Raw genomic sequence first — 127,926 nt, forward strand, 5'->3', positions numbered from 1 at the left:
CCTAAAATTGGAAAAAGCAATTTTTTGTGCTGTTTTTCTAAAGTTGGAGAGCCTATAACTACAGAAGTATTAAAGATGTGCATAATATCCTTTTTGATTCTGGTTCAGAACAAACTTTCCTTCTCTTATCATCATATATGTTTTGATTCATTTAACCAATTTGGTTGATTTGACATGGAATTATGCATTTGCTAAACCTTTAAACAGAAAGAAATTAATAGAATTTTTAAAAGATATGTTTAAAATGTACATTGAAATGAGATGAAGACTCTTGTCATATCAGCCTTAAAGAAAAAATTGCTTTATTTTACACAGAGTGCTGGGCGCACATTTGCGAACGCTGCCATGTTGAGATCATCTGACCAGCAGAATATTACAAGCATTATCTGGATAGTCCCCCATAATTGGATGCTTTTACTTGTGTAATAAATTATTATGAATGTCTGACTGTGAATATCACAATGACATCAGTAACTGAGAATGTATGGTTTTGTATGATGCTGCATCTATGCTGCTAGGCATCAGCTAATGTAACACATTTTAAACTTTAAAATGAACACATAAAATATTAAGCCGACACAAACTAGGAGTTGTACATGAAAAGCTGTCCCAGCCCAAACCCAACAGGCTAGGTTAGGTAGCATATCTCTGACTCAACAACGAAAAGCTTCCATGTACGTTTAGAATTTATCGTAGTGTCTTCGGTGTTGCTTTTAAAATGTATACCTTTCTCATTTTTGTCTTGTGTAAATCTTGGTTACCACAGCAAAGATAATCTTATCGGCACACCTTTGTGCCTTGTGCATTTCTAACATGGAGTTGGATTTTCAAAGGAAGTTGCCATGGCACAGTTTGAAATGTCCAATCATTGGAGTCCTACAATCCCTCAGTACAGAAATAATACAACTGTGGAAACAGGCCACAAGCGCCACAAAGATGAATAGGAGAGACATAGCAGACCAGTTGAACATGGAAACCAAGAGTATCTTGTTGTAAATATACCTTGGAAAATCATTTGTATGTGGCCTGAACAAAATCTACAGACAGTCATTAAAATTCCAGATCAAATGATACATTCATGCAAACTCTGTCATTCTTTCAAATTTGTATGTGCTAATCAAGATGCATCAGCACAACAATGCTTTGAAACATCTACATTTAGTTCTCCTTACAAGGACCAAAGAGATTGAGAAAGAGAGACTGAATGTGAATGATAGAAGAGTAACAAAGAATATACCACAAGGGACTCCAAACATCTGGAATGCAATCTGATGTATACATCTATTTTTAAAATATATACATACTATTGCTCTCTCCTATGCTGCACTATATTATTCCTGACCAAACAGCAAGTATGGTAGTGGACTCTCTGGAGGTGTTCAGCTTCTATATCTTCTGACAAGGCAGCTCTGTCCATTCAATTCTTCCCCGTTTCTCTCTACGTGTTGGTAAACCTTTTTTGGGTTATCTATAGCATGTAATTCAAAAACCATCCATTCATATCATGCCTTTGGAAATTACATATGTGTTAGATATGATGTCCATGGTCAACTGCATGAAGCTTTCCAGGAAATTGATGCCAATTAAAGTCAGCATAAAATCACATTTGCAAATCATTGTAGTTCCATAAGAACATAGTATAATCAATGAGACTGTGAATTCGATGATGGTATGCGGAAAGCTGCAGCTTCTGAAATCGGGCTGTGCTTACCGATATTCTGGACATGTTGTTGAACGTATAGGTACGTGTGAGCCAGTGAAATGTCCACTGGGTGTCACCAAAAGCAAGTTGTTTTTAATTGTAAATAATGTGCTAGTCAACAGGAATGCATATTTTATTAACCATACCCCCCAACCCAAATGTCAGAGGAGTAAAAATGTAATCTTAGAGGGGAAAATAGAACCTCCAAATCACGACTGACTGTGGGAACACGATTACATCCAGGTTTTAATGGGACTAGAACCATAGTCTCCAAAACTGTTTGTGCAACACTATCAGTAGCATCACAGGAAAAGTTAAACACATCTGAATTGATGCAAAAATGTATGATGGGGGATGGCGCTTGTCAGTAACTCGGAAGATTGGACGATTTTAGGGTACCGGAACATTCGGTCCCTGCAAATTCCCGTGTGATCATGTTGTTTTATCCATCAGGAGTTTATTGGGTCGTCAAATGTTTGCAGTCAATTGTGGATGAATATTACCATCCTGAAATACCCTAATGTTGTCTTCCTGGCATCAGTCGAAATGGTCATTCACTTCAGAGGCAGAGTAAGATATTTTTATTTATTTTACATTTTTTGGTTAAATTACAAAACAAATTTCTTTGGAATAAAGTGTACTGATTAATCATTGCACAATAAAGAAAATAGGGTACATTCAGATTTTATATGCCATAAGAATTATTATTTTTTTCTAAACAAGCTAAATCAATCAGTTTGAGGGTTCACAATTAAGAAATGTTAACTGGCAGGTAAACGACATACTACTTAAGACTAATAACACAGCTGTAGAGCATTTTAAATTAAATTGTACAAAAAGACAGAGTTGCAAAACTAAGGTTTGTTAGCATGCTAAATCAATACTGTAGGACAAAGCATTACCGCTAACAAAATAAGTGTCTACATTATTAAATCATGCAAGGCAGTGAGTGGATCTTCCTGCAGCTATTTAGTAATAGAAAGCTCCTGACTGGATGACATACAAAAAAGGTACACCCCTCTAATAAAAAGCTATAGACAATAGCTGCTAAAGGCCATTGAGAACTGATGTGTTGTTGTTAGCCAAAGCTAACACACATTAGCTTAAAGGTACTGCTAACTAAATTCACAGCTTATGTTTCTTGGACAGCCTGTTTTATATTCAGAATGTATACTAGATGACATTTTGTTTGACTTCAAAAAAGAACTAGAACAATCACCATGTCATAATCTTAATCCAGTTTTTATTGTCAAGCCTTGGGTACTTTCCTGCAGTTAGATACACCCGGAGATAAGTTCACTGAATATTAAACCAGGTATTTAAAGACATCATTACAATAAGGACAATAACAAGGAACAAGAACTAGACCACAAACTTGGGAGGGTGAAGTACATATTCCCTTGAGAAGTCTCTTTTTTGGAAAGATACATTGGTTACACACCAGAGACTTGGCCCTCAAAGCTAGCCACACACAGTATGCAGCCTTTGTTCCACTGAAAGCATTTGTCTTCTGCGCAGCGAAAAGAAGAAGGTTTAAAATCCAATTCAATCAATATCACTGGAGACACACAGATACAAACAGAGGCTAAGGACCCCTCCCTTCTCCTGCTAAAAGTTAAAAAAGAAAAAAAAAATGTTGAAACACCTTTGAAGTTTCATTACCAAACCCCTGAGCAAGTTAATATTCAGTATATTGTTACAGATATCCAGACATTTTGACAGATATCCACAGAAAAAAACCATGCTACTTACACCTAGATATTCACACTGAGAGGTGTGCATTGTCTGCTTGTATATGATCATCTAATTCTAAACATTAACTTTAAAATACATGCCATTTATTATATTATTTAAATAGTGAGAGTAAGCTTTCTGAGACCCGAGTGTGACTGCTGTGTGCATTTTCCATTTCCCCTTTTAATGTGTAACTAGTAGCACCTAATAAACATGCAAAAAACAAATAAACAAATAAAATAAAATAAAAAATGTTAAAATAGAACAATAGAGCAAATAGTTTTCCTAAAAATTTATGTCAACATATGTGGACAGCGGGACTATGTTGTGAAATTTTAAATAATACCAAGCTATAGAAAGTCTTTTTTTTTAAATCAAATTGTTTGTTTCCAGGAGTATTGGCTATTCTTGTTTTTGAGACATTACATCAGAAATGAACAATTAATTCCCAGCATCATCCAATCACCGCCAACCATGTTAAAATAAAATTTTACATTATAAAATCTGACTCTATGTACTGATTACTATTGTTGAGAGGTCCAAACATCATCTGCAGCCAGAAACTGATTTCGGTCAGATTTCAGGAGTAAATTCACTTAGCTGCATAGAGAGCTATAGAATGCTCCTTTGCTCCCTATTTAGTGAATGACTGTCAAGGACGGGCGAGGAGGCGGGAACTGGCTGAACAGCCAACATAAAGTTTAATGTAAAACTCAATGTAAAACAACATAAAACATAAGATGAACACAAAAACATGCAGCGCGGCAGCGTGCTCTCTCTCTCTCTCTCTCTCTCTCTCTCTCGAGCTGGCGTCTCCGGCTCCCCTTTATCTCGCTCTCCCGCTGATCATCTGATTCATCGCCAGCTGTGCACCTGTGCACGCCCTCCTCCTCATCACAATGACTTAACCTCCAGTTTGCTGTCTGTCTGCACTGGTCTGAGAACAGTTCCAAATGCACCTTATTTCCATCCTAACTCCATATAAAGCCTCTGAAAGCAATATTTTTTGGATGAACCCATTGAAATATGGATATGGATTTCTAAGAAAATATTTTGCTTAAGTACACATAAGTGAACATTGTGTTAAGCAGCATGGCGTTTCACGATAAATCGCTCAAATGTTAAAAATGGCATATCGGATGAAACTAGAGACTCTAATATTTTGACTCAAACAGGTTTCAATGTAAACACTTAATTAGTTTTCTTACCAGTTGTAGTTTTTTTGCTGTTTCTCCGAAAGACAAACTCCGCTGTGGTCGTCGGCATTTTGTCTTGTCACTCGACTCGAAAGTTTAACCCTTTAATGACAGCACAGAGTATCCTGACTGAGATCAGTCAGTTTAAATACATTTATTTAAATTACATGCATGTCCACGCATGTGTACGTGTGGTCACACGAGGTTAAAGTCAATCTACAGCATTTGTGGCATAAGGTTGATTACCACTGAAATCATCCCTTTGCAAAAATTGTGGTTACAGTAAAGCAATTACAATTGAGGAGAATGGGGCCAGTAGACAAACATTAAAATACACACAAAAGTTTCATAAGTATAGCCACAAGATGTAAACTTTATGTTTATATGTTAGTTTAGTAACATAAAATCAGGGATTTACTGGCGTTATGTCATTTACAATAGTAAAGGGTTTAACGCCGTTACGTTGTCATGACAAAGAAGTTGTAAAATTGGATATACCTTTACACAGATATGGTAAGTAAGTGATTTTATTTGGCTAAAATCAAGTCAAAATGTATAATGTCTAGGTCTTGTTACTATACTTTTGAAACAGTGTGTATTTTAAGGTTTATGGACTGGCCCCATTCACTTCCATTGAAAATGCCTTACCGTAACTGTGATTTCAGCTATTTTTTTACTCAACATTATGCCACAAATGTTGTCAATTTAGTTTAACTTGTACTGAACCCAGAGCACTACTTGCATTCTAATCCCAAACCACACAGGTGTATAATAGGACATCCCATAATAACAAATTGTCCCATTGATGCCAAAACACCAGTTCACCATCCATTTTCAACAACCTCCATTCCCTTACCTTCCCACCCCTCCCCTTTCAAAGTTAACCCTAATGAGAAGTTTCCGTGGTCTGCAGAGCGTCCGGGTTGGGCTGGAGCATACCCCTGGCATGGGACCAGGGGAGCGGGACGGTAGAGCACTGGTGTCAGCTGCCACTTCGCTGCACATACATCATGCTGGTCATTAGCGGAGGATCAGGCTGGACCTTTGGCCAGTGCGCCACTGGCGGCAGGGAAAGAATAGCCATAAAAAACCCCAGGCTCTGTCACTCATTGGTACTTAAAGCGAGAATTTATCAGGGCCTCTGCCTGTGCACCGATGAATAATGAATGAGGTTCTGGAGCTTTGCCTTGATGCTCGGGTGCTAATAGGGCCAGAAAGCTGCGACAGGACCATCCTTTGTGCCGGGAGGTTGCACTGTCGGAGTGCGGACTGGCCTCTATTGGTGGTCGAGCCAGGCCGGGATATCACACATTCACAGTGAGGTCTGCCCTCTCTTCCACTCTTGATGTGTTTGCCTGAAGCTCCATCCATTCTAGACCCCGAGTAGACAATTCCATAACACGAACAGTGTAAGGCGATTTAACACTAGTGCCATTTTACAGCCTATTTAAGCAGCTTAAGAGCCCTCACTTTGTTTTTTCTTTCCGAAGTGTCAGAATATACAAGTACTACATGTTGACATTCCCTTGTGTTACTGGGCACGAGACTGGATGAATGTTTTTATTTTGATGTAAAGCTGCTTAGTGTGGCCTTGGGGGAGGTAAAACTCGCCCTTGACTATAAATATGGAAGCACTTTTGCCTTTAAGATTTGGATTTGGTGAAGAGGATTTTATCCCTCACTGGTGCTTTAGCATGGATTCATAAAGACCAGCGTATTGCATCAGTTGTGAGTATCCTCTCCTGAAAGCAAGCTACAAGAGTAGTTATAGGGCAAAGATTTTGTTCATAGCCAAAGAGCAATGATAGAAAAGCAGGTTTTATTTTACAAGTTAATCCTCACAATTCAAAATAGACTCAAAGGGAGATGAACATTTATGACAGCTCGGAAACTTCAGATAACCAAAATGGCAGATAAAGAAATGTAGACACTTAATCTATGAATCATATCTCAATGCTTTATTTTTGACCTTGCTAAATCAGAAGTGGTAGGGAACTATTGCAACATTTTACCTCACGATAGTGTATCGATATTCTAAGAATGAACATTTTTAGTTACATTTATCATAATTTTTTAGGGAAATTAAAACCATGATTTCGAGTGTTTTAGATGACAAATTGCACATTAGGTCAACGAACACTTGTTATTTCCATTTAACCAAAATTCAAACACAGAACGAGCTAAGAATATAAAGATTTTTCCACCATTGAGCCAAACGGTTCTGAACACTGTAACAGTTCCTGTAGCATTTCTACTGCTGTAAGTCTCTGTACTTCATTTGTAAGGATTGTAAGGCTGTCTTGACAAACACCTTGGTACGCTACTCCTTCACGGCATATTTTTTAACTGACATTGATGTGCCTACAGTATGTTGTACTCTACTTTTAAATTGGCACGATGGAGTACAGCAGGAAGTTCAGCGCTTGATGCGCAAAGAACCAATGTCCAGAGACGATGAATGAGAAACAAGGGAGTAAAAGAGCACAATAAATCACAATTTTGAATTACATTATATTAAACATAAAGAATCTCAATATTATCATTTTGAGACCAAGATATTGATATAAAATTTTATCACCAGCAGTGTTGTGGAATTTACTTTGAAACTGTAGTGTAGCTTCCCATAAACGATTTACTTTATTAGGAACACTATGGTGTTGTATGACGTGGTCTTCTGCTGTTATAGCCCATCTGCCTCAAGGTTTATCTGCCATAAAGCCCATATTGGTGGAGTGTTGCAGTGATGGTTGTCCTTCTGCAAGTTTCACCCATCTCCACACATGATCTCTGGAGCTCAACCAGAGTGACCATCGGTTTCTTGTTCACCTTTCTTACCAAGGCCTTTCTCCCCCGATTGCTCAGTTTGGCCGGGTGGCCAGCTCTAGGAAGAGTCCTGGTTCTTCCAAACTTCTTCCATCTAAGAATTATGGAGGCCACTGTGCTCTTGGGAACCTTCAATGCAACCAAATGTTTTTGTAGCCTTCCCCAGATCTGTGCCACAACACAATCCTTTCTCTGAGCTCTGCAGGCAGTTCCTTTGATTTCATGGCTTGGTTTTTGCTCTGATATGCATTTACAGGTGTGTGCCTTTCCATATCATGTCCAATCTATTGAATTTGCCACAGGTGGACTCCAATCAAAGTGTAGAAACATCTCAAAGATGATCCAGAGTAATGGGATGCACCTGAGCTAAATTTTAAGTGTCATAGCTAAGGGTCTGAATACTTATGTCAATGTGATATTTCAGATTATTCTTTTTAATAAATAGGCAAAGTTATAAAAAATCTGGTTTTTGCTTTGGCATTATGGGGTATGGAGTGTAGATTGATGTGAAAAAAATAATAATTTAAAGCATTTTAGCATAAGGCTGCAACATAAAATGATTTAAAAAAAGAAGCGGTCTGAATGCACTGTATGCATTTATAGTAAAGATAAACTAATAAAACTACAACACTAAATCGAAATATAGTAATAAACAGCAGCAATTACCTAAATATTTTATAAGTGATTTTCGACAAAATTCTGTTAAGGCTGAGCAGGGGCTCGAGTGAATTAGTGAATCATTTATGTGAACTAGTTCATTCACACCATCTTAACGAACTGACTTACTAAAAGGAATTGGAGATCCCAATTCTCAATATAAGTGAATCATTTATTTTAACCAATTCATCTACATGCTGATTATCCCACCACAACATAAAAGAGAGAGGAGGGTTTAGTTTAGTTTAGTTTAGTGCTTGTTGGAAAATGTAGCTCACTACTGGAAAAGCTGCACTATTGTGAAAATAGCTAGGCTACTGTCATGCGACTGAAAAATGTAGTTAAGTTAGTTGCGTCACTACTCTAAATTAATTACTCCCAACACTGATCGTTAGGTCACTGCTGATATCTACCCCAAGAGCAAATTGACTGTGTGAAATATGATTCAGCATAGTGTATTGCATGGAATATTGTAACAAGCAAAACTGTGGAGACAAAAATACTATAAAAACTTAGTGTTTGTTGGAAAGTTTGTTACTACATTTTCTGGACCGACGAAGGACTGTTCAACACACCTTTGAAACTGTACCAAACCATAAAGCTGTACACCCCTGATGAGTCTCTGAGCAAGAGTTTTTGATTTGTTCAGAGAAAGATTTGTTGGTGGGGTGGGGGGTGGGGGGGGTATGAAATAATAAACAAGCAAGACATTCTGAGCTTCATACAGCACTTTGTTCCTGCCAAGACTTTGAGAACTTTCAGCTAATTACAAGCAAAGCCCTGCACCGAGGATGACAAAAGGCTTAGAGGGGGCACGAAACAAACAAGCCCCAGAATAAGAAAAAGACTTTCCAGCTAGCTACATGGGTGACAGCAACGTCTAATCAGCTGTGGTGTTTTTTTTCTTTAGAAATGAATTCAGCTCCGCACCCAAGGCACAGTTCCTCTGATCAGCGAGCTAAGGGGCTCTCCCACTGTGCCGATCTCCCGTTCTCTGAACTACGGGTCAGTCCTTGGTGAGTAGCATAGCTCCTCCATCATGTTTGTGCATCTCGCCTTCATTACCATGCGGAGACGTATGCCGGGGGTAACGACACCCCAGGACAGCCTGGAGGTGCCGCGCTCTATGTGGCCTCCATCGGGAACTGTTGCTTGGCGAAATGGGAGCACAGGATGGAAACTCGAGCACATTGAGTGACTCTGTGCCTCGGGTCAAAGAGGAGGCGACGTGGCATCTCTGCAGAGTGATAGTAAACAAACAGAGGATGTTAGATCTCTTCATCCAATTCAAATGCTTTATTATGCTGATTTTTGCGCAAACTGTAAACTAATCAGGGCAACTTTTTTCCCCTTTTCACGTACACACATGGGGAAACTGTGGGAAAGGTTAGGTGCTGAGAGTTGATTTTGGTGCCTTGCCTCCAAACTTTGCACTCTGGATCATTTTAAACAAACACACAGGAAAAGTCCGAAGCTCTGTTGCAGCAATTCCATACAGCATATTTAACTGGAATGGGGGGTTGATGGACCATTGTGAGAAATATTCACATTCAGTGTGCTCACTGGGACTAAAGTTGTAAATAGTTAATTATGACTCTGCATGCAAATGTTGGCCTTTAAATGAATTCAAGGAATAATTTCCATGTTCCATGTATTTGCATAAATGCATATTACATTCATTTCACACTCAAAACCTCAAAATGTCATAAAGAGTCATACAAATTATAGTTGAATTCTAGTGTGTTGACTGGTTGTACTGCACCTCATCCAGTTCACAAAATGGACCTTGAGCTTTCACAAAATAGATCTGATGTTTGTGTTTATATACACCACAGATGCAAGTTTGTTTTTTTTTTCATAAAAAACTCAGATGATAATAAAAACATAATGGGTCTGTTTCAAAACTCAGTGAGCTGCCTTGCTGTCTCCTGCCTACAAAGGCAGCTGTATTCTATGGCAATAACCTAACTGAAATAGAGCCTCATAAGAGTGCGATTTGGAACACACTACAAATGCAACAGTTCCACGCGTCATTCAAATAGCACTCCTCATGCGTAGTGCATGGGACACTCGATTTGCAGCTCATTTTAATACAGGTGACACAAGAACAATGACGTGATACTCTAATGAGCATAAATATACATATCACACAAATTATGGGTAAAATAGTCTCATCATATAAAACCATTTTTATCGATACATTTCAGTATTGAATACAAGCACATTTCTAATCAAAATGTATCTCTCTTTGTTCGCCATCTTTTATTTTTTATTTTATTTTTTTTCACTGAGCCCATCACGGTGCATTCTGGGATCCCTTACCCAAGGAAGGATAAATACGATGCTACCTTAAAATTTGGTCAAAACAATATATCTTAAGAGGCAGCATAATTAAGATACCTTCGGAACAGCCTTTGCATCATGAGTGCGCTATGATGCCTTAAAATGCAGCCTCTGGAACAGACCCATAGCGTATTTTATATGCTTTTATCCTGACCATAAAATAATCAGGGGGCGGATGATATAATACTTACTGAATATTTCCTACTCATATCAAATATGACTTTAGGTAGCCTTTAATTACAAATCATTACACCGGTCAGCCACAACATTAAAACCACCTGCCTAATATTGTGTAGTTCCCCCTCATGCTGCCAAAACAGCGCCAACCCGCATCTCAGAATAGCATTCTGAGGTTATAATCTTCTCACCACACTTGTACAGAGTGGTTATCTGAGTTACCGTAGACTTTGTCAATTCGAACCAGTCTGGCCATTCTCTGTTGACCTCTCTCAACAACAAGGCATTTCCGTCCACAGAACTGCCGCTCACTGGATGTTTTTTGTTTTTGGCATCATTCGGAGTAAATTCTAGAGACTGTTGTATGTGAAAATCCTAGGAGATCAACAGTTACAGAAATACTGAAACCAGCCCGTCTGGCACCAACAATCATCCATGTGATTATCTAATCAGACAATCGTGTGGCAGCAGTGCAGTGCATAAAATTATGCAGATATGGGTCAGGAGCTTCAGTTTATGTTCACATCAACCATCAGAATGGGGGAAAAATGTGATCTCAGCGATTTGGACCGTGGCAAGATTGTTGGTGCCAGATGGGCTGGTTTGAGAATTTCTGTAACTGCTGATCTCCTAGGATTTTCATGCACAACAGTCTCTAGAATTTACTCAGAATGGTGCCAAAAACAAAACACATCTTGTGAGTGGCAGTTCTGTGGATGGAAACGCCTTGTTGATGAGAGAGGTCAACAGAGAATGGCCAGACTGGTTCAAATTGACAAAGTAAACGGTAATTCAGATAACCGCTGTGTACAATTATGGTGAGAAGAATAGAATCTCAGAATGCTATTCTGAGATGCAGGTTGGTACTGTTTTAACAGCATGAGGGGGACCTACACAATATTAGGCAGGTGGTTTCAATGTTGTGGCTGATCTGTCTATATAACAACTTTATTTTGTGGTATTTAAAGAAATAGTTCACCCCAAAATGATAATTCTGTCATTACTTTTTCCACAGTTGATGATAGCTGAATTATTTGTGAAGGATATCTTCTGGATTTCGTATAAAATGCCATGGTCATTCAACACACATTTCCACTATACATTTCTTTGTATCAAACAATTTTTTGATTACTGGTTGTTTATATGGTGCACTTTATTTGAAACTTACAGGAATAGTTCACCCAAAAATGTAAATGTTGTCATTACTCACCTTAATGTCATTCTAAATCCATCTGACTTCCTTTCTTTTTAAAAGTTTTTAAAAAGTATTTGCAGGGTTTATTCGTCATTGAATAGTGATTCAGGTCAGTTAATCTCGAAACAGGACTAAAAAAAACACCACAAAACTACAGTAAAAGTAATCAATACGACTCATGCACTAAAATTCCAAGTCTTCTGAAGCCATATGATCACTTTGTGCAAAGAAAAGAACAAAATTTAAATAGTTATTCTCAATAAATCGTTGAGCGCGATCATACTTTCTTGCATGTGCAGAGCGCATCAAGCGCAAGGAAGTGTAATCTGCTTTAAATCATGATCATGATCTAAGTAATTTAAAGGAAAAGTTTACCCAAAAATTTAATTATCTCATAATTTACTCGCCCTCATGCCATCCCAGATGTGTATGTATGGTTTTCTCTGAACATTAATAATGATTTTTAATGACTGTAGTTCCATATAATGCAAGCGAATGCTGGCCAGAACTTTGAAGCTCCAAAAATAAAAGGCAGTATGAATGTAATCTATAAGACTCCAGTGGTTAAATCTATATCTTCAGAAGCAATATAATAGGTGTGGGTGAGAAACAGATCAACATTTAAGTCCTTACTATAAATTATCCTCCCTGCCCAGTAAGTAGCGATATGCACAAAGAATGTAAATCGGCAAAAACAAAAGAATCAGAATGAGCTTAGTGTGCTCATGTACAGAAGGAAATCTTTTTGGTGATAGGAGAAACAAGCAAGTGCACATAGAACATTACAGTGAGACACAGAATATAAAAAAAGGTAAGAGTATAAATAGACACACAAACAAAAAACAAACAGGACATATAACATAGAATGGCGTATGTACATGTGCAAGTGGTAATATATGTGCAAGGAAGGGGTATGTACAGTTATTTAATTAAATATGAGTGAAGTGAAGAAGAATGTGAAAGGAAAAATATAGATTTACAGTAAAAAAAGGACTTAAATATTGTTTCTCACCCACACCTATCATATGGATTTAACCACTGAAGTCGTATTGATTACTTTTATGCTGCCTTTATGTACTTTTTGGACTTTCAAAGTTCTGGCCACAATTCACTTGCATTGTATGTACCTACAGAGCAGAGATATAAAAAAAAATTATAATAAATAAATCAACAATCGATCAATACAAATAGAATGCCAAAATGTGTGTTGCATGATCATGGCATTTTATCCGACATCCAGAAGAGATCCTTCACACACTGTTCAGTAATCACCAACTGCACTGAAGAACCGACATATTGTTATCCTTATTCCTGGTGGGCTGGTCTTAACACAAAGCCTGAGCTCTGGCTGACAAGAACAGGTAAATGGAACGCCGTGGAGAGGAGGCGAGAAGGAAGGGAGGGCGGTTAGATGACTGTGTTAATTGGACTTTACAGTAACAGAGTGACAGGTGTTGTTTAGGGGGGAAAAAACTCGGTAAACACGCCGAGCCGCTTGTCAGGAAAAAGGCAGCTCCATCCTTCTGCACACCCGTTTCCCTTGGCGCTTTCCCTCACACACCCTTCGAAATTAATGCTGTCTGCTTGTTTTTTGCCTGATAGAGGAAATGTGAGAGAACGGCACAACTTCAGGCCAGCGAATACACAATTTTTTGGCCCAGCAACATGGAGGTGGGGTTTGGTCTCATCTTTACGCACTTCCTCCGATAAAAGCGCGTTATTTGCAGTAAGAATAGTCCGACATAATGCCCCCCACTCTCATGCCAAGGTGCTGCTAGGCGTGCCATAGTTGTCATTTAGAACAGAAAACAAGAGGTTTTCACAGATGTGGCAGGTCATGCCACTTTGTTGTTTTCATTCCTGTCAAGGCAAACTACTTTTAAAACAGAGGATGTCAACAACAGCTCGTTCCCAGCATTCTCTGTGGGCAAAGGGATTTGTCCAAAACAGATGTTTCACCTCTAGATATATATTTATATCGTCTGTTGCAGTTGCTTGTGACGGAGTAAATACAAAGTAATTTTGTTTTCAGAAATGTTGTCGGTACAATCTTCGGTTCCAACTCCAGCTGCGTCGCTGTCAACTCCAAACAGCTTTGAACATGATGCGGCTGGTATTCAAAATGCAATTTCAAAGCTGTACTCTTCTCAAAAGCCCTCAACCAAGGACACACAAGGTCATCAGCCAATGAAAATTCAGTTCAGCACTGACATTTTCAGCCTTCCCTGCATCGCAGTCTGTCTTTCTTCTCTTAATGACCGGAAACCAGCAGTACAGCCTCCGCTGGCAGCCAGTACAGAGGAAAGCGTGGGAATGAGCAGGCAGACGCAGACTTCAGCTTCAGCGTGCAGTGAGGCCGCAGGTTTATGCTGGAATGTCTGTGGTCGCACGCTCGCCGTGTAAATCAAGGCCTCAAAACAGAGAGCATTTCATTCGGTGAGGTTGGGGAGCGAAGCTCAGAGGACGCCTGCATCTGGTAGCGTTTTTGATTTACTAGGGACCTGCACAACATTACAGCACTGGAAAACAGAGGGAGCCCGAGTCCAAAGGGCTCTAATGCGTAGGCGAACATGCGTCTAAAGGATTTGGTCGTAGCGGTTGGCATCCAGGAGTGTTGTGCCATTCCAGAGGATATGAGACTAAGAGCAAACGTTCAAGCTTAAATGATTTTTTTTCTGTAGAAAGAGGCATAAAATAAAAAGCTTTTAAAACAGTCCTTTTAAAGGGAGCAAAACTCCATATAATGGCATGGCAATAAGGGTAATAACAGTTCAAATGAGAACATCACATAATCATATATGACAGGTTTATGACATGGAAACAAAAACAATAAGATTGTTTAAAAAAAATATACGCTGTAAAACCAATTTTTTTTAAACTTCAGCAAACACATCTGACAAAATGTTTGAACACACACACACACACACACACACACACACACACACACAAAGGATTTTCAGGTTGTTCAGTTTAAATTAAAATGTTAAATGTTAAAAACTAAAGCAACACAATTCTAGAACATTTTGTCACAACTTGATTTCATTGCATTCTATTCAATTAAATTAGAAAATTTAAGTTTACTTAATCCATTTGAGTTGGGACTACATGAATACTTTTTGTAGCATTGATGAAACTGGGCAGGGGATTTCTATTTCCCAGTATGCTTTGCATGGTACTAGATGGGGTGAACACATTTTGAAACAAAAGGTGATGCAAGCAATTTTTGCATGGAAAGGTATGCAAGAAAATTTACTACTCCCTGAAAGATATGAATTGTCCTGAGATATCTCAATGGACTCTGTGACAGTTTTAGATTTTGTAAACAGAAAAAAAAAAAAAAAAATTGTCTGCGAGCTGCTGACAATTATGCTTTCTGCCTGTTAATCATGTTGAGCGTTCTCATAGTATTGTAGTTGCAGCAAATTTTTGAGGAATAATGCCATTTTTATGCCATGCTGCTCATAACAGTTGTCATTTGAGGACGCTATTTTGCTGCTGTTGTTTTTGACAACTGCTTCTGCTTGATGTCGGTCTCAAAGCTCATTTGGAGTGCAGCGTTTTGGAAAAAGAGGGCGTGGCTAATCCAACGGCTCAGTATCGTGGAAATTCTAGAATGGCTAAAATCGCTTTCAGCACCTTTTGTTATTATGTTACGTGTTATTTTATGCATTTTTGAGCAAAATGAGAATAGGATGAGATTTGTTAATGTTTAATGTTCTGTTATATTGGTATTAAAGAGCCCATATTATGCTAATTTTCTGGTTCATGATTTTATTTCGGGGGTCTACTAGAATAGGTTTACATGCTTTAAAGTAAAAAAAAACTTTATTTTTCTCATACTGTACATTTCTGCTAAACCTATTTTCATCCTCTGCTCAAATGCTCTGATTTAGGTCCTGTCTCTTTAAAGCCCCCCTTTCTGAAAAGCCCAGTCTGCTCTGATTGGTCAGCTGGCCCAGTCTGATGTGATTGGTCAACCGCATGTCGGAAATGTAACGGCCCTTACCATAACTGAGTTTCAGGATTCCTTAACAGCTGTAAACACTATTGTAACTATGGTAACAGTGGCCCGGTTTTTGCCATACCAGCTCTAGCCCGAGTCCGATAATGAAAATTTGGAAGAACAAGCTGATCGACCCGAACCACCTCCGCAAGCACGACTTGAGCAGGACGTTTCACAATGGTAAGTTTTACTTTTGTAGCTTTCTTACAAGTACACTGTTGATTATTGTGAACCTAACAAAGCTTCATGTATTAGTGCATCCAAGTTAGTCATCTTTTGCTGGAATGGGTGTAGCCAAACTTTTTTCGCCCGAGCTATGAAAGGAGAACAGAGGCTTACACCTGGTTAGTGAGCAAGTTAGCCATGCACTACCGTGGATAGCGGCTGTAACATTACAGCTTGTAATTATAAAATTATATAAGACTCTTGAGATTGACCATTTTGTTACACAGTTTTAGGTAAAAGCCAGCCTACAGCGAAATAGTAAACCCTTACTAAAACTATAACATTACATAGTAAGCTAGCCAAGCACTAACGTGGATTGCAGATGTAAAATGACCGTTTGTAAAAATAAATCCATCTCCACACTTGATCACTATTCATGTTAGTAAGAACGACAAACAATCTGCATAATTCCACAAAATTGTAGGTAAAAGTGGGCCCACAGCTGATTAGCAAAACTATTTCCACACAATAACATAAGCTAGCAGGTTAGCAGAGGCCTACAGCTGTGCACTGGGTGTTCACCGTAGCTACAACACAAAACTCCACATTTGAACTCTCGGTAGCAGATAAATCCACAAATAATCAAACATACTTACAGGTTGTGATTCTGAAGCACCAGATTGTCCCAACAAGGTGGGAACTGAACCATCTTTCAGGAGTAACCGTCTTGCATTAGTTGTGGTTGTACTGCTGAGGAACAGTGGTAAAAATATATTTTAACCACTGATTCTTCAATTCGTCTGCCTTTGGAAGTCCAAACAAAGACGTTTTGCTTACACAGTGAAGAAAACAGTATTTTCTCGACATGGCGACAACACTAACCCAACTTGTCCTGGCCTCTGCTATAACTACGTTTGTTTGAGGGTGGGGCAAAGTAGCCCTTAGATGAGCATTATGCAAATGTCTTACATAGTGACGTAGATACTTTACGGAAGAAATGGCTGGACTACAATCCAGCCATTTCGTGTAGTTCTTGACCAGTGTTGTCTGTGGGAGAGAATAACTCCCTTTTGCGTGGACTTTGTGCTTTGTAAATTTGCAGACCTTTTACAAGCACAAACAACTATATTACACACTAAAGGAAAGGTAAAATCCCAGAGAGCATAATAGCGCCTCTTTAAAAAGAGTGTTTGGCTGGTGTTTTGGGGGTTGCCATTGTGGTTAAGATTGGCGCTTGTGCTTAGGTGATGTTAAGAGATGTTTGATTTGAGTGCTACTTGACTCTATAGGCAGTTGCTATCAAATTGACAGTGCAACAGTTTAATAAAAATAAATTAGGTTGGACCAACATAAGAAAATGTATTAAATTAAACATTATTAAATTGAGTTTGACTAACCTAATGAAGTAGAGTTAAAACTACTATAGTACATTGATTTGATCTAATCCAACTAAATGTTGTTGACTCAATGCTTTTTACTGCTTGTAAAAACTTTCTCAAATTAAATTAAGTGTAATGACTTTTTTTTGAGTATATAATATTCACATATTCTATGTTATTTAATTTAAAATCAGCATAAAGGACAGAATTGTCATTTTTGGGTGACCTATCCCTTTAACAATGTTTTCAGCTCCTAAATAAAGCAGGCAAATGTGATTGTTTGACTACAGCTTATGTTGACGTTTATGACTAGGTTGCATTTCCCCACTAAACAGAGTCTTGGAAATGTCACAGAAGGAAATTCTTTTGGAAGCCAAACATTTATCTAAAATTTAGGAGGACTTTAAAACCATTCTGAGCTTTTTTTTAGAAACTTGTGCTATTGCGGTTTGAGGGAACTTCTCTTTGAAACTGCAAAGCTGAATATATTACAGATTAAAAATCCAAATACAATTTTCTACAAGATAAAATGTGATAAAATCGCCTCTTGCATTGTGGTCTTATTTGCATAAACAAAAATTCCACCGTTTTCAATTAACTGTCAAAACGCACAGCTTACAAGGTGAACCCTGTAGATTCTCTTTTAATAATTTTTTTCCTGATGCAAGATGATTTTAATTACTTGCTTTATACTCCAGATTGGAGTCCAAAAGAAAATAATGGCAAACGTTCACTCTTTTCATGCTTACTCGAGCAGGTCTATTTCAATTTTGTTTTCCATTCGCAGCTTGATGGAGGGAGGCAACAGGATGGGATGTGACATTTTAGTTGGAAAGATTTCGGAATTCAAAGCAGCTGTGGGTAAAACCACCTGTAAAGACACACTCTGGATCAGATTTCTTTTGAAACCTCAACCTAGAATTTGTTTCCAATAGTTAATTTGCAAAAACCCACAAAAGTTTCTAGAGATGCTTTCTTGAGTGGCCAGTGTGGGCTAAATATACCAGGAGATGCTATTCAAATCTTTATGGGAGGAAGGTTTATTTTTATTTTTTTTACATTGTCAAGGTTCACCAGAGAGGACCATTTATTTCCCCATGCTTCCTCTAAAAAACACAATACATGGATTGCCATGTGCACGCACACATATGTGCGCATTGTATGCCTGAAAATGTCAGTTCATAGATTAATGCCATGTAAATAAATGGAAGTAATGAAAACAATAAAGAGTGTAAAACAGAAAGTAAAAACAGCGGCATTAACAATACATAAGTCAGAGTTTACTCGTTGTTGCTCTTGTTTCTTAGAAACAACAGTTCAGTGATATTGCCAGATATAGCATTTTGGAAAAACTTTTCAAATATTTTTTTTTTTTTTGAATGGTGGATGTTTGGAGATCATCCCTTGATAATTCTTTTCCCCTCACAAACTAATTGGTTTAAAGCTGCCTCGCATGCGCCACAAGCTATTTCAAACCTGCATGCTATTGATATTTTGTTTCAAAGCACAAATCCTTTCAATAATGAAAAAAAAAAATAAAATAAAAAATAAAAAATCCTTAAGGTGCACTATTTTCCACCATGCATGTCCACTGGGGGAAACGAAAATGAAAATAATGGATTTTGCCTATGTTTTGTTTTTTGTTTTTTTTGCCTCTTCAAATTTTTTGTTGTGCCACCTGTACCCATAGCTTGAAACTTGAGCGAAGTTTGGCTCAATTAATGCCCCTGTCCGCTGACCACACAATCAGCAGAAAAAAATAAAAATAAAAATAAAAAAATGGCGAAAATGCCTCTAGAGCCAGACCTAAAGAGAAATGGCACGTTTTTCTTGCCGAAATACACAAGAAGAAAAATCTATGAAAATGCTGCCAGCAGCTGAATGTGCTGCCAGCACAGGAGGGACACGTTACAAGTGCTGGTCCCTCTGGCAACAGACAGATATAGAGAGCTGAACCAAGCACCTGGATCTCCAAGAAAGGGAATATATTTGGCCTTGGTGCAAAAGGTAAAAAATAAATAAATAAATAAAAAACTGACTCAGTTCATCTTCTGCACTGACATATCTCAGTGTCTGTGCAGTCTGCTAACAAAGTGTAAAATGGATCATTGATAACATATATTGTTCGATGCCAGTTTTACATTACTTAAAAGCATTTTTTTTTTTGCCAATGGCTAACAAAAATCTAAATTTCTTGATACTGAATGATGCAATTGTTGAATGTTACAACTTGATAAACTGATATATTGGTCAATATTTGGCCATTTTGATATTATCAGAGTATAATTGTGTGTGTGTGTGATATATATATATATATATATATATATATATATATATATATATATATATATATCTATCTATCTATCAACTACGTGAAAAAGTCCAAAAGAGATCCATTCAGGTCTATTACATTCAGTGCAGTGCAGTTAGATTGCATTGCCACTAGATGGATACCTGCATCTGTTTTCAAAAAACAAAATGTCCAATTACATATCTAAATGCATAGACAACTAAAAAAAAGCCTATTGAAACTCTAACTCTATTATAACTAATATCGACAGGGTCAGCAGTCTGGGTAAAGTCAGAAGGGCAGTGGTAGCTCAGCGGTTAAGGCTCTGGGTTACTGATCAGAAGGTCGGGGGTTCAAGCCCCAGCACTGCCAAGATGCCACTGTTGGGCCCTTGAGCAAGGCCCTTAACCCTATCTGCTCCAGGGGCGCCGTATCATGGCTGACCCTGCACTCTGACCCCAGCCTAGCTGGGATATGTGAAAAAGAAGAATTTCACCATATATGTGCAAATGTATAATGTGTGATAAATAAAGAAAATTAATTAAAATTAATTAATTAATTAATTAATTAAATTAATTAATTAATTAAATTAGAAGGTACTGCAGAACAAGCCCAATATCAATTATGATGTATACTCAAGTTTGTTTTCCTTTTTCTGGCAGTTTCAAGGGAGCAATTTCCAGTGATGAAATTGAACTGCTCTCCTTAAGGAATTCATTAGAATGCAAGAAAATGGTACCCTTGTCGATCTCTGTCCTAGAGGGAATAAGTCGGACAAAGACCCTGGGGCTCAAGCATGACACACTGCAACATGCCAGCTAATAAAGCTCGAGGTGAAGATGAGACAGTCTTTAAAAGAATACAAATAAACACAAAATAAGAGTAAGTGGCGGTTAAGAGAATTTTTGAGCTGATATGTTGTGTATGTGTGTGTATATATATATATATATATATATATATATATATATATATATATATATATATATATATATATATAAATATGTTGTATTTTTTAAAATGCGTTCTTACTAACTTATATTCTTACGAAAGACATAATGCGTATAGTTTTGAGTGAAAAATGTTATTTATTTTCTAAAAGTATAATATATTTTATTATATATATATATATGTAATAAATATTAATATAGCATGGTATTAATTTTATGCAAATTTTGAAACATGGCTTATAAAATGAACTAAATTAAAAATAAACACCAAAGTTCTCATCGCCAGAATAAAATAGGTTTAAATCTTGTTTCATTAAATTTTTTTATTTCATCATTTCAATTAGCATATAAAGAATTAGTATGCATCTTGAATGTTAAACATGTACATTTTCAAATAAACCATCAAAAAAAAAAAAAAAAAAAAAAAAAAGGACAAATAAATAAAAGTTGCCTTTCCTTCCTCTCCCAAATGATTTGGGTAAAAGTCAGCATCTGATTCATGTGCTTCAACCTCCCCATCAGTTTTTTTCTGGATCCAGATCTAGCTGGAGAGGCACGTGCAGGGCAATCTTCAGCGCAATTCTTAAGCCTCACTTGCCTTTTCAAGATAAATACATCCTATTCTATAAGGCAACAGGCTTAATTTTTTACTGTGTTAACAAAAGACGAAAAGAAAAAAAGTTATGCACTGACTATTGCAAAAGTACAGTAAAAGAAAAAGTAAACACTTAAAATGCTCTCGACTAAAGTAAAAAACAAAAAAACAAATACCTTTTTATAATTGGTACTATCACAGCAAATCAGGTATCATACTGTATGCAAAGGGTGCTGCACAAAAGCTGCTGTCTGTTCAGTTAAACTTCATATGCTTGTGTAACTTATATTAGTCCGCCAAAGATCACAAGCCACATTCTGGATAGCAGTTTAAGAGCACACAGATTAAAGTCTGGAAGAGGTCAAAAGGTTTTTGAAAGTGAACATAGCAGAACTGTACAAGGCCAAACGGACTTGATGACTCAATCATTAAATTCAATTGAAATTCAAAAACACTAACTCATTTGTAAACGTACCTCGTTTAGAATAGACCTACTAAACATACTGATATAGTTACTGCGACATTACATGTAAACCAGCTCGAATGATTATTATAATTGTTGCCAATCGCTCCTATTTTTAATAAAACAAATAGGCAACATGAAACACTTTTCAAACTTGTTTTGTGTAATTGGGTAGGGCTAGATATAGATGCAGATTTCCTGATTTGATTCAATTCTGCTTTACAAACTCTTGATTCATTTCCGATTTGCATGCGATTTGATTCGCTTCTGATTCATTTGGCTATATTTTCCTTATAATGTCCATTCTGCATACACATGAAAGAAATTCTTAGCTAACTTTGTAAATTATATAGGGAACCTTCTTATTTGGTACATTACAAAAATATACATTTTAAAAATCGACAACAGGGCCAAAACTATGCAGTTCAATTTCCATTATTTAACAGATATAATAATCAACAAAATTGAAATAAACTTTGAATCAGAAGTAAAAGACTGATCTTGGGATTTTAAAAATCATATAAGGATGATTTAAATCATTTAAAAAAGATTGTGATTAATTGGAAAATCTATATTTTTACCCAGCACTATTATTGGGTTTTAAGCATTGTTCATTGATGTAAATGAGACAGCTTTCATGAAATCAAACTATTTGGTTCGGAAAGGCACGTTTTAAAAAAACAAATACATAACAAAGCACTCTCAAGAATCTGAAGGCACAGAGGATATGTGAATATTTATAAGTTACTGAATTCATCATTTACTACAGTTCAAGTAGCAGCCACCGAGGTGCGGATACTATGTGCTGACACGGGAAGAATTTGACTTTTAAACCGGACTTCATCCTGAATGCTTTGTATGATACCCACTGAATGTGAACTATTATTTTATTAGTCATGATCAACGACAGTAACATAATGTGTTCAAGGTATGGGAGGGCCGGTCAGAAAAAAAAAAAAGAATAATAATGCTCTGAGCATTTGGATGCACAATCTAGGTTCTGAATGCTTTGAGTGAAAGTATATTTTCTAAGGTATCACAGTGGGATGCACTGAAATCTAAAGTCTGCTAAGTTTTAGAGATGGACTAGTTATTTAGCCCATGGAAACTGCAACAAATACCGCTATGATCTCACACTCTATTAATAGAATGACAAACCTCTAAAATTTCAAAAGTAGAAACTTGCTTTTTAAGGGGAAATTAGTTCTCTTTTTATAGAGATGTTTTTCAGTCTTCTTGTAAAGTTTTGCTGTAAAAGAGTTCTTGGAAGGGGTGTTATGGGATTGTGAAAAGCCATATCTGATTTGCATTTTGTGCTAATGTGGTGACAGGCAAAAAAACATACCACAATCACTGCATTGTACCAACATTGAAAAGAGCAAAATCAAGTCAAGCCAGTTTACACTGATTTCCCCTTCTTAGGAGTGCTATATTTAAAAGGTAAAAGGATTTTTTTTTTTTTTTTGCCTTGTCACCTCATGCATTTGATTTATTCCTATTGTTGACAGGTTTGTTAATAATCCAAAGGCGTTGCATGGTGCTTTGCACTCTTTACAGTATGTCGTAATTCTTTTTATACTGAAAGATGCCTCTCTCATGTTGATAGCCAAATTGCATTATGTTGGAGGAAAACAAGCATATTAAATGACATTTGTGGAAAAGGCTGGCAAAAATACAGGCCAGACAAAGGCCTTCAAAAGTCAAAGCAAGAGGAAGTGGACAGCAGACTCAGTTTGCGATCGTCAGGGCGTGCATGTGTTTGGCGATGTTGTACACGTAGGTGATGTCAGGCCTTTTCTCTGGGTCTGGGTTGATGCACATATCTACCAGTTTTCGCAGCTTTGGAAAAAAAAAAAAGAAAAGATAAATTCTCAAGATTTTTAAGGTTTAATCAAAATAGTTCATCCAAAAATGAAAATTTTGTCATAATTTACAGATGTTTTAATTAATATTGTCTTTTCACTACAATGGCAGTGGATAGTGTCTCACTTTAAAGCTTAAAAAAAGAACCCAAAAGTATCATTAAAGTAGTCCATAAAAATTCGACGATTTTAGTGCTAAACAAAGCAAGATCTCGCCAATGTTCCCTCTAAGCTGCGAACTTCTGATGCTGCTCACGTGAAGACTGAAAAATATCCGTTCAGGTGGCAGACTTAAAAGTGTGTGGGAAAACCTAGAGATTAGAGGTCGACCAATAGTGGATTTTGCCGATACATAGAATGTTAAAACATATGAATGTTTTCTTTGTCTTTACTTACTATAACGGGCATAGACATAGAGGTAATACGAGTCCAAAATGAATAAAATCCCAGATGCAGTTTATTGTGCAACCAAAATCCCAATACTAACCAAATAAAAATGTACATTTGGTGCATAACGCAGGACTGTGCATAACATAACGTGGACCCTTATTTTGAAATGAATGAGACGTGGCTGTTACAATACTCTATATGTAACTATTTACCACATTAAGCTTTTTATAGCTGATATGTTCACCAGATGAAGGGTACTGTAAATATATATTTCATCAGATAAGGTTCAATGAGGAATAAGGTTAATTATTATTCTCAAGATATGAAGTTGAAGACACAATGTATGTTCCGACGAGGCATGTTTCCGTATACACACATTTTTCTTTGCATACATTTGCTTCAATTTAGAACAACAGATTATCTAACCAAAATAACAAAATATGCATTGAAGTGAGGACAAATTATGGCTAAATATTTTCAATGATGAAAGATTGAGATACAGCAAATCCCCACTTGATTGTTTTTATTTCACCTCTAGATTCCGCTGTTATACTGTAGAACCAAGTTGTTCTAACTGTAGAATCTTCCAGCGCCGGCCACAGATGAACACTGAGGAATAATATCGGCAACTATCACCATCGTTTTTCCAATAACTGATAGTTTCAAGAAGTAACTATCGGCACCGATTAATCGGTAAAACCGATATATCGCTCTACCTCTACTAGAGATTTCTTAAATCAGAGCTACATTAATTTAGTATTTCAATTGTGTCCATCCGAACGCCCACTGATTTTTTAATTTTTTTAATTTTTATTCAGTATGGAGTCAAAGCTGTGATAAACACTGTTCACAAGGTGGAAATACAACTTGTTCGCCTTAATTAGTGAAAGGACGCATAATGGTTACAATGCCCATCCTGCGAGGGATTAATGTTAACACAGTCATTTATGTTTTGTGGGTATTTAAACAAGTGCAACCAAAAAAATATAAAATGTGTATGTGTCCAAATATTGGTCCTTGTGCATTATGCTTTGCCATTTAACAAAATCAAGCCACTGTGAATAAGTGCTTATGAATGTGCAAAGGATGTAAAGATTTTCACTTAAAAAAATCCTCAAATTTCGTGTTGTTGTTTTTTTTTACCAAAACCTATTGTACGCATTCAGTACACTTGACATCTGACACGCAAGCCGCATGGACTACTTTTATGATATTTCTGGGTCCTTTCAGCTTTAAAGTGAGGCACTATCGACTGCCATTTTATTGAAAAGACAGAACGCAATATTTATTAAAACATCTCTTTTTGTGTTTTGCATAAGAAAGCAAGTCATACAGGTTTGGAATGACATAAGGCTGAGAAAATGACAGAATTTTCATTTTTGGTTGAACTATCTCTTAACAATTGACAGATCCATAATATTTTATTAGCTGTTGCGCTAAAAAAGACAAACAAGATGATTGACAAAGTAAAACAGCAAGTGTTACAGAAAATTTCTCGAACAGCCAAAGGAAAGCCTCGTAGCAATGCAACTTTCAGCAAGAAAACCCCCAGCCCTGTTAATGTTTAACTCTCCGCAACAAACGTGTGACACATTTTTTTTTTTATACACAAACATACAGTGGCCGTAAGTCACACTTGAATATAGCAGAGCAGAGCAGGGACGGGATTGAGAGAAGTGATGCTTCACTGAGAAATAAACTCAGCCTAGACAACCAGCAGCATCATTAAAAGTGGGGGAAAAGGGAAAAAAGAGGAAGGAAGGAAGATACCCCTGTGTCGGATCGCCATGGCAACCGCTTCTCTCAACAGCCTGGCTGCTGTTGCATGGCGTGGCATCTCCTAATCAGCCCGGCATGTGAAATGCAAATGCAGACAGTCTGAGAATTAGTGGAGAAGAAATGGTGGTAGTGGTGATGGGAGGGGTGAGTAAGGATGCAGATATGTAAAATATTCATGCTTTTAGCACGAGAGAAATGTGCGGGGTTAGATGGTCACAATTTTTTTTTTAAGGGGGGGCTGCCAGTCAGATGAGATGCAAGGAGATGGTAAATGACACACCAAAGATGAACGGCTGACACTTTTTTGCCATTCACCTTCAGGAGCATTGTTTACATGTAGACAAGGAGGGAGGCAGGCCTTCCTGTGGCAGTGGAAAGCTGAAGAAACTGGTGAATGGAAGATGAGTCGTGCTGAGGTTGTAAATAATAATAATGGCAGCTTTGGCTGGACGTATCAGTCATGCTGGATTATTTTAAGTGTCCTCCAATAGCTAACATCAGAGAGTGATGGCACGTTACGAGGAAAGACAAGTCTATCTTTCTAAAAAGACCAGTTCTCACCAGCATCACATCTAGGTTAAAGCTAGATTGGCTCTGGTCTGGCTGTTGGATCAGTATAGCCATGCTATTAAAGGGATAGTCCATCCAAAAATGAAAATTCTGTCATCATTAACCCTCATGTAATTTGAAAACACAGGCATCACATGACTCTTTGTGGTGCCCCAGGTTTAAATGTGCACAAGCAAGAATGTGATTTGAGCTAATATTTTGGTTGTTCCCCACACAAAACTAACATATGGCTTTAGAAAACTTGGAATATAGTGTGCAAGTCACATTGCTATGGTGTTGTAATGGTGCATTCTATGATAGCTTTTTTTTTTTTTTTTTTTGGAGCTTGACAGCCATTTGTCACTGTGAACTCTAATTGTATGGAAAGAAGTAGCTTGGACATTTTTCAAAACTTCTAATTTTGTGTTTCACAGAAGCAAAATAAATCATATGGATTTAGAACAAATTAAGAGTGACAATGATATTTCATTAACAGAATAAAATTTTTGGATGAACTATTCCTTGAAGGACAAACATAGCATTGATGCTCTTTCCTGATATAGACACTTGTGTTTGTGTGTTGGTATAAGAAGAAGAATGAAATACCCAAGACGATCAAGAGCAAGAAAGCTTTTGGAAATCTTCTGAGCTTAAAACGTACCTCTTCAGAGTAATGGTCAGATGGTAGTGGGGGGTAGTCACACTGCTCAATCTTTTTACACAGCGAGTAGAGGTTCATTTTGTCCCCGTAGAATGGACTCTGCAAGGCGGCCATCTGTGCGTAAAGAAGAGAAATGTGAGAGTCTCTTTTAGAGAGCAGAATCTTATTAGCTTAAAAAATGGGATTCGAGTTCATGTGGGATGGTTTGGCAAGGTTCATATTATAAATGTTTGGAAATTCAATTCATTGTCTTTCAGAAATGAAAACTATTTTTTAAGTGATCTCTCCAAACACAAACTCTACGGCATCAAGCTTATCAGGAAATCTTCATACCAGCATCTTTAAATCTGAAAGAAATCCAAGTTTTCAATTGTAACAAAGGGTTTGAAGTGAACAAAATAAGGGTGCATTAAGTAGTAGATATAGATTACCATTGCCAAGTGGATGGTAACATTTTTCACAACTTCTCACGCTCTCCAACCCATTTTAGTTTAGTTATTTAGCTGTTTTTAATTGTGACTGCAATTTAATTGCTTTTCCATAACAACCTAATAAAAATAAGATTCTTTCTGTAAAGTCCATAATTGGCAGCAAATAAAAATATGTCTTCAACAGGATGTCATGGAGTATCTACGAGATTTCTAGAAACCAAGTTTAAAATGGGGTTAGAAACAAGAATAATCAAGAAACAAGAGTTTCTGACACAAGCTTTTTAAAGAATCATTGGTTAATTGATTGACTGGTTGATTAACTCATTCATTTGTTGACTTTTGAAGCCATTCTCCAAACCCAGTACAGATGCATTGACTGCAGGGTTGATTATCTATCAGGCTATTATGAGTTTGCTGGAGAAATGTAAAATTTGAGCCCTTAACAGAAACTTAGCTGGTTTAAGCTTGCACTTCTCTAAGTACATTTAAAGGTAGAGCAGTTCATTCATTTTAATTTAATTACCCACCTTTCCCTCTCTTTCATACGCATGTTCCTTAAGAGCACACTAAATCTTCATCGGGCAGGAGCTGACTGTCTGTGGCTCAGACTACGGTGTCCCGCATCACAGACAGCAGCAGACAACTGCCATCTGTTTGTGTAAGACATCAGGAAGGTAAGAGTCAAGCCTATAGTGCATGCATCTTTGTCACTCCTATGGTATCATTCACAAAGTTCTACGCATGTCCTGCCTCTTCGCATGTTCGTTTAGTAAATATTTTGCCAGTTTGATTATGCTTTTAGTACTTTCAATTCCACTGAACACAAGGCAAAAAACAAATGTCTTACTCATTATGTTTGTCTTATTTTACAGTAAAAATTTGTGACTACAGCGTGTTGTATTCCACACACTGGCAAAAGCAGCCTGCGTTCCCGTTTTGCATGCCTGCAGTGAAGATTCTCACTTCAGAATCACATTAAAACCTTGTGTTGCATCTTCTGGAGAGAAGGACACCAGGCTAATGTGAATCTCAAGTTGTAGAGAAACACTGGACACATTTGACTTCACTTTGGCAGCAAAACACTTTTGTGCTTTGAAAAATCGGAGGACAACAGTCATAAAAATAAAGAGCCACGGTGAGAAATTGACATTACCTAACAATTTGTTATTTTAATATTTATTTATAAATGAAAAGATATCATTTTGTTTTGCACCCATTGATGAATTGTTTTTTTTTTAGACGCTAATTCCATGATGGCTGATTTTTTTTGTTTATGAAAAAGCAGCTATAATGAACAAACATTTATCATTCCTTTCATTTGACTGTGTCATTATTAGCCTATATCGCATTATTATGCATAGTCCATCGTATTTACACTGCAAAATAAAGAAACGAAATGAGATAACTGGATTTTTTCCAATTTGTCTGGCAAACTTGATAATTCCTGGACACGTTGGCACCAAAATGTCTTAGCAGAAACTCTGATCTAAACATCATTCACTTCACTTGATAAGAAAATTGAAAATATATTATGACTTGTTTTCAGAGATATTTAAAAAATTTTGTGAGGTTTATGCTTAAAACAAGAAAAAACAATTTGTCAATGGAGTAAAAAAATAAACTCCCTTTCCACTTAAAAAAAAAAATATATATATATATATATATATATATATATATATATATATATATATAATATATAATATATATATATACAACTGTTCATGTTCATTCATAAAGCATTAACTACTGTTATTACTCCATGGGTCTCTGGAATACTCGATTCTGATTGGTCAATGGCGCCATCTAGCAGTCTGATATTTATGAGTAACAACCGCACATCCGGGGATTAGACATATCAGACCGGTCATCCGGGCAGCTGCGTGTCAAGACGTTTTTGACTGGGGTGGCCCATGTGTGGCACAGACTCATTCACAGATGGCATGAAGCACAATTCAATGTCCCTCGTAATAATTATAATTATAAGATATGTACATTTTGGGGAATTTTAATAGTCGAATATTATTTAGATAAATAATTGATTAATTGTTATTACAGTAAAATGTTAATACTGCATAACAGAAGACTCCAAGTAACATGTTTTTGTGTGTGTGTATTTTTTCAACATAATTTTTATGTATGTAGTGTCTCTTAAAACTACATAAATGTTATGGACACTGCTAATATGGTTACTGTCTCTTTAATGAGAAGTAGTAGTATGCGTACATCCAAACACTTAGGGAGGTGCACAATCAAAAATTGACAAAATTAATGAAATAAGAAAAGAACGGAACACTGCTATAAATGCTTCCATGAAATGTAATATAATAGAAAAGACAACATTTCGACCACTTGGGTCTTCGTCAGGCTGTACTGTCTCTTTAATAACAGCACATCATGTAACATTTAACACATGGTAGTTCTTTGCAGTTTTGAGGGGTTTCGGACAGAATAAGCTACCGTGACATGACGTAATATTATCAAATAGGCCTTTGTTTTATTTTGATAAAGAAGATATTGAAAATATTTCTTAATCTTATCACAGACCTACACATAAAAATGTGCATGGATTTCAGTTTTGAGTACTCAATATAGCCATTTACTGGGACAGCGAAAGGTAATTTGATTATTTAATTAAACATTGCTTTAAAAAAAACTCAATTTACTTAATTTGATATTAAAACTGTTTTCCTAATCCCCAAAATAATGTAATTTAACTTCTTTTCTTAAGACATACTAGGCTAAGGGGGGCCTGGGTAGCTCAGGGAGTAAAGACACTGACAACCACTTATGGAGTTCGCGAGTTAGAATCCAGGGCGTTCTGAGTGACTCCAGCCAGGTCTCCTCAGCAACCAAATTGGCCTGGTTGCTAGGGAGGGTAGAGTCACGTGGGGTAACCTCCTCATGGTTGCTATAATGTGGTTCGCTCTAGGTGGGGCACGTGGTGAGTTATGCATGGATGCCGCTGTAGATGGTGTGAAGCTTCCACACGCGCTCAACAAGCCACATGATAAGATGCGCGGGTTGATGGTCTCAGATGCGGAGGCAACTGGGATTAGTCCTACGCCACCATGAGGACTTAAAGTGCATTGGGAATTGGGCATTCCAAATTGGGGAGAAAAAGAAAAAAAAAAGACATACTAGGCTGGATGAATGTGAAGAGGCCAAAATCTGTTATGTTGCTGTGCAGCACATTAGATATTATAAATCTAGAAATTACTTTTCTTTCAGAACATGAAAATGTTTTTTTCCCCTTTATGTTCTCCAAGCAGCTCCAGATAGTTTTAAATTAGCAAACTGTGTCATAAGCCTTTATAAAAGACAATGGCAAACTGTAATGTGGTCAAACATTCACAGTTTTGTTTGAATTTTAACCACAGGTGGACGATGAACATCTTTAACAGAATAAGCATTAAAAATGTGCAGGATGTGCTAAGTGTCAACGTGCTGGGGCTAAATAAAACCTAGAAGCATCCATTTACTCGACACTTCTGAGCTACATTTGCCAGCTCATGGCCAACTAGCTTCCCGCATGCAGCCTGATGCACTTAGCATGCAAGTGTAAAGCAACGCAAACAAAAAAGATCAGATGAAACAGCAAGAGGAAGGGAAATTATCAGCACAACGACAAAAATAAATAACAACAACGAAGCTTTAAAAAGGACAATACCATTTCAGGATTTCAGAAGATGCTTTTGAACATCTTTGGGACATTAATCATGGCAGTATGGAAGAGATGGATTCCTGAAAACAAATGGACACAGCATTTCCTGGTAGCCTGAAGCTGCAGCTCTGCATGTGTATTCTCATTCAGTCGGAAGGTGATGCTTTGATGATGTTATAAGATTATGATACTGCAAAAATAGATTGGCAAAATGGCTCTAAGCAAATTCACTAACTGTGGATGAGGGCACAAAAAAAAAACTATTTTCAGATACCAACCATGCGAAGCCACACAATGTTCTCACACTCACACAAAACCACTACACCACAGACACACACTGGACGAGAACTTAATTAAATTGACATAGAAGGACAGAGAGAAGCAGCGAGTGAGCGAGCGAGTAGATTGAGCGAGGCAAAACGGCAGTCTGGGCTGTCAGAGGAAGAGCGGAGGAGAACAGAGCGGAGTGGCAGAACTCGTAGAGGAGAGCGGCGGTGCTTTTGGTTTTACTGCCGATCTGCGTGGAATGGGAATGGGAGGGGTTGGGGCTGTGGATGGGGGGAGTCAGTCGGAAGAAGAAGCAGGCCCTCACTGGGGTGTTTTTCATAACTTGCACAACTCTTACTGCAACCAAGATATCATGTATTAACTAGATTTAAGGCAGAAACATAATCTACACAAGTACGTGAACTAGGCCTTTTGCAATAACTAAATAATCATCTGATCACGGTGATTTGATCTCACTGCAGTTATTTGAGATAACTGTGATTATTGTGCACATCAAATTCCAATCACATTCTACTGTCCAAATAAGGGAGTTTTAAGCGAATATATAAATGCCACTGATGGCGCGTTTGTGTATCTTATTCAATTGAACTTTGATCATCTCACTGAGCTGCACCGAGGACCACACTCAGAAGAGATTAACCGCTTCTGAAGCACTCTAATGCACGCGCCATCTGTGGAGTGGCAAACTCCCATGAAAATCTAAACAAGGATTTTGATAGTGAATGCAAAGCACTCTGGTTTCACTTTCTTTTAACGTTTGTGTAATGTCAAATGATCTTGGTCATTGGGGTTCATTCACACAAGGTTAATGACACAGTGACACACAGAGGAGAAGACGCCCGCTTACTCTATTTCTGTGGAAATTATATAATGAAGAAACACAAAATCTTAAAGGTATTCCTTCATGTGAAATAAGGACTTGAGGTTTTAATTGGAGCGCCTTAAAATAACGTGTGAAAGTGAAGAATTCAGTTCCAGCATATCTATGTTTCATATCGAGGCATATCTGCGTAGGCATATTTGTGTTAAGTATGTTTCCTGCCTTAGAGTGGTGCTTGGTCGTGCAAAACTACTGCCACGATGCCAGGATGTTTGCTACTGTAAGGAGTAGCTAAGGTGAACAGGGTGTTTGCTAGGTGGTTGCTAGAGTGTTCAATTTGGTTGCTAGGTGGTTACTTACTGGCCCATATCAAAAAGGCATTGGTCCCTCCAATGTAATAGGAATTTTGCCCATTTAATCATCCACCTGGTGAAAACCCTAACTCTGATTATTTAGAAAAGTAAAAAGTACAGCTCTACTCAACAAGCTTCATGATTTGAGGTATTCATGTCTGTATACACAAACAGTAAGGGAAGAATTATGGACCAAAGCTTAATACTTAGGGTTAAGGGTTTGCTTAAATACTGTGGCAGAATGATCCGCCCCTCTGGCTCGTCATCGTCACCCCACCTCTTAGGGCCGCCCTTCAGTCAGGCTCTCAACGGGAGTTGGGCGGGAGAGCGAGAAGAGGTGCATAAATAATAAGTCTCGTTTGGTCAGCGGTGAATGAAGCACACCTGATGGGGATAATGCTTCATCACTGCTGTCTTTAAAACGCAGTTTGCGCCTCTTCTCGAGGAGCCGGCTTCAAATCTCCATGTGTGCACACACTGGCATCCTCGCACGCCCACGACCAGAGCTGGGAGGGATCGGATGAGCGGATGCACTGCCGGACCCGTTCTTTGGACCCCCGGATGCCGTAATGAGTCGCCGGGGGTGATCTGCTCACATTGCCGCCAACAGGCTAGATGCCAGGCCGCCTTACCCTCACGCTTGCCGCGGGCCTGGGAAGACAGGCCGCCAGTGACGCCGCCGCCCCACACGCCGTGGACTTTGGAGGGGAGCGTGAGCGGCCGACTGACCCAGCCCGTGCCTGGGCTATCCTATGAACACTACCCCGCCCCATCACGGAGCCCCGTTCACCGCGAGGATGCCAGATTCCCCCTTTTATTATGAACACTGTTCCCCCTTGGACACTTTATTACCCCTTTTGGACATTTTTATGTTTATTATTGTTTCCAATAAATGCCTCTCTGAGGTTTGACGCCACACCCACTGTGTCTGTCGCTTGCTCACCCTGCCACAATACCTAACCCCAATTATGAGCAATAGCATCAGTGATGCTAATGGAAAAACAGTTGATAAATTCTTCAAAAAACAGAGCTCCATGATGAGGGGTAGTTGTTTATGTTTTTCCATGCACACACTAAAGATGCCTATACCTATATATTAGTTTCATGGGGACATCTGTCTGTTCCACTGCTCTTCCAAAGACTTCCTCAGGATAATTGCGATAAGCAGTACCATAGAACGGCATTTAGTGAAATGTAAATGCAGCCGAGGCTTTTATTGTTTATGTGCGGTATATGTACCTGTGGAAGAAAGGGGTAGGTGGGGGGTCTGTTGGGTTTATATATACTGTATGTGTGTATGTGTCGTCACAGAGGGGGGTCAGGAGCGGGTAGCAGCTGTAGCCAGCAAAGGGTTAAACAAGGACCACCATATTTTCATGCATCTTCTGCTTCTGACAGATGAAAAATGTCAACTGTCCTGTTTTTATTTTGGAGTTTTTGCACTATTCATCTGGTTCATTAGTGCCTGGGCGCTCCTGGCCCTGACAGCTGCTCGCCCCGTGCTCCCGGCCCCTGAATTTTTCAGGCTAATTTGATTCGGGGCGCCCGGGCGATGGGCAAGATGATTGACTTGCTCCCTGACCCCCGGAGCCCAGCAGCTCTCCTCATTGGTATTCAAGAGGAGCCCAGCCCCGCACCACGCTGGCCTGCTGTCTGTCTGCGGGGCTGAGGCTACCGGTGCAATGGTGGTAAAATACACACATGTTTATACACTCGCATGCTCACACAAAAGAAAAAAAAAAACACAGACACCAAAGCTCAGAGGAACATACTTAAACAGAATCTCAACCAGCAACACATAGTGTGCCAACACACATACATACCCAATAGACAAATAGGAGCCACACCTGCTCAGAAATACACTCACGCAAATACATAGACACCCATAACAAATCACACTCATGCATACACAACAACAGGCAAAAAACAAAACAAAAGAAAACCACTAAGAATAAGACGTAAACATGTATGGTCACCCATACAGTAAGACAAAAACATACTCATTCTTTCTAATACCTACCTGAACACAAGACCCTTACAAACCACAGTGAAGGGCTGCTCTGGCATGCTACAGTACTTCCTGGAAGTACTGAGCGTCCCTTTAGGCCAGAAACATACAGCAAGACACAAATGCTTGGAAAGTGCCTGTTCCCGCTGAATGTTCTTAAAGGAATAGTTCACCCAAAAATGAATTTACTCACCCTTAGGCCATCCAAGATGTATCTGAGATTCTTTCTTCATCAAAACAGAATTTAAGACTTAGGATTTCATTTCAGGCCTCCAAAATGCATATTTAGGATGCATCAAAATAATCCACACGACTCCAGTCAAAAAATGAAGTTCTTCTGAACACAAACGATTGATTATTTTTAGAAACAACACAATACTTATATACTTTTTAACTACAAATGTTCGCTTCTGTACATCTCTGTGACATGCGCTTATGAGAGGGATGCTCGTTGGTAAGGTCACGCGTCACGTGGAGGAGGAGTCAGGAAGTGCGTCATTGTTTACAAGAGAACTTGTGCCGTTCACAAACCAAAACAGTCCAAAACAATTGAAAAACAACATAAAATAAAAAAATAATAATTTCCAAATAATAATAATTTAAAAAAAACAATGTAAACAATGACGTGCTTCCTGACTCCTCCACGTGACATGTGACCTTACCAACGAGCTTACGTCATCCCTCTCATGAGTGCACATCACAGAGATGTACAGAAGTGAACATTTGTAGTTAAAAAGTATGTAAGTATTGTTTTGTTTCTCAAAATAATCAATCGTTTGCATTCAGAAAAACTTTATTTGTCGACTGGAGTCGTGTGGATTATTTTGATGCATCCTAAATATGCATTTTGGACCGTCAAAAAATGGAGGACATTCACTTGCATTGTTTAGAGGAGGAGGCCTGAAATGAAATCCTAAAAGTCTTAAATTCTGTTTTGATGAAGAAAAAAACTCAGATATATCTTGGATGGTCTGAGGGTGAGTAAATTATCAGCAAATTTTCATTTTTGGGTGAACTATTCCTTTAACTCTTGTTCTTGCGTTACTCTAGTGGTAACAAACCTCAGTACTTAAAGGGGGCCCACTAGGGGCATCAGCAAACTTCCAAGGGGCTTCAAGATTACCTTTTTTTTTTTTTTAAGTCACATTTAATAAACTTAATAAAATTGCTAAAAACTGCTAAAATCAGGATCATATATCTTAGTGTATTTCTATAACTTTCAACTGTTGTTTTTATTGAAGAACACAACTTTCTTGAAATTCGGGAACCACAAAATTAACCTTGATTTATTTTAATCAAATGACACTTCTTAGGCTTTGAAAATTGTCTTGCACAATGGGAGGCCTTGGAGTCAAAAAGGCTGTAAACCACTGGCCTAAACTACATATAGAGAAACTGCGTAATCAATGTCGACCTTTTTAATCTTTCAGTTTGCGTAGTTATACCAATTTTTTCCTACACCAACCTGCAAACTCATCAACGTCACATTGTTCATTCTTGAAGAAGTGCAAAAACCTTTGTATGTAACATGTCGGTGCGAATGATTACATTCACTGTTCTGGACTACCAATGCATCCTATTTGTGATACCTGTGCTTTGTCTCACCTGTGATTTAAAAACCGTGGTGCTTATCTAATGTGCAATCCGCTTTAAGGTCTCAACCAAGAGTGCAGGGCTTGCAATTAACTTAATTAATATAGATTTTTTTCATGTCTCTTTGTCAAACTCTTTGCATGCTAATTAAATTCATAACAAAGGTCTTGCGTAGTTTCATTCTCAGGAGCCAGGATAGAGGGTGTAGTGTATGAAAAACAGACAGTCACATTTAAGTGTCAGAAACCCATCATTATTTCATCTTGCTCATCCTTCTTGCACCCTTCTTTAATGATATATTAATCAAATGGAAGCGCTGGCAAGAGGAGGGAACACAATTAAATATGAATCCATATTCTGCAACATGAAAAGTCCCTGTCTGATGCCACAAAACAGGCACCGACTTATACGAACATCTAACATACACACACACACATTTATGTTTAAATTCCCTGGGGTTTCCTCTTTAAAAAAATGTAAAGAAAAAAATGTCCTCTCCTTTTCTTAGTAGCGCTAACACCCCAAATTCTGAGAAAAAGTTTCAGACACGTGTTATGTTTGTAAAACTGCTGAATGAGTGTGTAATGGTTCACAGTTTTATGCATCATTAGCAAAATATGGGTGAGGTAGCTCATCAGAATGTTAAGAGTTCTTTGGAGATGGCGGTGATCCCGTACGCCGTTCTCCCAAAGCATCTTTAGAGAACATGAGTATTCTGCAGCTGTACTTGGCTGGGCCAAATTAATTCACTAAGCTATCAAATTAAAATCTGAGATCTGTGGTGAGAAGACACTAAGGTATACTGGGTAATCTATATTTGAACAGGATGCAAGGAGGGTTTAATTATCTCAAATGTCTTGACGGATGTTTACTATTCAGGTGTGGGGTAACAGTAAAAAACAAAAAACAAAAAAAAAAAACAGCAAAAATTTGTTATGAATATATAAACAACTTCCCAGTCTCTAAAAATGTAGTGCTACACCGCATCTTGCAGACCATGAACAAAGCATTCTTTTTTTAAATGACAGAATATCATTAGCTGCACGTATCAGAAATGCAACACTCTTGTACTTGCATGTGATGCATGCTAATCTGTTTATTTTACTGCGCTCTTGTTAATCCGTCATCTCCGGCATGGCTTGTGTTGTTGGTTATACTTGAAACACATGGTCGTAAACAGAGATTGTGACTTCACAGTTGAGCCTTACTTTTAATTGTAAAACCTTGAGCAGGAAGCCTGGCCTCGTGTTTTTGTGATGAAGGCAGATGCAACAGTCTTGGCCCCTTATTTATGCCAACATAAATCCAAAACACCTTCAAGAATGGCTATTAAGAAGAGGTTTAAAAGAACTTCAAAAGGCCAGGCCAGACCACGAGCACAGAGATCCACCAATTTGAACTCGGTCTGTCTTTAATATAGAGTAGAGACAGTGCAAGGCGGAAACAGCAAGGACACAGAGAGGGCCAACTGGCTAGCCTGAGAGAACCCTTTCATTTTCAGCGTCATAAAATCCAACACCAAAACCAATTGCATGAATGCTCTGAGGAAGGGGTAGGAGATTATGGGCTAATACAGCCACAGGAAATAGTGTCTAAGTGTCTGCCGGTTGGGGGTTGATGCCGGTACGATAACTATGGATTTGTTATCGCTTCGATGGCCAATATAATGCTGATATATATGTGATAGAGGTTAGTACAATATACATTATTACATAATATTAATTCACTGCATGTACATTATACATTGACTAGGCAGTTGGTAGATTTTGGTGGAAGAGCTTACACTTCAGGGGCCGGATTCACAAAACATTCTATTTACTACTTATTTTCTCATTTTAAAATAAGTTCAGAATATTTTGTATTCCCGAAAAGACTTCTTAATAATGTTCAATGTCCTCATTGAGTATAAATAGTCTTTCAAACCTTTTCTGATTTATCCTTCTCATAATCTATTAATTTTATGATTTCTGTGAAATCAGTCCCTGCTTATTGACCAAGCGGTCACGGTTATCGGCTGATCATTTCAAATTGCCAAATATCGGATGATTAATCAGTCCATCACTAGAATAAATAATATATCTGAGGTTCCAGTAAAATTTGTGGCTTCAAATAGGGTTCGATTAGAACATTTAGCAATCAATGAGAGTTGATGGAATTTTTATAATCCCATTTGAAGATGGTGCCAAAGTGAACTGCTCATTTATTCAGGTAGTCATTGCAGGATAGAAGCTTGAAGGATACATTTTAGTGAACGCATGCAAAAACGAAAAATGTTTCACAGTAGTTATCCAAGTCTATTGTTTGCTGAATTTTCAAACTCTTACCAACTAAACACCCAAACAGAACCTTTAACCCTCTAATCTTCCATCCATCACAAAACCACACATTTCCTCTGTGTTGCAGAGAGCTGTCAATAACATAGATGGAGCGTGGAGTACAGTCAAGTACTATTGACAGATGCACCATGGAGAGCACGTGTCCCGTCTGCCGTGAAGGCCATTGGGGAGCCAACCCTAAAACTGGCCTTGTCCTGCACCCATCCTCTTCATCTTAGGGCAGGCAGCCCCATCAGCTGACCAAGTGTGCTCCAACAGATAGTGTCGGCATAAAATAGAATAGCAGATGAAGATGGAGGAATACAATGCACAGGTATTGATGATTTTCAATCGAGGCCTTGCGACCTCAACGGCTCCAATCACCCCCACCCTCCTCACCTTAACCCCCATAACAGATCGACTAAAAAAATTCATGCTCTCAGAATAAAGGAACTACATGCACACATAGGCCTTTCACACAAAATAGATCAATGAAGATCAATGGAAGATAGCACAAGTCTGCAAATTACCAATTCAGAAGTTCAGCAATGCAATGGAGCATTGCAGCTAACTCTCGATCTACAGTATGTGCAATAAAAATACATTGTTTACACACACACACACACACACACACACACAAATAAATTACGAAACAATCCGTGTATACAATCTTTACATAGACACTCACTTAGCACTTTATAAGGAACACTATGTTCTCTATCTGTCACTCACTCGACGTTGTGTCGATGTAGTGACACTAGGGGTCACTCTTGGGAGCCCCAAACACCTCTGCTTTTTTTTAAAAAAGGCCAATGAGAATTGGCGAGTGGAATTTGCATGCCACTCCCCCGGACATACGGGTATAAAAGGAGCTGGTATGCAACCACTCATTCAGATTTTCTCTTCGGAGCTGAGCAGTTGTATTCAGTGCACTGAATTCAATTCCCTCCAAAGACGCACCTCAAAACTGCTGGGTTTACGGCGCATTTCAGCGGCTTCTCCCCCTCTGCAACTGTGGAGTGCAGAGAACGCCCCTGGGTGCTTCGGCAGAGCGAAAAAAAGAGAGTATATTCTAAAAGAGTATATTTTCATTCACAAAAAGAGCGGTCCTTCTACCTATGGGTTTGAGGCCATGTCGGTTAGCACTGGGGGCGATTTGGGGACATCAATGGGACCACCTCCGCAGGTATCCCCCCACAGACCTCCCATTCCCCAGCACGCTCGATTGCCCCGATCAGGCTCTCGCACGAGACCGCTGGCTTGTCTCAGCACGAGTTTGACTTCTCGTTCGGAGTTCCGGAAGACGATGAGTTATCGAGCGCAGCATCGGAGAGTGGGCTCGTCCAGTCTGATGCAGAGGCTTCGGCTGGGCTTCCTCCTTCGGGAACGGTCGCCCAGTCTCACGCCGACACGGAGATGACGGACATGCTTTCCTGGGTGGCCGCGAGTGTCGGGCTAGAGTTGAACCCTCCACTCTCCCCTGAACCCTCGCGGCTCGACCATTGGTTCCTGGGCTTGGGGCGCTGCCCACGGCCACGCCCTGCCCCCGTTACTTTCTTCCCGGAAGTGCATGAGGAGCTGACAAGATCGTGGGAGGCACCTTTTACTGCCCGGTCCCGGTCTTTCAGCTCCCCGCTCTCACTACCCTCGATGGTGGAGCGGCCAGGGGGTATTCAGTGATCCCCCAGGTGGATAAGGCGCTCGCGGTGCACTTGTGTCCGCAGAGTGCCGCCACCTGGAGCGCGCGCCCGAAGCTCCTGTCCAGGGCCTGTAGGTTTACGTTGTCCGTGACGACTGTGGCCTGCGGTGCCACTGGACAAGTCGCCTCCGCCCTGTACGCCATGGCTCTCCTGCAAGTACACATAGCCAAGGCGCTAAAAGAACTGCACGAGAGTAGTTCTGACCAGGGATTGATGCAGGAACTGCGCTCGGCGACCGACCTCGCTCTCCGGGCGATGAAGGTCACGGCGTGGTCTCTCGGGCAGGCGATGCCTACCCTGGTGGTCCAGGAGCGCCACCTTTAGCTCAACTTGGTCGAGATGGAAGAGGCGGACAAGGCACGGTTCCTTGACGCCCCCATTTCCCAGGTTGGCCTGTTTGGCGACGCCGTTGACGACTTTGCCCAGCAGTTCTCGGCGGTGAAGAATCAGACAGAGGCCTTACAACATAACCTGCCCCAGCGCGGCTTAAGACCCCGCACCCTGTCTGCTCGTCGCCAAGGGCGCCCTCCTGCAGCAACAACACCGGCTGTGCTGCAGCCCGCCCCCGTGGCCCGGCTCTGGCGTGGAGCCCTTCGCAGGAAAGACGCCACCCGTCTCGCAGCCGGCCGCTAAGAACCCGAGGAAGGCTTCAAAGCGCCCCCGAGATGGGCGACCCAGGGGCAAGGAGACCCACTTCTCTGGGGCTGGTCGACAAGACCACTCCATCCCCCGGTGGAGGGCCGGGAGGAGAATCTTTTGTCGCTGCATGCCTAGGAGGCTGCGGAACCCAAAAGCCTGACAAAAGAATGGTTCCCTCATCTCCTGGGTCACATATCCAGTGCACACGGCCGTCGTCACGACCACCGTCCACCATCCCATTTTGGCAGGCATGGCGCTCCAGCGGCAGACCCCCCGCCCCTGTGCGCCCAGCTGTGGCACAAACACGCCCACACGGGATTGGTTCCAGTGGACTACAGGGATGAGATTCCTCCTCCCCCCTCCTTTGAGTTGAGCCGGTCTCGTCCCGTGTATTGGCAGGCAGGAGCAGGTAAGTTCCGGGACAGCTGGCCGGGTGTACCGCTTGCGCATAGTGCCTTTCCCCTCCCTTGAGGTGAAGACGTGCGCTTTTGACTCCCAGTTGTGTTCACAGACTGTGATCCTTGGATGACTTTCCTCCTTAGCCCTCTGGCAGTTGAGTTTGCAGAGAAACTCGCTGACCGGCCCAGTAAGTGTACCACTCAAATTACCGGGGTGTGGTCTCCACGGTGTCTTCTCCTTGGGAGGGACACCCCCCAATGCAGACACTTATGGCTCCCAGTCAGTTAACAAATTCCACTCTTTTTGGGGAGAAAAGAGAGGGAAAAGAGGCCTCAGCTGGGCTAGCCTGTCCCTATAGTTGGGCAGTCCACTTGTTCCTGAAGGACCGTTCGACGCTCATAAGAGTGTTGGGGGAGGTTACGTGACAGCCTGGTGCGCTGGCTACGAGGCACACAGCAGTCTGCCCATCACACACCATCAGTTCACTTAACACAGTTCAGCTATTTGTGCCATTTTGTATAGGGACCCCTAGTGTCACTACATCGACACAACATCGAGTGAGTGACAGATAGGAAACGTCCTGGTTATTTTCATAACCTCCGTTCCCTGATGGAGGGAATGAGACATTGTGTCCCTCTTGCCACAACGCTGAACTACCTGCTGAAATGGCCAGGACCTGGTCTCGGCTCCTCAGCACAAAACCTGAATGAGTGGTTGCATACCAGCTCCTTTTATACCCGTATGTCCGCGGGAGTGGCATGCAAATTCCACTCGCCAATTCTCATTGGCCTTTTTTCAAAAAAGCAGAGGTGTTTGGGGCTCCCAAGAGTGACCCCTAGTGTCACTACATCGACACAACGTCTCTTTCCCTTCATCAGGGAACGGAGGTTACGAAAGTAACCAGGACGTTCCTAATAAAATGCCCAACGTGGTCTTCTGCAGTTCTGAGCTCATCCGCTGCAAGGTTCGACGCGTTTTGCATTCTGAGATGCTATTCTGCTCACTATAATTGTGCAGAGTGGTTTTCTGAGTTACTGTGGCCTTTCTTTTAGCTCGAACCAGTCTGACCATTCTCCGTTGATCTCTCTCATCAGCAAGGCATTTCCGGCCGCAGAACTGGCGCTCACTGGATGTTTTTTGTTTTTGGCACCATTTTGAGTAAACTCTAGAGACTGTTGTGCGTGAAAATACCAGGAAATCAGCAGTTACAGAGATACTCAAACCAGACCATCTGGCACATTATATTTTATATAATTAATCCACCTGAATTAACACATTAATGGTGCATTCAGTAATTTTTTGAGGTATGTCAAAGTGGCTTACACTGACACCTTAGGGCCTGGATGTTGCATCATTCAAAAACAGTAGTATTCAATTACCAGTGTCATTGTAGAAATTCACTATGCAAAGTAAGCCAGGATAAATTTAATCCTTCAATTAAAGTGTCCAATAACAGGGCAGTTACTGAGTTTAAGCTATTACTATTCAGCTGCTCATGTGATGCTAGCATGGCTGCCCCCATGAGGCACCCCTGCCCCATGTAGAATAAAAGAGCATTTAAGCTTACTGATGACTGAACTCTTCACCTCACATAAGTAGCCATGATTTTATACATATGTTTCAAAATCACTATTCATTTCTTTAGAAGTAAAACTTTTTAAATGAGGAAAACAATTACTGAGTGAACCTTTAAATTGACAGCCCTAAAAATAACTGAATTATTTAACAATAAAAAATTAATAGATTAATATTGATAATAGATTTTAAACAGTCAGAGCAGTGGCCTTGTGATCAGTGCAAATGCTCCAACCTATTGAGCTTAGGGGAGACATGGGTTCAAGTCCTGCCTCGTTCATGTTCCCATCCTGATTCCCTCTTTCTCACCCTTTAATTTCCTGTCTCTCTACTATGAGGAAAACATGTAAAAAATGGCATAAAAAAACCAATTGACAGTCCTAATATAATAATAACTAAAGAACAACATAGTGAAGGGGGAAAAAACAGCTTGTCTTGCTAGCTTTATTGTAACATCACACCAACTGCCGGCGGCTTCGCCTATCATCAATTCTGTCACTCAAACAGATGTCATCGCATTGCAGCCACCCCCGGTCACGTGACCCGCTGAAAGCGAGACAACATGAAAGTCTTCATGTACTACAGGGCAACAGCAGCGTTCTGTTCAGGGCTGATCCTGGACATGGCTTCAACAGAAGCTTTAGGGGTCACTACTGTTCCACGTTTGCCTTCTCGCCACACTTGGCTGACCCATAGTCACTGCTAAGCAGGGCAGACTGATCACACTGATGGGCCTGGTGCATTATGGGAGACTAATTAGTGTCAAGAAACACTGTCTTCAAGCAGCGGTGAGCTCACATGGTTGTTTTTCAGCCCCAGGCACTTTGGGAGGTGTAGCTTCTGGTAAGCTTCCCCCTAAAATGAGGCAAAGTCGAGGTGAAAAAAAAAAACACTCATGAGATAGAATGGGTGCCAAACTAACAATGTGACTATTTCCGCACTGTTAGTGTGAATCTGTGCCTGCCTGTGTGTGTGTGTGTTTATACTGCTTTTTGGTAGCAAGCACGTCCCGCGGGATCAAGCATTGTGTCATTTACGGATTGCTGCTACCCATTTCAGGTGGCCCCAGTCACCTAGTTAAGACGAAACAGAGGCCAAAATGCAAGCAGATAAACACAAAATGCCCACTTTTTGAACTGGGCACCACAGATTCGCAAGCTCTCTGTTATGTAACAACTCACACTACCTGAAGGTTAAGGTATTTATGTCTAACCCAACACAAAACTAAAGCTAGTGCATACTGTAATCTTACACCATGTCTTACCCAGATGCAATAACATTCAAGCGACAAGCAATTTGTCTGTCCACTCTAAACGTGATAATGTTGCAAAAAAAAAAAAAAGATTAACATTGAAGAATTAACTTTTATAGCATTGTGTCTGGATAGGGCACGATGTTAGTGCTTTTGGTTCAAATTTGTTTTAAAGCACACACAAAAAAACCCCACTTCTCTTTGCAACTTCATCTTCAATTTGAACTGCATGCTAAAGCGAAAACTTCTGCCCTGGATCTTAGTCCACTGTGTCGTCAAGAAGTGTATGCTATAAAGGCTAATCAAAGCAGTCGGTATCATTTCAGAGCAAGAACAGCACATGTTATCTAAAACACGTGTAAATGTCATTCAAATTTCCCCATCAGCTTTAGAACGTAATCCAGGTTTCCTATGCGGGTACTGTTTACCTTGGAGTACAAAACCATACTGTAATTTTCACGATAGACCGCATGGTCAGAGTCGCAGTGTAGGATTGCGTCTCACAAAATGAGACCAACAGTGCTGGCAGAAGCTTGGGAAGAGAAGGATGCTGGGGGATGTATAAACGGAGGGAGGGGAGGGGATAGGGAGTGCAGGGATGGGTATCTATACCTTACCTCATAGAGCAGGCAGCCTAGCGACCAGATGTCAGATTTGAAGTTATATCCATTTTCGTGTATTCGCTCGGGAGACATGTAATATGGGGTGCCCACTGGAACAGAAAAAAAGAGAGACAGAGACAGACAGAGTGAGGGAGAGAGAGAGAGAGAGAGTGAGAGAGAGAGTTAGGCTGTGTCTGGTTTGCAATGCGAGAAGTTCATCCATGGATGCTTCATTGACAGAGGTTTCAGACTGTAGAGTTTTAGATGAGTAAAGTGAGGTTAGTTACAACAATGAGAGAAACAAATTCAACGATGCATGTGTACAGTGTGGGGTGAGGGTTAAAATACATTTTAACAGTTAAAATATTGATGGTAAAGAGTGCAATCGAATACCAAACCATTGACAGTAGCTAAATATCTACCACTGACAATTTTAAGCGCTCACTTACAGAATAAAATATTAATAAAAGAGATTATTATTAGAAATAGGAATCTTAAGGAATTCTGGTTCTGATTCTGATTCCACTTAACAATTCCGACTCATAAAACAGATTGCTAATTAGGTATGGAAATTGTGAAGAATTTAACAATTCGGATTCCTTAAAGATTCTGTTACTAATTTTAGTATTTCTGATTCAAACAAAAACTTGAGACTGATTTATGAGTCTTTTTAGCTGATTCATTAAAAAGAATCAGCTCATAAGGTTCTTTGTTCCCACCCTATTGCTGATAATGTCACAATTTATTTTCAAACAGTTAATATTAATAGATTTCAGGACGTTTCCTCAAAAGGTTTGTTTGATTGCAGCTTTAGAATATGGAGTAACCACTTTTGAGCATTTTACTGCAACAAAAAACAGTTTTATACTAAACGCAATTTTTACACAATATAAAGTTAAATATAAACAAATCTGTTTCCTTGAACAATGGCACAACATTCATCTGAAATGCGTGATATTACACTAACACGGTTGGTTCTTACATTTGGGAATTTTAGTTAAAAACAAGTAATTTAGGAACAGTGATAGTTTTGTCATTCCAAATTGAGAGTTGAACAACAGTTTTTACAGATGGAGACGAGTGATGTGAATGTTCATGAATGCATGTAGTTGGGTGGTTTAGAGAGTTGAGGGGTTTTTCAGCAATGATTGTGAATGTGTGTATTGGGGAATCAAAATCTCGACTTACATGAGAGTAGATTTAAAATCTCTCACTCACTTCTCATTACAGAAGAACATAAATGATGAACATGAGTCATTCAATACAGCCATATGAAACTTAAATCAATTCACTCATGTATATTCGTACATAGGATTGGGCATTTAAATAAATCAAACCAAAAAGTGACACAAAAAGTCTTCCATGTTTCTGCTGCGGTGTACAATTCTCTCTCGCTGTCACAGGAAGGTGAAAGTCAGCTAGCACGCCAACGCTAAGGGTTTTCAACAGAGCTGCAGTAGCACTTTTCAATCAGATGATTTCACGCTGTAGTGCTTGGCTAATGAACACATGTATGCTGGTTTGATTTGGACTTGTCTTACTCTTTAATGGTTTCGAAAAACTTGCTTGCTGATAATAAGAGATATTAAAAATTTGACAGGAATTTATCCTAAAGTCAACATGAAATGGCATTCACAACTTTACTCCCATTATGTGACATTACCGAATTAAAAAAAATGTAGGATGAGACATGATTTTATCTATTTCAATATCAGAATGGAGCCAGACCTGAATGTAGGTTTGCAGTCGACTGAAACACTGCCAGCACCCACTTCTGAGGAAGCTTTTTGGCCGTAACAAGAAGGCCAAAAATCAAATTCATTTTGACTCTTTCGCACCATCACAATGTATCCTAATGGTAATGCTTCATCGTTATTTGCCATGACCTCAGTTAAATTAACATTAACCGGCATTATATTACTGCATTATCTATTGGTTAGATTTTAGAAAGGCTGCATTACAAAGGGTCAATTTTGATAGCATACTGACTTTAAATGAAGCAACTTGCATGCATAAGGGCGCTTACACATTTGGGAAAGCTTCAACAGAGTGTTTGATGCATAGGAGTGCAAAAGGTCCATTTGGAAGGCGTGTACCACAGAGGGAAGAAGCGGTCACGGATAGAGATGGCTACTTAAAATATATCTTTTTGACAATGTACCAGTAAATGTAACAGTAAACATATACCAGGAAACTCTTATCCAGGCTCTGTCTCCATAATTACCATCTTTTTAGTCTGACAGAGAAAGATAATAGAATACACCGTTTTTTTTAGTTTGTCCGCCATGTTTTTCGCAATTAGTCCTGCCTCTCCGAGATTCTCATTGGTCAACGGATACCTACACCAGACTGCACTGCAGCAAAAGTTGAAATTGTAACTTCTGGTCACATGACGGTGCTTCACTATCGAAAACCCTTGCGTTTTCCCTCTCAGTCCTTACGACGCATCATCCCCTTTAAAATCAATGCATTCGCAGCGTTCTCTGACGCAGCGTTAACTCTAGTGTGTAGGCACCCTAAGGCTATTCTTCAGCCGAAGGTAAAAAACATGCTTACGTACCATGACGTCGCACATGTAGGAAGGTATTGAGACACGCACTATGACAGAAGTGAGACTGAGCTGAGTGTCAGGTCACATAGTCTGTGGCCCTGCACAGAAGTCTGGGTAATTGGCAGTGACTAATAGCCATCAGGCAGAAGAGCGAGACCCAAGAGGCCAGTCAAATGCCCTAAAGCTATGACGAGCTCCTTACTGCTCAGAGACTGTGGCCAACCAGCCAGCCACCGTGAAAGATTGATGATAGAAAGAGGGAGGAGTACAAAAAAATAAAAAAGAATAGTCAAATCTAGAGAAAAAACATTCTGACAAATGCTTGCAGTTTACAAAAGTTTAGCCTTGGCAGCTCAGATCTGACAAAGTGTTAAAAAGTCTCAGGTGGTGAGAACAAGAGCCAAAGCAAATTTCTCAACACCAAACAGTGTCAGGATGGCTAGGCAGGTATCGGGGCTGAGGTTGAAACACTTACCGAGAAAAACACAAGCACAAACATGGACCTTCCCCTCCTACCGTCCCGCCCTATGATGCTATGTGTATGTCAAACCGATCAAGAGCCTTCCTTTTTATATGCGTAAAGGAAATTCAAACAGAAGATGCAAGAGTGTTTGAGAAATTCCAACTGGCCTCAGAGGTATGTGATTAGTCAATATTATTGATTTCAAAAGCTCTAATATATGATTACATCCTTGATGCTCCAAGAAAAAATAAAATGCAACCTTGAAAATGAGAAAATAGTAATTAACCCCTTTATCGTCTTTTTAATGAGCAAAATCTATTTTAATTGGTCATCACACTTGCGGCACTTTCATGCACTAAGGTTACAATGGAGTGCCTCGAAATCCATCATTAGTACCTTGAAAAGAATAGTCTCCTCTTATGCTAACAGTTTCATACAACCCCAGCTCTACAGAGCATCAATTCCAGCAGCACGTCAAATTAAGAGTGCATTACTTATTCATGCAAATAAAATTGTACTTCGTGTTGGGATTCATTTCCATTATTATGAATTGTTATGACATGATGATGCACTCTTTGAGAAATAGGCTGAGGTCCTTTTTTGCATGCCAAACACACAAAAAAGAGATTACTGTAGACTCTCAAGAGTACATTAATTACGCTGAAATTCACAAACATGTTTAATTACAAAAGAAGACTCCACAAGTGTAAACTGAGCATCTCTGTAGGTGAGAGGGATTAAACGAAAAATCCTTTCAGTCCCGTTAACTCCTCAGACCTCTGAATCAGAACAGCTCTCTCAGTCACCCTGAACCCTCGGATGATATGTAAGCATGTAATTAGCACCGTTCTTAGTGTTAAATGTGAAATACAGGGGCTCGATATTAGCGTGCTTTTCCTTTTTATTTTAATTATCTCTTTCATTGTTGCGTTTCTCACAGACTTTCTTTTGTTCCGATTCCATCTTAAAAAAAACTCCTTTTTCAGCTTCCCCCCTCTTGCCACCCTGCTTAATTTAAAGGCTAGAAAGCCTCTGGCGGCAAATATAAAGAGCAGCTAGATTTCCTTTCTTTCAGTCTTTCGCTTTGTTTGTATATGTGGGCTGCGGAGCCACTCGGAGACAGAGTTAAAAGGCTGGGGCTCAGCTTCAGAGGAGAGGAATTGACAGCCGTAGAACGGCGCTTCCTGGACCTCCATCCAACGTTCATCCCAGAGTTCTACCATGGTGGTTTGTCTCATTACAGGCTGAACTGTCAACCCCCAAACCGTACTGAAGCAAACCTACACCCTCCACCTTAAACCGCCCCCATGCAGGAAGAGAGAAAGAGAGAGAGAGAGAGAGGATGCAACAGGGAGGGGAGAGACGGTGCGAATGCGAGGAGCGAGAGAAAGCGAGCAGGAGTGGGAGAGAAAGCTTTGGTCTACCCGCCCAGAGGAAGAAACAGATCGAAGGTCTCTTTGCCCATGGGTGAATTTAACCTGCAATGTAGAGACTCATGAATTTCATACTCTGCTACGGCTCAACTTTGAATCTTTGTACGGAGAGCCCAAGCCTGTGGGACAAGTGACAGAGAGCCTGCAGAAGACTTTCTCTCTGTACTTACCCAGCATCTCTTTATGCTCATTTGTACATTCCAACTGTCAATACTAAAACATCCCAAGAGATGAATTCTAGGTGCATGGATAAATAAATAAATAGGTGTGAAGGTAGGTAGATAGATAACTCTACACAAGACCACTGCAACTGTGGTGGTATGATGCACTGGGCAAACCTGGTGCATTAACTGTTATAAATCATGTTTGGGTTTTAAAAAAGCCTTGGTAGAGATCCCTAACACGGCAGTCTGTAAATTATATTGTAAGGCACCGTCCCCAGAAACAGGTGTGAATGGATGATTTGGTCGAATGGATCCAGTGGCTCCAATGAAGATGGTTCCCAGGTGACTCAGACACCATTAAGACATGATTAAGCAGAGCCCTGATTAAGTCCTGAACAGACTGACTTTGAATGTGGAAGTCTGGAGTGATATGCCCTGTAGAGGGCGCTGTGCACTCAGGTTTTTAGGATGCAGTCACACTTATTTCCTGACTCAGAATGTTATTTTCAGTTGAGGTGAATGCTACAAGCTTATAATGTAATATGAACACACACTGTGTGGTTATTTCCAGATACTTTCAAAAATGTTCTTTACAGATGATCGTACTTATCAACACGCAGACATTAAAAGATAATTCCACACTCCTACCCACTGTACAATCCACAGTTGCATATTTCATTCATATGCAATTTATTCTGTTTCATTTAATGTGCACTTTGCAAATACGAGACAAACAACACTGCACAATATTCAATGCCCTTTTTCTTTCTTGCTATTTCTTGGGTGCTTATTGTGCATTGTGTTTTCTGTAATTGTCAGCAGCTCACTGAGCAAAATTTTTTATAATAAAAAAATTGAAATAAACATAACATTTCAAAGTACAATTATCAGCATTTTAATTTTATAACTAGATGTTTCATTTTCTGAAGAAAATGTGAGTGGTACTTGCCTATAGAAAACTAAAGCCACAATGCAAGAGTTCCGAGGGCATTGCTATGCGGTTGCTGAAATAATGCTGAAAAAGATTATAATAAAGAATGAGTGAGTGTTTCAAAACTTTTGACCGGTAGTGTACTTAAGTCAAAAAGAGCCCACCCCCAAATCTCTATGATATTCTGGTCCCTAGACTCTGCTCAATTTAAATCTACGGGATTTTTCACTATTTTTTTTATTCGCCAGCGAAAAATCATCCAAATGCATAACATTTTAAGTATCATTTACAGTTGTGGCCAAAAATATTGGCACCCTTGGTAAACATGAGAAAAGAAGGCTGTGAAAAATGTATCCTTATTGTTTATCCTTTTGGTCTTTCATTCAAAATATTCACAAAAATCTATCTTCGAATAGATATCAAACAATTCCAAACACAACACAAGTTTTATCAAAAAACAAATATTTTTGTCAAATATATGTGTGACACAATTATTGGCACCCTTGTATTCAATACTTTGTGCAACCTCTCTTTGCCAAGATAACAGCTCTGAGTCTTCTCCTATAATGCCTAATGAGGTTGGAGAACACATGGCAAGTGATCTGAGACCATTCCTTCATACAGAATCTCTACAGACCCTTCAAATTCAGAGGTCCACGCTGGACTATTCTCTTCAGTTCACCCCACAGGTTTTCTATGGGGTTCAGGCCAGGGGACTGGGAAGGCCATAGCAGAACCTTGATTTTGTGGTCAGTGAACTATTTTTGTGTTGATTTTTATGTGTGTTTTGGATCATTGTACTGCTGGAAGATCCAACCACAGCCCATTTTAAGCTTTCTGGCAGAGGCAGAAATTTAGATTTTTTTATCAGTTGGTATTTGATAGAGTCCATGATGCCATGTATCCAAACAAGATGTCCAGGACCTCTGGCATAAAAACAGCCCCACAACATTAAAGATCCACCACCATATTTAGCTGTGGGCATGAAGTCCTTTTGCATATGGCTACCTCTCTGTGTGCGCCATACTCATCTCTGGTGTTTACTACCAAAAAGCTCTGTTTTTGTTTCATCTGACCATAGAACCCGGTCCCATTTGAAGTTCCAGTAGTGTCTGGCAAACTGAAGACGCTTAAGTTTGTTGTTTGATGAGAGCAGAGGCTTTTTTCTTGAAACCCTCCCAAACAACTTGTGGTGATGTAGGTGACATCTGATTGTAGTTTTGGAGACTTTCTAACCCTAATACCCAACTAATTCCTTCAATTCTCCAGCTGTGATCCTTGGAGAATTTTTGGCCACTTGAACCATCCTCCTCACTGTGCGTGGAGACAATATAGACACACGTTCTTTTCCAGGCTGATTCTTAAGATCTCCAGTTGATTGGCACATCTTAATTATTGCCATGATGATGGAAATTGATATTTTCAATGCTTTAGCTATTTTCTTATAGCCACTTCCCATTTTGTGAAGCTCAACAATCTTTTTCTGCACATCATAACTTTATTTTTTGGTCTTACCCATTGTGATGGATGACTAAGAGGCCTGTGTGTCACCCAGGTGTACTAAAAAATTTAAATATGAATGGGAATATACTTCAGATATCTTTTACTCATAAGAATTTCTAGGGGTGCCAATAATTGTGGCAAACGTGTTTTGGAGAAAAACATGTATTTATTTATTTATGACACCCCCCCAATTTACTCCAATTAAAGGTTAGATTTTTGTGAATATTTTGAATGAAAGATCAAAAGGATAAACAATAAAGACATATTTTTCACAGCCTTCTTTGCTCATATTTACCAAGGGTGCCAATATTTTTGGCCAATACTGTATGTCCATAGCACAAATGGTGCAGAACAAGTTATGTGCTGAAGTGTAATATTAAGGGTTAAGGGGGTTTGTTTAAATTACAAACCTTGAGTATGAGCAGTAATAATATACTAATAACTGTCTTAATACTAGTAATTTCTAATGCCCTATGGAGTCTAGGTTTTTAAGATACTTCATACTGGAGTCGCACAGCTTTGCCAAATGTGCAAGTCTGACCTTGATAATTGGAAATGATCTCTTTAATAACAATACTAATGGCTATAAAGCAGAACCAGGGACAGATTAGCAGAGACGTGCCATTCTATTAAAATTAATGCGAGAAATTGGAACACCCAACGGATGTAGACAGGAAGTCCCACCTTCCAGGTAAAAGAGCCAATCACCTTTTTGATACAGACATTGCCTATCATTTCAACTTGAGAAGGGGCATGCGCAATAACTAGACAAGCCAGGAAAATTGTGTTTTTTAGGGCAATCTGAGGTAAAGAAGCACAATTTATGATTCCATTGTTGAAAGATTTTACTGCTGATTTAAAATATGTTCTTTGAACATAATCTTAACTAACCATTTTTGAGATTTCAGTGTTCCCCCACTGAAGTAGATTGGAGCTGTACTTTAATGAATGGAAATAGATTCCAGAGAGTGTTCCAAAGATGGTCGCCAGTGGACTGACATGCTAGAAAGACTTTGGCAGAACACAGTCCATTAACAATTTGTAACTTTTGAAATGAGATTTAAAAAAACAGGTCATCCTGAATATAAGGTGTGTTAAAACAGTGCATGGGCCATGTTTCTAGGTTAGTGTTCAGCATGTGTCGTAACTTAGCTGGCAAAGCATAGGTGATGACAACACCTTTTTGACGACTTTACCGAGAAGGGATGCTCTGTCATGAGGAGTACAGGGTGTCTGGACACCGTAGGGTTTGTTAGGGATTCAAGATCCTTTCCTTACCCAGACATCATATGTGTGGAGAGGGGTCATGGGGTCAAGGCAACAGGAAAGCCCAAACTGCTCAATGAAATGGATACAAAGACTACCATGCTTTGCTCTCAACTGGCCCCAGGGGCCAGTGGGAAGGCGTTTTTTATAACAGACACATGGTTCCGCTCCCAGCCAGCCCTAATGAAACACATCCGGGCCCTACTGAGTAATTAAAGTGCCTTTCCGCTGTATTCAATTCTCATTTTCCCATTTTCCAGGAGAGACAAACAGAAAGAGAGAGGGAGGGTGTGCTTACCTAGAGAATGAGCTGCAGTGGTTTTGGAACTGAAGAAGCGTCCCAAGCCCAGGTCACCCAGTTTCACCACTCCAGTGGCTGTGATGAAGACATTAGCGGGTTTAATGTCTATAGTGGGAATAAACGCAAGTTTTAGAAAGCATTTGAAGATTAAGTTCCAAGACATAAGATCCAAGTTGCATTAATAAGCAAAAACAAAAAATGCAAACAAATCATAATAGACCATTTCTCAGATTTTTTCAGCCTTTTTTGCAATTAGTGTTAACCAACTGATCCCAAGGTGATTTTTAGTGGATGTAGGAAGTCATTTTCCCTAAAATTTACACCGGTGTCCAAGCAGAGTAATAATGGTTGTGGTCACATTAAGTTAACAAACATATTCCATTAAGCTTGACATTTAGGTGTCCAAATACCTTTTTTTTCTGTCTTGATTTTGAACAGTATCAATCTATTATTATGTTTTTAATAAATTAAAAACGTAAACATATTTTTGTGGATTGTTTTTTTTTTTTTTTTTGCTTGAAAAGTGTTCTTGTTCTATCATTCTTTAAAATAAATGCAGCTTGTTTTGATATTTTGTTATACATGCAATGATATTCAAACGTTTTTAACCCTGCAGTTATGTTTGGGTCATTTATACCCATTTAACTGTTGAAAATAAAACAATTATGATATGCTTACATTTATGCAATGTTTGGGTGTTTTGGGTGTTTTCATCCACCAGGCAGACATGTTTATGTAATTGTTTCAAACAGATACAATTTGTAAATACTGTAATTATCTTTTTTTACTCAAAATGAATGGTTTACTGTATACTGTATTTACTGTAAAAGAATAGTACCACTCTTGACATATAGGTGGCACTCTATCCTGATGAAATGCTATTTCAAAAAGTGTGAAAAACAAGCCTATGGCAATGTTCATGTTTATCTACTGAACTCTAATTTTTGACCCGAAGGGTTGTTTGGAATTTTCTCTAAGTTGCAAAATAATTTTGTGTCCACTTTAGATACATATAAGACAGCTGGGAGGACACCAGAAGAGCGATGTCACTGTCAGACACCTCTGGACATGAACTTTTCCAATAATGATCAGAACTGATCTTTTTTCTGTATTTTTCTATAACAGTATTGCTCATACACATACTGGCCTTACACAGGTCTCATATGTTACAATAATTTGCCAAGCCTTGCATGAATACATGCGAACTGGGGAAGACAGTCTAAGGTTGCCATGGCCAGTTGCGTCATCTTGCTTGTTTTGAAATGGCAAGAGGATGATGCAATGCACACTGCAGTGTGTCTGGTCAAGCTTGTGCATAACAAAGACCATAGACTGTCATCTGAGAGCTGATCAGAAGCAGCTGTATCCAAGTACAAGGAGTTATGCATCTTTTTAAACAGCAGTTCACGCACTGTAACATGCAATATTATATGAGGATTTTGACAGGGATCCCACACCATTTGACCAATGAATTTCTATAACTTTTCCAGTCGTTTATGTTTGCTGGTTAAGGACTTTTAAAAATCATTCAAATTCCGACTGAATCGCTACTGAATCATTGAGAAAGATTTGTGAATCAGGTAATTGAAAATAACCTATTCAAAAGAATGATTTTTTACAAATCAGACATCGCTACTGTTTGCAAGCAAGTTTTACTCTATTTTAGCAGTTTCCATGACTTGTAAGATTTTGCTCATTTTCTTTTACTTTTACAGGATTGGAAAAAATAACTTAATTCTGATATTTCCAGGTTTCCGTGACCGTGGGAACCATGTTATGATGATTTCTGTAGTGAAGTTTCAGCTTTAAATAGCTTGGGTGCATCAGTTGCAGATGTTTAAGTTGGCCATATCATGGAAAACATTATTTTCCTTGCTCTTTCGGAGAAAGAAAAAAAAAAAGAGTTTGTACTATGCAGACAAACCAGTGTTTTAGAATTTCATTTTTGCAGCAGGGGAGTCTGTTAAATTAATTAACCTCTTCAACTCTGGGGCATTTTTGGACTGCCGTATGCAATTTTTCACACTCAAATTTAAAAGCTCACCATTTACACATACTGTGGAATAATTGCCAAAAATGTAACATGTTTTCATTTATTGACTTTGTATTAATTTTCAATATCCACTCTTTCTATTTCATCAGATTTAATTCATACTGCATAACTTACAAGTAGGTTAAATATATATATATATATATATATATATATATATATATATATATATATATATATATATATACACACATATATATATATATATATATATATATATATATATATATATATATATATATATATATATATATTTTTTTTTTTTTTTTTTTTTTTTTTTTTTTGCAGAGGCTCTGTAAATTGAATAAAAGCGCAGTTCCATCACTGAAAATAGGTGCAGAGATCACTGAAACATATTAACATTCAAAATGCAAAACTTCCTTCCTTGTCCACCCAGACCATTTGTTAAAACTAAGCTGATAAAACTGGTCATTCTGAAATCATCATGGTATTGACATCACAAAAGCAACTTGGCAGGGTTGCTGTGTCTCATTTCACATATGAAAAGGTTAGCCAATCATAATGGAGGTCATTTACATCTAGAAGTCTTAAAGGTAAAGATCACAAACAGCCTGTGGAAATTATTCTGGACTAACATTAATGAACTAACATAAATAGATTAACATTACAACTGGAGTACAGAAAACAAAAATAAATTGCTACAAAAGTGTAGAATACTTCCCTATTAAAGTCTACATGTAAAGGTGTGTGTGTGTGTGTGTGTGTGTGTGTGTGTGTGTGTGTGTGTGTGTGTGTGTGTGTGTGTGTGTGTGTGTACCTCTGTGCATGACACGACGGGAGTGCATGTGCTCCAGTGCACTACACAGCTGAACAAAGTACTTCCATACTGTCTTCTCGGGAATCAGCCGTCTTTGTTTCTTGAAATGCTGCAGGCAATAAACAAATAAATAAATATACTGTGATAGGGGTGAAACAAACTTTTCCTAGAACATGCAATCTGTTAATCCCAAACATCAATGTTTTAATTTATAACTTCACCAGTCATCTGCATTAACTATTCAGTGATTCTTATGGGTATGCAGTTTTTAACTGCTTTTTTAATACTCATCCAACATATGATGTCAATGATGATAGAATTTTTATTTTTGGGTGAACTATCCCTTTAAGACCAGATTAAAAACATTCTAGCACATGACTTAATATGTGAAGTGTCCCAATTGCTCAGAATGTACTTTATCTGGTACTATGAGTACAGTACAATGTGCTTAAAGTAGTCACCACGGATGTGAAGGACTTTGGGCCTGACTATAATCTAACACAGGCTTTAGATTGAAAACCCTCTTCAATAAACTTTCATTCCCTTTTCATTTGAAGGCACTGAAATGGAAAACATCTGAACTTTGTGGATACAGCAGGAGCCTCATAGGGAAACAAACATTTAGGGAGATTTTCAAATGCACACATGCTTGGGACAATTAAGGTATACAAGCACTGAGTAACATCTTGATGAATGTAACAAAATGTAACTAGATAAGACCGACAAAACCTTAGCAGGTTCCTAGGAAAAGATGGTCTTGGTATTCAAATAAAAGCTATTGAAAATGAGCACTGATACAGTGATTTCATTTTCAGTCTAGATCAATAGGGTCCTTCTTCAAACTGATTCACAAATTTATCATTAAGAATTTTTTTTGAACCAGTTCATTAAAAGGAATTGAATCAAAAGAACGATTCAAAAAAAAAAAAAAAAAAAAAAAACCTTGATATTTCTAGGTTCCTCTTCTGTCACTCACTCAACGTTGTGTCGATGTAGTGACACTAGGGGTCGCTCTTGAAAGCCCCGATCACCTATAAAAGGGATAAAACCGTGTCAAAAAAAAAGGGTATAAAAGGGAGCTGGAATGAAGGATTCATTCAGATTTTTTATTCGGAGCCGAGCGGTTGTACTATCAGCGAGCTGAATACTACTGCTGTTCCATTCACCTCTTAAGAAGCGTATGCTGTTGGATATATGGTGCATTTCCAGCAGCCTTCTCTCCTTCTGCACGACGAGTGCAGATTTCGCCCCTGGGCGTTTCGACAGCGCTAAAAGAGTGTATATTCCTGCTAAAGAGTATATTTTCTCTATTAGAGCCTCATTGACGTTGAACGTCTTTTTAAAGACGCGTCTTTTTAAAGATGCCTTTTCGTCTTTGTGTGATTCCTGGATGCGGTCGTCATCTCTCCACCTCCGACGGCCACGGGCTCTGCCTCATGTGTCTGGGCAGCGATCACACTGAGGCAGCGTTTGTGGATGGGTCATGTTCTCATTGCGAGGATATGACCATGGCAACGTTGCGGTCGCGGCTTTCCTTCTTCCGAGGGAAAGCCACTCTAGCTGCCCCCCGCGCTGTGCCTTCTACCCACGGGTATGAGGCCGGCCCGGCTGGCACTGGAGGTGATTTGGGGAGTTCAATGGGCGCGGTCTCGCCGGGTAATTCCCCACGGACCTCCCATTACCCAGCACACTCGTTTGCTCCCGTCCAGTTCCGAAATGAGACCAGTCTGCCTTATGGCCAGCTTGACGTCTCTTTCGGGGCCCGCAAGCAGAATTAGTCTTTGATTGCTGCATCGGAGAGCGCACTGGCGATGTCTGATGCCGAGAACTCGACTGGGCTGCCACCTTCGGGTCTGCCCGCCCAGTCTGAGGCTGACGCAGAGCTGACCGCCATGCTTGCCCGGGCCGTCGCAAGAATCGGGTTGGACTGGAACCCTCCAGCCTCCCCTGAGCGCTCGCAGCTTGATGATTGGTTCCTGGGTTCGGGGCGCCGCTCATGGCCACTCCCCCCCCCCGGTTCCTTTCTTCCCGGAGGTGCATGACAAACTCACGTGGTTGTGGAGGGCACCTTTCGCTGCCCAAAACAGACTTCCGGGTTCGTCCGCTCTCACTACACTCGATGGCGTGGCGGTTCACGGGTACACGGATGTCCCTCAGGTGGATTAGGCGGTTGCGATGCACCTGTACCCGCAAAACGCCGCCACCTGGCGGGATTGTCCGGCGCTCCCCTCAAGAGCCTGTAGAACTACATCGTCTCTGGCGGCCAAAGCCTACAGTGCCGCTGGACAGGCCGCCTCCACCCTGCATTACATGGCCCTCCTGCAGGTACACCAGGCCAAGGCACTAAAAGAACTGCACATGGGTAGTCCTGATCCCGATGTGCTGCAGGAGCTGCGTTCGGCGACTGACCTTCACAAAAGTTGCAGAGGCAGCTTTTGCCCCGTTAAGGAAGGCTACCCTCTGGCATCCGCACCCAGACCTCTGGAATCTCCATGTCTGGCCCCTAGATGGGACACGGAAGGTCTAAGCGGTCTACCACCAGCAGTCGTAGACACGATCTCTCAAGCCAGAGCTCCCTCTACCAGGCAGCTTTATGCCTTAAAGTGGCGCTTATTCGCAAATTGGTGTTCTTCCCGAGCCGAAGACCCCCAGAGATGCGCAGTCAGGTCAGTGCTTTCATTTCTGCAGGAGAGGCTGGAGGGGCAGCTGAGGCCATGCCTCTTCCCCTCATGGGATCTCACCGTGGTCCTCCTGGGCCTTCGAAGAGCCCCATTTGAGCCGCTAGAGTCAGTCGAGCTGAAAGCCCTCTCCTTAAAGATGGCCTTCCTGATTGCGCTCACCTCCATCAAGAGGGTGGGGGACCTGCAAGCGTTCTCTGTCAGCGACACTTGCCTGTAGTTCAGTTCGGCAGATTCTTGCGTGATCCTGAGACCCCGACTGTGCTATGTGCCCAAGGTTCCCACGACCCCCTTCAGGGATCAGGTGGTGAACCTGCAAGCGCTGCCCCGGGAGGAGGCAGACCCAGCCCTGTCGTTGCTATGTCCGGTGCGTGCTTTGCACACCTACTTGGATCGCCCCCTTGCGGGTTCGAGCACACTCTACAAGGGGTGTGGCATCCTCGTGGGCACTGACCAATGGCACCTCTCTAGCAGACATCTGCAGAGCAGTGGGCTGGGCAACACCCAATACTTTTGCGAGATTTTACAATCTCCGGGTTGAGCCGGTTTCGTCCCGTGTTCTTTCAGGTACGAACAGGTAGAGTTCGGTAATACGGAACAGCTGGCTGGGTGTATCACTTGCGTACAGCGCCTTTCCCCTCCCCTGAGGTGAAAATGTGCGCTTTTACCCCCAGTCGAGTTCACAAAGTCGTGGACCCTGGATGTCCTTCCTCCCTAGCCCTATGGTTCAAGAACTCGGCGGAGGAGTTCGCAGCCAGCCCCACTATGGGGTCTAATATGCCCTGTACTGGGATAGGTGCTCCACAGGTGCCGATTACTCCGGTAACCCCTGTGATGTATATTCTGCGGTATGGTCTCCCTGTCGGCGGACCCACATCTCCCTTGGGCAGAGCTCTCTCTGCCCCCGGTCGCTGTGTTTGTAGAGTTACCCCCCCCTTTTCGTGGCGGGACCTACCACCGTGCCTCTTCCATGTGCGGCTGCTGAGCCCATGTGTCGTATTGCCACATGTTGACCTCCCCTTTTGGACAGGATGTGGTCTCCACGGGGTCTTTTCCCCCTGAAAGAATAGGAAAGGAAAAGAACACCTTCCCCGATGCGTATGATAGCGTTAGATGGCCCCAGCTGAATCTAATACTCTGTGGAGAGAAAACATAGAGAGAAAAGGCCGCGGCTGCCTGCTCCCATGCTAGTTACGTCGCTTCCCCCCCTCAGGGATGTGGGGAACTACATGACGTCTTTTGGGGTGTTGGGGGAGGTTACGTGCAATCTGATGCACCTGCTATTACGCACGCAGCAGCTTGCTTGCACCTGCATCGGCAGATCACGTAACACGGTTCAGCTGTTGTGGCGTTTTTCCATAGGGACCACTAGTGTCACTACATCGACACAACGTCGAGTGAGTGACAGAAGGGGAATGTCTCGGTTACTGTCGTAACCTCCGTTCCCTGATGGAGGGAACGAGACGTTGTGTCCCTCTTGCCACAACGCTGTACTAGCCGCTGAAATGGCCGGGACCGTGTCTCAGCTCCTCAGCACAAAACCTGAATGAATCCTGCATTCCAGCTCCCTTTTATACCCGTATGTCCGGGGGAGTGGCATGCAAATTCCACTCGCCAATTCTCATTGGCCTTTTCTCAAAGATCTGAGGTGTTCGGGGCTCTCAAGAGTGACCCCTAGTGTCACTACATCGACACAACATCTCGTTCCCTCCATCAGGGAACGGAGGTTACGACAGTAACCGAGACATTTTCCATGTCTGTAAGAACCATGAAAGAGAGAACATAACTCTTTTGGAATGTTAACAGATGTTAACATCTTACACCACATACACAGTAATATGTTTTCGGTTGAAAATTGCATCAATTTCAAAAGTATGTGGTACAAGAGAGCATTTTTGGAACTGTCCCTTTACAGTGGAGAAAACTGCCGTTGCAGTGTGGATGAGAGGTGTACACAAAGTAAAATCAATGCGTTTTCAACCAAAAACATGAGTGGGGACGTAGCCGAAAGCCAAGTATACACTACACGACTCAAACTCATCTCCTTTGATGTTTTGAGTCGCCGACTGGTCTGCAACGAAAAGTCTCAGATCCCACGACAAATGGTCTTATATTGTGCGCATTCCTGCGACATGTTGAGACTAGTCACCGACGCTATGACGGATATCAAACCAGCTTGAAATCTAGACGACAGGTGTGCACACTGTCCCGACGAGCAAGAGACCAACAATGAGCAACAGCCATTGAAATATAAAGGGAGCGCAAGAGAAGAGCAATGTATTGGGAAGCAGGAGAAAAAAAAATAAAACATCACCTACATCTCCCTCCCTTTCAGCTGAATGTTTTTTTTCCTTTGCAAATGAGCCCAAATAAACTAAAAAAAAACAAGCGTAAGCCATTCTTTCATGCTTGCTGGCATGTTATCAAGAATAAACTGCGCAAGTTTGTGAATTAATTTCATTATCTTAATTTTAAGATGCATTTTGGGCAATCCGTTTAAAACAGGATAACGCTAAAGACAGCTGTAACAGTGGGTCTTTGGCGGATTTAGAAGAAAATAAGTGTACTATCTGAACGTCACAGGGCGCAAACTCTTAAGTAGTGTAGTGTAGACTAGGCTTAAAACAGAGGGATTAAAATATGTATATACATGCCAGTCATCTCTAGACAAGGTTTGTGAGCATTTGCTTTGGCTATATCTATTGGTTGAACTACATGTCTAAAACTGAATACTTGTATTCAAATCTATTTAACACCGTAAACACTTTTTTTGAAGTGTGTGGTGTGCTATATTTTACCTACTTCACATCAAAGTGCAACATTTGTTTTCTTAGAATGGATACAGTACTAGTATTTAAACATTGGTGGCAATTCTAGAATGTATTTCACAAAATAAACAGTTATTCATTCTTTAAATTTTACAGAATTATGCAAAGTTTCAGAGCTTTTAGCACCATGTCATCCAGTGCAATCGGTTGAGTTCTTTGAGTGCAAGACCTCGCTTCAAAGCAGAAATTAATATGACGTTACATTATTAAGACAGAATGAAGCTTGCTTAGCCAAAACGACTCATAATTATATGACCTTTTCACATGCTGTCTCAATAATTGATCCACTAGCAATGAGTTAAACCTCCTTGTCAAGGTAGTTAAATGGGGTAGGGAATGTATTAACAAAACAAAAAAGGAGATCCGCAGGTTATTTTAAGGGCGACTTATTAGTTCATTGTGCAAATGCTCACTTTGCCCATTTTGAGCCTTGTCCCCACCCGTACCTCTTCATAGAAATGATCAGAATGGCGGTGAGCGTGCAAGTCTTGAGCCCCAAAAACCTTGGCCCACATCCAAACAAAGCCGGTGGATCTATTCTTCCCCTGCCTTTCTATTTGCATATCAGAGGGCTGTTTGATGTCAATGAGGGAGAGTGGCAGCCCCCTCTGTGCCTTTAAAAAGCAAACATGGCACATGCAATATTCTGTAAGTGCATGCAAATGAAGGGGCCATTTGATTTCATTTGAATTCCGCGATGGACAGAGAGAATTGGGGAGGGGGCTCTGTTTTACATATGGCCCAATGTTCAGTCCTATTCGTTTCACAATGCTGCAGGGATTAGCCCTGATATACACCTTTGGAGTGACATTGTTTAATAAAAAAATAATACTAATTAAAGGGCTGCATGAGGAAAAGAGGGAGGGTGAGAGAGCGAGAGAGAAATATGGCGGTGCAGCGGAGCAGACAGGAGCAGCTGACGGTCAGAATATTTGCTGGATGAAGACAGGGCGCATGTTATGAGGCCTATTAAAGTCTGCCGTGTTGAAGGCGTCATCATACTAATTCTTCCTGTTCCTCATTTACCGACGCAATCCTCCACAAATGCCAGAAAATCTTTGTTTGTGCCTAGAACTATTTATGCGGGTGAAAGTTTAGCAGAGGGGGTTTTTACATGCAGGCCATTAAATTTGAAGCACCAGGTGTTGTAAATGCGAGCTGTAGGGGCTTGTCAGGAGTCAGGAAAACGGAAAGGGAAGATAAGCGAATCAAAAGTGCTGAACAGAGCTACATGATTCTAATAAATAATGTGAAAAGTATGTGATTGTATCGAAACACTCATTCAGTGGATGTTATAAGCTAGAGCATATAATAACCATGTCTTTTGAATAATGACCAAAATGGACTGCCTACTTCGGATAACTCCAAAGACAGCGTGGCAAGAAAGCAGCATAAAAAAAATCAAATTATGTTAATATTTGTAACAGGATACCTTCAGCCAATTTATGCAGCCATTGGCTCCAAAAAGAAAAGAACATGACTGTTTTGTGAATGTAACAAGAAAGAGTAATTGAGTATTTACATGCACGTTCGTACTCCAATTATGCTAAATAAGCCTACAACATGTCAGGCCATGTAAACACCTTCGAGGGTGTAAGAAAACATGATCGCGCACCTAAATGTTTGCCCATTACCCCAAATTTGTGTTGCATGTAAACACCTATACCAGCGTTCTTGCTGGCTTATTAATGTGCGCAAGTATTGTGTGCATGCCTGTTTATCTTTTGACGTCAACAGCAGAGAAAAATTTGATGATTTCCAATCACATGCAAAGGTTTTTTTTTTCTTTGTCACTTTTTTTCTGAACTGGTGTGCACGTCAACACACTCAATGATGGTTGTTTGTGTTAAAGTTGTTTTAGTCAAAATGAAATCAGAATTGACAATGTAACTTTTCAATAATGATTCATTCAAGAAGAAACTAGTTTATGAAGACCTCTATTTTTCAACCTTATTTTCAATGATACTACACATTCCTGATGGTTAAAATCAAGTCCCACCATACATTTATTTTTTTTAATGCTGAATATCTTCATTTACTCTGAAATTCACATTACAGAAGTGAAATTGCTTGCAAATGGCATTTCGTGACTTTAAACATCCAGGTTATGTGAAGAAAAGCATAATGGCATTCCAAGTGATAATTCTATATTCATTCTGTTATTCAGCACCCAAGATGGAGTAAATATCCTGTGAGAGAAAAAGAAAAAAATGCTGACAAATCAGCATGTGTCCCTACCTTTATCATTTGTGAGAGGTCTCCAGCATCTGCAAGTTCCAGTACTATATTTAGCTCATTCTCTTCAATGAATGACGCATGGTATTTAATTACATTGGGGTGATTCAATTGCTGTGGAAATGAGGGACAGTGGGAGAGGAAAAAGGCAGAGTATCAGTGATTGTTTAAATATTAATAAGACTCTTTGGGTCAGGAAAGCTTTCAAACATGAAGGCAGCAGAAACCAAAGGAGATGCTTGTATAAAGGTAAACAAGGCATTAATGTCTGCCGTCCGAGTTACACTGGTGCCAAAACCACATGGCTCGAATAGCATACTTCAGAAATTAAAATTAAAATAGGTAACAATGTAAACAATTGTTCATGTAATATGTAGGATTGCTACACTACTACTAACTATTCTAGACAAGAAAGGAAGAAAGAAAAAATGGAGGAGCTTGAGAAAGCTTGTAATGATATAGTCTTGATGTGGTTTATTCGATCAGAGCAGCAAGGTGTTTGGTGTTTCCAACTAGATTTTTATATTTTATGAAGAGAATGTGAGTGGAGCTTGCCCCTGCAAAGCTTGCCACCAAGATGCTAGGATGTTGGTGGTGGTTTTCAACACATTGCAATGTGGATGCTAAGGTGTTCTGGATGGTTGCTAGTAGGGATGGGAAACATAAAGTATTTAGCCTACTGCCCTCAACAGTCTGTTACCAGATGATGATAATTTCATATTTTAAGGTGTTTACATAGGACTTTTTAATTAAGATATTTTGTTCATTAATTCAATTTTACACAATACCACAAATTATTTAGATTTAATTTTCACAAGTTGGACATGACGAATTGAATTACTTGCGGTCCAATTTTTGGTTGACTAAAAAGAACCGGCTTAAGAGTAATTCATTCGCGCAGTAGCGCTGCATGCTTTGCATACAGCTATTCATTCAGGAATTGGGCTACACTGTTTGTTTTGCACTGTAGATGATATTGTGGCACCACTGAATTGCAATACAAGAAACACTGACAGAGGGTTTTAGTAAGGTGTTCAATCCACACAGGCAGACGGATGTACATTTCAGAACTATTAATGGTTTTAAAAAAATGTTTTCCAACGATATATAAAAAAAATGGAATAAAAACTGACCAGCTTTTTTTATTCCAAAAGAACCAGTTCTTGGTTCCCAACCCTAGTTGCTAGAGCATTGCCAGGTGATTGCTAGGGTGTTCTGGTTACTGGGTCAAGTAAAAAAAACTAAAAAAATATATATTTAAAAAGTATATAACAGTTTCTATTATGTACTGGTCCATAGTTATGGCTTAGTCTTAGAATATTTGTATCGTTTACCAGAAAATTGTCTGATCATTACTTAATAAAAATGTAGGCGGAGAGATGAACCCTTTTCTTAGGGTTAGGGGTTTGTTCAAATCCATAACCCTAGGTATGGGCGATAATAATTGTGATGTTTGCCATAGCAATATGCACTAATAAACAGAACAAAGCAAACAAATATAATCCTCTGGCTGACGTTAACATACACGGCCAGGCAGCAGCAGTGCATGGCATGATCCTCCCTCCAGCCTAAGCCTTCAGCTTTTCGTTGTTTCCTGTTGGTTGGTCAATGTAAAAGAGTTTGAAGCAGTTCATAACCTCCAAGACTTGGGAGAGGGGATGGAAAATAAAAGGAAACAAGTGTATCAATGAGAAGCAGGACAGGCAAGGGCCCTCGCAAGCAGGAGGGTTTCGGGCCCAATCCGCTTTGACATGGCAGAGGGGGTTATTAAAGAAATGTTCATGCCCTACGCTGATATAGGGGAGGACGTGTGTGTCGCTGTCGCCATCCCGTGACTTTTGTTAGATGTATTTTTGGATCACACAGCTGTAGCGAATGCAGCCAGCGGTGTCAGCCTCACTCTTGCTTCTCCTTTCCCAAGCCCCGAGCTGCCACATCCAACGTGGCGGACGTGAAATGTGGCACAACATGCGTAAACACGAGCGCTATGTTTACTTTAATCATGTTAAATGCTGTAATTTTACCCTCATTTTCCATTGGGAACAATATTATGTGATCCGAGGCAGATTAGAGTGACAATTATATTATGCTAACTCCGATCACCCGAGATACCTTGTGGGTTCTGCGAGCAATTTCGTAATCCTGTTTGTTTCTTTTTTGCCTTGAGTTGTTAATATATATTTGAGGGTTATGTTACAGACAGAACCATATTGATTTAGAGAGAGAAAAGATCTATTACATGAACTAAGGAGGTTATGAAATGTGTTTATGGAAAAATAATGGTACAACTGTGTCAGCATCTTCAGCGATATCTGTTGTTAAAAAAATTCAAAGACAGAGCAAAACATTTCCGCATAACAGCATAATTTTGTTTACGGTGGGGGGGGAGGCATAGAAACTGACAGAAAAACAAATAGGCAGATACATCAGGGGGAGGTGGACTACTGCCAGTCTCCCTCATTATTTTGATTTGCGACTCTTTCGTATTTTTCCCTAGCTTTATCCACTGAGGTAGAAGGTATGATTCTCTTTTCCACACAAATGGCTTATTAGCAGCTTGAGTTGAGCTGGTTATAATGACTGAATTCATAAACAGTGGACTAGAAATTACTGTGAACTAAAAAGGAAGGTAAATGAGAGACAGGAAGAGAAGAAACACCGTAGAAAGATCAAAACCGATGTCAGTGTTTCGATACCAACTGATCACAGTGCAGATGAGCATTCGCCTGGCCAAATGACCTCTCCACCAGCAACCTCTGCTTCCTACTCCTTCCTCCCATGGGAATGAAGATATCTCAAGAGGCTTGAAACTTCTACTGCACTCCACCTTGCTCCTTTCTGCTCCATTTACAAATAGAACAGTGATATTGCTGGTGGTCACCAGGTCGCCTAGTTGCTGACTGTACTATTGTTTTTTTGCTAGTAGTTATTCCTACTGCTGGATGCCCTAACATAATTTGCGATCTCCGCAAATGGCAATAGTTTTTGAAAGTCCGATCACAAATTAGATGTATTAAAAGGAAAAAACAAGATATTTTTGGAATCAGTGTTTTTTATGCAGATCAAACAGGCCATGTGAGTTCCAATGTCTTCACTGCATTTGATTGACATTGCATATCATTGCAGCTCATTTGCAAAAGTTTAACTTTTCTCAAGTTCATTTTATTGCTGGAAAAGCCCACATGACATTGCCAATGCTTGCTGTCGCTCATGTTGCTGGAAACTCTAATTGAAAATGAATGAATTACAGTCGCTTTGTCGCTGTAGATTGCTGTATGTGGGAACGCCCCTTTTATATTAATATTAGGACTATTGATTTAACAAGTTAATTCAATATTATTAATTATGAATAACCTGGAAAATTGTACGCATTAATTTCTGTGATTAATAGTTAGCTGTTTAACTTCACATCCATTGTAAGTGCCTCACTGTAAACCAGATTTTTGGAGAGACGAGTCAAAATTAATTTTTATGCCACAAATGCTGTCGATTGAGCTCAGCTTGTACTTTCCTAAAACATGTCTTCAATGCATGATCTTTTTTTAAATAAATAAGTTTATTATTTATGTGAAGCCAGTCAAGTTATTTTTATATGTATAGTGCTTTTCATAATACACATTGTTTTAAAGCTGTCACGATAACACAATAGGTTTTTCATCAGGCATTGCAAACGGTTATCCCCTGGGGACTCTGGGTGATCATGACATCGGCCAACGTGTCCGAGAATTATAAAGTTTAAATTGGAAAAAATCTGGTCATCTCATTTCGGTGTTTCGATGAACTATGCATAATATGCGATATAATAATGACACAATCAAGTAAAATGAACAAAAACATTTAGCTCATTATAGCTGCTTTTCCATTAAAAAAATGTAATTAAAAGATTTTCATCTAATTAAAAATTAATAAAAATAAAAAAAACATTCAAAACAAAAACAGAGGGCAAAGCAAAAAGCAAAACTGCAATTTGCCACATATCTTTTCGTTCGCAAAGAAATATTAAAAATATATATTTTTTTATTATATTATATTATATTATATTGTTATTTTGTCATAAATTCTCGCCTTGGCTAATTTCTAAGCCAAGAAAGCATTTTGCTGCTGACATGAATTCAAATGTATGCAGTGTTTCTCAACAGCTTGAGATGCACATAAGCCTGGTGTCCTTCTCCTCCAGAAGACAGCAACGCAAGGCTGTTTAATGCAATTCTGAAGTGACAAACTGCTCACTGCGGGCATCCAAGATGGGGATAACGCTGGCTGCTTTTGCCAGTGTGTGGGATACAACCCACTGTAGTCGCGTTTGAGAAAGTCAGGAACATTTAACTTTTCCTGCTGGGAAAGTTTAAACCCCCATGGTAGCGAAGCGCTGTCAAAATTGGTAATGCGTCATGCTGTACACTTGTGGCATCAGCTAAAAGAGCTGCTGTCGCTTCGTGTTAATATTTTCAATGGACATTGAACAATGAACATATTTTCAATTTGTCTGGGACGTTGGGACGTTTTAACAGTCAAAAACCAGTAATTACCGGCTAACGGAAACCCTGGTTTGAACACAGCTGGACGGAGAGCAACTCTGAATGCAGGTTCTCGAGACATGTTTTGCTGTCTCAAGACATGTTTTGCTAAATTTCAAATTATGTTTACCTAAAAAAAAACTGTTCATAAAAAACCAAAGTGAGACAATCCAAAAGCATCCATTTGAGGCATGTGTACATAGACACATCTATAGAAAAGTCCTTATAATAACCCTTAAATAGCCCTTAATTTTTTTATTTGGGAGCCTTTCATGACAAATATTGATGTATGCAATCAATTTGAGCTAATTAATCGGCATGTCATGTAATTAATTTGATTAAATTTTTTTTATTGATTGACAGCCCTAATATTATGTACAAGAGAGGAACTATATAGAAAGACGTTTGCCTGTCTCAAAGCAGACGCATACAAATGGAGATGGAAAGCAAACTGGTTCGGTTCTGGACAACGATCTGGGCTGAAGCAATTAACATGACAACAGAGAGAGAACTGTGTGTGTGTGTGTGTGTGTGTGTGTGTGTGTGTGTGTGTGTGTGTGTGTGTGTGTGTGAGTGTGTGTGTGTGTGTGTGTGTGTGTGTGTGTGTGTGTGTGTGTTAAGCAAATTCTTATCCCACAGGCAATATGAAGACAAAACAGAGCGGAGAGAACCCAGACATCTCTGATCAGCTTCACGTCAACTCTTAATGGAGTTGTCATTAACTTGTTCGTTAGTGCTTGTGCTACCACAAGCCGCAGCCTGTTGAAGGTGGTTTGATGAACAAAAATGATTTTTTTTTTAAAAAGACCAAGTAAAAAAAGGAGAAAATGGAGATGAGAGAGATGTTAGGGAATATCAAAAGATTCATAGTGGAATGTGCTAAATTTCCTTGATGTTGCTGTGTTGTGCCCCCCTCTACCTCCCCGCCTTCCTATACCAAATATTACTGAGCAAAATAAAAACTATATTTTATGGCATTGGAAAAAAAAAAGAGTCAATCTTGGCCTGGAGGAACGACACAAAATGGACCGTGTTCTGCACTTGCCTAACAGAAAAAGAGAGGAGGAAGAGGAATAGAGAGAGAGAGAGAGAGAGCTGCAAGTCTGATCCAGATCAATTGTTTTCTGTCTCTGAATCCCCCCCCCCTTTTCTCTGGTATCAGGTCTCGGCAGAGGCACCTTTTGAAAGCCTAATAACGGCACATGGTGTCGGTCTCTCTTTTCTCTGGTTTCTTACCTTCAGGAGATCTATTTCTTTGATGCAATCTTGCCGAGCTTTGGCATCCATCAACTCGAATATCTATCAAAAGATGAAAAGGGAGAGAGAAAGAGGAAGGAGAAAGAGTTATGGCATAAGGGGAAAAAAACAAGTAAAATTATTAGTGGTACAGGGTGGTAAACCCTGGACCCTCAGACTCTTGCCCCCCACCACATTCACCCCCCTCCTGTCCCAAATGTCCTAGTTTTTCCATTCACTGTGGTTACAAGGAAAATAACTTTCTGGACTTTCATTTCATTTTTAGTTCATTATTTACTAGTGTACATTACACAATCTTTATTCCTTCCAAGATAGCACGAACAATCTAGTTTTAACAAATAAATGTAAGATAATTCAGACAGTGTGTTAGATATATCAATTAAATCCCTTTTTGATCATGTCTGTCCTGATTATGGTAAAACACAACGCAAAAACAATGTAAATAGAGCTAAATAACCAGCAACCTGCTTAACTTCAAGGATGAATTCTAAAATCAGACAATTTCTTTGTTGGATAAGTTGTCCTGAAGAAAATATTATATGCTTCATGCTTAAAAACAAGATTGCTCAATATTTGCATCACAAATATGGAAATATGCTCAATTTTCAAAATCACACAAGGTGGCAATGTCACCCATAGTGGAACCACCCTGACAGCTCTGAACCATATGTACAAGATTATAAAGAGCTGATACAAATTTCTGGAATATTTTCACTCCATCAAAATGTCATTTGCAAAGTGTATTGAATATTGTCTATTCTGCAGCTCCAAGAAGCCATTAACACTAAACGTGTTTTTGCGTGTCTGAGCGTTTTGATTGTTTTTCTATGTAAACATGCACTAGATGGATGTTTTGGACCATTGTGCCACATGTCTCTATATTTTCAGCATGTAGCCGGTGAGCGCTCAGTTAAAAGAACTTAAACTTTAAAAAATGTGTCTGAAGTCACTTGCAATCTGTTCCATTTGTTGCACTAGCTTTTTTAAAGCAAGAACACATTCGGTCTAAATGGCCCCTAAGTGTGTGCGTGCTTTAACCCTAGAATGCATACGTGGGTCAAAAATAAGATATCTCAACCAATTAAAATATAACAAATTATATTTGAAGTAGAGATGCACCGATGCTACTTGGTACTTCTCATGTCGGGCCGATACTGGAGAATAAATACTCACATTTGGTATTGGTGTCATCATTTCATATATTCGAGTATGAGAACATTAACATAATGACATGGTTGCACATGCTGTGCATGACGCTTCCAAGACCAATTTGTAAACATGAAAACTATTTTGGTATTTAAACCATTTAAATCTAGAATATCAGTTTCATCCCTCTTCATGTGATAAATGCGGCTTTTCTCTCTCTCTGCACACGTGTGTTTGAGGCGACTCCAAAAATCATATAGGAGTGTTTTTTAGCTAGCTGGCTATTTAGTGGTATTTAGTGGCTATTTCACAAGCAAAATAGGTGAAAACTGAGGCATTGATTGATACACAAACAATTCTTCTTAATATTTCCTTGTATTTTTATTGTATACTGCATGTTCACACACTCAGTGCAGTAAAAATGCTTAGAAGTTTTTAACATTTCACAAAACCTAACTCCACGTTATGCTCATTGGTCGCTGCCATCTAGAAAATGACGCTTCTTGCTGAGGTCAGTGTTGATCGATCTATCAAGCGGCATTCCAGTCATTATTTTCAAGCAGGAGGTGTATTTGAGTTTCGAGTTGTCTGAAACACAGCATTAGCTCAGCAACAACACAGGATAAAGCAAATCAAACGTAAAAGCGTGCATAACGTATCAAACTACACCCTGGTAAAACGGTCCTGAATTGTCATTTTTTAATTACAGTGCTGAAAATGCTAATATTGTCTATATCAAGATATCATCAAATACAAATAGAATAGCATACATATATAGACATAAAACTATTCGTGTCAGTATTCAGTATCAGCTGATACATTAAACAAGGCACTTGGTACTTGTATCTGTCTTCAAAAATTGGTATCGGTGCATGTCTAATTAAAATGTATGTTTATTGACAAAACAAGCAACTTGTATAAAGAATATTCATCTAATTGTAACCCGGTAAATGTTTGACCCACCTATGCATTCAACAGATGGATAAAGTTGGCTATGCGTTCTAGTGTTAAAGTGTACTTGAATTTTCTATACAATAGGCCTACCAATTTCCATTAAGAACACAAGTGATTTTTTTCAAATCAACACAGCACAAACGGCTGCCACCTAAACACACTGCATTATGGGATATATTCACTGAGTTAAGTGTTAATACCTGTCATTTTTAAATGACAAAAATAACAACTCTTCTTTGGCTGATCATTAGTGTTAATAAAGCCAGTGGTAGTGACGGGAAAGACCACTGTGTGTGTGTGTGTGTGTGTGTGTGTGTGTTGCATCTCAGAAAAGCAGCAGCTATGGTAATTGTAACATTGGCTGGCAACAGGTAGACGAAGAGACGATGACGAAGTGCAATGATCCCAAGTGCAGTTTATTAACAAGGTGTATTCCAAAACATGAATCCAAACACAAAACAAAAACATGAACTAGACTTGACTAAACTTAACTTGACATGACTTGACTTGATCATGGAACCAACATTAAACGAACTACTCGACAATGGACAATGGCAAACATGAGGGTTAAATACTAGGACTTGGGAGAACACATGACAATGATAACCAATGAACACTTAGGACTCTTAACAAGATAACAAGACAGCTAACAACCTCATGAAACAATGAACCAATGGGGACAAGACACAAGAACATGGGAAACACATGACAAGATCACATGACAAGGAAACAGGAACAAACATGGCAAGGAACTAATTTAAAGTAAAAGACATGAACAAAAACACATACAATCCTGACATACCCCCCCACCCCCAGGGGCGGCTCCCGACAAAAACACAAAGTTCAAGAGGGAGCTGGGGGCGTGGTGACTTGACGTGTTTACTTGGCAGGACATAGAAAATGGTGAAACAAGGTGTGGAGCGTGGTCTGGTGAAAACATGGTGGGGGGGGCCTGGGTAGCTCAGTGGTAAAGACGCTGGCTACCACCCCTGGAGTTCGCTAGTTCGAATCCCAGGGCGTGCTGAGTGACTCCAGCCAGGTCTCCCAAGCAACCAAATTGGCACAGTTGCTAGGGAGGGTAGAGTCACATTGGGTATCCTCCTCGTGGTCACTATAATTTGGTTAGTTCTCAGTGGGGCACATGGTGAGTTGAGCGTGGATGCCACGGTGCCACGGCATGAAGCCTCCACACACGCTATGTCTCCGTGGCAACACGCTCAACTAGCCACATGATAAGATGTGCGGGTTGACGGTCTCAGATGCGGAGGCAGCTGGGATTCGTCCTCCGCCACCCGGATTGAGGCGAATCACTACGCGACCACAAGGACTTAAAACCACATTGGGAATTTGGCATTCCAAATTGGGAGAAAAGTGAAAAAATTAAAAATTTAAAAATAAAATAAGAAAACATGACGTGGAGCATGAGACCAGGGCGGAGCCTGTGGGGGGTGGAGCCATGAGAGACTCAAGGGGCAGAGCCATGGAAGGCGGTGCCATGAGAGGCTTGAGGGGCGAAACCATGGGGAACTGGATACTCGGATTGTAGCCGAAGACTCGGAGGGCCAAGGTGGAGCCGGAGGCAGGGAGGACCAAGGCGGCGCCGGAGGTTTGGAGGAGCAAGGTGGAGCTGGGGGATCGGAAGACTGAGGTGGAGCCTGTTGGGCTGAGGACCAAGGTGGAGCCTTAGGGATAGAGGTCCCCGGTGGAGCTGAAGGATTGGAGAGACGAGGCATAGCCAGAGGATCGGAGAGCCAAGGCGGAGCCAGGTGACCGACAGACCAAGGAGGAGCTGGAGGGACGAGGGACGGTAAAGCCAATAGGCTGAACGACCGCGGTGGAGTTGAGGGAACGTAGAGCCGAGGTGATGTCGAGGGATCGACAGGCCAAGGCAGAGTCCAGGGCTCGGAGGGTCTAAGCGGAGTCGGAGGTTCGAAAGTTCTCCATGTCTGGGATATCTCAGAGGGCGATGATCGAGCCAGTGGCTTGGGGGGAACCGGCTGATCAGGAGAACTCAGGGTGGGCACAAGGGCGGGAACCAATTCCAACTCAAATAGCCCAGGGAGAGATGGCTCTGGAACGGACGAGGTTTGCAACGCTGGCTCTGGGACGGACGAGGCTTGCAACGCTGGTTCGTTGGCCGTGGCAGATGTGGGCGTTGGCTCGTTGACCAGAGGTGAGCCTGAGACATTGCATGGAGCAGAATGAGGCATGGCTGTGACATAGCATGGAGCAGACTCAGGCGCGGCTGTGACATGACATGGAGCAGGCTCAGGTGTGGTTGTGACATGGCATGGAGCAGACTGAGGATCCAGGGCAGAAGGTGGTGCAAGCTCAACGACCATGACGTGGGACTCCACAGTGAACGATGAACCACATATTAGTAGGGCAAGGTCGATATACTGAGCCAAGCTGTGGGTACTCTGACCGCCTGGCATCAGGGAAGAGATTGGCTCATTCAGTCCAAAGTGAAAACAGTCCTTGAGGGCAATCTCATCAATCTCTGCTGGCCAGAGCACAAACGTTCTCCACATACTCCTCAATGGAAACGTTTTCTTGGCGTAGGCGAAGAAGTTGAACTGCTGGGTTCATCTTGGTCAGTCGAGTATTCTGTAACGTTGGCTGACAACAGGTAGAGGAAGAGACGATGACGAAGTGCAATGACCCCAAGTGCAGTTTATTAACAAGGTGTATTCCAAAACATGAATCCAAACGTCAACACAAAACATAAACATGAACTAGACTTGACTAAACTTAACTTGACATGACTTGGCTTGACTATGAAACAAAACATAAACATGACTTGACTTGACTTGACTTGACTTGACTTTACTTGATCATAGAACCAACATTACACGAACAATACATGACAATGGACAATGGCAAACATGAGGGTTAAATACTAGGACTTGGGAACACATGACAATGATAACCAATGAACACTTAGGACTCTTAACAAGATAACAAGACTGCTAACAACCTAATGAAACAATGAACCAATGAGGACAAGACACAAGAACATGGGAAACACATGACAAGATCACATGACAAGGAAACAGGAACAAACATGACATGGAACTAATTTAAAGTAAAAGACATGAACAAAAACACATACAATCCTGACAGTAACAGAACACCATTCTTTTTAATTAGAGCTTGCCAATTATTTCTCCAGAATGTCTGCTATGCACATCCATAGGAAGCTGTGGTGCTTTCTTATGCTGGCTGTGTCTGTGAATGTGTGTACATGGCAAAAAAAGAAACAGATTCAATCCTAATTATCACTGTTTCAAGAGCCAATCAGATGCTTGCATCTGTTCATCAGTAGATATTTTATGCAAATATACTGATAGCTATATTCATGCAGCAAAATTCAAACTAACACAATTCAGAGTGATTTTGTGATTTCCATGTTATTAGGGCCCAAGCACTGTAAATTCGGAGGCCCTATTTTTCTTCTAAGGATTATTAGGGCCCAAGCAATGACAATGCGGTGGCCCTATTGTTCTTCTAAGGATCATTATTATTAGGGTCCAAGCACTGAATGCTTAAAATCTCTGGCTCTGAACTTTTAAATAATCCTCCTAGGGGATTCATGTGACTGAAAATTTGTGTGACTAAAAAACAAAACATGTGACAAAATTTGTGCAACATCATGCCAAGACATTGCAGATGCTAAATTGCAAACGGATTTTTGATATTTTGAACAGTGTCGTCATGGCGAAGCAATCAAATTCTGGTGAAAATTGGGAAACAGAAAGTGCCTTATATCTTCCGTGTGCACTGTGATTTTGATGAAAATTCAGCTGTATGTTTGGTAATGGGGGCTGATCACATGGATGTGGCTATTATGGGTCATGGTCATAGCGCCACCAACTGGCAGCAGGAAGTATTGCACTTTTGACAGACTCTGAAATAGCCCTCTTATGTTTACATGAATAGCTTCAAAATTCTTTAAATTAATGTCAAGACACTGCTGATGCAAAATTGTTAAGGGATATTTGATATCTTAAATAGTGTTGCCATGGCAACACATTAATTGTTATTATTCCTTTCTTCCTATATTTGGGTGTTTTTGAGGCACCTGGCATGCTTAAAATTTCATTAAAGTTTGTACACACATCAGAGTCGTTGGCCTTTAGGGCTGGGCAAAAGTTCACGCATGGGCGTGTAGGGGGGCTCTGTAGCACTCCATTTAATATGGGTGTTAATATGGTATTTAATTTTCACCTGCAGTCACCAAAATTGGTACATATAAAGTTATTATCAAGTCGGACAACTTTCATAATTATAGTTATTAGCTCCACCCATCAGGAAGTTGGCCATTTTGGATTTTTTGAATATTGCAGTCTCAGAACTTTTAAATACTCCTCCTAGGGGATTCATGAGCCTGTCACCACATTTAGACAATATTATGCCAAGACATTGAAGATGCTAAATTGTGAACAGATTTTTGCTATATCAAACGGTGTTGCCATGGCGAGGTATTAAATTAATGGCAAAAAATGGGAAACAGAAAGTGTCACAAATCTTCTGTGTGCAATGAGTGATTTAGATAAAAATTGAGATGTTTAGTCTTGGGGGCTAATCACATGGATGTGACTATTTTGGGTCACGGTCATAATGCCACCAACTGGCAGCAGGAAGTGTGGCTCTTACAACAGACTTTAAAATAGTCCCCTTATATTTACCTAAACTGCTTCAAAATTGTATAGAATAATGTAAATTGCAAAATGCAAGTGTCCACCTTGCATTGTTTTCCAAAAGCCACCTCATGCTTGGGCCCGTCATCGCTGCTTGCAGCTATATTTTATTTTGATCTTGTTTTTATTATAATATTGATTTTGTTATGCAACATTCACAACTCAAAAATATGCTCAATGGCTTAGCCAATGGCTTTGAATTTAAGTGAATTAATTTGGAGTTAAAGGAATGTTCCAGATTCACTACAAGTTAAGCACAATCAACAGCATTTGTAGCATAAAGCTGATTACCACAATCAATTATTTTGACTTGTCCCTCGTTTAAAAGCAAAAATTGCAGTTACTGTTTTAAAAGTACAGCCACAAGATCTAAACAATATACCTGCTGCTAACATGATTTTAAAGTTTCACTTACTAACCTTATCAGTGTAAAGTTATTTCCATTATTACAACTTTGTGACAATACAACACTAGTAAAACCTATAAGTGATTTTATAACTAATATCCCGGAAAATTCCGTTAAGAAATTATTCTATTTTTTTAAATATATTTATATTTGTCTAGGTCTCAAATTCTGTGTTTCTGCAGAATCGTATGTATTTTGTTAATCAAGAAACATGGATGATAATACATTGTGGGATCCAAACATGAATCACTCAAAGTGTCTTTTGGAACATTGGATTCATCCCTCAGATTCAAAATAATTTACTAGGACTGAGTGACATTTATTTACAGTATATTTGCAAAGTTTTTATTAATGATCATAATAAACATTAACATCATAAATATCTCAAATATCTTAAGACAATTCTAATTTGGTCAATTATGTTTCAAAAAGACTAAACAGTACTGGTTGGCTAGTTTTGCACACTTCCACTTCTCACAAATTACGAGTCTGACAGCGTTAAGACATTAGATTTGAATGTCTAGTTTATCTGGTTTAAACTAGGGCTACGAAATCTCAATGCAATAAAATCGCGATATGAGCATGTGCAATTTCTAAGAGAACAGAACAGAAATTGGGTAAGTGAATAAAGAACAAAAGAAAAACAAAAAGCCACAAAGAAATAACTGACTCTATCATTCATGCAAAGTGGTATTTTGAATCTAAAATGTGTGAATAAGGAAAAACATTTCAAAATTGCATACTGCAATATCTATCAAAAAATTAAAAAAAAATTCTCCATATTGCACATGCCTATTTTAAGCCTTTAGCAAAAAAAAAAAAAAAAAAAAAAAATGTGATAGATTTGAAATGTCTGATTACATTTTTGCAAATCTATTTATCATATTTCAGCATTAATTAATCAGTTAAAAATAGCTTTATTCAGGATAAAAAAAATTAAATATCACAATTTTAAGCCATATCAGAGCAAATACATAGTCCTAAATTTTATATAAAATATAGTCAAATTGAAAAAATATTTTGGATGTATCGGGCTACTTTTTATTTTATTTTTTTTTTTTTACAGTGATTGTTGAAGAACAATACAATTTTCTTACCTGAACTTTTTTCAGAGCTACTGGTGTATTATCTAGCATGTATGTGGCTCGATAAACCTCACTGAACTGTCCTCTTCCAATCTTCTTTTCAATGGCAAAATTGGCTAAATTAGTATAGCCCATGTCCTGTTGGATTTTCTGAAAAAGAATTAAAAATAAAATAAATGAAAGCAAAATATACATCAGACAGCAATCATTTTGGGCTTTTGGATTTGGACAACAGAAGGAGCAAAGCTCTCTGGGGTATTTGCGATAGGTGTCATTAGGGTGATATGTCAGGGCAAGAGAGTGTGGGAATGAATCAACCTTAACCATTCATGTTGGATCCAAAGCACAATATCAATCTTTGCTCTATACTGTCTGGACGAATCAGGCAAGCATGACATTCCTACTTCTGAAGTGACTTATGCTGGACCAGTTAGTGACAAACCGCCCCGAGTGCTCTTCCCAAGAATTCGTGTGGCGCCTTGACACTTGTGCTCTAAAATTAAAAATCTAAACAAACCCCGGAATCAGCCCCTCGGAGATGGTGTGAGTAAATAAATAAATAAATTAGCAGGTTGACCTTTAGAGGGTTTTCCTGTGAAAAACTTTAATCTCACAAATGTTCTTGCAACCGAAGATTAACAGATAATAACACAAAGTGTTGTCTTCCCAAAGATGGCCACGAGACAGCCTTGAAGGCAAATTACATTGTGATAAAACGGCAAAGGAACAGAAAATTGGCACAATCGTGCCCTTTTTAAACATGTGATGTGTTAGATCCATTCAGTTTCTTTGCATTTTATAGTTAAAGTCAGTAAGAAACCGGAAGAGACCAGCTGCATAGCAAGCAAACTCCTAAGCATTACAAAAAACTCCATTAGGATCCTATGACAATCGCCTTTAGATGCTCCTTTATTTAATGTCATGCATTTGTATATTTTGGTTAAAACTTTAGCTTCACACATCACCTTGAAATGTTCATTCATTTAGATTAACAATCAAATCAACTCACAACAGCTCAATCTGAATGGAGGATTGTATTTCCTTCAATAGCAGCATATATGGACAACCTGTCAAATCCATCAACATTTTTGTGTAAAACTATCTGATATATAAGGGGTTGAATTCAGGAATAAATTAGTTGGTGGAAGCACAGCAACTTGCCAAGATGCTGGAGGGCTGGATAGATCAAGGGGTGACCAATTTAAGAATTTCATTGCTTTCTAACTTGACAGCTGCAAGAGAAAAAAAAAGGTGTGAGCCAAAGAATTGCCCCATCCAATTAACACACTGAGGTAGCTTGTTTTTCCATGTGACAACACGCTCTCAGCCTGTTCTTCCACAGACACATCTGGTGCAGCAGCAGAATTTCTCTTTTTCTGCCACTGCAGTGAAGAGAGAAAGCTGGATCAGAGTAATTTTAACAATATCAACCTAATATCTAAGATGCCTGGTTCCAGGCAACATTAGGTGTCAAATCCAAAGAGTTTTATTGAAAAAGTGCATTTGATTATTTGAATGCTATATGAATAGCAAGAAGAACTGGAATTCGAGAACACTTTTTTTAACATCAACCACTTCTATGGTTAATTTTGCATGGTTGTTACCGTAAAAGCAAGGAAGAGGAGGTACAGTATATGTTGCCACAGAGGGGTATAGATACACTGCGTAGTGTACATTTACAAAGATGAATATGTACTGTGTTCATAGGGGTTTGGACAGTTGTGGATGGTCCGCACAGGGGCGAGGCATTGCTTTCACTCCCTGCATGGTTGCTTGACAAATGTTAGCATGAGCCTCTAAAGCAGCATGACAAGCGCATGCTGAGAGCAAAGTCGAGCTAATGTGTTCTGGCATGCGGCTCGCTAATCACACATTTACATATGCAATGACCTACATTTGCATGTCAGCTTGCACACTGTCCGGCCTGATTAACGATGGGCACCTCCAAGCACTGTGGCGGCCGGCATAACGGCGGGAGGAGGCCAGAGGGTGGCGGCTTTTTTGGCAGCCGAAGGGACGCACTGCCAGCCAGGATTAGGCCTGACGCGGCCTGAGCTCTAGACACTTCATTAGAGGTAATCTGTTTAGCAGTGGGCAGTGTATGTAAACTTCACAGGCCATTTGCGGCACCTTTCTGCCCCCTGGCCTCGCCTTCAAAGGGCAGAAGGGGCACCCTGACTGACAGCTTGTCTCATCCGTGGCTTTGCACTGTCACACAATTTAGAGCACTGAGCTGACACAAGATGAACCACAGCAGCCGAGGATCTCGACTACCGCCGGGGTCACTCAACAACGTCATGACGCAGTTTGTACAGATTGCAGCTTGCAGGAGGGGTGTGAGCTCATTTTGGCTCTGTGGGAAGTGAAGAAAACAAAAATAATGCATGGGGGGACACAGGTGAAGCAAAGGGGAGGTGCTAGTTAGGCAGTTACCAAATATACCTTGAATTGGGCTCGACAACTTTTAGCATTCATTATAAAAGTTTTTATGAGTCTTGACAAATGACAAAATCGCCTATGCATATCCATGAAACCTCAGGGACTTGTAGATATCACAAGCGAAGCATTTTTTGCATTTTTTCAGCAGGAATAAGACCATGTTTCCTAAACAATTCGGCTCTTGCAGCAGGGGGAAATCCCATCAACCCAGTAAACTTGAATATTATATTGTTTTATAAAACTGAATATTATTATTATTACTATTATATTAATAATATTAATAAAAATAATAACAATAATAGGAAGTATTACTACAATAAGATGTATAACAACTGTATCATAATAAGAATTATTATTATTATTAATATTATTAAGTAACATTTCTGTAATAATTTCTTAACTTGTTTCTTAACCCCATTCTGGTTAAATATTCAAACCTTCATTTTGGAGGAAAACTGCAGGAACTTTGTGTTAAGTTGCATACAACAGCCTTTGAATGAGCAACTCATTCCAAATATGGTGAAATGCTCTCATCTCCTCTTCTGTCCTCAAAACCTGGTGTCATATTTTTGTTCTTTAATTTTTTGTGTAACTTGTAGCAGCCAATTCATTTGAATTTGGAGCACTGTTATATAACGCTCAGCACAGGTAAAAAAAAAATTAAAAAAAAACGCAACAGAACGCAGCATATCTGTTATGTTACGTACAAGACGAAATACATGGAATGACCACGGAACCTCTCTGAAACCACTGTATCATAAACCTCACATGTGTTTTGAACAAAGCTGCACAAGAGCACCGCCTGCAGATTATGTAATTAAATTGCAACCCCTTTGTGGTTTAATAATCGCATCTGGCTGGCCAGTGAACAAGAGGTCGTCCAAACAATGGTGGATGGATATCATCAGAGAACATATGTGTGCCGTCGAAATAAACTTGAAAAAGTGGCGAGCTGCATGCAAAATAACAGACCGTGCACCATGGCGGGAACATCGTTAGGAAGAAGATTACAGACGGTAAATACACAATCTTTTACCTTTGTCTTTTTGTCCAATTTTCAAATACCTTTTTGCTTCAAATCAAAGTTTGTAATGCTGTGATTCCCCTTAGAGCTGGTTGGTTTGGTTTATGGCTTAGAAATATTTTAGAAAGGATTTTATTAAATCCCTATGAAAAAAATTAATGGGGAAAAATACTTCCGGAACCATGATGGCTGAAAAATAGGGCGGGCCCATTTGCGCTCTATTGCATGGTCTGAGCAATTTTCTGTATTCATAATAAAAAGGCTTCATTAGTCTTGACAAAATATCCTATTTAGGGCTCGACATTAACGCTTATCCGCTTGTCCGGGAAGTGAAAGAGAACTTTATTTGCCCAACTGGACAAGTAGACTTATTAAAACGTCAATAATGAAAAATAACTGGCTATATTTGTGATAGGCTTGGCCTGTGTCACTTATTACAAAGTTCATGTTCTTATTCTGCTATTGAAAATAATCCAGAGTGCATAATTTTATAATACACTAGCGATCTAGTAACAGCTGCGCCCTGTTTGATTGACAGGCAAGGTATGTGTGTGTGCTGAACAGGCGCGTGTGTTCCGAAAATGCTCGCGCAAATGCACACCTGAACGATCAAATGCATTTCAAAATTCCGCCAAAATGCCCGTCTTGGTGAGTTATTCATGTAAACACAGAGAGTGATGTCTAAAGTTAACGTAAACAGCGGAGAAAAAAATGGATTTGTATTCAAATGTATAAATGTAAACTAATATACCTGCTGCCATCTAGTGTAGAGTGTCATTATAATAATCAAACAACCATAACAAGAAAACAAGAAAACACTCACTGCTCTTGACTGAGTAACTTTAGTAGCTTTAAAAGTATTAATGTATTATAATCATACAGTATAGACCTGTAGTAGTTTTATGTTGCATTTCATTCTGAATGTTTACTTGAATGCTTGATAGCCTACTGCTGTTAAAAAAGGACTGAATTTTCTTAATTTGCTCTATTATTTTTAATCCATTTCTATCTATTGCTGTTTTTAATTGTTATTTTATTACTGACTGTTTCCTAGTCTTGAATAATTACTTAAGAACTTGAAATCATTCTTCCATAATTAACATATTATTAAGTGTTTTTATTTGTTGTAGTATTGAAGCTGGTATTGAGAATCGTCAAATTTCACTACAGACTACTGACATTTTGAAATTGTGATAATGTATAGCTTTTATTGTACATGGTAGATCTTGCTGCAATAACATGATGAAAAAGTAGATCTCATTCCATAGAAGTGTGAGCACCCATGCTGTTAATTGTGGCGATGGAGGCTTTTCTTTTTTTGACAACTATACGTGACATAAAATAATCATCATATGACAATAGCCTCCTCCCCTACCCAGTGCAGTTTACATTTATGTCACAGAGAATTGAGTTGATTGCATAGGTACACTATTAGGTTGGACATCGGTCGTAAGTTTAGGAAACATGTCAACAGAAACTTTGACATTTTACTTGAGCATTTAACTTAAATGACCTTTTTTCTCTTCAGACAAGAAACTTTACTCGGACAAGTGAATGACCAATTTACTTGTCTAGAGGACAAGCACAGGACAATGCTTAATGTCAAGCCCTGCTATGTATGTCCATTAAACCCCAAGGACTTTAAAGATATCATGTCACCAACGAAACTGCATATTCATCACTGCTTGGACCCAACATGTTGTGTTGCTTATTTTCCCCAAGAGTCAAATCTTTGAAAATTGTTGTAATCCTTCAGATTTGTAAAAGTCTTGTGTCAGCCACCAATTAAGGCATCAATTGAGCTGGGCAACTTTATGTATTCGTAATAAAATGTTTTTTTATTAATCTTTAAAAATGATGCATGGCGCTTCTGTTAAAAAAATAGCACACAATAGAGGGACAGGTCAGAGGGGACAAATGATGCAGCAGTGCATGCTGGGAAATGACTCAAATGAACAGCACATCATAGGAGCAAAGGATGCAAAGGATAGAGGGTTGGCCACTGGTGACAAGTGTAAAAACAGAAATGCAGACATGCAGCCGGATGACAGTGGACACAAGAAGGAGAGAGAGGAGGAGAATGACGGAGGACAGGGCGGCAGCAGTGTGGAGACTAGGTGTGAGCTGACAGCACAACACTGCCAGCGGCTGCCAGGGAAAGGACAACCCAAGCACTGAAGATGTGGAAGAATGGTGTTGGTTGGTGGGTTCTCGAGGGGGGACCATCGTGGTGGGGGGGTAACAAAGCAACAGATCCTGTTCGCATTCTTTTCATCAATATCTCTCTCCAAGCCCAGCCCATGCAATATTTATACCTTCTTCACCCACTAGTACTTGTGCTCCTCTTCAGTCTGCTTTAGTATTTAAAGCTCTCCTTGCTTTACACAGGGATTTTGCTCTGACGAAAAAATCTGCAGTGCCGATTAAAATCGGATTTGAAGATCTCGCCCTCCCACTCGCTCAGAGAGCAAATGCACCATAAAATATGCATGCCTTACCAACTCATCCGACATCTCCTCTGCATATCCATCAAACCTCAGAGACTTTAAGATATGATATCACCGGTGAAATAGCGTATCTGTGATTGCATACACAATTCAGATTCTAAGAATTTGTTGTTGCTTTTTTTTCTGAGGGAATAAGAGTTGAACTTGGATACTTGTTGAGTGAAATCCTTCAGCCTTGTAAAAGTCATCCTTTTAAGCTGTCATGGTGTTTTCCATTGCTAAACATACCTTGGGTGTTACATTCTTACTAAAGTCAAATGTCTTGTATATTTTATTTATGACAGCGGTCCTGAAGTTCTCAGCTGTGCCTCCCAGCTGTACTCAGCATATGTATAAAACAGGTTTACACACTTTTTGGCCAATTAATTTCTATTGTTTGTGATCATAGGCTAAGGATTTTTTAAAATTATTCTTATTCATACTGATTCTTTGACGGATAATTCAGACCAAATTGTTACGGACAGTTCACCCAAAATTCCATCATCATTTACCCTTGTATTACCCTCACCCTTGTATTTTCCCAAACCCGTATAACTTTCTTTCTTCAGTGGAACACATAAAGCAGAATGTTAGCCTCAGTAACCATTCACTTTTATTGTATAGAAAACAGATGCATTAAAAGTGAATGGTGACTAAGACTAAAATTCTGTCAACATCTTTTGCATTTCACAGAAAAAAAGAAAGTCATACGGGTTTAAAACAACATGAAGATGAGTAAATTATGGGATTTACATATTTGGATGAGGTAAACTTTAACCAGCTCAACCGATTCATTAACTCTTTAATAACCACAGCCTTGACCAACACAAAGTAGGTATCGTTTGAAAGCTTAGAAGCTCTACTTTACAATGGATGGCAAAGAACAAGTGCTTTGAAATTTGCAGACAAATCAGAAGTGTTCCATTTTTATAATTTATAAAAATAAAAAAAAATGTGCACTGCATATATTATTATCAGTAAAAACATCAAACTCATCAAATAGCCATTTGTCATGTGTTGTTAGAAAACTCTCAAAGAGTAGAATACAAACAGTCTATTTGTTTAACTCACAGACAAAATATGTATTTGACATTTATGTTTCATGTGAACAGGTGTTGCTTATATGCCGCGTTTTCGTTTATAATTTCACTAAACATAAAATATCACATATCATTACTTAGAGGTGCAATTATCTTTCAAACGAGCCCACGGATGGATAGATCATTAGATAATTGATACGAAGCACAATCTGCACACAGCATCTGGCTATCTGGCATCTTGCTATCTGGCTACAAACCCTTTAGCTTTCCTGGATCAGATGACGTCATCAGAAATGATGCAGCGTCATGGAACGCTATCGGATTGGGTTCAAATTGCTCCAACCAGTAGTGATTGTCCTCCATATTTTGGCAGAGATTTATGTGATCAGTCACTCTAATTATATATGGCCACCAGGAGATGGCGCCAAGTACATGACACAGACTCAATGATGACTCAAATGGCACACAATGAAACTCTTTCTGCGAAATCTCATTACAAAAATCATGTCTGCATGCTATGCAAACCTTTAGTCATTGTTGTGTTTACATGTGTAATTAGTTCTTCTGTAAAATTTGTTTGGAGAGGCTTTTGGACACTTGGAGACATTTTTGGACACTAGGATATATTATTTTTGTAATGCTATAACTTTTATAACTTTAATTTTTGTAATGTCACCTTATTTACAACCAGAGATATATAATGTCAAATCAGAAAAATAATAATAAAAAAAAGGACATTTTTGGCTCACATTGTTTTGTGATTTTTCAGCAGTTTCTTAGGCTAAGAATCTAAGAATCATAATCTATATCATTATTTTTTTTTTTTTCTTTAAAATGATACCAAACACCTGACACTTTTTTTTTTTTAATAAGCCTTTAATTTTGGGTGTGCCACTGAAACAGGAAATCTTTAAAAACACCCTCAGAGCATAAAAGGTTAAAGAACCAACTCAAAAGAACAATTTGCTTGCAAATCGAATATCATTATGGTTTGCAAGCAATATTTACCCTACACCAGAGCAATTTCGATTAAATTCAAAGCCGATTCATTTTTTAGAGCAAAGAACACCTTAAACAATTTATAGAAATGTTCAAAAACTGTTAAGATTTAATATATTTCCATGCATTTTCCAGGCCTGGAAATCAATATTTTAACATTCCCTGATAATTACAACCTGTCCAACATCGTGGAAATCATGCAAACATTTTCTAAAATATGAGTCATGTCAATGTTTCACTTAACGTAAACAAAACATTTGAAAATCTGAATGTAACAGTTACCACAAGATTTCTTACAACAATTGGGAGTCAGATGATTGGAGGGAATTAGTCCAGAGTTATGAAAAGGAAGCATGACAAAAGAGCGATTAAGAGAGAGAAAGAGGAAGAGAGGGAGGGAGAAAGAGCAAAAGACTGCTAAAAGCAGCAGATTTTCAACATCTCTGTCTCTAGCATTATGGAGGAGAAACACATGATGGCTCCTGTGAGCAGGAAACATTGCTTGTGCAGTGAGCAGAATCTCATTATCACCTCTCACCCTGAAAAGCAGAGAGACAGCCAGAGCAGACCACTGCCTGTCTCTCTGCGGGTGGATTGACAGACACGGAGATTTGATGGGGGAAGATGTGGATGTGGAAGAGGGCGAGGGGCTTGTGCTTCATGCTGCTAAGCAAGGTGGTGAGTTAGACTAAAACTGAAATGACTATATAACCAGATCACAAAAAAGCTAGTCTAGGCTTTAAAGTGATAGTTCGTCCAAAAATGACAATTCTGTCATCATTTACTCACCTGTGCATTTACATATGAGATAGAATGCAATAAAGTGCAATGGAAGTAAAGAAAAAAGTGAAGGAGAGTCAGACAGGTGGCTGTCGTACCTGTGGCTGAAACACTGGCACTGGCGGCTGCTGGCCTTGTGATTGGGCATCCATCGTGACAGCAGCTCAGTCCCTTACACCCCTGCCAAACAAACACATCACAATAAGATACATCAACCATCCCCTGTAAAACACAAGAACAACCCCCTCCCCTTCAGTCTAATAATCTCAGTCCTCTGGTTCTAGTGAGGATTCGGGTTCGGAGCAGTGCTCCTGACAATCACATGATGCCGCTGAAAAGACTGGCCAGCGTCAACTCGTCCAGGAACCTGATCCAGCGAGAACACGATACCCATTGTGTTAATGAGACCTGTCAAAGAGCTATGGCACTGGAGACTCTTCAAATTAAATATACTAAAATCAATAGTTAAAAACTTTGAGAGCAAGATGAATGGGCCAAAAATGGTTCTATATGACCAACAAAATGGCTGCCTCAGTGTGTAGTTCTTCAGTTCTTTTTTTATTTTTATTTGTTTGTCCTGTGTTTAGTAATATTTTTCCAGTCAGTTTTACCAGGGACGAACTGCTGAACATTCGGCAGCATATACCAGACAACCTTTTCCCGGTTTTTGAATATTCGGAGATTTTGCTGGACATTTTAGTCAGAGGCGCGGCTGTGTTGTTTAAACATGCTATGAGACGCAGGCGAGGTAGATGAGCAGGCGCGCTGGTCAGGCTCCGTCGGTGCGGATTTCGAACAGCGCTGCCGAGTATTCATCTAGCGAATCTCTGCTCTTTTCCTAACAAAACGGACTAACTACATCTCCTCACCCGCACAAACAAGGACTTTTCGAACTCTGCTGCCTTGTGCTTCACAGAAACCTGGCTGAGTGAAGCCATTCCGGACAGCGCGTTACATCTGCTGGGTTTTCAGCTGTTCAGAGCGGATCGCATCGCGGAGTTAACTGGGAAAACGAGAGGCGGTGGAACATGGTGTACAGATGTAACAACGTTAAAGAGGATGTGCTGTCCTAATTTGGAAGCGTTCTTTATTAACTGTAAGCCGTTCTACTCGCCATGGGAGTTTTCCTCGTTTATTCTTGTGAGTGTGAATATCGCGCCAAACGTGTGTTTGAATGCCGCGCTGCAACAGCTGACTGATCAAATCACAGACACAGAACAACAATACCCGGACTCAGTTATTATTATTCTTGGGGATTTTAACAAAGCAAATCTCACACGTGAACTACCCAAATACAAACAGCACATTGCATGCCCCACCAGAGACAGGAACATACTGGATCATTGCTACACAACAATAAAGGATGCATATCGCTCTGTCTCTAGAGCAGTTTTGGGACTCTCTGATCACTGTCTGGCTCATCTTTTTCCAACCTACAGGCAGAACTTAAAATCAACCAAGCCAGTAGTAAGGACAGTAAAGAGATGGACCAATGAAGCAGAGCGGGAACTACAAGCCTGCTTTGATTGCATGGATTGGAGTGTTTTTGAGACTGCAGACACCAATCTGGACGAGCTCACAGATACTGTTACATCATATATCAGTTTCTGTGAGGATATGTGCATTCCTACTAGGACTTATTTAAAGTTCAACAACAACAAACCGTGGTTTACAGTAGAGCTCAGACAGCTTCGTCAGGCCAAAGAGGATGCTTACAGGGGTGGGGATGAAGTCTTGTACAATCAGGCCAGGAACACAATGAACAAGGAAATCAGAGTGGCTAAAAGAAGATACTCTGAGAAGCTGAAAACCAAGTTTTCAGCTAACGACCCTGCATCAGTGTGGAGTGGCATGAAACAAATCACAAATTACAGGACTCCTACCCCCAACCCTGTGGTGGACCAACAACTGGCTGATGACCTGAATGTGTTCTACTGCAGATTTGAAAGGCCCAATCTCACACCCCACACCCACTCTGACCTTCACTTCACAAAAACACCAACACCTCCTGCAACCCCCCTCCTCCTCCCTCCTGCTACTCAACCTGCACTTAAGATCTGTGAAGATGATGTGAGCCGGGTCTTTCGGAAACAAAAGACGAGGAAAGCTTCAGGCCCAGACGGCGTCTCACCAGCGTGTCTTCAATCCTGTGCTAACCAGCTGGCCCCCATCTTCATACAGATCTTCAATAGATCATTGGGGCAGTGTGATATTCTATGCTGCTTCAAACGCTCAATCATTATTCCTGACTCAAAGAAACCAAAAATCACAGGACTTAATGACTACAGACCTGTCGCCCTGATGTCTGTGGTCATGAAATTGAGAGACTGGTGTTGGCCCACCTGAATAACATCACTGGACCCTTTCTAGATCCCCTTCAATTTGCTTATCAAGCAAACAGGTCTGTGGATGATGCAGTCAACATGGGATTGCATCATATCCTGCAACATCTGGACAGACCAGGGACATATGCAAGGATCTTTTTGTGGACTTCAGTTCGGCTTTCAACACCATCATCCCAGCTATACTCCAGAATAAATTACACCAACTCTCTGTTCCCATGTCTATCTGTCAGTGGATTACCAACTTTCTGACAGACAGGCAGCAGCTTCTGAGACAGGGGAAACTCCCTTCCAGCACCTGTACAATCAGGGGATGTGTGCTCTCCCCACTACTCTTCTCCCTCTACACCAATGACTGCATCGCCAAGGACCCTCTGTCAAGCTCCTGAAGTTTGCAGATGACACCACTGTCCTCGGCCTCATCCGAGATGATGATGAGTCTGCATACAGAAGGGAGGTTGAACAATTGGCTGTCTGGTGCAGTCAAAACAACCCTGAGCTGAACACGCTCAAAACGGTGGAGATGATTTTGGACTTTAGGAGGAACACCCCAACACTGACCCCCCTCACCATTCTAAACAGCACTGTGGCAGCAGTGGAGTCATTCAGGTTCCTGGGCACTACCATCTCACAGGACCTGAAGTGGGAGACACACATTGACTCATCAGCTGAGGAAGTTCAACCTGTCACAGGCGCTGCTGATACAGTTCTACTCAGCAGTCACTGAGTCTGTCCTCTGCACTTCAATAACTGTCTGGTTTGGTTCAGCTATGAAATCAGACATCAGAAGACTACAAAGGACAGTTCGGACTGCTGAGAGGATTATTAGTTGCCCCCTGCCCCCCCCCCCTTCAAGAACTATACACTTCCAGAGTGAGGAAAAAGGCTGGAAAAATCACTCTGGACCCCACTCACCCTGCCCATTAACTTTTTGAACTGTTGCCTTTTGGCCGACGCTTCAGAGCTCTGAGCACCAGAACCGTCAGGCACAGGAACAGTTTTTTCCCTTAGGCTATCCTTCTCATGAACAGTTAAATTGCCCCATTGAGCAATAACTATGTGCAATACACAGTTTAGTCTTTTTTATATTTATCCAACACATCCAACCTCTTCTGCCATTTCATTCCTCTGAAAAAAAAAAAACAAAAAAAAATGTGCAAATGTACATAACAGATTGTATTTGTACTGTACATAACAGATAACAGATTTGTATTAGATTTGCACTACGTATGTGTGTATGTATGTATGTGTGTGTCTGTGTGTGTATGTACGTACTGTATGTGTATATATATATATATATATTTTTTTTAAATTATTATCTATGTCTTGCTGCTGTTTTTGTATTGTTTTTGTATTGTTGTACACTGGAAGCTCCTGTCACCAAGACAAATTCCTTGTATGTGTAAACACACTTGGCAATAAATCTGATTCTGATTCTGATTATGGCAAATCTGTCTTGTAAGACCACACAATTTGAGTGCTCTAGCAAATTTTGTCAAAATATTGTGCAAAATTAAGCAAAGGATTTTTCTTTAAATGCTTGTAACTAAATATGACATGTTAAGAATGCTAAGGTAGACCCATAATTATGGTTTTAGACAGGAGGTGATTGACAAGTCAACCTGAACCAGTTGAAGACCAGTTCAACTACTTTACACTGATGAGTCAAAATATTATGACCACTCACAGGTGAAGCGAATAACGTTGATCATCTCCTAACAAGGCCACATGTCAAGGTCTGGGTAGATTAGATGGTAAGCGAACAATCAGGTCTCATAGTTAACGTGTTAAATGCAGGAGAAATGAGCAGGAGTAAAGACCTGAGCGACTTTGACAATGACCAATTGGCCAGATGACGGGGTCAGAGCATCTCTGAAACGGCAAGGCTTGTGGGGTGATCCCGGTCAGCAGTGGTGAGTACCTACTCACAGTGGTACGAGGAGGACAAACCACAAATCGGTGACAGGGTGTTGGGCGCACAAGGCTCATCGATGTGAGAGGGCAATGAAGGCTATCCCGTCTGGTTCGAACCGACAGAAGGTCGTGGCACAAGTCACAGAAAATGTTAATGATGGTTACGGAAGGAATGTGTCACAACACACAGTGCATCACATCCTGCTGCGTATGGGGCTGCGTAGCCGCAGACCGGTCAGAGTGTCCATGATGACCCCTGTCCACCATCAAAAACGCGAGCGTCGGAATTGGACCTTGAAGCAGTGGAAGAAGTTCGCCTGGTCTGATGAGTCCCATTTTCTTTTACATCACATGGATGGCCGTGTACATGTGCGCCATAAAACTGTGGAAATGATGGCACCAGCATGCACTATGGGAAGACGACAAGCCGATGGAGGTAGTGTGATGCTCTGGGCAATGTTCTACTTGGAAACCCTGGGTCTGGCCATTCATGTGGACATCAATTTTACACACGTGCCACCTACCTAAACATCGTTGCAGACCAGGTACACCCCTTCATGGCAATGGTATTCCCTGATGGCAGTGGCCTCTATCAGCATGATAATGCACCCTGCAACGCTGCAAACATTGTTTGGGAATGGTTTGAGGAACATGATGAAGAGTTCAAGGTGTTGCCCTGGCCTCCAAATTCCCCAAATCTCAATCCGATTGTGCATCTGTGGAATGTGCTGGACCAACAAGTCCGATCCACGGCGGCGCCACCTCGCAACTTACAGGACTTGAGGGATCTGCTGGTAATGTGTTGGTGCCAGATACCACAGAGTCTATATAGTTACAGTAGGACCAATTATTTGATTGCATTTATGCCTCTAAGAGAAGAATTGTATTAAATATATAGCCCAATTTGTTGATCTGTTGAAATATGAAATGATTTCATCATTTGCCAACAACTGGCATTCTGATTCCTATCCTATAAGTGTTTAAAGAGATTAAATTAAGCAATTTTGAATTCATCAATTTTGCATGCATCTTATTTGCTATCATTGAACCGATGTTACAAATACCATACCTTCAATAACGATTGCCCATAGCGCACCTAGTCTCTAGAGTCTACTACCCTTCGACAACATACAGAGAATTTAATGTAGGCACAATGAAGTGTATGTGTATACATGATATAGTGAAGGTGTGTTGTCTTTGCAGAGACGATGATAAGAAGGAATAAATAAGGCCTGAGCTCTCGTCGGTGACAGAAAGCAAATACAAAAGACAGCTGTGTGCTTTTCTTTACATCAAGCTGGGAGATGGGCCTGTGCGTGCCACAGCCATCAAAATTTTTAATGATTGCTTAGTTGTCACATAACTGCGGCGCACAGCTCGGGGAAGCTCGTAGTGTCCTCACTGTTCTGAAGGAATATGAGCGAGGGTTAAAAAAAAAAAAACACTTCTTTCATAGAAAGGCCATTTACATGTCTCTCACTGTGGTGAACGTCCGTCTCCATGCGCTGTCAGGGCTGAGTGGATCGCAGAGCTCGAGCCAATTAAAATACCTCATGCCAGTGAACGGAGAAATGGAGCTGAAGCTGTCACCATGGCAAAATAAAATCAGCCGGGTTTGGTGAAGGCTAATAACACTAATTAAGCACCAACCCAGGGTCTGGAATTTGAGTGGCAATGAGCGCAGGACAGGGTTTGTTGCCATTGAAGATTTGTTTTTGTGTGCCATTTTTGCAGTTTAGTCACATCTGTCTACGCATTACGAATTGCAATTTTTTTTTCTAGGGAATAAAGTAGTCATTAGAGCCATACATTTATAAAGAGCTGCTCTTCGAGTATGCAATTAGTATTGGAAGAGTAAGATTTTTTAATTAATGAAACAGACAACCCTGTCCCCAAAAATAACATTACTTATTTATTTATTTGATTTTCTCCCCTTTTTCTCCCCAATTTGGAATGCCTAATTCCCAATGCACTCTAAGTCTTCGTGGTGGCATAGTGACTCACCTCAATCCGGGTGGCGGGGACGAATCTCAGTTGTCTCCGCATCTGAGACCGTCAACCTGCGCATCTTATCACATGGCTTGTTGAGTTCGTTACCGCGGAGACATAGCGCGTGTGGAGGCTTCACGCCATCCACCGCGGCATCCACGCACAACTCATCACGTGCCCCACCAAGAGCAAACCACATTATAGTGACCACGAGGAGGTTACCCCATGTGACTCCACCCTCCCTTGCAACCGGGCCAATTTGGTTGCTTAGGAGACCTGGCTGGAGTCACTCAGCACGCCCTGGGATTCAAACTCACGAACTCCAGGGGTGGCAGGCAGCGTCTTTACTCACTGAGCTACCCAGGCCCCCCAAAATAACATATTTATGAAACATTTTCTTTATTCTTTCTTTACAAAACTTCAAAATGGCGACTGAAGCAGAGGTGAATAATTCTCTGCATTAATTAACAGATCGAGACAGCAGACAAGGCATAGATGTGAATGCTTCCATTGGCAGTTCACTAACACTGCTGTCTTCGCCTCATTGTGGAAAAAAAACAATTGTTTACACAGTCAAGAGAGTCACAGTGACAAATCAAATTGCAGAGACATGGACCTGGATGGCTATTTGCAGAAATAAAAGGTGTAGGTTACACGTGGCAGGCACTGTCGAGCTTTAAAGTCAACACGAAACAGCATCGCAACACTTTTTAAGTCCATAAATTATGTTTTTCCAAGTGAAACTGATGAAGAAATGTATAGTAAAAGGCCAAAGTATACCTCGATTTTCCATGTGGCAGAAATGTTATCTTCAGCACAGTGCAGTCCAGTTTTTCAAGAAACACAGAGAGTAGGTGCATGGGCTTGCAGCTGACTATGCCAAAATGATATTATAAAGCAGTCATAGTGTGCATTTGTAAAACAAGTCCATCTAGGCTTGCAGTCAAAAGAGTATATTTTGAAAGGCTGAGTACACAACCGTGCACAACACGCAGAAAAACAAAGTGTACTCGAGCCCTAGGAGGGCTTGGTGACATCAGCAGAAAAGCAAAGTCGTTTAGAAGGCGGAGCAAGTTATTACATTTATTATTTCCTGTCACTTCCTATAAATATCTTGGGATATGGCTTGATAGCTCCCTATCCTTCACTAATCATGTAACACATCTATAAATGAAGATGAAGTGTAGACTCGGCTTCCTATACCAGAATAAATCAGCCTTCACCACGTCTGCTAAAAAACACCTTGTCAAGACAACTATTCTCCCCTTGCTGGATTATGGAGACACTGTATACAGATGAGCACACAAAGGTGCTCTTGACCATCTAGACGTCTTATATCATGCAGCCATTAGATTTATGATCAATGTGCCTTATAGGACCCATCTTTGTAGTTTATACTCCACCTTAAATTGGTCGTCATTGCATAATAGGCGTGAACATCATTGGTACATGTTCATCTATAAAACATTCATTGTTAGGTTTGACACTGAATTATCTTCAAGCTATATTACAACGTCATGCTTCAACATACTCAACTGCATTCTACTGAATGTTCCTAAAAGAAAAATGTTTACAGTCACTCAATTTTTAACTTTGCTGCTCCTTGTTGGAAGAAATGTGCAAAAATTGCTTAATCTAAACTTTTATTTTTATCTTGGCTTTTAAAACATTATTAACAAGCATTTTAGATGACACGTAAATGTTCTGGTTAATGTTTTGCTTTAATTATATTATTTATTAGTAAGTGTCCCTACTGGGCTTTCATCTAGTTTTATGCTTTGTATGTTTCAGTGTATTGTATGTTTGTTTGTTGGTTTTTAGGAGGCTTTGTCCTTCTGCCAGGCTGTTATTGCAAATAAGGGTGTGTTCACACTTGTAGTTCGGTTCTCTTGGTCCTCTTGGTCCGGACCAAAAAAGAAAATTATACATTTAGTCCTGGTTCGCTTAGTGTTCACACTGGCATTTTTAACACTGAACCTATCGATACAAAACAAAAGCCATCAGGAAAAAGTCACAACCTGATTGGACAGCTTTTATGATGTTTATTTTGCGACGGAACTTGCCAAACATCCAAAACATTGCTGGCTGCTGGGCTAAATGCGCTCGTTATATTTATATACTGTATGTATATGTAGTGGTATTTTTACCAGCTGAGAACAAACGAAGAGCTAATAAAATGTGTAAAGGAGTCAAAACAGGGCCAGGAATTCCTCCATTGCACACACAAATGAAGATATGCTGCAAGGATGGCTGACGGCGGTTCCGACGCCTGTACCGAACTGTAATGGGCAACATAGCTCCTATGATGACAAAAACCAGGTATGCTTGAGGTCAGTATTAGGCAAATTACTTCCTGTTTTTGATCCGTTTGGACGTCTTTGGTCCATGTTGCATTCATATGTCAATCGAACTGCACCAGAGTTCGTTTAGAAGCGGACCGAGACCCACTATTCAGGCGGTCTCGGTCCACTTGTTTGGTGCGCACCAAGGTTCGGGTGGCAGTGTTCACACTTGTTCAAATGAACCGCACTAACAGAGCAATCGCACCAGAGTTCGTTTTAATCTAACCAAACCTGCCAAATGTGAACACACCCTAAGAATCATTTTCTTAAGTGACTTGCCTGGTTAAATGTTAAATAAAATAAAATAAGCATCTTGATGAAAGATTAAATTTTTTTTTATACATATTTATATTTGGAATAGCCTGACATGCACCTAGGGCTGGGCAATATGACGATATATATCATGGCGAAGATAAAATGGGTCAATCGATAGAGATTTAGCTGAAGTGTGTATATCGTGATGTGTAAATATCCATGTGCGCAGCGTGTGGGCAGGGCCTTTTGTGAAACAGAGAGAATTAAAAAACCATCAACATGAAATTTTTAATGAAATTCAGCAAATTCCATAACATTCATCTTGCGTTCGGTGCTGAATAAGCGCAAAATATGCCTCCTGTGTTTCACTAAGTGTTGCGCACACTACAAGCATGCAAGAGCGAGCGAGACCAGCAGGCTTCCCGATATTTGAGCTCAGGAGAGACAGTAGAGCGCAGAGCGGGATCACTTGCTCTAGTATTATTTTAAACAATCTTGAGTCAACAAAATATCAGACTGAAACGTGGCATATTGTGAAATTTAGGCCACGTCCATCTACACTATATTTTCGTTTGAAAACGCATCTTTTTTTCTACATTTAGGCCTTCCGTCCACACCGAGGCGGCATTTTTGACAGCAAAACTGAGCTTTCCGAAAACAGTCTCCCAAGTGGACAAATATGAAAATGCCGTCTTCGCATTGTAGTGTGGACAGGGAAGATGGAGATGATGTATTTGCTGTAATGTGACACAGTCATGTGATCCATTCAACCCAAAACAATCAAGATGGCAGCCCACATTGTAGCGGCATTATTGTGCCTGTTATTCACCTTGAGAGCTTTGTCAAAGATAAATGTTAATTTGTACAACCTTCACACTGCATTCCTTCAAAGGCGACGCAAAGTTTACTCAGAATTGCTGTCCGGCGACAAACGCAAGGACAATTGCATTTCAGCCTGTACATGGAACAGCGATTTTTCACATGCGCAGTAAGTGTGGATGAGCAACTTTTGGAATAATCTTGAAAATGGCAGTGTGGACGGAGAGCATTTCGAATGCATCTGGATTCATGTGGAATCTTTTTAGTTTCTGTAATTTGGCTCTTCCTGTTGATTTTATTTAGCATTAGCAATATTGTAAGGTTGATTTAAGACCAAGATTTTTTTTGTGTTTTTTTTTTAATTTGACTAAAGCATTATTCGAATGAGATTAGTTTATGAAACAACGTCTGAGGTACAATTATTATCACCCGACGTCTGTGTTTAATGTACCGATTCTAACGGGACTAAAATCTCTGTTTAGTTGAGGTGGGAGTGTCTGTTTTCTAGATATGGGCTTAACAGAAGGTCATCACATTGAACGCATTGAATTCATTTAGGTGATAAAATTCATTTTGAAACTTTATCTTTTAAAATATAAAATTACTTATCATTTTAAAAATAAATTTTTTGTAAATAATTATTTAATTTATTGATTTAATTTTAATTTATTAAAAGTACTTATTATAAAAACCTTGTTAAAATAAACTTCACATGAGTTTATAGAAGTGGCTGCTAATACATTTTCCTAACATCTGAGTAATTCAATTACATTTATATTTATTTTGATTATTATATATTGAATTATCTTTATTTGTGGGCCTTTCTCAGCAAATATTTACATAAGTGATTAATTCTGATTAATTACTCTGCATCTTATGTAGGCCTAATGAAATCCATCAAAAAATGTCATCAATTGACAGCCCTAATATTAAATCGAGCTGAATATAGACAGACAGTACAGAGTCATTTGATGGTCATGGGGCAGCTTGTCCTCATTGGCGGTTAGTTCCACTTTAGTTCCAAGTGGTTCAGATTGAGGCTGGCAGCATGGCTTCCTTGACTGACCTATTCCAAGTCAAAATGACTTAAGGGCATTGACACTTCCCATCCACAGCTCACCCAAGCCTTTCCTAACACCCTCATTAACAGAATCAGTTAAAGATGCCACATAACACCAGCACACCAGCACCCAAACAACAGGGTAGAATGATTACAGGAGCTGCACCTTCTTGAGACTAAACACAGAGACGACTATACACACAAACACATGCAAGCAGAACACACTTCTCTTTCAACAACATCCAACTGTCTAGAGAAACATTCATCTGCGCTTTTTCCACCGGCTATTTACGGCGTCTGTGAGTAACACGTGGTTCTACAGCTGCGTTGCTTGTAAAATTAACATACTGAAAAGGGGCCACAGCAACAACTAAAGTAGCTATACATAGCTTTGCATGACAAAAGGGCCATTACGTGCAATGATGACAGTGGGCAATCTACTTGAAATAGAAGCCCGGGAGCTGAATAGCTGTATAGTCCATAAGTGTCTTCGGCTATAGAAAGGAAAAGAGACAGTTTCTTCACGAGTAGGGATGGAAATCGTCAGGAATTTAACAATTCTGGCTCCGTAAGGCCCATATACTTCATACGAAATCGTCAAACGAATGGGTGTGATGTCATTTAGAACTAAATCTGGCCAAAAATAATGTGTTTTTGCGTTCATTTAGGTGGTTCGTAACAGCTCACCTGGGCGAACTTTTAGGAAAATTTCAAACAGGCTGCTAAACACCTTCTTCCATTGGTAACCTGAAGCTCAACCTACTACTTTGTTTATGTTAACACTCTTTTATAAACCTATCTTTGCAGTAGTACCAGTGTCATCATAAATTACAATAACAGAGTGTAATCAGCACATATTATGGCCGTGCATAGCGCATTTGCCTCATGAATTCAGAATGTAAACATGACAAATTGCGCATTGTCTATAGCATATACAGTATATCACTTTAAATCATCATCGAGTAGTTAAAACAGCATTTTGACTAACCTCATGTGAATTCTACTCATAGAATGAGGCATTAAGTCATTGATAACACATTTTAATGTCACATTAGTTAAGGTTTAACTGAGCAAACTCATATTTAAATGCTCCTCTAAACACCTCTCACAGCGGTGTGACCGTTGTCTGAATCTTTGCAAATAGTATATCATTGCTCGGCTCATGTGTAGGGTTATTATGATTTTTTTTTTCAAGTTGTTCAATATCGATATTTATCACAATATACTTTTTATACCATTAATGGTGAAGGAAATGCATTACATATGTTTGTTAGATATGTTTAATGACTGTAAACAGAACTTGTTTGATTACAAGTAAACGCTACAGGGTAAGCTACCTTTTAATTTGAAGTTTAAGAAGTATACTCAGTTAAGGATTTCGCCACAATTTCGTTGTTTTCACAGGACGTTTGACTGTCCTCCTAATCATTAATTTTTACGTTTCTGACAATGTTCTTCTTCCTGGTTTTGGCCTGACACATGTCAGCTACGCAACCCATACATGACATAATTGCTTTTGCCTAAAAGTCAAGCTTTTCTTGCCTGTGTCAAACATTTGCAGACGTGAGAGCACTATGGATTATGAAAACATGCTTAACAAAATAGTACTTAAATAAACAGCAATGGTGTTGATGTCAGAGTTGTTGTTGTGTTCAGTCCATAGCTGTATTGCATTGTCAGTGCTGTCTTGTTCAGTACACAACGCTATCATATTAGCCGGATAAATTTGCAGAACTGCTTGTGTTTTTTTTGTTGTTTTTTTTATCAATTTTGAGATTGTTTTGTCGCCCAACCCTAATCGTGTACAAGTAATCAATAGCAGAACTGCCTGATTGAAGTCTCACAGCATTACATAGTAACACAGTAATAGTTCTTATTTCATTTTGAGCGGGCATGATGAAGAGGAAGGACTTGCATGTCAGTTAGATTAATTCAGTAACCACTCCTACTGATGTATAAATGTTTTTGATTCACTAAAAATAGCCAGCTCATAACAGTCATTCGTTCAGGAACCGCACTACACTGGTCAATCTTTATTGTTGTGATTCACTAAAAAGAACCGGCTCCATCAGAATGGGGAAAAATGTGATCTCAGTTATTTGGAGCATTGCATGATTGTTGGTGCCAGATGGGCTGGTTTGAGTATTTCTGTAACTGCTATATGTATTTTAGTATGGTGTTCCGTCTGAAAGAATGAAAGTTTAAAATATCATACAGTATTTAAAAAAAATAGAACAAGAACCGGATCACGGTTCTCGGTTCCCAAACCTAAAAATTATTTATGGGGAAATATACCTCTAATTTCCAACATTGTTGGAGACGTGGACTGGTGGCTAGTGCACACGTGGAGCCTTGGTGTTCACGTGAGTGATGCAAGTTCAAATCCAGCTTACGATATTTTCCGATCCCATTCTTCCCATCATTTCCTGTCCTATCTGTACTTTACTATAAAACTAATAAAAAAATAAAAAGAAACCTAAACATAAAATGAGGGACTCCCTTTGCATTCACAAGGCATCATAACAGTTATAAGGTTAAGAGATGGTTAACTTCAGCTCATCTTCTAATTGTACATATATTCATCACTCGTCTTTCCAATATGATATATCTAATTTACAAAATACGTCACTGGGGCTTAGAGCGTTTTCACACCTAGTTCGTTTGAGCACTCCAAGCGCTCTCAGAGTGGTACAACGTGTATATGTGAACAACCCAAGTGGTCTCAGACCCCCTAGCAGGACCAAAAAGCGAACTGTACTCAGACCACCTCAGGAGGTGTTTTTGTGCCTCATATTCCATTCTTCTTGCATTATTTGAGAACCTAAAATGAACGGAACAGCCGCATTCAGAGCAGCGCTTTAAGATGAACTGCTTTAAAGTGCTCTGATGGGCATACTGTCTATGGAGGTTCCTGCCAAACTGCCACGAAAAAGCAAGCGAGGATTTTTATAGTTTCACTTTAATTTTATTTGTGCAAATGGCAAATGTTCTTGGCTCATACACACAATGTAAATGACATGCAGGAGGAGACGCTTGCTCCATTACTCTCGAGATGATAAAGAATCTAGAAAAGTTATCATATAGCCCCATTTTATTATATGATTTCAAGGTAAATATCAATAAATTACTACTTAAGGTGTAGACCTATCTGTAATAAGCATACGTACACCTTAAGTATGACAATTTGTATGACAATTGCTTATCATAATAATTGCAATTATTTATGAAAATGTATTGTCAGACAAATTTCATAATCGTGACAGCACTGGCTGCAATGGTGTCCGAGTTCTTAAGGAGCTGTGGTGAGAACAACAAAGGGGTCTGAGACCACAATAGTGTGAAGAGGACCAAAAAAGAAACTGGGTCCTCTTTTAAGTCACTTACACTGTGAACACCAAAAGCACTGAGGTCATTTGCGGCTGGTTCCCTTTCTGGTTAACTTTAACCGAACTGGATTTGGTTCACTTAAAACGTACTATATGTAAAACCACCCTATATGATATAGATTAACTCATTACGTTCCTACTCCTGACCTTAACAGCTCTGCCCACACGAAAATTGCAAGCTGAACTCTTCTTTATTGTGCGTGGGCATCTTTCATAAGTCAATAATGTAGCCTTTTGTTATGTGGAAATTATGAGTAATTGGTAATTTTGCAGTGCTTTTCAAATTGCAAATACGCAATACGTCAAATTCTGGATACTGCAGTGATTTCTATGAAAAGCCACATCCACAGCACATATTTCAATATACATTTGCTGCATACTTCTGCATTCTTAAAAAGCAGGAAATGGTCTTCTGCTAATCGAAGAGTAGATGCACAATGTGCTCTCATATCCAGAATGATAAAATAGACCTAACCAAAACCAAACTTCCTTTTGGTAGCCTAGATAGTACCACAGTGCTATTTTATATGATTGCAGGCTGCTCTATGTGCCCTTTATTCCCTTTTTCATGCGAGAAAAGGAAAAGGATTTAACAAGAAGATGAGTAGGCTTTTTGTGGATCAAGGAGTGTGGACATTAACTGGCTCTGGATGTAAAATTAGCCTTTGCTCACAGGTGTTCAAGCGGACCAGAATTATATGCAGACGAACCCAAGCATGGATCAAGGAAACGGAGAAAGCCAACAGTAGAACAGCATGGTATGAACTGCACATCAAATGCCGCTTTGAGCCTCTGAATACAGTAAAAGAGTGGCCATGATTATAAGAAACGAAGAAACCTCTTTTTTCACCATGACAGCCAAGTGTGGACCATCTGATCACTGCAGTCTTTGAGAAAAATTAAGTTAATCATAGAATAGTCCAATTACAAAGGACCAATATTTGCACATTTATTTTAATCACTGCTGAAAAAAACATAGGTCTAGAAGTGCAAGTAACCATGAATAAACTCAGGACATGATCCTGTAGATTCTGAAACTACTTAATGATACTGTTTTTGAATTTTAATTAGTCAAAATAGCTCAATTAGATGTACTATTTGACTAAAAAAAGGACAATTAAGACAAATAATTGACTTAATCATGCAGGACGTGCAAACATTTAATACCGAAGGTTGGGTGTTTTGGAAAAACCTTAACCCCAGTTATGAGCAATAGTAATACAGATCAGTGCCTTGGCAAGCAGCCTTTGTATACATATGACAAGAAATGCTCATTTATATTCTAATATTAATGCATTTTTTTTTATATTACAAAGAATTTAATTAATCTCCATGAACTTTCAAGAAGTGGTATGTAAAGTAAGTAACTAACGCAACGTAATTGTATAATATTCTGCAAACATATAAAATGCTGCAGCCACTACTTCATTTAAAGGGCTGTTTTCTTCATAGTCTGCAACAATTGCATTTCCATAAGGAACCAGAGAGGAATAAAGTCTTGTGGTCTTGAGGGAGTCTGTACCGGCCATCCATATTCCTGCTCAGCACCTATTTATAGGCCTTCTTTACATTTTTCACTTTCACATTTTATAGGGTAATGATTATTTCTCAGCAGTAATAAAGTAAATAGCACAGCACAAATGGCCTCTGCATGTGAGGGCCAGCTTTGATTTATAGCTACACACAAAGTAGTGCAGAGACCTTTGCCTTTAATACCTGACTCTCATTTACGGTGGGTCTCAAGGAAGTCTGAACTTTCTTTTGGGAGCGCTATAGATGCTCAATCTTTGGCGGTCTCTTTTTTTGGGGCCCCAAAACTAGCAATGGGTCAGGTCATCCAACAATCAACTTATCTAAATTTAATTATTTTCTTTAATATTTATTAAGTAGCATCTCTAAATTAATTCCCTTTAAAGCACTACAACAATAGCCATCAAAAAACTACTTTTGTAACAACGGCTTTTGTTGGTCTTTATTGATTTTCACAGTCTTTTACCATTGGGTCATTCTGTCAACTCAATCAGAGGTCCCCTGCTCAAAATTTTGTTTTTGATAATTATTTTTTACTGGTGAAAGATGAAACAAATTATGATGAAAGCCAAATAGTAAATGCCATGGATGAATATTTACTGGAGTAAACCATTATTTTGTTGATTTTGAAAACGACAATTTTCACCTATGATTCTGGAGCAAAACTATAGTTCAAAAAACAACCTTAGAAATGCGGCAGTGTCATTATTTCATTTTTAAACAAAGACTGGTAGGTATATTACTAAAATCAGTCAACTTCAGCACCCCTTGTTGCATTATGTGTCAATGGTGTGTCCAAAAAATGTAATAAAAAAAAAAAAGTGTTGGTGTTCCAAAGTTGGACTGCTTTTAACTCCAGAAGTATTAAAGAGATCTTAATAGGCTTTCCTTTAAGATTCTGGTTCAGATTTTGTCCTTTTGGTATCTTCATTTTTAAGGACTTATATGGATAACTGCCACAGCTCTGAGGCTCCATTGGTAAATTGTTCAATTTTACCCATTTACAATGGTCGAAAACCACATGTGGGTCACATGGTGGCTCATTCTATAATTGGGGCTACATTTCATGTCAACAAAAAAAGTATAAAAACAAAGTGCTTTCTCAATAAACAACTATTGGTTTAAGTTAATATATTTCTTCAATGTAACATATATACTAGTTGCAAAGCTTAAGCATTAAACACCTTTTTGATATTATAAGGGAAAGGACGTTTTCCCTAGTGTGTTTGTCAACTATGTTACAGACAAACTGCATGTCATTACAACCACTGATTAAATGCTACACTTCAAGTAACATACATTAAGGGTTCTTTTGTCTATTCTGCCATATGTGCAGTAATTATTTTAAAATAATTTTAAGAATTGTATGTTTTTGCATATATTCATGTGGTATTTTCACTAGTGACAGTAAAAATTTTTATCATAAATCTGCTTTAAATATAATTTTGTTAGTTTTAAGAGATGTTATGCAAAACTCTAACATTTGTGGATGTAAAATATACCTTGAAGGATATCAGGAGCAGCATTCTTTTTTAACTTGCAAAGGATCAATATATAGTTAATTTTGTAAAATCAATAAAATATTCCTTAATCCCTTATCATCATGATGATTCAAATGTTTCACACACATGCACGAGGGCACACACAACATCAGTGTCCTCTGACAAATACAGGTTTAAATTGACATAAAACTGATCTATGGACAATAATTCATTATCATCAATGGACATCAGTGGACACAGTAGGGTCACATCAACTACGCTACCCAAGAATTGGCCCTAGAGGGTAACATATTTGACGGTAACACAGTTGACAACTCCCCCATCTTTATTGATAATTTCAATGGTAGACCTTGCATGGCCAACCACATGTAATTTTCTTGATCAGGTTAAACTCAAATTTGAATATACAGCTCTGGAAAAAAATTAAGAGACCAGCGCAAAATGATCAGTTTCTCTGGATGTACTATTTATAGGTATGAGTTTGAGTAAAATGAACATTTTGGTTTTATTTTATAAAGTACTGACAACATTTCTCCCAAATTCCAATAAAAATATTGTCATTTAGAGCATTTATTTGCAGAAAATGACAACTGGTCAAAATAACAAAATCTGCCAGATTCCAGTCTTGCTGAATCACCCCCAGATCATCAACGATGCTCCAACAAATTTCACAGTGGGTGCGAGACACTGTGGCTTGAAGGCCTCTCTAGGTCTCCATCTAACCATATGACAACCAGGTGGAGGATCGGTGATGATCTGGGGGTGTTCCACGCCACACAGCCAGGTCAATCAAGGTGTGGATGGAGGACCACCGGATCAAGACCCTGTCATGGCCTGAACCCCATTGAAAACCTCTGGAATGTGATCAAGAGGAAGATGAATGGCAGTTGTCATTTTCTGCAAATAAATGCTTTAAATGACAATATTTTTATTTGGAATTTGGAAGAAATGAAAAAAAAAATGAAGAAAAAAATAATAATAATATATATATATATATATATATATATATATATATATATATATATATATATATATATATATATATATATATATATATATATATACATATATATATATATATATATATATATATATATATATATATATATATATATATATATATATATATATATATATATATATTATTATTATTATTATTATTTAAAAAAATAAAAAGTGTCAATAAAACATTTCACATTTTTTAACCGTAGATTCTAAATTCTTACAATTAAATTAACTGTGACATTTTTAATCATGGTTAATAGTGAAGCCGTATAATCGCGACATCCCTAGTCGTTCAGACATCCAACCAGTTAGTCAATTTTTTAAATATGTACTGTACAACTTCACCAGAAACCTGCAATGTCTTCTGAAAAGTAGCACCGTGCATGTGTGTGTGTCTTATACAAATTGGTCTCTCTCACTCAGCACACATACACAAACATTTAGCATGGAGTAGGAGGCTGGAGTGCGTGCAGGTGTAATGGTCCACTTTATGTATTCTTGAGTCAAAAGGACGAGGCTCAGAGGAGCTGGCAGGGCAGCAATAGACCCAGGCCACGTCGCCCGGCTGCCCATTGTGTGTCTTCTCTCGAGGGCCAGTTTGATGAATCAGTTCTTGGCTCGAGCTTTTGTGAGCGTGCTGTCAAGCCTGCAGGTGCTTTATAGTGGAGGGTCTGAGAGGGAACAGTTAATTACCCTGCAGGGGTGCGCATTTCCCCGAACGCCGTTTGATGTGCAGAGCCTGAACACTGAGAAGGGAAACCTAAAGTGATACAAATAATCCAATAGAGGTAACTTGACTAGCCTGTTTGTCTGTGCAAAGACGACCAATTTGAATAACGCGAGATGCAAAAATGTTTTTTTATCTGAAGCATTGAAAACGTTTGGGCTTCTTGTAGTTAGTGAGCGGTATTTTTATGTTTATTTACAGTAGTTATATCTGTATAGCCTTTGTACAATCTTTGCCAAAAGCTTTGTTCAGATAAGATACGTTTTCCCTGAGGAGGTTAGGTAAATTTGTGTTTTCACAGACATCTGTTGTGATTTTAAGTGTGTCAGATTCAAACATGTCTGCATTTTCCTCAATCAACCTCATTAAAAATTACGATAGAAATTACTAACTGCTTTTCATTCTCTGAGAAATCTACACTCATCAAGCACTTTATTAGCAACACTATGGTCCTAATAAAGTTCCCGACATGGTCTTCTGCTGTTGCAGCCCATCTGCCTCAAGGTTCGATGTGTTGTGCATTCTGAGATGCTATTCTGCTCACTACAATTGTAGAGTGGTTATCTGATTTACTGTAGCCTTTCTGTCAGCTTGAACCAGTCTGGCCATTCTCCGTTGACCTCTCTCATCAACAAGGCATTTCTGTCCACAGAACTGCCGCTCACTGGATGTTTTTTGTTTTTGGCACCATTCTGAGCAAACTCTTGAGACTGTTTTGCATGAAAATCCCAGGACATCATCAGTTACAGAAATACTCAAACCAGCGCATCTGGCACCAACAATCATGGCATGGTCGAAATCACTGAGATTATATTTTTCCCCATTCTGATGGTTGATGTGAACATTAACTGAAGCTCCTGACCCATATCTGCCTGATTTTATGCATTGCACTGCTGCCACATGATTGGCTGATTAGATAATTGCATGAATAAGTAGCTGTACAGGTGTTCCTAAAAAAGTGCTCAGTGAGTTTAATTACCATATTTCCAGAAAATCCCAATCCCGTCCTCCCATCTATGGGCTCTTAAGAGAAAACTATAAGAGTGTAAGCCTAAAATGGGCACAGATTACAAATGAATGTACAAGATTACCATTCATGAACACAAACACATTGTTAATACAGTCAGTCATGCAAGAAAAAGAGAACAGTTGATATATAGCACTTCTTAATGTTTCACTCTACAATAAACAATAATATCTAGCATGTAAATGATGACTCCATTATCACATTGTTTACTGGAGACTTTACCTTATATCTGGTCGAGCAGGTTGCTTTACTTACGCCAAAGTCAAGAAAGACCAACAGACAAACTTCACGGCCAAAACACTCTTCATACACAGATTACACAAATCATTTGATAGGTCTGCTGCCTGTAATTGATCAAAAGCACCGATCTTCCGAGTCTCAGAGTCAATGAGCTGTGAATTAATGTTACTTCCTGATTGACTTCCAAAGAAAGCACAGCATGAAAGAGATTCTTCTGAAAGATCTCAGCTAGATTGCACGCACCTGCAGGCACACTATCATAAAAGAAAATGTTGCCATCAAGGATAGAATCTGGTAAAAATCTATTTTCACAGATACACAGGAGCTCTGTTCCAACCGAGCTGCCTACCAAGATATATAGGGATGCATGATTTGGACAAAAAGTCATATTCCAATTATTTTGAAAAATCTTGCGACTGCGATTTGAGCTGCAATGTGATAAACAAAAAGAAATATATTAGTTAGTGATTCCTTTTGACCAAAATTTGGTAATGTTTTGCCCATATTCTTAGACTTTTTTTCTTAACGGCCACTCTTTGAGGGTTCACACTTCTCTTGAAAAGAACCAAACTCGAACCTTTTTCACCTCAGCCACAAACCAATAAACAAATAAATAAATAAAACTGTGAAACAAATAGAGAGAGAAAAAACACTGTGCACATTGTACCTGTCCATTGTGTACCTGATTTGTTCCACTTTAAGACCGGGGCTCATCCCACTATTTATCATCATTATTTTGGAACCCAGTCAACTTGATTATAATATTGTAATATTATTATCTCAGAGATGTCCGTATAAGAGCGTTTTATCTGGAAAGCATACCATTCTAATTAACATCTGCTAAACATCTTAAAAAGATCATATTTACAAACATTCTAAATCATGAACATCTCAAAGACAACTGCTGAATGTCTTATTGACATCCAAGAGGAAACTACTTATTGCAGATGAGCAAACAACATATAAAATACATCTTCCAGATGTAAACACACATATCAAATAGATGTCTGTGTAATGTACGTGTGACTCTTATAAACCACATTTTTTGAATCTACAGCCTGAAACATACAGAACAACCAGGGTAGTCTGAATCCTGAATGACTCTTATAAAACAAATCTTTTGAATCCAATACGCAAAACATACAGCACGACCAGTGCAGTCCAATTCCTGAACAAATGACTCTTTTGAGCCGATTGTTTTGAATCTTCCACGCAAAACATTCAGCACAACCAGTGAAGTCCGATTCCTGAACGACTGACTCTAATGAGTCAGTTCTTTTGAATTTACGGCACAGAAAACACTACCTCCTGAACAAATCACTCTTCAGTCGGTCATTCTTTTTTAAGGAATGAAAAACGTACTAAATGAACCAAGAATTGTTACCGTGTTATGTACACTTGTAATATGTATATATGATGATATTTAGTTAAATTAACGTCATGGTTACTTTCGTAACCTCCGTTCCCTGATAGAGGGACCGAGACGCTGTGTCGATGTAGTGACACTAGGGGTCACTCTTGGGAGCCCCAAACACCTCTGATCTTTTGAAAAAAGGCTAATGAGAATTGGCGAGTGGAATTTGCATGCCACTCCCCTGGACATACGGGTATAAAAGGAGCTGGTATGCAACCACTCATTCAGGTTTTGTGCTGAGGAGCCGAGACAAGGTCCCGGCCATTTCAGCAGGTAGTTTAGCATTGTGGCAAGAGGGACACAACGTCTCGTTCCCTCCATCAGGGAACGGAGGTTACGAAAGTAACCAGGACGTTCCCTATCTGTCACTCAATCGACGTTGTGTCGATGTAGTGACACTAGGGGTCCCTATACAAAACGCCACAACTAGCTGAACTGTGTTACGTGGACTAGGGGTGCGAGACGGGCAGACATTTGTGTGCCTCGTTGCCAGCGCACCAGGCCGTCACGTAACCTCCCCCAACGCTCTTATGAGCGTCGAACGGTCCATCAGGAACAAGTCGACTGCCCAACTATAGGGACAGGCTAGCCCAGCTGAGGCCTCTTTTCCCTCTTTTTTCTCCCCAAAAAGAGTGAAATTTTGTTAACGGACTGGGATCCGCAAGTGTCCACGTCAGGGGGGGGGGTGTCACTCCAAAGGAGAAGACACCATGGAGACCACACCCCACCAGGATAAAGAAGGGGGGTACTTCAAGTGGAAATACATCACATGGTCTTACCCAAGGGAGGGGAAAAGCGCTATGCGCAAGCGGGAGAAAGGGTATGGGAGATTCCGGGTGTCCTGATCTAAGGCCATCCAAGATGTATCTGAGTTTCTTTCTTCATCAAAACAGAATTTAAGATTTTTAGGATTTCATTTCAGGTCTCCTCCTCTAAACAATGCAAGTGAATGTCCTCCATTTATTTGACGGTCCAAAATGCATATTTAGGGTGCATCAAAATAATCCACACGACTCCTGTCGACAAATAATGTTCTTCTGAATGCAAACGATTGATTACTTTTAGAAACAAAACAGTATTTATATACTTTTTAACTACAAATTTTCGCTTCCGTACATCTCTGTGACTTGCGCTCGTTTGTAAGGTCACGCGTCACGTGGAGGAGGAGTCAGGAAGCGCGTCATTGTTTACATCAGTTTTTTTTTTTATTATTATTTGGAAATTATTTTCATTTTATTTTATAATGTTTTGAAATTGTTTTGGACTGTTTTGATTTGTGAACGGCACACGTTTCTCTTGTAAACAATGACGCGCTTCCTGACTCCTCGTCCACGTGACGCGTGACCATACCAACAAGCTTACGTCATCCCTCTCATGAGCGCAGGTCACAGAGATGTACAGAAGTGAACATTTGTAGTTAAAAAGTATATAAGTATTGTTTTGTTTCTAAAAAATAATCAATCGTTTGCATTCAGAAGAACTTTATTTGTCGACTGGAGTCATGTGGATTATTTTGATGCACCCTAAATATGCATTTTGGACCGTCAAAAAAATGGAGTACATTCACTTGCATTGTTTAAAGGAGGAGGCCTGAAGTGAAATCCTAAAAAAACTGTTAAAGCTGCACTATGTAAGATTTTTTGGTTAAAAATGACAAATTGCCATTATTGATTGAGTACATAAACAATCAGTGTTCAAAACAATGTCCTTAACTTACCCCCGATTCACTACTGTAAGCCTATAAAAAATATTTGTATTTTGAGCTGTCAGGTTCAATTTGGTGTGAAATCACTGGCTTATGACGTTCACCCTTGCGTCATTACGTCATGTCCGCACACACAGGAAAGAAGTGCCATCTGTCTCATGTTCCTGCTCACTCATACAGTTCAGGACAGCATCGTTGCAGTCTAGATGGATTTTTATCTGTTATCCATTTGGCAAAGTTGTTTACCTGTTATAATACTTGGATATGTTTTCTGGTAGGGTTGTTGAAGTTTATATTGCTTGTCATGCTTGTATGAATTGAACAATACTCATGTGTTAACCGATCAAGATGTATCTATGTTGTCCGGTGAAGTTACTGTGAAAGGTTTAATATGTATGACTTCTGAAATTGACTTCTTGTAATTGTTATATTGCATATTTAAGCGTATTATTTTTTACGTTTAATAAAGTATATTTTATCCCCATCATTACTGAATCCTCATTTTATGTTTTTAGTTTACGGTGTTATTATGTGCATTGCATAGACATGCTACTGTAGTAACTGAGGCTGGACAATATAGTTTAAAAATAATAAAGCCTTCTATTGAACTCGTTTCAGCCATATCACGAGTTTAACCTTTTAAATTGAAAATTGTAGTACAATTCAAACATTAATAGTAGATAAAACACATGAATAATCATATTAGATATACTGGTGGTGGCTGAGGAGAGTCCCGTTCTCTATTTAAAAGTGCTTTGAGTGTAGTGTCAGAAAAGCAAAATTCATTCAAATATGTAAATAAGAGTGTTGTTTATCTTCATCTAAGCAAGTGATATTTCCATTTCAAATATTTAATCGTATAACATACTATCAAATTCTGCAGAGGAAACGTGCAGAACAGTTCAAGAATTCACACCGGCTCTGGAACCACCCTGAACCATGTCAGTGGAAAAGGGCTATTTTCATGCTCTCATCGGGCTCCGCCCCCTCATTTCCTCACTCCAACTCTCCACAATTCTATTTATCCACACCTAACAGTTGTTAACGATCTCATCATGGACTCTACATATACTGAAACCAAACACTCTTCATTGTCTAGTTTTAGCTTGAGCTACTCAGATCGACTTCCTGATCCCATTGTGATTTTCTCTTCATGCTGAGCCTTTTTCTTCATTGTTTTGATTACAGTTCTTCAGTTGGTGTTTACCCATGTTTTCTTTTGTGTTAATAAACCTGCATTTGGGTTCCTATATATTCTGCTATCTTCGTCTGATTTGACAGAAGACTAGACCAACTTCATGAACTCAGCAGGATCGGCATCTCCCTTGGATCGGCTGGCGGTCCACGATCAGCAGCTCCAGCCGCACAGGGAGAAGCTCTGTAAGATTCGGCATCTCCTGAACAAAATTCTTTGAGCCCAGCCTAGCATTTCTACCCAGTCTAGTCACGATCCAAATCCCACATCTTCAGCCACTCCACCACCCAATCCCATTCAGTCGCTCCTTCCTCCTCCTGCTCCAGCATCATCCAGTCCTCTTGCAACATCGACAAGCTACGCAGGTGTCACGGAATTGTGCAGCGGCTTTCTGCTCCAGTGCTTGTTGGCATTCAAGATCCAAAATTGCTTTCATCATCTCTCTTCTCACTGGAAATGTTTCATCGACTTCCATGCCCTCAATAACATCACCGTGAAGTACGGTATCCCCTGGTACCTGTGGCCCTGGAACTACTAAGAGGGGCCAACATCTTCTCAAAACTCGATCTTTGTAGTGCCTACAACTTAATTCGCATCCGTAAGGGGGATGAGTGGAAGACTGCATTCATCACCTCCAGCGGGCACTACGAGTATCGGGTTATGCCGTATGGACTGGTCAATGCCCCCTCAGTGTTCCAGTCTTACATGAATGAGATCTTCCGTGATCAACCTAGAGTACCTACAGTCAGCCAAAAAACTCAATTCCTGACAAGCACGCTGGGCACTATACTTCACAAGATTCAACTTCACCGTCACCTGTCACCCGTACTCCAAGTATGTTAAGGCAGATGCTCTCTCCTGCCTCTACTCACCTGATCAAACTACATGCACACCAGAAACCATTCTACCTTCCTCCATCATCGTCAGCCCTATTCGATGGGATCTAGAGCAGTGTATTGCCCAGGCCACCACTACCGTACCTACTCCCTCAGTTTGCCCTCCTGGACTCATATTCGTCCCTTCCTCACTACGCTCCCAATTTCTCTGGTGGCTCCACTCATCTCCTGGATCAGGACACCCGGAATCTCCCATACCCTTTCTCCCGTCTGCAATAAATATTGGTGGCCCCAACTTACCAGAGATATCTCCAATTTCGTCCACTCCTGCCTTGAGTGTGCTATGGCCAAGTTACCACGTAATCTCCCAGCCGGCAAGCTTGAACGTCTCCCCGTTCCAGAATGACCATGGTCCCAACATGGAGTGGATTTCATAACTGACCTCACTTCTTCTCAAGGCTACACCTGCATTCTAGTGGCAGTCAATCGATTCTCCAAGGCTTGTCGGCTTATCCCCCTCAAGGGTCTCCCCACGGCCATGGAGACAGCCAAAACACTCTTCCATCATGTCTTCAGGAATTTTGGGCTACCTGAAAACATTGTTTCCAACAGAGGGCCCCAATTCATCTCTAGGGTATGGAAGTCCTTTTTTAACCTACTGGGTGTCTCTGTCAGTTTCTCCTCAGGTTACTATCCTCAGTCCAACGGCCAGACTGAGAGGAAGATCCAGGAGATTGGTCGCTTCCTTCACACCTACTGCCACAACAACCAGCAGGAGTGGAGCCGCTACCTCCCTTGGGCCAAATATGCTCAGAAATCCCTCCGTCATCCATCTACTGGTCTCATGTCCTTTCAGTGTGTGCTTGGTTTCCAACCCCCACTGTTTCCCTGGGCTGGAGAGCCCTCAGGAGTTCCTGCGGTCGACCATTGGTTCCAGAACAGCAAGCACACCTGGAATGCTACCCACACTCACCAACAGCGTGCTGTCCAACATCAGAAGATCCAGCCGTTTTAGTCAAAGGTCTGGCTACGCATGACTAAGCTGAACTGTGATGAAAGGAAGTTACCAACAAGTATTTACTCAGTGGGCCATTTATTTATGTAGGGCCCCTTCAGAATTTCACAGAGACCCTGAGAGGTCTATTCTCCACACCTTTCCTAGTGGCTTGTGACTTTCCTTCTCCGAACCTCTACTACACTTTTTCATGTAAATACATCTGTAAAACTCAAACCACTATCACCTCCTCCTCCTCCTTTCTCAGAACACAGAGCACAACTTAAAGAGAAAGTCTTTAGTGACTCTTTAATAGGGCACAGAGTATTTTTCCTTTTTATAAGAGGAGGGATGTTGGAGCTGTATGAAGATCGCAGGCCTTGCTTTGATCTGTATATGAAGACTTAGGTCCAAAATATATAATCTACGCAAGTACATGAACAAAAAAGCTCTAGTATTAATGTTCTTTAGATTTAAAATATTTGGCCTTGCATCACCATATAATGAAAATATAAAGTTTTGTATTTTTTAAAATTGAACGATATCATCAGCATTTCACACAACAATTAACAATCTGCTCTCAGGATCCTAGGTTTAATTTAGCTTAATACTATCAATCAACACACAGCTCCTTGTCTCCTGTAGGAAGAATTAAACAAAACTGTAACAAAAGGCGAAACCAATACACCGCTGATAATAGACTTGCTGATAAAGCAGAAATTACCTCAAACTTTCCAAATAAAAAATATTAAACCCCAGGTTTATTTGTAAATAATAAAGAGGCATAAAGCAGCTCAACCAACCATTTACTTCAAGACATACTGCCAGCTTCAACATGACAAGTTTATTACTGATCAGGTTGGCAATGACTGCTGAATAAATGCAAACATTAGGCAGCAATTCTTTGCAAATCGAGATCCAAATATCCACATTAAAACTGGCTGCTAAAGGGGACTTTCAAATATGCTACTGCCCAAATGCCACATCCTAAAAGTTGATCTTTGATTAATAACATGATTCACTTCTCCAAATTTAGGCTCTATAATAAAATACATAAAAACAATTAAAAAAAAACATACAACATAATAGAGTACGCTGTTCAGTAAATACAGCAGATATGTTCTTGTATTCTTAAAGCTGCCTCCACAATTTGCGAATATTATTTCAGACATCGCAAAGGAGAGGATATGAAGCAAGGCGTCGGGTTTTAAAAAATAATAAAATCACAAATAATTTTATACATCTACTCACATTCCTGAAATAATAAAAACCATGTAGCATTGAAATATGTATTTTTTTTGTATTAAGCCAAGAGGTCTGTGTGTTTTGATTTCCTATTGGTCTCTCGTCTTCTCGTCATACAAATTAGCAGGTCAGATTAAGACAAACTTGCTCTTTGGTGTGTAACGTAAAGCTAAATTTCTTCACATTCACACATTCGCAAATGTTCGGATGCGTTTGAATGGGAGTGAATGGAGGGCGAAGTGCAGGGTGTTATAGGCCTACTGCTGTTGCACTTCTAGTGGTCGAAGTCAAAGTATGGTCATGACAAATAAAACTGTTATAAACATACTTTGAAGATTATACAAGATCTTAACCATGCATTAAAAAAAGAAGAAAAAAAAGAAAAAAATCCAGAAAAGCATTTGGCCTGTTAACAACCGTGGAAAATGCTTGCAACATCAAAACATCAATATTAATGAGATTCGCTGGGATATTTTTGGCCCTGAAAAAGCATGACTTTCCGCGGCTCGGCATGCGGTTTGACCCGAAGACCTGAAGATACTAACGTGACAGACTCCTTGTTCAAAGACACTGGCCTGCTTTCATCTCCAGCTTTTTTCCAGAGCCACACTGGCCCAAGCCATATGCTTTATTCTAATATAGGGCTTAAGGATGTTTCCCAAGCACGATAAACAGCCTTAATGTAGCTTACCCGTTTACAGCATGCAGTATGCTGCTCTGTAAAATATTCCCTGTTAAACTGTCAATGAAGCTGGCCACTTGCCCGGCTTTTACAGTATGGTGGCACAAGCCCTCAGTTTCCACCCCCTACCACTGTCTGCTTGCAGTGAGGCCCGGAAACCAGCCCACTACTCGAGACCTTCCAGAGCAGTTCAAACACCCCGCTAGCTTCCAGGCCTGGGTTCAGACATCTGTAAAGTTTCTTTTTTTATATTCACTGCCCGCAAAGGCACTGACTTTCCAACTTGGCATGACTTCTGAACAACAAAAAATACGCCACGGCTTTTTCTTGCAGGCTGTTTGTTTCCCTGACTGATTAATTGCAGAGAGCAGGGTCCTGTCGTGGAAGATCCCAAAATGAGCAGGCCTCGACAGCCCCTGGGCCGAACTAACCTAGCAAAAAGCTGATGAGTGTTAGTATGCCAGGCTGGCATGCCCCGCTATTTGCAACACATGGGCTATTGCATGTTGGGAGAGACAGCCTTTCAAAACACAGAGACTCTTCCCTTCCCTCCATGTCATCCTGCGTGAAATTATAAGAGTCATTTGCAGCGAGGAAGTAAAAAATGCAGAAAGCAACCCATACAATATTTTTATTTTGGATCACAGCACATACTTACTGGGATTTTATTACATTTTATGACAAATGCAGACTGTCAGTGTTTATAAATTGTATATTACTGCATGTTTATAATAGCATATGCATTGTGTAATTATGCTAAGAAAGGGGGTTCGTGTCCTGGGGAAATCTTGAACTCTAAAGCAAGGAGAAGGGAAAAAAGGACTACAAACTGTCCTAATCACATATCTGCCAAATTCTGCCAGCTCAGTATAAAATACAAGCCAGCAAATACATGCTGACAAAGATATTCAATATCATTACAATATTTGAAAGATTATGCGTGTGCATGATCATATGCATAACTGGATCAAAATATGTGAGACGTTTCAATGAATACCTCAACTAAAGCAGTGGTTCCCAACCTGGGGTTTAAGACAGTCAAAGATCCATAAAACACACGATACCAGTAGGACGGCATGTCAGATGTACCTGATGCAATTGTCTATATGCAGAACACAGGCTAAATATCTAAAAGTATTCAAAGGTTTATCATTGATGTCGAAAATGTACTTCTGTCAATAAATAGCGATATCGTTTTATCGCCCAGCACTACTGCAGCATCATAACCACGTGCTGCAAGACTGCAAAAACCTATTTAAACTGCACACCTTGTTGACATGTTAACATTTTATAATGAGACCATCAAGCGGCTTCAGGGCTCAGCGTCGGGGTGGACAATACAGCTACACTGGGGTGTTTGTCAACCGCTAGAAATTTTCAAGTATCGTTTCTATTGCGGTAATGCAAAATCCCATGGCATGGCAGGGAGCAATAAATAATAAATATAGTAATAAAATAATTTTTATCTATCCTTAGGTTATATCTTTGCATTATTTTTCCATTTCTCATGGCCTTACGTGGGCGAGCACATACAGAATAAATACACTCACTGAGCACTTTATAAGGAACTGTACATCGACTTATTCATGCGATTATCTAATCAGCCAATCATGTGGCAGCAGCACAATGCATAAAATCATGCAGATACAGGTCAGGAGCTTCAGTTAATGTTCACATCAACCATCAGAATGGGGAAAAATGTGATCTCAGTGACTTCGATCGTGGCATGATTGTTGGTGCCAGACACGCTGGTTTGAGTATTTCTGTAACTGTTGATCTCCTGGGATTTTCACGCACAACAGTCTCTAGAGTTTACTCAGAATGGTGCCAAAAACAAACAACATCCAGTGAGTGGCAGCCTTGTTGATGAGAGAGGTAACCACTCTGTAGAATTGTAGTGAGAAGAATAGCATCTCAGAATGTAAAACACGTCGAACCTTAAGGCGGATGGGCTACAACAGCGGAAGACTATGTCTGGCACTTTATTAGGACCATAGTGTTCCTAATAAAGAGCTCAGTGAGTGTATATACATATGGGGGGGGGGGGGGGGGGGTCATATTTCCTTCCATGTAGAAGGGGCTTCAAGGAAAAAAGATTCTGAACCACTGAACTAAAGGACCGTCTACCCATAAATTTTAGGGCAGGGTAAAAAAATACAGATTTTCCGATTAATCGCAATCAATCTTTTCGATAGCTCTGATCAATCTTTTACTTTAAGGTTTATTCAGTTTTGGCTGTGTTGATTTATATCTGTTAAATATATAGCATATAAAGTGCATAGTTTGGGCCCTGTTGTCAATTTTTTTAATTTATATTTTTGTTAAGTACCAAGTTAGAAGTTTCCCTGTAAAGGCTAATTTACAGCATTAGCTGAGAGATAATTTCTTTCATATACAAGCAAAATGGATGTTATAACTGAAATATACCCAAATGAATCAGAATCAAATCCAGAAATCTGTATCTATACCAAGCCCAATTGCTAAACAAAACCAGCTGGATTAATTCAAATCTCATCAACTGCTACATTAAAGATTCAGACCTCAGCGTGTCTTAAGTCAAGATATTCACCTCATCCAATATACTAGAATAAAATGTATTTTGCTGTAAACACTGCACCATGAAGAATTTATAGTCTGCAAATATCCTATGTAGCAGTCAACCGATACAATATATTTTTGATGAGTTCATTTGCATGCACACCAATACACTGATAACTATCAAAAATCAGCTTATTCAAAAAATCTGACAACACAAAAATGCGCATTTAAATGAGAATTTATTTAAAAACATTGGATTATTTTCTGCTTTTGAAGTCAAAATGTAAACAGGCATGGCACATAACTTGTGAACATTGGATAGGATGGTAAGAACTAGAGCCTGACCGATATGGGATTTTTGAGACCGATACCGATTTTAGAGGGGAAAAATTCACTGATTACCGATATGGTGGCCGAATCCGATATAGTTCATTTTTGAGCTGGAATGAAAACAGATTTTCTATGTGGACTGTTCACAGATTTTGCACCGATATTACTATGCAAAGGTACGCAGAAGGCTGCTTTCTTAAACAAATATTTTTATCAAAGAATATTTGACATTATTATTATACATTATCAACAAATTCTAGAAATGAACACTGAGAAAATAAAGAATAAATAAAAATACAATAAATAGCTAAATAAATATCAGTACTGTTTAGCATAAGTCAATTGCTGACCATTTAAATAAAGAATAAATACAAATAAAATAAATAGCTAAATAAACATCAGTACTGTATGTTTAGTATCAGTCAAATGCTGACAATTTAAATAAAAGAATAAATTCAAATAAAATAAATATCTAAATAAACATCAGTACAGTTTAGTATCAGTCAGTTGCTGACCATTAAAATAAAGAATAAATAGAAATAAAATAAAGAGCTAAATAAACATCAGTACTGTTTAGTATCAGTCAAATGCTTACTATTTTAATACTGCCAGTCAATTATGGGCAGGTTGTAAAACAAGAAGCATTTACACCTGCCGAGACAAGAGATAAACAGCGGCAGCGGTGTTACACTGTATACTGCTATACAAGTTCAGAGGAAACTTTCAACGGTGGAAAACCAGACTTTTAAATATTACATTTTGTAAATGCAATGACTGGAATTGTTTGGTTGAAGGGGGTACGAAACTGTGAATCCTTAACAGTTTGGTGAATACATGTTTACACATTCACTTCCACTCAGCTGACAAGCAATGAAAGTAGCTACGTGGTTAGCTAGTTAGCTATAAGCTCGTTGTCACGGAGAGTAAAAGACGGACGTTGTTTATTTACTTTCCAGCACTGCGTCTCACCAACTAAGTAACAACGTAGTGTGAAATTAACACTCAACAGACACAATCCACCACCGCACCATTGTCTGCTGAGCTGCAAAAACATGCTCTGATGTTTACCTTTCACTCTGCTACTTTACTGACTGCACTGACAAAATATAGCTGGCTAACATAGAAAACAGATGTGATAAACATGAGTGACATGGTTGTCAGGGACGGGGTTAACGTTATATTAGTTATATTGAAAAGGGAAAATGATGGGGTCATTGTTTATTAACTTTCCAGTATGTGTTTCACAAACTAGTTAGCAGCTTATCGAGAAGACACCGCTTAACTCCGCCCTGTCTGCAGAGCCACCGTCAGCTCAGCTCTGTAAACAATGGAGTCGGACAAACTACATTATGACACCAATTCTAAAGCATTGTTTTCTGCATTATATGTTCTGAAGAAAAGTTTTCATATCTGCGCATATCGGTAAACATATACGCCGATACCGATATATTGGTGAAAGGCTATTATCTAATAAAGGAAAAGGTGTTTACATGCAACGCAACATCAGGTATTGAGCAAAAATCTGTGTGCTGATCGTTATTTTTATTTTATTTTATTTTTTGCTTAAACAGTTTATGTCCTTACCATGATAAAAGAAAGTGGTTGCAGGTAATTACATTTTTAAAATGGTTCTAAATGGGTCCAAAATGTCCACAAGGCCAAGGAAGTGTTAAAGGAATAGTTCACCCAAAAATGAAAATTCTCTCAATATTCACTTACCCTGATGCCATCCCAAATGTGTATGACTGTCTTTCTTCAGCAGAACACAAATGAAGATAGAGCTCTGTCAGGTCCTTATAATGGAAGTACACAGGTGCCAGCACTTTGACGGTCCAAAAGTCACATTTAGGCAGCAAAACATTAATCCACACGACTCCAGTCCATCAACGAATGACTTCTGAAGCAAATCGATACGTTTGTGTAAAAAATAAATCGATAATTAAAATGTTATTAACTTTTAAAAAGTACTTCCTGCCAGCAGCTGATGCGAAGCGTGTTCACGCGAGAATTCGGAAGCAGCGCTTATTTACAACAGAAGAACGAATGTCACGTGAAAGTTTGGCCATTTCAAACTGTATCAGAGACCTAGATGGAAACACCGATTAAAAGTTAAAAACTTTTAAATTATTGACTTGTTTCTTACATAAACCTATCGATTCGCTTCAGAAGACATTCATTGATCGAGATCGCTTGGATTACTTTTATGCTGCCTAAATGTGACTTTTGGACTGTCAATGTGCTGGCACCCGTGTACTTCCATTATAATGACCTGACAGGGATCCATCTTCTTCTAAAAATCTTTATTTTGTGTTCTGCTGAAGAAAGACAGTTATACACATTTATACACATATGGGATGGCATCAAGGTAAGTGAATAACGAGAGAATTTTCATCTTTGGGTGAACTATTCCTTTAAGCCATTTATATTTCTTAAAAGTTGCCAGCTTATTAAGAATAATCATGTACGAATGTGCATTTTAAAGGAGCTCATTGGCTGCCACCGAATTTGTTGAGCGGATAAGTGTTTTAGAAAGTAACTTAAAAGTAAAGTAATTAGTAACGTAATTACTTTTTCAATTAAGTAATTAGTAATCTAATTACAATTTCCAAGAAATAATTAGTAATTTGTAGTGGATTACTATTTTTAAGTAATTTAACCAACCCTGCCGATATATCACAAATATTTCAATGTAATTATGCTAAATAAAATCAAATAGTTAACTTACACAATACTTACACGGAAGTTCACTCAAATATTTGAAAAAAGAAAATGTTTATTGTCCCTTGCCGGAACTGACACAAGGGTGAGGTAACATTTCTAGGCATGGCTTCAGATGGTGCCAATAATCTCAAAATGATCAAATATTGTCCGACTTGCAAGCCTGGCTGAAATATCAGTATGTTGCTAATCATACAGATGTTTTAATTTGCATTAAAGACTCAGATTTACAAGTTTATAAGATCACACAACTTAATGTCATCAGACAGTATCTATGTAAGATACTTTTACCATTGTGCTGATTCATTGTATACAATGCGAGCAAACCCTGAACGCACTAAACTGCAAGTCACTGGAAGTTTCACCGGATTTCCCAAATCAGAGGCATTTCACTTGCATCTGATTTGGACTTCTATAACCACTAAAACACCAATGAAGATGAACTTACCACGACATTGGCCCCTGACTCACTTTTGTCATTCTGAACATTATGAACAGGGTTAATCATGAATAAACATGTTACTGACATTTGCCAGCTAGAAAGTGCTGCCAAACTTACAGAGTTGCCTCCAAACTCTCCAAAAACATCTCATTCCTGCCATTTCTGGAGCAAAACTGTATAAAAGCCCTTTGGTATCTGGGTTTAAAATTAATTGGGCAATATCTGAGTAATTTGGTGTGAACTTCTCACATATCTGCTGCATGTGTCACAGTGTCAGACTTTAGCTTAGCCGCATTGCTATAAACGTCGCATGTCACTGTTAAAAAATACACTCAACACTCTTTAAAACAGACCAAAATTGCGGTTTTAGGACGGTATACGTTCTTTCCTGAAAAAAATAAAGGGTGTTTACCAATAAATAAGGCAGTTTGGATGTTTCTCTCGCGTGAATTGAGAATAAAGCAGCGTTAGCCTAGCGCGCTAATTAGCCCAAAACTTCTGACAACTTTTCCTCAGCAGTTTCTGTTATCTGCTGTTATGCTCCTAATACAAACTTACTGCATACACAGTGTCCCTCTGACTCAAAGTGTCCTTGTTCTGTTCAACTACAACGTAAAGTGAGACAAAAGGGTGTTTAAAAGTTGACAGGAGGTAATGAGACTAGACTCTTACCAGGAAGTGCCAGCCGAGCTTCACACGCGCTGAACTGGAGCTCGCGCTGATGAGGATGATGATGATGATGATGATGATGGATGAGGATGATGATAAGGATGATGACGGCGTTTCAGTCTGTCAGCTCAAGGTCGAGCTCCCGTTGCTTTTCTACACGACGCCGCAACACACATACGAGCTGCCTGCGCACTGTGTGAGTGTGTGAGTGAGTGAGTGAGTGAGTGTGTGTGTGTGTGTGTGTGTGTGTGTGTGTGTGAGTGTGTGTGTGTGTGTGAGTGTGTGAGTGTGTGTGCAGGTTTAAGTGGGTTATGAGGACTTTTGTTTAGGTTACAAACTGGTAATTACAAGGGTATTATGCTATAAATGTGGTTTATGAGGACAGTTCTAGTGTCCCCATAATTTAAATCGCTTAAAAAACAAACTAAACGATGTTTTATTGAAAATGTAAAAATGCAGAAAGTTTTTTGTGAGGGTTAGGTTTAGGGGTAGGGTTAGGGTTAGGGGATATAATCTATAGTTCGTACAGTATAAATCTATGGAGAGTCCTCATAATGATAGCTGCACCAACACGTATGGGTGGGTGGGTGTGTGAGCGTGTGTGTACAGGTTTTGCTATAATTGTGAGAACCAAGTATTGAGAATCAACCTGTTCTGTGAGGACATTTCTGGTTGTGAAGACCTTTTGGGTGGTCCTCACAAGGGAAATGGCATATTAAATTAGGTTTTTTTTTTTTTGTTTGTTTGTTTTTTAAATGTAAAAATGCAAAAAGGTTTCTGTGAGGGTTAGGTTTAGGGGTAGGGTTAGGGTTAGGGGATAGAATCTATAGTTTGTACAGTATAAAAATCATTATGTCTACGGAGGGTCCTCACAAGTTTAGCAAAACCAACATGTGTGTGTGTGTGTGTGTGTGCGCGCCTTAACACTTGTGTGAATTACACACACACTCACACACATTCAAGAATGTTTACAGAGAGCCGGAGTACTAACAGAGAAACAACTTTAAAATTCACGGGACATTTTAGACAGATAGGCCTACGTAAAATAGAGCAATTCTATTCTATTTTATTCTCAAAGTTTTACTTCACTTTTGTTCCATATTCTGTAATCTGTAAGTTTCACTTGTATTCATTATTCTTATCTACTCTATTCTGTTCTGTTCTGTTATGGTATTTACATTTCATAATTTGGAATGTGGAATCAGCAGTGTTGTGTGTAATCTGATTAAAATGAATTAATTACTGTAATTTAATTACTTTTTACAAAGAGTAGTATAAGAAATTACATTTTAAATACTTGTAATCATTTACCGACTTTCAGTTCAGTTCATTACCTTTAAGTACATTGCTTGGGTTACGCATATTTTTAAAATAATATTATTTATGTAGATGTTTAAACCTGAATTTCATTGATATTTCAAGTCATTGTAAGGAATCAACAGGGAGGAAAGATGGACATTTTAAATTTGCTGAGCGGAAAAACAAATGTTTCTGTGAAAAGTGTTTCAGAAAGTAACTTAAAAGTTATTGGTAATTTGATTACTTTTTCGACAAAGTAATATGGACACTCAAAAAAACAATTTCAGCCTATTTTTAAGATTTACGCATTTAAATTTCATAACAAAAATCCATCAAATTCAATTGTGTAATTTTTAACAAAATTGAATTAATAAAACTTATTATATTTATTTATTTTATATTTTTTAGCATTTTGTTTTATAAAATTGCTCAGGTCAATTTAATGGAATTTTTTTTTTTATGAAATTGAAATGCGGAAATCTTAAATGAATTGTTTTTGAGTGTCAAATCAGTAATCTAATTACAATTTTAGGGACATAATTTGTAATTTGTAGTGGATTACTATTTTGAGTAACACTGGGAATCAGTGAGTTGTTTGCCTATCAGTGAATGAAAAGAATAAATGCATCAAAATGTTTTTCAGTTTAAATATCTTAAGCAAACTGTTTTGATCCTTATTCAGGACCATCACTAAACTTTATCAGGCCCAGGACAAGAGAGTATTTCAGCTCTGTAGGTCCATACAATGCAAGTGAATGGTGACCAAAACTTTGAAGCTCAAAAAGCAAAAAAAAGGAACCATAAAAATAATCCATAGGACTCTGGTGGTTTAATCCATGTCTTCTGAAGCAATCTAATCGGTTTTGAGTGAGAACAGACCAAAATGTAACTCCTTTTTCACTATACATCCTAATATCTGCAGTGTCCTTGGCAATTATGATTTCAAGCTCCATTACACTTCCTAGCGCCGTCAAGCACTAGGAAGTGAATCGAGCGTGAGATCATGACCGTGCCTAGAGACTGCAATGGAAAGATATACAGTTAAAAAGGAGTTGCATTTTGATCTGTTCTCACCCAAAACCGATTAGATCTCTTCAAAAGATATGGATTTAACCACTGGAGTATGTATTATTTTTATGCTGCCTTTATGTGCTTTTTGGAGCTTCAAAGTTTTGGTCACCATTCACTTGCATTGTATGGACCTACAGAGCTGAGATATTTTTCTTAAAATCTTCATTTATGTTCTGCAGAAGAAAGAAAGTCATACACATCTGTGATGGCACAAGGGTGAGTAAATGATGAGAGAATTTTTATTTTTTGGGTGAATTATCCCTTTAAGATTAATGCATGCATAAGAAATAGCTGCTTTAATTTTAAATATTGATCATGCTAAACGCTCATGTAAAACTTTTGCAATATTGACAGACTTGTCATTACTAAAGGAGAAGTTACATACCGCACACAATAAAATATAACTTCTGCAGTCTAGGAGTAAGGGCTTACAGTAACGTCAACTCTCAGTGATCATAACACCTCTCAAGCAGTTGATGAGGCTTTTACTGCTCAGCAGAGCACCTTTAGAAGCATTCTGCTCTTTTGTGCTGTCATAGTACAAATACAACAGTTCAAGTCTGGAGCCACTACCAACTCCCTATAATTTAGACATAAACTTAACATGCTACTGTATGTAATAATACCACTTAGATATTTCTACATTTATGTTTGAATATTTGGTTATACGGGTTATAAACCCGTGGTCATGCATGCCTGTGTACAAAAGGTTAGATTTTCTTGCTATCATTGAAGCACACATGATGCTCTTTGGAAAATTCTCAGATCATGCTGGATAACATGATCATCAGGTTAAGTACAAACCTGTGGAGTCCATACATCTAGAGTGCAAGCTATCAAAAGATGCACATGCCAAAAATACTAAGAAATTCTGACATTCATGTTAATTTTTCCATTGAACTTTTCAAATTGTTATGCTGATAATGTAATTTATAATGAAAAGATTTGCATTGCATTAAAGTAATGCAAAGTACTAGTTTTGGACCCTGCAACATATTCTATTTTATTATGTATTTTATTTATTTATTTCATTTTATTTATGTAATACTATACGACCTCATTTCTCACTTGTTCTAGCAGCTACTGTATAACACCGGTGATTTTCCCCAGTCAGTGAACCCTGATTGAACTTACATCATGTCTTATCACATCTTATCAGCAAAGGTTGTAAAATGACACTTTAATTTGTTGTGATTTTCTTATTTGTGTGCAATGTAACAGTTCAGTGTTTTTTTTTATGTGGATGCCCAAAGGCTTGTATTACAGTACATGTGATTGTCAGTTCAAAGATACAGTTAAAAAATATTTTGTATTGAAGTACATATAGCAGAAAAGATGAATAACTCGTTTAATTGAATGTTAAAGCATGAACTTGAAAATATTAAGTAAATTCTACATTTGTACTCAATTAAAAAGTTAAAAAATTCACACTCTAGTTTATAAATAAATATTAGTCATGACTGTTTGTTATCTTTACAATATTGTATCGGTCCTAAAGTAGAAAACCTTGTCATATTTAATCTCTAACTTGAATAAATTTCACAGGTAATTAAGTAAATTAAGTAAATTTTACTTAACTTTTCGAAGCTGTTGTTTCCAGCATGAACCAGGCTTGAATAATCAAGATTGCGTGGTTTCACTGTTTGTATTTACACAGTTTTTATTGATTTTGTTGTTAAGTTTGGTAACTTCTTGTTTTGTGAAGTCTGAAGTTCATTTTCTACTCAAAATTACCCATCATAATCAAAAAATGATCTGTTGATTGTTACCGTCATCATGTTTTGTGCACCAAGTGTTAAGGTCTGTGTTCACAGCCCTACATCTTGCTTCCAAAGCCAATAATGCAAGGTGATGCTGTCTAATAGATTTCATAGCATACATTATGCTTCCCTGTTGAAGGTTTCTGTATATCATGTGGTATATGATTAAACGTGATTATAAGAAAAGTTCAAAATGTAAAATGTTTTAATGAAAAGTTCATTTAAAATGTACTATGTTTATTTAAGTACCATGCACATCAGATATATAGGTAAGAGTTACTGTATTAATTAAAATGTTTAAGTAAAATGTACTCAATCACTTTAATCTTATTATTATTTCAATATCTTATTTGTTCATATTTAATCTTAATATTATTTCATGAAGTTAAGTAGATTTTATGTAATTTTAGACCATTAAAATGTACTTAGAAAAACTGTGTGCAAACACTTACGGAAAAAATTAAGTAAATCTTACTTCTCTTTTTGTAGAAAGAGAAGCATGCTTTAGAGAGCAAAAAAAATTAAAGCATATTGTTGTTGGTAACAAAACACTTCATCATATCTTGTCAGTATAGTTGTGTGACAAAATCAATGTCATAATGAAGGCTATATTTGTTACTGGATATTGTTTTCACTTTACCTTTATTATAATATTACAGCATTACATGTTACACATCCTATTATATTAACACCTTTGAGGAAATAATCTCAAATTGAATCCATATACACAATATTGTGTTTAGTCAGCAGTGAAACTGGTTCAATGTGTATTGCAGTTGAACTGGGATGAAACCCTATACAGTAGCATTTCATTCAATCAGAACATTTCAGGGGAGCATTTCTTGTTCCGTATAAGTAACAATGTTTTCTTCTGCATTTTGACAGTTGATAATCAACAAGTGTTGTGCTCTGTTTTTTTTTTTTTTTTTTTTTTTTTGTCTTGACACATCAATAGCAGTTCTGCTAACCTCCTCCCAAATACCAAATAAGAAAGGTAAAGCACACACTGTGTGTTTTCCCCTCTTCTTGAACAAGCGTTGAAGATTAAAAGGAACGTCTGCGAAGAATCTGTCAATTCTGTTGGTGAATAACGCCGAGCTGGAATTTAATGGCATGAGTTATATTGGGCTCGTTCAACACCCACATTTTGCTCTCAATGAGATCAATGCTGCCTCATGACAGATAGGGACTGTCTTTAGTATCTTCAAATTTCTGGTTTCTGAGGGAATAATTAGATAGATGGATAAGAGGCAGCTCTAGTGACTGCACACAGGAGCTCTGGTTCAACACTCCAGTCTGTTGTCTCGCAATCTGTGTAATAATCGGATTGAGCTGATTGTTCTAAAAGTAGAACGGCAGCAGTTCTGTAATATAAGCTTTTCTTTTTTTATTATTTTAGATATTTGTTTTGCCAAAATCCTTGTTTTGATTTCTTATGTTTCTGGAATGTAGATTAGCTTCCTCATGTCTTTTTTAGGGCCTTGTTTGTCTTTACCTGAAGACAATGAACTTTTCAGGACGAGTGAGACAAGGTCGCTTAGTAAAAAAGAACATAGCTTTATTTTATTTATTATTGCAGCGGTGGATAAAAATAAAATACTCAAAGTTACTCAGATCAACTCTTCATGTCTGTGTGCATGAGTGGAAACACACACACACACACATGTGCCTTTGTCTGCCTGTTTTATGCTTGTGTGCCGGCAATCATGGAATTCTACAGTTCTCTGTTCTTCAACATTTTCATGAATACGCACATAAACTGTACAGTATATCTATACATTTATTTTCAGTACATGTTATCTTTATGAGAAATAATGAAATATACAAGTGATCCATACATGTGAATGTAAATATTTCATCATCTAATGTTTAATTGCTATCAGAATCCTCTGATATGCTACTTTATAAGAAGGTTATATTTGTTAATATTAATAAATGCATTAGGTATTATGACCTACCATGAAGAATTATTTTTTGCAACATTTCTTAATTTTGTCTAATGTTAATGTACTGTATTAAATGCAGGACTTTGGAGTGATTGGGTTATTTGTTACACTCATGCAGTCGAATGGGCCGGTTCACTGAACATGCCTGAGGTGTCATAACTTTTGACTGCCTGAGGAAACTGAATGTCTTTTTTTTTTTTCTTGTGCTGGTTCCGCTAGTGGCTGGAGTTTGTTTTGTGGAGGAACACACTTTCGGGACAGTTATGTGGATGAATCTACACATTCTTTTTGTTTATCCCGCCTATTGACTGGAGTTTGTTTTATAGATTATCTTCTTTTGTGTAATTCTGTCTCACAAAAATTTTATCGAAACACCGGACTTGA

At 39.2% G+C, this 127,926-nt stretch overlaps 1 protein-coding gene across 1 annotated transcript; it reads right to left on the bottom strand.

Annotated features, from left to right (window-relative positions):
• Positions 1–23,152: 23,152 nt before the first annotated feature.
• On the bottom strand, positions 23,153–121,696 carry nek7 (NIMA-related kinase 7). Its single transcript, XM_051693827.1, has 10 exons — positions 121,470–121,696; positions 86,659–86,740; positions 77,805–77,942; positions 69,481–69,543; positions 63,731–63,841; positions 55,987–56,095; positions 53,156–53,263; positions 44,562–44,656; positions 26,911–27,024; positions 23,153–23,508 (listed from the first exon to the last, which is right to left on the bottom strand). The coding sequence occupies exons 2-10, from the start codon at positions 86,710–86,712 to the stop codon at positions 23,398–23,400; spliced, it is 903 nt and encodes a 300-aa protein (XP_051549787.1). The 5' UTR covers positions 86,713–86,740; positions 121,470–121,696; the 3' UTR covers positions 23,153–23,397.
• Positions 121,697–127,926: the final 6,230 nt, after the last annotated feature.

Source organism: Myxocyprinus asiaticus, chromosome 49, assembly GCF_019703515.2.
Source record: "Myxocyprinus asiaticus isolate MX2 ecotype Aquarium Trade chromosome 49, UBuf_Myxa_2, whole genome shotgun sequence".
NCBI classification, from domain to species: Eukaryota; Metazoa; Chordata; class Actinopteri; order Cypriniformes; family Catostomidae; genus Myxocyprinus; species Myxocyprinus asiaticus.

Excerpts from the sequence above, each read along its gene's own strand:
- nek7 (XM_051693827.1), bottom strand. The coding sequence starts at position 86,712 with ATGGATGCCCAATCACAAGGCCAGCAGCCGCCAGTGCCAGTGTTTCAG. Across the intron at positions 56,096-63,730 it reads ACCTCTCACAAATGATAAAG|CATTTCAAGAAACAAAGACG; the intron begins GTAGGGACACAT and ends TATTGCCTGCAG. Across the intron at positions 27,025-44,561 it reads TAGGCTGCCTGCTCTATGAG|ATGGCCGCCTTGCAGAGTCC; the intron begins GTAAGGTATAGA and ends CTTTACGCACAG.